Source organism: Neolamprologus brichardi, chromosome 17, assembly GCF_056152115.1.
Source record: "Neolamprologus brichardi isolate AB-2024 chromosome 17, ASM5615211v1, whole genome shotgun sequence".
NCBI classification, from domain to species: Eukaryota; Metazoa; Chordata; class Actinopteri; order Cichliformes; family Cichlidae; genus Neolamprologus; species Neolamprologus brichardi.
The window spans coordinates 38578165-38720000 of record NC_142120.1 but is presented as its reverse complement, the minus strand read 5'-3'; the positions used below and the strand labels follow the sequence as shown (position 1 = coordinate 38720000).

At 43.2% G+C, this 141836-nt stretch overlaps 6 protein-coding genes and 1 long non-coding RNA gene across 24 annotated transcripts; 5 read left to right on the top strand and 2 right to left on the bottom strand.

Annotated features, from left to right (window-relative positions):
- The first annotated feature begins 20289 nt into the window (after nt 1–20289).
- Nucleotides 20290–62223, top strand: LOC148098051 (uncharacterized). Of its 16 annotated transcripts, none has more exons than XR_015716663.1 (12): nt 20290–20531; nt 33075–33268; nt 34883–35114; nt 35182–35322; nt 35530–35620; nt 37820–37928; nt 38129–38223; nt 40165–40611; nt 40811–40909; nt 44395–44540; nt 44736–44836; nt 59709–59783. It is a non-coding gene; the product is annotated as an uncharacterized LOC148098051 (long non-coding RNA). The 16 variants fall into 16 exon arrangements; XR_015716662.1 differs by lacking the exon at nt 20290–20531 and having other exon boundaries at nt 32857–33268; nt 40165–40384; nt 40452–40611; XR_015716664.1 differs by lacking the exon at nt 33075–33268.
- A 394-nt stretch (nt 62224–62617) lies between these two features.
- LOC118455823 (uncharacterized) lies at nt 62618–65620 on the top strand. Of its 2 annotated transcripts, none has more exons than XM_087830729.1 (3): nt 62618–62759; nt 63970–64089; nt 64629–65620. In XM_087830729.1, exons 1-3 carry the CDS (start codon nt 62715–62717, stop codon nt 64863–64865), a joined length of 402 nt encoding a protein of 133 aa, XP_087686855.1. In that variant the 5' UTR covers nt 62618–62714; the 3' UTR covers nt 64866–65620. The 2 variants fall into 2 exon arrangements, 1 of the variants encoding a protein (XP_087686855.1); XR_004844263.2 differs by lacking the exon at nt 62618–62759 and adding an exon at nt 63292–63845.
- A 16565-nt stretch (nt 65621–82185) lies between these two features.
- Nucleotides 82186–93966, top strand: slc26a5 (solute carrier family 26 member 5). 2 transcript variants are annotated; one of them, XM_035915781.2, is made up of 18 exons: nt 82186–82406; nt 83367–83633; nt 84622–84761; nt 84952–85062; nt 87386–87567; nt 87720–87884; nt 87964–88199; nt 88288–88435; nt 88710–88823; nt 88936–89013; nt 89098–89193; nt 89410–89516; nt 89620–89689; nt 89759–89851; nt 91397–91498; nt 91648–91809; nt 91937–91991; nt 93233–93966. In XM_035915781.2, the coding sequence occupies exons 2-18, from the start codon at nt 83461–83463 to the stop codon at nt 93373–93375; spliced, it is 2175 nt and encodes a 724-aa protein (XP_035771674.1). In that variant the 5' UTR covers nt 82186–82406; nt 83367–83460; the 3' UTR covers nt 93376–93966. The 2 variants fall into 2 exon arrangements, with proteins under 2 accessions (XP_035771674.1, XP_006808716.1); XM_006808653.3 differs by having other exon boundaries at nt 91609–91809.
- Nucleotides 93885–97978, bottom strand: psmc2 (proteasome 26S subunit, ATPase 2). The gene is made up of 12 exons (XM_006808654.3): nt 97813–97978; nt 97524–97561; nt 97347–97428; nt 96382–96481; nt 96071–96202; nt 95906–95978; nt 95730–95825; nt 95469–95633; nt 95292–95379; nt 94989–95191; nt 94812–94908; nt 93885–94170 (listed from the first exon to the last, which is right to left on the bottom strand). The coding sequence occupies exons 1-12, from the start codon at nt 97880–97882 to the stop codon at nt 94013–94015; spliced, it is 1302 nt and encodes a 433-aa protein (XP_006808717.1). The 5' UTR covers nt 97883–97978; the 3' UTR covers nt 93885–94012.
- A 394-nt stretch (nt 97979–98372) lies between these two features.
- On the top strand, nt 98373–107212 carry dnajc2 (DnaJ (Hsp40) homolog, subfamily C, member 2). Its single transcript, XM_087830376.1, has 16 exons — nt 98373–98427; nt 99920–100110; nt 101458–101533; nt 101607–101705; nt 101789–102011; nt 102098–102163; nt 102239–102330; nt 102443–102564; nt 103133–103282; nt 103363–103451; nt 104046–104115; nt 104210–104388; nt 104462–104562; nt 104654–104764; nt 106768–106928; nt 107037–107212. Exons 1-16 carry the CDS (start codon nt 98373–98375, stop codon nt 107103–107105), a joined length of 1854 nt encoding a protein of 617 aa, XP_087686502.1. The 3' UTR covers nt 107106–107212.
- Nucleotides 107132–113139, bottom strand: pmpcb (peptidase, mitochondrial processing subunit beta). The gene is made up of 13 exons (XM_087830375.1): nt 113030–113139; nt 112594–112731; nt 112288–112374; nt 111950–112079; nt 111658–111856; nt 111487–111566; nt 111221–111333; nt 110056–110199; nt 109759–109919; nt 109588–109673; nt 109428–109516; nt 107703–107778; nt 107132–107304 (listed from the first exon to the last, which is right to left on the bottom strand). The coding sequence occupies exons 1-13, from the start codon at nt 113111–113113 to the stop codon at nt 107240–107242; spliced, it is 1452 nt and encodes a 483-aa protein (XP_087686501.1). The 5' UTR covers nt 113114–113139; the 3' UTR covers nt 107132–107239.
- Nucleotides 113140–113484: 345 nt separating this feature from the next.
- Nucleotides 113485–115413, top strand: phax (phosphorylated adaptor for RNA export). Its single transcript, XM_087830377.1, has one exon. The coding sequence runs from the start codon at nt 113830–113832 to the stop codon at nt 115057–115059; it is 1230 nt and encodes a 409-aa protein (XP_087686503.1). The 5' UTR covers nt 113485–113829; the 3' UTR covers nt 115060–115413.
- Nucleotides 115414–141836: the final 26423 nt, after the last annotated feature.

Here is a 141836-nt window from a genome sequence, read left to right as displayed (position 1 = left end):
CTATATCCTCACATGTGAATGTCCAAAATATGGAGGGATTGGACCAATTCAATTCAATTCAATTCAATTTTATTTATATATCGCCAAATCACAACAAATGTCGCCTCAAGGCGCTTCATAGATACAGATTAAAGCCCAACAATCATATGACCCCCTATGAGCAAGCACTTTGGCGACAGTGGGAAGGAAAAACTCCCTTTTAACAGGAAGAAACCTCCGGCAGAACCAGGCTCAGGGAGGGGCGGCCATCTGCTGCGACCGGTTGGGGTGAGAGAAGGAAGACAGGATAAAAGACATGCTGTGGAAGAGAGACAGAGATTAATAACAGATATGATTCAATACAGAGAGGTCTATTAACACATAGTGAGTGAGAAAGATGACTGGAAAGGAAAAACTCAATGCATCATGGGAATCCCCCGGCAGCCTACATCTATTGCAGCATAACTAAGGGAGGATTCAGGGTCACCTGGTCCAGCCCTAACTATATGCTTTAGAAAAAAGGAAAGTTTTAAGCCTAATCTTAAAAGTATAGATAGTGTCTGTCTCCCGAATCCAAACTGGAAGCTGGTTCCACAGAAGAGGGGCCTGAAAACTGAAGGCTCTGCCTCCCATTCTACTTTTAAATACTCTAGGAACAACAAGTAGGCCTGCAGAGCGAGAGCGAAGTGCTCTAATAGGGTAATATGGTACTACAAGGTCATTAAGATAAGACCATAGCTGAGCCACTGTGTGAGAGCTGAGCAGTGAAAGAAACTTAAGTGAGGAGCCGGCTCTCGCTCAATGGGAGTTGACTCTGACTCACTACAAAGCACTCTCTAAGCACGGCACTTAGAGCTGACGCTTTTGCCCATGACATATTATCAAACTCTACGTTGTGTGTCATGGATACTGTTTTCTCCAGAGGCGGAGGCAGACATTTTATACACCCGGGGCTTAGCCCTAAAGGGTAGTATGCATGGGGGGGGGGGGGGGGGGGGGGGGGGTAGAAATGACTGAAAGATTTTTTAGGCTGTGTTTTGAGTTTTGTTCAAAACAGAATGACTTCATATAGGAAAAATATATATATCACATATGCAGGACACCTTAAACTATTTTTTTTAATTAAGCAGTAAGGCAGAACAAAATCAGGACTGTATCAAGACACGAGGACTAAAGCCCAATTCAACCAGACCCAGAACTGATCTGGAATTAAAACAGGACTACAACAGTTCAAAATCAGGACTATTTAGGACTTAACCAAAACAGAACCAGAATCAAAACTAGATGATAGCAGCACTAAAAATCATCATAGACCTGCAGTACACTTATTTTTTAATTCTACCAAAGTCCACTATTTAGATTCAGAAAAGTTTATATAATTATTCAGCCTTGTTGTGCAAACAAGCCTGAATAACTTAATAAATATAGAGTTTGAAAAATAACAAATGGTATCTAAAAAGTTACACTAGTTACTGGATACATGTTCTGATAAGTTTTGGCAAACAACCATTTGACTAACATGTGTGTCTCACCTGCTCTTGTTCCATCTCTGTTCTGTCCTCATTCTCTCTCTCTCTCTCTCTGTTCCTCTCTCTCTCTCTCTGTTCCTCTCTCTCTCTCTCTCTGTTCCTCTCTCTCTCTCTGTTCCTCTCTCTGTTCCTCATTCTCTCTCTCTCTGTCTCTCTCTCTCTCTCTCTCTCTCTCTCTGTTCCTCTCTCTCTCTCTCTGTCCTCATTCTCTCTCTCTGTCTCTCTCTCTCTCTCTGTTCCTCTCTCTCTCTCTCTCTGTCCTCATTCTCTCTCTCTCTGTCTGTCTCTCTCTCTCTCTCTCTGTTCCTCTCTCTCTCTCTCTGTCCTCATTCTCTCTCTCTGTCTCTCTCTCTCTCTCTGTCTCTCTCTCTCTCTCTCTGTTCCTCTCTCTCTCTCTCTGTTCCTCTCTCTCTCCCTCTCCCTCTCCGTGTTCCTCTCTCTCTCTCTGTGTTCCTCTCTCTCTCTCTCTGTTCCTCTCTCTCTCTCTGTTCCTCTCTCTCTCTCTCTGTGTTCCTCTCTCTCTGTTCCTCTCTGTTCCTCTCTCTCTCTCTTTCTCTCTGCTCCTCTCTCTCTCTCTCTGTTCCTCTCTCTCTCTCTCTCTGTTCCTCTCTCTCTCTCTCTGCTCCTCTCTCTCTCTCTCTGTCTGTTCCTCTCTCTCTGTGTGTTCTTCTCTCTCTCTGTGTGTGTTCCTCTCTCTCTCTCTCCCTCTGTTCCTCTCTCTCTCTCTCTCTGTTCCTCTCTCTCTGTTCCTCTCTGTTCCTCTCTCTCTCTCTTTCTCTCTGCTCCTCTCTCTCTCTCTCTGTTCCTCTCTCTCTCTCTCTCTGTTCCTCTCTCTCTCTCTCTGCTCCTCTCTCTCTCTCTCTGTCTGTTCCTCTCTCTCTGTGTGTTCTTCTCTCTCTCTCTGTGTGTTCCTCTCTCTCTCTCTCCCTCTGTTCCTCTTTCTCTCTCTGCTCCTCTCTCTCTCTCTCTCTCTCTGCTCCTCTCTCTCTCTCTCTCTGTTCCTCTCTCTCTCTGTGTGTTCCTCTCTCTCTCTCTGTTCCTCTCTCTCGCTCTCTTTCTGCTCCTCTCTCTCTCTCTGTGTTCCTCTCTCTCTCTCTCTCTGTTCCTCTCTCTCCCTCTCTCTGTTCCTCTCTCTCTCTCCCTCTCTGTTCCTCTCTCTCTCTGTGTTCCTCTCTCTCGCTCTCTCCCTCTCTGTTCCTCTCTCTCTCTCTCTCTGTTCCTCTCTCTCTCTCTCTCTCTCTCTCTCTCCCTCTCTGTTCCTCTCTCTCCCTCTTTGTGCTGACAATCAAGCCAAACACCAACATCATCAAATATACAGTTGAAACCAGATATTTACACACTCTTCAGATAAAAACACAAACACTTTGTTAATTGTAACATCAAATCAGACTAAATGTTTAATTTTATTTTAGATTGATACATATAAAAAAGCATATTTGTTCAATTTAAGAGTAAAGATGTCACGGTCTGTGTGGCAGACCGTGGGGATGAGGGGAATGAGGACCCAAGATACAGGTGAAGGGTGTTGAGCAGGAAATCCGCCACAATCTGAAAGAGATTGTCCAACACCCAGGGAAAAAAGTCAGTGTTTCCTGCAACCGCTTCTTCACTCCAGCTCCGGTGGGCGACAATGTAGCGCAACACACAATCTACGATGTGCTGGCCATGCAGGACATACACGTGGCGGCCGGGCTGCTGGTCGCGGACGTGGTGGTCCCTCCGGCTCACCGAGGTCTTCCTCCAATGGCGGTGTGAGCTCCTCCGGCTCGCTGCGCTCCTCCCGCTCGCCGAGCTCCAGCTCCGGCTGCGGCTTCCAGCCACAGGTCACACAGACGATTGACTTTGTCTGTCACCTCCCTCCTGAACCTCTCCGAAAAGTCCGCTGGGTCCATCTGGCAGGATCGTTCTGTCACGGTCTGTGTGGCAGACTGTGGGGATGAGGGGGATGAGGACCCAAGATGCAGGACTTAGTGCAATGAACGGTGCGTTTATTTACAGTAAGGAAAAGTACACCACACAATAAATCTCCGGTGTGCTCCCTTAACTCCTGCGCAGTGCCTGCTCCAAAGTGCTGGTATTACGTGCTCTCTGCGCCCGTCCCTACGCACACCCCGTGCGTCCTGCTGTCCTGTGTTCCGCTCTCCTCCTGAGAAAAAAAACACAGACGCAGCCGTTACGGCACCAACTCCAGCAGGCATACACTTAACAGCACTTGAGACACTGACATGGAGTCTAACTCAACGATCCTGCGCCAGAGGAAGCTCCATCGTTCTGTTAAGTAGCTCCCCCGACGAGCCTGATCAGTACCAGGTGTGTGAAAACCTAGGCGTGACCAGCAGCTGGCATGGCCACACCCACCAGACCTGGGAGTGTCACTGCTGCACTCACACACACATACACACACACCAGCATGGAACACAAGAGCACAGTGCAGAAAACATACATCCAATAATAATAATAATAATAATAATAATAATAATAATAATAATAATAAAGGTCCACACTGCTCACGGACCACGAGTCCCAGGAACCCCATGACAAAAGAGAGAAATTGTCTGTATTTCTTAATTGCAAATGGCACCCAAATTGTATTCAAAATTGAACCACGCTTATGGAGCTCCACAATTCTTTTCCTGGTGTTTTGGTTGATATCTCTTGATTTTCCCATGACAAAGAGCAGGCTCTGTGTTTTGGGTGTGCCTTAAATGCATCCAGAGGTGTGTCACCAATTTACTCACATGGACTCCAGTGATTCTTGAGATCAGGGACAAAACATGTCCGCCAGATAAAAAAAAAAATTTGGGGGTTAAACATATACATACAAGTGTTAACCCAACTGACTAAAAGACAAACCAAGGCAATGTTTATACAACAAAAGTATGATTTTGCATTTTTTATACATATATATTTACTTTAAATGGTACAATACATTACCAGCACCTTAAAAATCCATTATCCAGAAAAAAAAATTAAAAGTAATGTAAAATTAAACATCATGGCTCTCGTCACTGAGTATTTAAGTCAATACCTTATATAACATCAAAATATGCAATTGAAAATTTATTTTTACATATTTTTTAAGTGATTAAAATCGTGTCCAGAGTTTTTGTCAACACCATCAGAATTTTTTTTAAAAATCAGGAATTATTGTGAATAGCTTACACTCTGAGGACCCCTTTACCACTTCCTGTTTGACACACATGCCATGAGGTCACTGCTGTGATTAAAAAAAAATTCATTTATGGCATACCTTTCTGATAAAACTCTGTGTCACAACCATAGTGCGTCAACACGAAAGTCGATGTAATCCAAGATTTATTTATTTATTTTTGTAAAAAGAGCTTAATTTAGGTAGATTGTAGAGGCCATAAGCAAATGATGAAAAACAAGATGGCTTCTGTCAGAAAAACGCGCTTTATGAGAGAAAGTCAGGTATTTTGTCAACAGCATCAGGATTTTTGTCTGACGGTGTTGACCCTTTTTCTAATGGTGTTAACAAATGCCACAAAAGTGTGCTATTCATCAATTATATTAAGTTATTTTTTATTAATATTTCAGTCCTATTACTTCCTGTGTATTTTACCTATATTTCTGCTTTTCAGACGTGTTGAATATTATCGAATTTGCCTTATCTTGAATCTCATTGTTTATGTATATATTATTAATCCTTTAGGAAAATGCTTAGTCCTCTGCATTTAACCCATTCACTCAGTGATACAGTGGGCAGCTACCAATCCAGGATAGCCGCTGTTAGTTGGATTTGAACGCCCAACCTTCCGATCATGTGGCATCTACTGAGCTAGCTGTGCCCGAGAGCTGTTCTTTAATTGATGATGTATGAATCCTGCTTCCGGGCCCAAACTACTCTGTGTTTATTAAGCCTGTTGAGCTGTTTTAATTTTTAATGTTTTTTATCTTGTTCTATTTAATCTGAACAAGCCCCTAAAAACAGTCAGTGATCACTGTTGGCCTAACCATCAGAAACCCTTGCATTAACTTTAATCAGGTGGAAAAAAGTTAGGGTTCATCCTCCACTGTGTTTATGTTATGCTAACATAACTGTGTCGCTAGAGATCACCTAGCAAATCACTATATACCAGCTAGTCCAACTTCAGTAACCTGACAAAAGTCACTGCTGTTTAGTTTTCTGTCTTCATTTATGCTGGAATGTAGGTGGAAACCAGCGAGCTAACTTCTAACTCAGCCACACTGATCATTTTATTAAAGATGAAAGAATTTAGACAGTTTGTAACTCTCAGTGATGCTGCAGACTTCCTTTGACTTTGGGATCTGCAGCGGAGTTTGGACCTGGAAATGGCTAATGACGTCAGACTTAAAGACCGGATAGCATTTCTATTGCTTAATACATAATTGTGCTGTAAATATTCATCCTTAATCTGTATAAATACATATGGTTCAGAAAAATTATAGTAATTACAAGATGGTACATTTCAGGCTAGAATGGCAAAGGGGAACCTGTCAGTAGAGGAATGAAAGAGAAGGAACAGGGATGATCAAAAAAGGAGAAACAATTAACAGCCAGCCTGAGTTGAAGAAAGAGTTTCTCATAAAGGGAAAGATGGAGAAATAGAGTGAAAGAGGGAAAAACAAAGAACATCAGTGATCTGAAAGGAAGAGAAAAAAGGCAGAAGAGAAGGTTTTGGAAACAAGCGCAGAGAAACATAAGGAGAGAAAGTCCAGCAGCATCTAAACACACAACCACAGAGAACTTTAGGAATCAAGGAGCAGGCAGCTACTTGCTGGTGAACTATTAAGATGTAGAACTTGACATGTGCAAAAACAGAATTGTTATAATGTGTCTTGTGATATTACAAAGGTTGTTAAGGTTTAATGGTCATTTTGAAAGAAATAATATCTTATTTTCTACTCGTGTGTCACCACCGTCAGATTTGTGTCACCACCGTCAGCACCTTGTCAACTCCATAATATGGAGTTTTGGTTTATTTTTCTGTTTTGAAGAACCATATATTTTCCTCCCTCATGATCTTCCAATAAAAATACATAATTTTCTCAATAAATGTGTAATTTGCATGCTGCTAAATATGACTGTTTCTTATAGAGATTAAATACAAGCTTCTGAAAATATGTATGACTGTAACTCTAATAATAAAAAGCCAAAACAATCTTACTTTTAAATGTGGTATAATTACTTTGAAAACATATGTGCATAAACAATAGAATAGAGAAGCTGCTAATAGTCAAAATAGCTGAAACAACTTAATTTAAAATATATATTTTTGCATTTCTTTGTGTCAGATGGTGTTGACAAAAACCTTGCACTTCTCCAGCAAAAACTATTAAAAAATGTTATACCTGGGAGATTGTACCAAAACATGGTGAGACAGCCAAAACTTTGTGTAACAATTATAAGTAAATATGTTTTTGAAAAAATCAAAAAATATATTTTAGAAAATGAAAACCTGTTTTGTCCTAATCTCAGGAATCCGACTCTACTAACCTATCAGAAGCTGCTTAAGATCAGAATGGAATCATCTGCAGTTTTCTTATTAATGAACAATAAACTTAGTGTATATGTACTCCTAAATTTGATGAAAGTGATAAATAATAGACAGTTCTCTCTCTCTCTCTCTCTCTTTATTCTGACATTTAACCAATTCAAAAGATATTTCAATATTTATTTATCTAAAACAAAACAAGTTTACTCTAAATTGATGTTTAACAGAAAAAAAATGTTTTTATGTTTTTTCCCTAAAGTGTATGTAAATATCTGGTTTCAAGTGTGAATATACTGCTGTGTATTGAAATTCCTCGTTTTGCATAGAAATATATTAAACAACATACAAAGCATAATATATAAAATAACATCTACCTGAGTTTTTTCTTTGAAAGAAGCCACTTATGTCCATTGTTGTGTTCATCAGTACATAACTGAAACCGGTTTAGAGAGTTTGTTTAGCTGTGGAGGGAAACAACTGAAAATATGAAATAAACACACATGTAAGCTGAGACTCTCTAAAGAAACAGCATTGTTGTTGTTCGGCTTTTCATTTCCCCATTTGTTGATTCACTCGAAGAGCAAGTAACGTAATATGGGTCAAGTGATCAGTTTGGTATCAATCTTTTGTGATACACCGTCATATTTACATTATTTGTACAGTACGAATGATTTGCTTTGGTACCTGGTCAAACTTAAGCTCTCCTCTGTCTGCCTGTCTACGCTTCTCCTGCAGCAGCTTCTCCCCCCTCGCTCACATGCGTAAGTGCTATGCTCAGTCACCCAGTGCCTGAGCTCGGATCATACCAAAATTAGGATGAATTTACGACTGTGCGCTACGTGCTTCGAATATTGTGTGTAGTTTTTTGTTTTATACAGTTGGCAGTCAGGCATCAGCAACAAAATCACCAGGCTCACAGTAGACAGATTCACAAGAAATTAATTTGGGCTTAGAAGGAATAAAACAAACAGAATCCTTAATTAAGCTTGCATTAGATTGCAAAATGGTCCCAGATGAAACAGTCTTAACAACACGAAATGCACAGTTCTTTGAACCCAGAGGGAAACAATTATTCTCAAAACAAACACTCCTTTGATTCTCAGGGACAGGAGCTCTGGGGTTCATAATACTAGCTTTAGCAGTCTTGGTGAAAACATTCTGTGTATTCCCCGACATGAAAGGCGGAGGAACAAAGTCTTTCTCACTCATCCCAGCTGGGCATCCACAGGGGAAGTTGGACTCCTGTTGGAGCCGGGGGCGCCGATCGCACTTATGTCGCGTCTCAGTGGAGGAGGGAGCGGAGGTGCTGGACCGCGACGGGGAAAACCTCTGGCGTGGCTGCTCCGGCTGTGGTGTGGACACACTGGGAGAGCCGGGTGGCAAGATGATAATCCCCAACATCCTGTAGAACGCCTGTGCAGGCGTGAGCTGGCTGCCCATGGGCTCATAGTAATCATAGTAATGGGGCCGGCCGGCTGCAGTCTCAGGAAAACCAGTCTAATTTACAGCAGTCATTCCCTCACTTGCTGCACAGAAAACAGAACCAGAAAAAATAGTCCTTGTGTCAGAGTCAGTGTTCTTTTCACTCACCACAGCCAGCAGTTCTAAAGTCCCAATATCCGGCTGTGGGGTGACGCACCGGTGACGCAAACGTCGCTTCCTTCTCGGAGACGGCTCTGACAGGCCGGGTAATTCCACATCCGGCGGTTCGGACAACACGTCCTCCGTTGAGGCGAGCAGGCGAGCGGTAGTGGCGAGGGGGTGAAGATGAAGTTCATGGAGTATGAAATCTCTTACGAGCAGGTGCAGTGAGTCCAATAGCCAGGGGTGACCGGAAATAAGCTGCTGTAGCCTGCCTTCCAGAGTGCCGAGAAATCCCTCTCCCTCATGCTCCAGCCATAGGTTGACTAACCTGGAAACAGAGTCAATTATAACCTCCCAAAGCTCCTTGGGAGGGGCGAATGCCACTGGATCCATAATCTGGCTGGTCCATACTGTCACGGCAAGTGAGAAGAGCTGAGGAAAAATAATCATCTCGCTGAGATGATTGAAAATAACAGTGAAAAATGGCAAAAACCGAATAAAAGCTAAACTAAACTGGGACAAAACTAAAACTACAAAGCAGCAAACCAGAACATGAAGGTATGTAGACAAAGGTACATGATAGTGACAGCAGGGAAAACACACAGTAGATACGCAGTAGATTCACAGATGGACCAGTGACTACAACAAAAGAAGACTTAAATACACACAGAAGAACACAGGGAGATAACACACAGGTGGGGAACACAGCTGGAAGTATTAAGGGCTAACAAGACGGGGGAGAAGTAAAACTGAACACGCTGACATCACACATGAACATGAACCTTCAAAGTAAGACAGGAAACAGGACACACTTTACTAAGGCACGGACTAGACAGAGAGACAGACTAGACACTGAACTAAACCTACACTAAACATGAGACACAACCCTAAGAACTAATCCCTCACCAGAATAACTAAAACATAGATTTATCATAATAATTAAAGCACCAGAGAAACCAAAAACAATTCATAATGCAAATATAAACCAAAACATAAGAACTCAAAATACTGGGTCAAAACTGACCCAGAACCGTGACAGCAAGTAGGGGTGGGGCTGGGAGCCGCTTCCTCTGCTTTGGCCTGCCTCGTATTCCAAGCCAGCTGCCTCCTCTGACTACTTGGCCAGGTGAATCCTCTGCCAATATCTCTTTATATCTCTGTTCATTGTTGCACTGTCATTATGACTGTGTGAACATTAGCTCTGCATCTTCCTTCTCGAAGTCCCCCAGCAAATTTGTATCTCATGGAGATTTGTACTTTTTGTGAGTTCCTTGTTCATTTCTGTTCTTGTTCCTGTGTATTTTGAATTTTCAGACATAAATGCTAAATGAGGTTGACTCCTGCCCCCCATAGTCCCAGACTTTCTTTAAAACTTCTCCACAACAAACATCAGAGCAAAGCCAACACTGCATCTGTAGAGCTCTTTCTCAGCATGAAGCCATACTATTGCTCACTGTTCATCACCTTTTGTCTTAACCTAGCTTCAACAACTTTCCCATATCTTCACTTATTAGTCCTTTATTTATCCAGGTAAAAATCTCATTTACATTAAAATCTTATTACCAAGAGAGACCTGGCATCAAGGCAGCAAAAGTCAAAAACACATGCATCACAATAACAATTAAAAAAAATACAACATTCTGTACAAAAATGAAAAATATACAATAACAGATCAGGAAGGCTGGCTCTGTGGTCAGCATAAAGCTAGACACTGATGACAATGGCAGAGAAGAGGACACCACAAAAACGGCTAGACATTATGGACAATGTTGGGTATCCTCTGCATATAGTCATAAACACCCAGAGGAGTCTCCTCAGCGAACGATTGCATCTCCCATAATCTTAGACCAACTGTCATGGTCCTGAGTCCGTGGACTCAGTGATTTTGTGTTTGGTGTATTTATTGTTGTTATTATCATTATTATTTGTGGGCTTTTTTGGGATGGTTTGTGTTTTGGGGTTTTGGATACTGGGTTTCTGAGTTTGTGCTCCCTCTGTTGGTCCCTCCTGTTAGTGTTCCCCTGTCTCGACAGGTTAATCAGGTCCAGCTGTGTCTCCCACCTGTGTGTGATTTCCCAGTGTCCCTCTGTGTATTTAAAGTGTGTGTCTGCCTCTGTTCCTCGTCGCGCCGTCTGTATTCATCCTCTGTGTTCATTCCCTGTGTTTCTCTGCATTACTCCGTCATCTCCGTGAATCCACTGCTGTCCTCCCTTTGTGTTCAGGTTTGCTGTTCTATGGTTTAGTTTCTCACAGTTTAGTTTATCCTCAGTTCTGTTTTGCCATCCCCACTTTGTGTTCTGTTTTCATAATAAACTACTCTCACATCTCAGTAAGTGCTGCCTTCAAGTCCTCTTTTCCACACAACACACGGCTGCTGCCCCAGTCGTGACACCAACAGACTCCTTTGTCCCACTCTGCACTTATGTGTAATTGTCCTCAGCTGTGCTCCTGGCGTGTTCCCACATCCCTCATTGCCTTCTGTGTATTTATGTCATCCCTCATGCTGTTCCCTAGTGTGCCTCTCTGTGAAGTTTATATTTTCCCAGTCTAGTTTAGTATCTCTCCTTTGAGTTAATAAATAAAGCTTTATTTTGAGTTCATTCCCGTGTGTTGTGAGTCCTGCATTTTGGGTCCAATTTCCTGCCTGCACTCAGCGCTTCTTGATGCTCGGGCTTCTCACAACGTAGGAGGGCCAGAAGAGGAAGATGCCAACTCCACGGAACATCAAGTGGTTACCTTTATGGTCCAATGGTGTTAAAGTGGACTACAACAACACTGAGGCTTGCCACCCTCTACCCTGAAAAAATGACAGTGACAAACCAGCCATCTTCAACATAAGTCGCACTGATAAAACAAGGAAAGAATCTGAAAGGATCCGATGTCTTCATGAATGAAGACATGATGAAAAAACTAAAATAAAGTAAATTGACAGGAAAGCACGCTACTTGAAGAAAGAGGGAAAAATTCAAAATACATGGACCACAAACTGTAAAGTATTCATTAAACTCAATGGAACACATGAACAAGCCAAAGTCATCTTATGACCAACACTTTGGCTTGGTCCTGGAGCTGGACAAATACTGATGTTCATCTTACACTGGAGGCACGAATACGTATGTGACATGATACACAACGCATGGCACAATCCGAAAGAACTTCATCTGTATCCGGCAACAATATCACTATAATTCATTGGATTTCTGTTTATGAGAATCTGGAACTGAGAACAACAACAGGATATAGATCCAGAGAATGAATTCTTCTACAGCATCAACAATAATTGCTGCTACTTCACTGATGAACAGTTTAAACACACCATCAACACGGAAAACAAATAATACATTTTAATAGCAGAGGTCTGTATGCCATTTCAATAATATAAAGGAATATGTAATTCAGTTGACAAAACCATTCGGAATTATTGCCATATCTGAAACATGGATCAATGCAGAGAAAGGACTGAACTTTGGACTGGAGGGATATGATGTGAATTGTGTAAATAGAAGGAACAAAAGTGGACAAAAGTGGAGGGGGAGTAGCTGTGTATGTGGATAAAAATTGAAATTATAAAGTGGTAGAAAGTATGACAACTGCAATTGATAATTTATAAGAATGTATAACAATTGAAATGTTTAAGGAAAAAGAGAAAAGTACAATAATTAGCTGTATATAGAGAACACCTGTCTCTAGTATTCAAGTTTAGTGACTTCATAGAAGAAGTATTCTATAAAACAAATTTAAAAAGCCAAATTATGATCCACATTATGTCAGCAGCTGTTCTCCACCATGAACTATGTTAAAAACGCCGCTCACGCCTCACAGATGACAGCTTACAGTCCTGCGTAAAGATGAAAGTGACTTCGTATAGCCCCGATTTGCAGACGCAGTGCGCAGAGGTTCAGGAGCAGAAGTCCCATTGTAAACATACCACGGTAGACCCGACGATGTTTCCATGAACATGCTTTTCAGCATCTCTTTATTGACCACTTTTCACACACGGTCGCTTCACGCATGCAGCCGGCTGTTAGAAGATAAAGAAAATATTGTCAATGTTTAGATCACATGCTACCCTTTCTCTGAAAAAGCACATCACCCACCTGCAGAAGTGGAAGAAGGCTATGAAGTGAAGGAAAGTGATGAAGATGATGATGAGGAAGAATTTGAACTATGTTCAAGTAGGTTCTCAGGCATCCAGGACATGGTAGTCTGAGGAGCTTGGAAAGAAAGTGACTGGGCTTCTTGAAGTTTCTTGAATTTTCAGAATGTGAAACTGAAATAGAAGATGTGTCAGAGGACTGCACATCTTCCATTTCAATCATGATGAAGATCAAACAAGAAAGAGGAGTCAGCTGAGACAATATTTGCAGTAATGTGAGGAAACACTGATCTGGTCTTCTATCTTCCCAGTGACAGACGATGCATGACTCTCTCATGTGCCTCAGAGAAAGACAATCTACCACAGTCCAAGCACATGTGCCAGGTCCCATACTCCTTCAGTTGCTTTTCTACTCGAGTACTGAAAGCATTACACACAGTGTATTCTGCTTGTTTTATGCTTTTTAACGTTCACATGCCAACGGATGCATCAGAGACCAAGTTGGGGTTCAGTAACTTGCCCAAGGACACCTTGGTAAGAACTCCAGACTAGAGCACACAGAGATTGAACCAACAACCATCCAATTAGTAGATGAGCTGCTCTACAGCCAACTCAATGACGAACAAGGAGGGACGACGAGAGAGGAAGAAAAATGGACCGAATGCACACATATGTGGGTGTGTTGATTCTTACTGCCGTGCATCCAGTAGAGTCGCTACGGCCAGTTTATGACATCCCGAGTCTGGGAGAGAAGTTTTAAAGGTGACACAAGATTAATCATAGAAGCACAAAAAGGATATAATTTCTTGATAAAGACACAATAGATGATCGTCGTTCATGACACAAACGTGCTCCCATTTGAGGTGTATGGAACAAGTGGGCGTGTCTCCTGCTGTGATGTCAGATCCTGGTACTGATCTGACTGTATGAGCACCAAGTCCCCTTCAGAGGACTCTGTCCAACAGAACATCCAAGTAAACCAGGGAGCTATGAGGTAAAAACATGGGCAGCATGTGATGCAGGTCCACCTGTACATGGAACATGCTAGTGTACGATGGCAAACCGTCTGTCCTGCAGTCAGGACACGCGAGTTGTCCCTAACATTGCAGGTTTCCAAAAGAAAACAATCACCTGTAACAATTTGTTTACTGTATATGACCCTTGGCCTGCAACTGCAGAAAGAAAGCTGTCCATGATGGGACCAGTGCAGAGGAATAAACCTGAGCTTCCTCCTGCACTTGTGTCAAACATGGACACGTCTTTGTCCTCATGAAAGTCTGCCTTCACTCAGACCCATGCCCTGGTGTTCCTACCATGCCAAAATATAGAAAACTGTCAGGTAATGAGTTGGAATAAAGATGAATAAAACCTTGAAACACAGAGATGGATGATATTTTATACTTATTGCTTTATAAACAGTCAAAGCAAACGGGGTCATTTTTGAGCCCAGAGGACAACAGATGTGATTATTTGCTGCCAGTAAAAAACTTGAAGTAGTTTAAAAACAGCTTTCTAAATTAACTTTGACATACACCCGTCTGTGATCATCTGTTAAAGCAGCTGACTCTGGTTGTGAAACGATAATCATGATAACTGATGATTTAATTTATTTTTTACCCAAAAACAGAAAAAAATCATTTTTATGAGGATTTTATCAGACTTAGGATTAAAAAAATGGTTTGATGTAAATAAATTATCTTTGAATCTGACAAAAACGAAATTCATAATATATTTGGCAATCATGTAAAGGAGGAAGAAGTCATTATGTCCATTAATGGAGAATTGATTGAAAGAGTTACTGAATTTCGCTTTTTGGGTGTAATAGTAGATGAAAATTTGACGTGGAAATCACATATTGAGTATATTAGAAAGAAGATGGTTAAAAACATTTATATTTTGGGAAATGTAAGAGATTTATTAGACTACAAAGCAATGCACATTTTAAATTTTTCATTGTTTTTCTCATACTTTAGTTACTGTGTCGAAGTCTGGGGGAATACATATGAGAATACTATAAAACCTCTAAACTTATTACAGAAGAAAGTGATACAAATGATTCATAACGTTAAATATAGAGAACATACAAATTATTTATAAAAATCTAAATTATTAAAATTAGGAGATTTAGTGAAACTACGGACACTATTAATTATGTTTAAGGCTAAAAATAATATTTTGCCTTTTAAGTTACAAAGAGTATTTTTAATGTGTTCGGGGGGAGAAGACAGCAGAAGGAAATTTTATTTTAAGCATCAGCTAGCTAGGACTACACAAAGATTAATGAGTCCAACGGTTAGAGGTAAACGACTGTGGGACTCTCTTCATTACAATTTAAAGAATTGTATAAATTTACATTGTTTTAAAAAGTGTTACATGTCTAAAACGATAACTCAATATGAAGAATGTGAATGAAATTGGAGTTACTATGTGGAGTGGTATATTCTGATTGTAAATGTGTTGTTTGGTTTGAGTTAGGACCGGAGATAAATGTTAATGTTAGTTTGTTCCTTGATTTTTGGTGCCCACTTGCAATATAAGTTGGATTGTAGATAGGGGGCAGGGTTTAATAAGAATATTTTCTAGGGATGCACCGATACCGATACTGGTATCGGGTATCGGGGCCAATACTGTAAAATGTGTGTGTACTCATACTCATACTCATAAAAGTTAACCGATACCATGAACCGATACTAACTTATTTCATTAATCAGAGGGTGGCTTGTCATTTCTGTTGTAGTTCTTTAGATTGGCCACTAGGGGGACATCCCGCGCTAAACAGGCACAGGGTTAGGCGAGAGAGACTGGCAGCTCCAGATAAAAAAGAGAAACTGGAGGCTGCTGTAGCTCGGCTAAACAAAATGTCAGCAGTGTGGACCGGAACAGCCAACTTTAACTCAGGTTTTGGAAAAGCGATGAAAAATGTCAAGAGAAAATCCACGGGCAGTTAAAATAACAGAGGCTCTGACTCATTTTATCGCTCTGGATGACCAGCCAATGCTGGCCATGGAAAACATAGGATAGCACCGTCTTCTCAGCATACTCGAGCTGCGATATGAAATTCCCAGCCGCCCATACATCCATCCATCCATTCGCTTCCGCTTATCCTTTTCAGGGTCGCGGGGGGCGCTGGAGCCTATCCCAGCTGTCATAGGGCGAGAGGCGGGGTACACCCTGGACAGGTCGCCAGTCTGTCGCTGGGCCAACACACTCAGGACCTTCTTGCTGTGCGGCAACAGTGCTAACCACCATGCCACCGGGCAGCACGGTGGCATGGTGGCAAGAAGGTCCTGAGTTCAATTCCACCATCAGGCCAGGGTCTTTCTGTGTGGAGGTTGCATGTTCTCCCCGTGTTTGCGTGGGTTCCCTCCGGGTACTCCGGCTTCCTCCCACCGTCCAAAGACATGCAGCTTGTGGGCATAGGTTAATTGGATAATCCAAATTGCCACTAGGTGTGAATGTGCGAGTGAATGACAGTGCGAATGGTTGTCTGTCCCTGTGTGTTGGCCCAGCGACAGACTGGCGACCTGTCCAGGGTGTACCCCGCCTCTCGCCCTATGACAGCCGCCCATACATCAGGGAGATAATGGTGCCAAAACTTTCTGAAGAGGTAAAGACAAGCAGTGTGTGCGCGATGTCAGTCTTTAGTGTTTAACGGCACAGTGGACTGATGATCCACGGGCAGATGAGGAGTTTGTTTGTCAATGCCAAATACTTTTGTTATTTTGTTTGTTTGTTTACAATATGGACACTCTGCAATAATTTAAACATTTATTTTATTCCAAATTTATTTACCTAATTTGTATTTATTTGATTCCAAACAGAAGTGTTTATTTATTATTCTGAAAGCTCGAGACAGTGCCAATAGTTCAGTGATATTTTGTTAAATTACAATGTGGCGACTCTGCAATAATTTAACAGAAGTGCTTATTTTTCACTTGAAATTTTTTTGTGGTCATTTTTATTAAGATTTAATTTTTTATCGGCAGAGAATAAAATTCAATTCAATTCAATTCAATTTTATTTATATAGCGCCAAATCACAACAAAAGTCGCCTCAAGGCGCTTCATAGATACAGAGAAAAGCCCAACAATCACATGACCCCCTATGAGCAAGCACTTTGGCGACAGTGGGAAGGAAAAACTCCCTTTTAACAGGAAGAAACCTCCGGCAGAACCAGGCTCAGGGAGGGGCGGCCATCTGCTGCGACCGGTTGGGGTGAGAGAAGGAAGACAGGATAAAGACATGCTGTGGAAGAGAGACAGAGGTTAATAACAGATATGATTCAATGCAGAGAGGTCTGTTAATACATAGTGAGTGAGAAAGGTGACTGGAAAGGAAAAACTCAGTGCATCATGGGAATCCCCGGCAGCCTACATCTATTGCAGCATAACTAAAGGAGGATTCAGGGTCACCTGGTCCAGCCTTAACTATATGCTTTAGCAAAAAGGAAAGTTTTAAGCCTAATCTTAAAAGTAGAGATAGTGTCTGTCTCCCGAATCCAAACTGGAAGCTGGTTCCACAGAAGAGGGGCCTGAAAACTGAAGGCTCTCCCTCCCATTCTACTTTTAGATACTCTAGGAACAACAAGTAGGCCTGCAGAGCGGGAGCGAAGTGCTCTAATAGGGTGATATGGTACTACAAGGTCATTAAGATAAGATGGGGCCTGATTATTTAAGACCTTGTATGTGAGGAGCAGGATTTTGAATTCAATTCTGGATTTAACAGGAAGCCAATGAAGGGAAGCCAAAACAGGAGAAATCTGCTCTCTCTTTCTAGTCCCTGTCAGTACTCTTGCTGCAGCATTTTGGATTAGCTGAAGGCTTTTCAGTGAGTTTTTTGGACATCCTGATAATAATGAATTACAGTCGTCCAGCCTGGAAGTAATAAATGCATGAACTAGTTTTTCAGCGTCACTCTGAGACAGGATATTTCTAATTTTAGAGTTGTTGCGCAGATGGAAGAACGCAGTCTTACATATTTGTTTAATATGTGCGTTGAAGGACATATCCTGGTCAAAAATGACTCCAAGGTTCCTCACAGTGTTACTGGAGGCCAAGGTAATGCCATCCAGAGTAAGAATCTGGTTAGATACCATATTTCTAAGCTTTTCAGCGCCGAGTACAATGACCTCAGTTTTATCTGAGTTAAGAGGCAGAAAGTTAGTGGCCATCCAAATCTTTATGTCTTTAAGACATTCCTGCAGTTTCACTAATTGGTGTGTGTTATCTGGCTTCATGGACAGATAGAGCTGGGTGTCATCTGCATAGCAGTGAAAATGTATGCTATGTCTTCTAATGATGCTGCCTAAGGGAAGCATGTATAATGTAAACAGGATTGGTCCTAGCACTGAACCCTGTGGAACTCCATAATTAACCTCAGTGTGTGAAGAGGACTCTCCATTTACATGCACAAATTGGAGTCTATTAGATAGATATGATACAAACCACTGCAGTGCAATACCTGTAATACCTACAGCATGTTCTAATCGCTCTAATAGGATATTATGGTCAACAGTATCGAATGCTGCACTAAGGTCAAGAAGGAGAAGCACAGAGATGAGACCACTGTCAGAGGCCATAAGAAGATCATTTGAAATATAAAATAAAACCTGTCTTCCAATTCATTGTATGTGTGTGTGGTAGAAGTATCGGTTTTTGTACTCTGTATCGGCAAGTACTCAGATCCAAGTATCGGTATCGTATCGGTTTGAAAAAATTGGTATTGTTGCATCCCTAATATTTTCTTCTTCCTGCTTTACTGATAGAAAGTGTGGTTGGTTTGTCTGAAAGAACTAACTGTGGAAACTGTTGTACCAAGTGTGAAATAAATAAATAAATGAAATGAAAATGAAAGTTTAGAGTGGGCTTGTATGAGTGGGGGTGAATGAGGCATGTTGTATAGAGCGCTTTGAGTACTGCGGGAGAGTAGAAAAGCGCTATATAAGAATCAGTTCATTTACCATTTACTCTACAGGAAAGTGCAGAGCAGGCTGTATCTGCTGCGGAGACTCAGGTCTTTTGGAGTGAAGGGCCCACTCCTGAAGACCTATGACTCTGTGGTGGCCTCAGCTATCTTTCACGGTGTGGTCTGCTGGACAACCTCTTGTGGGAATTATATCATTTTTATATCATGTTTATTCTTTTATATCCTTTTTATTAAGCTTTGAGCAGTGGCAGTTGATGAAAACATTTATTCAATTTATTAAACATATAGTGTAATCATTTTATTACACACATTGCATATGTGCTCATGAGAGAGTTAAGCACTCAGTCCTGTGAAGGTCGTCGGAAGCTTCGTTCAGCGTGATGTCTGAACTGATATATTGTAGGAATGACTTGGAGTGCTGTGAATGAATGTGCAACATGCTTACATACACACAGACATTAAGTACAATTTCTAGGGTAAAGGTGAAGCACATCTTGCTCTGCTTGTCTCTGCTTAGCAACGAGTGACGCAGAAGGTGTTAAAGATAAGCATGCCATGAATAAGTCTACAGGAAACATCTGGAGAAGCCAGACAACCATATAGGGCAAAATGCTGTTGAACATGGAAACTTGTTTAACTGTCATTAATTATAACCTATGCATGTGATATTCTTTCTGACGCGAGAAGAGGCATGAACCCTGACATAATAAAACTATTCTGAAAGTATGTTTTGACGGGAGATCTGTGTTGACAATATTGAGCTGTGTATCTTCCCATACGTTTTGACGCACTTGGACCAGTGGTCGTTTGTCTCACACCTCTATCATGAATTGGGACACTCTCTACCGGGGGACAGGAAGAGACTGAACAGGCCAGCTCTGCTCTAGGATGCCCTCTGGACCCAGTGGAGGTGGTGAGTGACAGGAGAATGGTGGCTAAGCTGTCATCCCTGTTGGACAACATCTCCGACCCCATGCAGGAGACTCTAAAAGCACTGAGCAAGTCCTTCAGTGGCTGCGGCACCCACGATGTGGGATGGAGCGATTTTGCAGGTCTTTCCTCCCCACTGCTGTCAGACTCTACAACAAAGACTTCAACTGATCAATTTATTAATTGTATATAGCATTTGTATTCTATTTTATTCGATTGTATATAGTATTTTATTTTTATTTTATTCTATTCTATTGTGTACAGTATCTCATAAATATATTATTCCAGTTTTATTTCTCTAATTTCTCTGTGCAACTTTGCACTGTCCACTGCTGTAACAAAACAAATTTCCCACACGTGGGACTAATAAAGGTTATCTTATCTTATCTTATTTTATCTTGTCTTCTCTTATCACAAGAAGAAAGCTTTAAAAAATCACTATTATTTGATTATTAAAATGTCACTGTGCGTCTTGCTTTGTTTTTTTTTAAAAAACAACAAAAACGTAATTTTCTATTTTTCTCCCTTTTAATCGTTGTCTCTAAGTTATTTGTTATACATACTCTTCCACTTTATTATAATTTTGCACTACAATTGTACAACGTCTCCTCCATGTTTAATATTTGCTGTTATTGTTCCAGTTGAAATAAAGCTAGAGGGGAAAAAACAAAACAAAAAACAAACAATCAGCCAATCACGAGGTTTGCAGCTCGGCGATTGGCTGATTGAATGCATGATTGGAGCATGCACCTTAGATTTATTGCTCCGAACTAACAGACGTTTCCAGCCACTCTGTTTCGCTGTTTTTCTCAAAGGCTTTGCATTTGAAGAGGAACAAACAGCAGCTAGGGTGGAACATTTTCACCTGACACATACCTGACAGTAACTTTTCTCACTGGCAGAGCTGTTAGCGGACACGCCTGTGCAGCAAAGCTCCCGACCGGACAGAGAAGGGCGCTGGAGAAGCATGCGGGACTGCGGTCCACTAAACCCGGCGAGAAAGGGAAAGAAGTAGGAACCTTATTATTTATAAAGTTTTTATTGTCTGTGGGGGTTCTGGCAGTGTTAGCATAACCGCTGATATTTTTCACCTGTTAGGTAAGCTAACTTTTTTCTTTTTCGTCAGTCTGTGAGCAGAAACCAGATTTAACCAGTTTGAAGACACACATTTCACCTCTTAACTTTATTGTCCGTTGTTCTTTCGACACACGGTGCTTGTTTAGATTTTCTCCTAATTAAACCGCTGGTAACATGGATAAGTTTATGCACATAACAAAGTAATGTCATTGTAATACTACCGTCCTTAACTGTTAGTCACGGAAAGCAACGGTGAAAGCCCAGAGGCCTCTAGCTGAATTTGATCTCACATTTTGCTGCTAAATAAGATTATTACGCCTTAATACTCTGAACAGTCCCCAAACCTGACTTGGCCTGTATCTCACTGCTGTTAATGGAGACCAAAGGTCTTTCGCTCGCTAAATGTTGACTTCAAATTTGAGTCTGAGTTGCTGTTAATTTTTATCCTTCTGTTTTTAAACTGACATGTTAGTTTTAGTGTTATCAACAAAAAATGCATGTCCTGCTTCAGCAACAGTGAGTTAGAAGCTCCTCTCTTACTGGGTACTCCCGCTAGTGATGGGTCGTTCGCGAACGAAATGGCTCTTAGAGCCAAGTCTTTGAAGTGAACGACGCGAGCCGGCTCCTTATTGGGAGCCGTGAGGTTTTTTTTTTCTTTCTCTCACTCTCTCTCTCTCGCCCTTTTTTCCGCTAAACTCCGCAGGCGCGGCCTGTACTTTGCGCTGGGCAGAGGGGGGAGGGGCGTTAGTTACACTTGCAGTAGCACAGGAACAGAGCCAGAGAGAAAGTGAGCAGGGACAACAACGTCACATTAGAAAGGTATAGTAACTATCCACTATTTTCAGTTGCAGATGATAAAGGATTCAGAAATCATGCAGGCCCATATGACAGAGAATGTGCATCTTCTTTTTGTTTTAATATTTTAATTTATATTTAATTGTGTTGTGGTTTGCAGTGTTTTGTGTTGTTTCACGTTAAATTTGTTTAAAAGGAAAAAGCTTAAAATGTAAATAGTTAAACGTTTAAAATGTAAATAGTTGTTTTTTTGTATTATATGATTTATTTATTACATTTTACGTGGAGTGAATAAATAAAGTATATTTACGGTGGCCCTTAGAGACAAAGCACGTACAAACTCCAAAACACGTACAAATTCCTGAGCATGTACAAACTCCAAAACGCGTAAAAACTCAGACGCACTTACAAACCCCGAAGCATGTACAAACTCCAAAACACGTAAAAACTCAGAAGCACGTAAAAACTCAGAATCAAGTACAAAAGACAACAGAAGTGCTCCAGGATGCTAGGGCGCAGTGTTGAGCTTTTGTTACCTAGTGGCTACACAAGCCAGCAAGTACCAACGACCGGATTTGGTGTGTGGTAGTAACAGGTAAATGAACTTTTTTTTTAAATTATTTGAATAAATATGAGTGCTTGTCTATAAATACACAAACAATATACACATGCTTTCAATTGTGTAATTTAAGTGATCTGGGTAGCTCTGTTTTGGAAGTTCAGTTAATGCTAGAAATGTGTTTTGGAGTTTGTACGTACTTTTTGGAGTTTGTATATGCTTTAGAGTTTGTACGTGCTTTGTCTCTAGGGGCCATATATAAACATATATAAATAAAACCACTTTTTTTACATTAGTAATTCCTTTTCTGCATAAATTTATATTATTGTTAATGATTAAATAATTAAAGCAACAAAACAACCTGAAGAGCCGGTTCGGAGCCGAAAGAGCCGGCTCTTTTTAGTGAGCCGAGCCGAAAGAGCCAGATCTCTAAAAAGAGCCGGAAATCCCATCACTAACTCCCGCTATTCTGTTTTCAGTTGTCAATGTTTTTTGTCCCTCCAGATTTTCCACTTATTTCTGTGTTCCAAGGGCGTAGATTTGGTTTTGTCATTGGTGGGGACAGATGATTCAACCACCGAACCCTGCCCCGTTTCTTTGTTTTTCCTTTTTGTCTTCGCTTCTTCATAAAAAAAAAGAAAAAAAAGGAGAAATATACTTGCCTACATATGCTATTCTACATGCTTTTAAACCATTTAATTCATAGTTTAATATGTGAATTATATAATGTTAAATTACTATTAAACAAATGTATTTTATACTTTTGTTTACTTCAGCCATATTCCATATAAATCAGGTATCATACAAAAATAAAAATAGCTTCAAATACAGTCATGACAATAAAAGAATATGACTTTAAGGGCTTAACAACATTACTTCAGTAATATTACACCAACATCTCTTATATACATTAGCACTAAGGGAACACTGAATGACCTGGTGGGTTTTGTCCATAAAACTACTCATCTAAGATTACCACAAAGTAACAGATCTCTCAGCAAAATTATGCAACATTTTAGGCACACTATACAAACATGACTGATGAGTCACTCATCAGTCATGTTTGTAAGGTGAGTGCATTTTTAAAACAATTTGTGCAAACTGCACTACAAGGTGGAATATTTGCAAAATCATGGCTACCTCATGATATATTGTCTCAAAAATTAACCCTATGAATATGTCAGTACCATTAGGATGGAATTTTAACATTAGACGTATAATTTTAACAGCTTCTGTAAACTAATATCCTGGCTTACTCGAGGCTGCCGTTTTCTCTGACAGTTTCAATCAAAATTAGAAATGCTGCTCTGAGACTGAGAGAACTAATAGTGCTGCCTGTTGTGCAGTTAGTTTCCAAAACACGTTATTCATGGTTACATACAATTTTAAAATGATGTGGCCAAAATCTAGCATAGCCTGTAACGTTATTATGACGGACACATTTTATGAGTGAGCTTGACTTTAGGCGACTTACAGGTTTCTTTGAAAAATACTTTCTTATATCCAGGTTCTTCCTCTTTGCTGCCGTCCTCCTCTCCTCCTTGCAGGTCTTCGCAGTGCAGGCTTGCCGCTGCTAAAACTAAACAGAGCTCCCTGAATGGCAAAGCCAATCACATTGGCAATATTTGTTACATGAGGTAGGACTCCAGTAGAGAACGTAATTTAACTCTTTCTGCACCGCTGGTTGAATGAGACGGTGACAGATCGCTTTTTCCTTCTATCCGTTTTTTTTTTTCTTTACTCGAAGAGATCAAATTATTGGTGGGGAAAATTCAATAATCGCTGGGTATTGGTTGGGACATGTCCCTTCCGTCTATGCCAAATCTACGCCCTTGCTGTGTTCACATCCATTCTCATAGCTTTAGAAATGGCCCTCCAGGAATCTGCTGACGTGTGAGTCATTAAGGTAATGCTGTGATTATTATTCCTTAAAGTATAAGTATTCTCTCGCTGATAAATTTAAAAATGCGATTAAAAAGTATCTAGAAATGCACAGGAGGAATCGAGAGTGCTGAACAGACCAATCACAGCAGCTGTGATTTCCTGCTGAAATGTAATCCTGATTCTGATATTTCCGTTGACCAAACTGGGTTTAAAACAAGACATAGTGTGGAGCTGAAGTACTCTGTGTATTCTGTGTGTACTGTATATCCCTTATTTTAGGGTTGCACAGCAGGGTTTTCTAACATTCTGGTGTCCTTTTGTATCCGACCTGTCGTGCTCCATTCCTGCAGCCCTGTCAGTCCTAGATGGATTTAGTCTGGATATAAGCTAAATCAGAATCAGGTGTTTGCTGTTAACAGGCAAAAGAGTATCTGCCTGAAAATCTACAATTTACGATCTCTAACTCTGGGTTTTTGTGTCTTGCAGTGCATGTAGCTGACAAAATGATTAATCTTTATGAGAAAATTAAATATTACTCAGTGATGGTCCCTCCTAAAGCCTAGTTTGTCTGCTATGTATACCTTCTGATGATACTGCCTAAGAGAAGCATGTATAATGTAAACAGAATTGATTCTAGCACTGAACCCTGTGGAACTCCATAATTAACCTTACTGTGTGAAGAGGACTCTCCATTTACATGAACAAATTGGAGTTTATTAGATATGATACAAACCACTGCAGTACAAACCACCTACAGCGTGCTCTAATAGGATATTATGGTTGACAGTAATGCATGTTGCACTGAGGTCTAGCAGGACAAGCACAGAAATGAGTTTGTTGCTTTAATTAATTTATTATCAACAACAATATAAAATTATGCAAAAAATAAATTACTAATGTAAAAAAAAACGTGGTTTTATTTATATGTTTACATATAAATATATACGGTGGCCCTAGAGACAAAACACCTACAAACTCCAAAACACATTGCTAGTGTTAACTGACCTTCCAAAACAGAGCTACCTAGATCACTTAAATTACACAATTGAAAGCATATGTGGTTTGTGTATTTATACACGGGCACTCATAATTATTCAAATAATTTAAAAAAAAATGTTCGTTTACCTGTTATTCCCACACACCAAATCCAGTCGTGGGTACTTCTTGACTTGTGTAGCCATCCATCCATCTTCATCCGCTTTATCCGGGACCGGGTCGCGGGGGCAGCAGCCTAAGCAAAGAGGCCCAGACCTCCCTCTCCCCAGCCACCTCCTCCAGCTCATCCGGGGAAACACCAAGGCGTTCCCAGGCCAGCCGAGAGATATAATCTCTCCAGCGTGTCCTGGGTCTGCCCCGGGGCCTCCTCCCGGTGGGACATGCCTGGAACACCTCACCCAGGAGGCGCCCAGGGGGCATCCTTGTCAGATGCCCAAACCACCTCAGCTGGCTCCTTTCGATGTGGAGCAGCAGCGGCTCTACTCTGAGCCCCTCCCGGATAGCCGAACTTCTCACCCTATCTCTAAGGGAGATGCCAGCCACCCTTCGGAGGAAGCTCATTTCCGCCGCTTGTATCCGCGATCTCGTCCTTTCGGTCACTACCCACAGCTCGTGGCCATAGGTGAGGGTAGGGACGTAGATCGACCGGTAAATTGAGAGCTTCGCTTTTACACTCAGCTCCCTCTTCACCACGACGGACCGGTGCAGCGTCCGCATTACTGCAGTCGCAGCCCCAATCCGTCTGTCGATCTCCGGCTCCCTTCTCCCATCACTCGCGAACAAGACCCCGAGATACTTGAACTCCTCCACTTGGGGCAGGACCTCATCCCCGACCCGGAGTGGGCACTCCACCCTTTTCCGGCTGAGAACCATGGCCTCAGATTTGGAGGTGCTGATCCTCATTCCCGCTGCTTCACACTCGGCTGCGAACCGCTCCAGTGCGAGCTGGAGGCCCTCACCCGATGAAGCCAACAGAACCACATCATCCGCAAAGATCAGAGATGAGATCCTGAGGCCACCAAAGCGAAAGCCCTCCGCCACTTGGCTGCGCCTAGAAATCCTGTCCATAAAAATTATGAACAGAACCGGTGACAAAGGGCAGCCCTGGCGGAGCCCATCACCCACCGGGAACGAGTCCGACTTATTGCCGGCAATGCGAACCAAGCTCTTGCAACGGTTGTATAGGGATCGAATGGCCCGTAGCAATGGGCCAGACACCCCATACTCCCGCAACACCTCCCACAGGACACCCCGAGGGACACGGTCGAATGCCTTCTCCAAGTCCACAAAACACATGTAGACTGGTTGGGCAAACTCCCATGCACCCTCAAGTATCCTCGAGAGGATGAAGAGCTGGTCCAGTGTTCCGCGACCAGGACGAAAACCGCATTGTTCCTCCTGCATCAGAGGTTCGACTAGCGGACGAACTCTCCTTTCCAGCACCCTGGCATAGACTTTCCCGGGGAGGCTGAGGAGTGTGATCCCCCTGTAGTTGGAACACACCCTCCGGTCCCCCTTCTTAAAGATGGGGACCACCACCCCGGTCTGCCAATCCACGGGTACTGCCCCTGATCTTCACGCAACATTGCAGAGGCGTGTCAGCCAGGACAGCCCTACAACGTCCAGAGCCTTCAGGAACTCGGGGCGGACCTCATCAACACCAGGGGCTCTGCCACCAAGGAGTTGTTTAACTGCCTCAGTGACCTCGCCCCCAGAAATTGGCGGGTCATTCCCCTCATCCCCAGACTCTGCTTCCTCCTCGGAAGACGCGTCAGTGGGATTAAGGAGGTCCTCGAAGTATTCCTTCCACCGCCTGACAATTTTCTCAGTCGACGTCAGCAGCGCTCCACCAGCACTATACACAGTGCAGGTAGAGCACCGCTTTCCCCTCCTGAGACGCCTGACGGTTTGCCAGAACCTCTTCGAGGCAGTCCGAAAGTCTTTTTCCATGGCCTCTCCGAACTCCTCCCACACCCGAGTTTTTGCTTCAGCCACTGCCCGAGCCGCATTCCGCTTGGCCTGTCGATACCTGTCGGCTGCCTCCGGAGTCCCACAGGCTAACCAAGCCCGATAGGACTCCTTCTTCAGCCTGGTGGCTCCCTTCACCTCTGGTGTCCACCATTTGGTTCGGGGATTACCACCACGGCAGGCACCAACCACCTTGCGGCCGCAGCTCAATGCAGCAGCTTCGGCAATGGAGGCGCTGAACATGGTCCATTCGGACTCGATGTCCCCCGCCTCCCTCGGAATGCTGTTGAAGCTCTGCCGGAGGTGTGAGTTGAAGATCTCGCGGACTGGGGCCTCTGCTAGTCGTTCCCAGCACACCCTCACTACGCGTTTAGGTGCACCAGGTCTGTCCAGCGTCCTCCCCCGCCACCTGATCCAACTCACCACCAGGTGGTGATCAGTTGACAGCTCAGCTCCTCTCTTTACCCGAGTGTCCAGAACATATGGTCGCAGGTCTGGTGATACGATTACAAAATCGATCATCGACCTACGGCCTAGAGCGTCCTGGTGCCACGTGCACTTATGGACACTCTTATGTTCGAACAAGGTGTTCGTTATGGCCAAACTGTGATTAGCACAGAAGTCCAATAACAAAGCACCGCTCGGGTTCAGATCAGGGAGGCCGTTCCTCCCAATCACGCCCCTCCAGGTCTCGCTGTCGTTACCCACGTGAGCATTGAAGTCTCCCAGCAGGACAACAGAATCTCCAGGTGGAGCACCTTCCAGCACCCCCCCCCAGGGACTCTAAGAAGGCTGGGTACTCCGAACTGCCACTCGGCGCATAAGCGCAGATGACAGTCAGGACCCGTTCCCCGACCCTAAGGCGCAGGGAACAAACCCTCTCGTCCACCGGGAAAAACCCCAACGTACCGGCAGCAAGCCGAGGGGATATTAAAATACCCACCCCAGCCCGCCGCCTCTCACCAGGGGCAACTCCAGACTGAGACAGAGTCCAGCCCCTCTCCAGGAGACTGGTTCCAGAGCCCAAGCCGTGCGTAGAGGTGAGCCCGACTATATCTAGCCGGTACCTCTCAACCTCACGCACTAACTCAGGCTCCTTCCCCACCAGAGAGGTGACATTCCATGTCCCTATTGCCAGTCTTGGCAGCCGGGGGTCAGTCCGCCAGGGCCTCCGCTCCTGGCCGCCACCCGGCACACAATGCACCCGACCCCTATGGCGCCTCCTGCGGGTGGTGGGCCTGCGGGAGGATAGCCACTAAGTAACAAAAGCTCAACACTGCCCCCTAGCATCCTGGAGCACTTCCGTTGTGTTTCTGAGTTTGTACGTGTTTCGTCTCTAGAGGCCACTGTAAATATACGTTTATTTATTCACTCCACATAAAATGTAATAAATAAATCTTATATTACAAAAAACAACTATTTACATTTCAACTTTTAACTATTTAAATTTTCAGCTTTTTCCTTTTAAACAAATTTAAAGTGAAACAACACAAAACACTGCAAACCACAACACAATTAAATATAAATTAAAATATGAAAACAAAAAGAAGATGCACATTCTCTGTCATATAGGCCTGCATGAATAAACTTTCTGAATCCTGTATCATCTGCAACTGAAAATAGTTGTGGGCCATTACTATATCTTTCTAATGTGACAATGTTGTCTCTTGTTGTTGTCCCTGGCTCTCTTTCCCTCCAGCTGTTTCTGTGCCACTGTGAGTGTAACTACCGCCCCTCCCCCCTCTGCCCAGCGCAAAGCACAAGGCTCGCGTGCGGAGTGAAGCGGGAAAACAAGTGAGAGAGAGAGAGGGTGAGAGAAAAAAAAAAACACAGCTCCCAACAAGGAGCCGTCGTTCACTTCAAAGAGTCGGCTCTAAGAGTCATTTCGTTTGCGACCGACACATCACTATCGTACAATCAGTACCAGTGCCTAAGTTGAATTATGAACGCACTTCTTACCAAATGCAGCGATTTGATTGACGCGATCCATTTAAAAAAAAAAACACACACACACACACACCTCTCTCATATATAGGGTATGACTTGATTAAAAAAATGATGCTTTTTAATTGATCTCAATTAATCACATTTAATCACACAAGAAAATTTGCCCCAAAGTGCAATTTTTTATTTATTTGGTTTTTTTTATGTTAAAGGGTTTTAGTGGGCAACAGAATAAATAAATAAACATGAATATTGTAAATTCGAGCTCTTTTAAAAAAAAAAGAACAGCCAATCCAAATTAAGTAGCGCAGAGCCGAACCAATCACAGCCGCAGCGTCACGTAACGTGACTTGTTACGTACAGCAAAAGTGCCAAGCCACACATGTTTATTTGTTTGGGAAGCAGCCGGCCGTGTAATGGAGGAAATGAGTGTGCCAACTAGAGAAAAATCAACCGAGAGCTTGGGTGACCAGGTTACCGAAGAGAACACAGATGACGGTTCCAATGCCGGCGAGATCGTCAAAAGGAAGGGCCAGAGAAGTTCCGTAGTGTGGAGGTATTTCGGCTATTTGAAGTCTGACAAAAAACAGAGTAGCGTGCACTGTAGATTGTGCCGAAAGCATGTTCCAAAGCAAAGGCAAAGCGCTACCTGTGCATCCCCGCAACCAGCAGCCCCTCTGAGAGGGTATTTAGTACAGGGGGTAATATTGTGACTGGCCACAGGGCCGTTTTAAAGCCTGAAGCAGTGGATACACTTGTCTTCCTGTCCCCCAACCTGTAGGCTTTTGTCAGACTAAAGTTTTATATATATATAGTTGCACCTTGGATGTGCACCTATGATTTGATAAAAAATAAACCCTGCTTCCGTCCAGACTGACTGTTTTCTTTTCCCATACCTTTTTGAGTATCATCTCTTTGGTTGTGAATTGTTGGAAATTGACAATGACTGACGTCGGGGGGAGACCCGCTCTCAGTTTTGGAGTTAACGCTTGGTGTGCGCGTTGAATCTTTAGGTTGATGTCAACATTGAGCTCCTCTCTGAGCCAGACTTCTAGAAACTGAGCCAGCGATTCTGCCTTAGATTCAGCTCCCTTTGGTATTCCATAAATCCATAGATTGTTATGTGTAGATCATAGTTCCAAGTCATCCAATTTGGCCATCATCGATTTTTGTTCTCTCATTAGTTCCGTTAAGGTTTGATTGGCCTTGTGGCTCCACGTCTCTATTTCTTCCGTGCGAGTCAGCACAGCTTCTGATTTCCCTTCTTGTTCTTTAGGTTCTGTATTACTGTAGGGTCTACCTTAAAAATTCTGATTCAGGAAAATGACTAGATGTTATAGTCCCTGATAGTGCATTGCTTTAAATGGAGAGAATTTTGAGGAATGGCTGTTATGAGGAAAGGCAGCCCAGAAACTTTACCAGCAGCACACATCGTTGTGTGCCTCAACTTTCGGTCTTTTACCCAAGCTAATCTGCCATTTTTGGGGATTAGAGATCTGATCTAGATTGGATTCATCTGTTGATTTGGCCATTATCACTAGACACCCTCATCCAAGGAGGCCCTGCCAGGGTTGATCAGGCCCCGGAGTGTGTCACTGGTTTATGTGAAATTGTTATTTCTCTTCTTCTTTCTTCTGTTTAGTTTTCTACAGTTTATTTTCTCCTATCTATTCACTGCAACTGAGAAATAATACTTACCTCTTTAGCATTTTTGGAGCGTCACTTCTTTAGAGGGAGAGAAAAGGTGATAGAGAGAAGTAAGACAAAAGGGACAAGATAGGAGAGAGGAGAGCCGGAAGGGGGGCGCCCGATCTGGCTTCCCACACCTCCCCGTCAGATCAGGCTGTACGCTCTACCTCCCCACTGCCTCCCAGAAAAGGGAAGAAGAGCGGAATATTTTCCTTTCTCTCGCAGTTAGCTGACTGCCTTAGCTGCCCAAGTGATGTCAGCCCTTTTTAATCATAGCCAGTGGCTGGTCCTCTCAGCAGTGTTAGCTAATTCTCTTATAGCCTGCCATTGCACCTGTCCTCTGATCCCAATCTCTCTAAGCAGTTTTGATGTTGTACTGGCAACAAAGCCCCTGCACCCCACTAAAACTCCTCTTGGTTCGTGAAAGGTTGAGGGTTGATGGTTTTTCTTTGTACTCAACTTTCTCTGCTAGACACCTGAGGGCCTGGTTGTGCCTCCATGTGTATCTGCCCTGAGTAAGGCTTGTCCTACAACCAACCAAGATGTGCTTGAGTGTGGCTGGGACTGTACACAGGGGGCAGGATGGGTCCTTTCCAAACCAAAGCTGCAGATTTATTGGGGAAGGTAGCACATCATATGTCGCTCGGATGATGAAACTTAGTCTATTAGACTCAATTCCTCAGATTGCACTCCATGAGAGTTTTCTCTTTTCTACATTCTCCCAATTCATCCAGCGACCCTGCTTAGCCAGCACTACGGCTCTGACATGCCTGGCTTTCCTCCTGTCGACACACCTTCTCCACCACCATTTTTCGACGTTCGGTTACAGATGCCTGTTGCCACGGAGGTGTTACTGCTCCAAGACCAAATCCTCCTCCGCCCTGTTGAACGTGACCCACCACGTCACGATGCTGAAGAGCAGATTTGGCCTGTGTCACAGATGTGGCTGGGGTCCACTTCCTCCCCGTTGCTAGGGTGGGAGCAGTGCCTCTCACTATGGGGTCCCAGGAGTCCGTGAGTGACAACTCAAGCCTCAATTTTGCACATTTAAACTCCTCTACCACACTAAGGATAGGCAATGACAGTATCCCGTTGCTATAGAGTCCAATGCTGCTGAGGCATTTGGGAAGTCCAAACCACTTCTTAGCGTAGGAGCTCACTAGCCTCTCTAGTCGATTGGCATGCTTGAGTCAGACCTTGTACATTGTCAACGGCCACAGTAGTCTGAGTAATAACCCAAACTGGAAGCACCAGAGCTTCAGGCTTTAAAATATAAAGCCCCTTGAGGCGACTGTTGTTGTGATTTGGCACTATATAAATAAAATTGAATTGAATTGAATTGTAGTTATTAGAACTACCACGACTAGTCACGATTACGTCGACTATTAAAATCGTTGAGGACTAATTTAATAGTCGACGCGTCGTTTGAAGCTTTGTAGTAGTAGGATTTAAGAGTGTAATAACGGACTGAAACAGAAGATGGCAGCACTGCATGTCCAGGGATGCCAGCTGCCATTAAAGCCCGAAAAAGAAGAAGCAGTGTCCGGTTTCATAGCTGTGTCCAAATTTAGCGGCTGCATCCTTTGGAGGCTGCATTTGTAGGCCAATTGTCAAGTTGCTGCGTGCGGATGCGAAGAAGTGACCCAAACGCAGGACTTGTGGATAGTGATGAACTTAAGATGGTTTAGAATAGAATAGAATAGAATTCAACTTTATTGTCATTGCACATGCACAGGTACAGGACAACGAAATGCAGTTTGCATCCATCCAGAAGTGCTTTAGTGATATGGATATATTACAATATATATTAGCAATAATATAGATATGTAAGTATATTACAGAAATGCGTCAATTATGGTATGTTATAATGTACACGGTATGAAGTATGTTATGAATATGCTATAACTATAAGTATGTACAGGCTGTAGTGAGTACAAGCTATGAACAGGATATAAATATGAAAAAAACTATACAGAAATCTGAGATATACAGTTATACAGAAATGTGAACTATGCAGGTTATAAACAGTTGTAGGATTAAAAATTATTGTATGTACAGAATGATTATTTACACAGAAATATACAGTAGTGCAGTTAAGATCAGTGAGATATGTGGATAATTTCTACAGAGGTATATAAAGTGCTGGTGGTTGTGAGTGGTGGTTCAGTCCATGTTATTATTGTGTGTTTGAGGGTACAGTTGTTCATTGTGTGTGTGTGTAGGTGGTTGTGGGTGTGTGTATGTTCAGTCCATGTGTTAACGTGGGTCAGATGTCAGGAGGCAGAGTTCAGGAGTCTGACAGCTGTGGGGAAGAAGCTGTTCTGGTACCTGGTGGTCTTAGTCCGGAGGTTCCTGCAGCGCCTCCCAGAGGGCAGGAGGTTGAAGAGTCCATGTGATGGGTGACTGGAGTCTTTGATGATTTTCCCAGCCCTTTTCAGACACCGCTTCCTGTAGATGTCCTTTATGGCAGGAAGTGGTGCTCCGGCGATGCGCTGGGCAGTTTTCACGACCCTCTGCAACGCCTTCCGGTCCGAGGCAGAGCAGTTCCCGTACCAGACTGTTATACAGTTGGTCAGGATTCTCTCGATGGTGCAGCGATAGAAGTTCACCAGGATGTCTGAGGACAGGTGGTTCTTCCTCAGAGTCCTCAAGAAGAAGAGGCGCTGGTGAGCCTTCTTGACCAGCTTGGAGCAGTTGGTCGTCCAGATGAGAACGAACACTGAATGGCTGGCTGAACTGAGAGCACACACGGGAAAGACGCCATCAATGACGCGACGGTGAACAGAAGGAAACTGAAGACTTAAATACTCTGATGGATGATGACGATTGGAGACCGGTGAGTACACAGCTGAACATAATCTGACTAATGACACATGCAGTGGAACTAGAACATAATGCACAGAGACAGAAGGTTGGCACAGTGAAACACGAGCATATGGATAATAAACTGAACCCGAACAAACTGAAATCACTGGGTCAACGACCCAGGAACCCTAGCACCAATTACATTACAGCAACGCGGCAAAGCCTGTCCAAATTCGAAGACTCCCCCAAATGCGGCTGAAAAATGCATCCTTTATTACCCCAGATTTGAAGGATGGGTCGGGTGTATCCTTCGTGGCCCAACCTGTCTCAGAATTCATAGCGCGGCCCAGCCAATTCCAGTTTTCAACCGTGGCGGCAGCTACTTAGTTTTAATATTACTCTTATTACTCTTTCTGGGTCACAAAATAAAACTTTCAACATATTTTCAGGCGAGAATGTAGCTGTGTAAACTTTAAATATCTGCTCGTTTTTTTTAAGACATCACACAGTTGCAAAAGTGCTCCGACGTTTTCGGAGACCCACCAGCTCGATAGCTAGAGGTCTTTCGCTACTCAGATTAAACATGATATATAAGTCACTCAGATCATTTAAAAATGTTATTATTTGGCTTTTTTCAGTGTGTTATTTGTTCCTCAGTAAATTGGTTTGGCTGAGAGTAAAGTTAGAGTTTTTACACAGATGAATAAATGTCAAACAGAGAACTGATTAAACAGAAGTGTGAGATGGAAGAGAATTTACACCAGTATCCTGTTATATTTTACATAGAAAGAACAGATAGCCGAGTTTATTAAACTCCACCGAGTCCACCAATCTGCAAATTTCATTAAAAGTTTAACAAATTATCATCTCGTCTTTATTTTTAGTTAGCACATGCCTTAAACACTTCAAGCTGTAAGCTAATGATAGTTATTTAAGAGCAGATGCTGCTGGTGCAATAAGCTGTACGTTTTACGTCCAGCGGATGCATGATCTGATTAGTCGACTAATCGCAAAAATCATCGGTGACTAGTCGACTATCAAAATAATTTTTTGTGGCAGCCCTAGTAGTCATGTTCTTAAACTTCTGGTCGATGTCTTCTTTGAATTTATTCAGTTCGTGTTTCATTTGACCGGTAATTTCTTCTTTGAATGTTATGAAGTCCGATTTCAGGTTGTTTTGGAGGGATTGAATTTGTAACTATACTGTATAATACTGTAATACAGTCTAGCTCGTTTTGTTGTCCCTCCCCTCATCTTCCAAAGTTGTTTTGAGAGGAGCCATGTGCACTCATCGCGTCATGAACAAAGTGTTTGACTATTTCAAAAGATTTTTGTGAGTTTAGGATTCTGCCTGCACTAAACTGGTCAATAATGTGGAGATACCACTCATGGTTAAAGTTCACACAGTTCCACAGACACAGTCTCATTGTATTCAGATGTTGGTGTTGCTAGTGCGAGTTTTCTTGTGTCTTTGCCATATCAATATTCACGAACAGTTTTCTGCAGGATTGTGTGGCATTCTGCATCGTTGTCCTGAACCTTTTAAAGTCACTAATCTTGATTCCAGTTTAAATCTTACAGGAAAAAGTAGAATAAAGTTACTCTGTGATGTTTTTTTCAACTCGTTTCAATTTTAATGATTCAGTTTTTTGAGCAGAAGGTGTCCTGCTTGCCGTGGTGCTGGGGACAGGAGCTCGGTGAGGGAGCGCTCCTGGAACAACCTCCCTTTGTGTGAAGATGCACCAGCACTGCTGCCCGGTCAAAGTCTTCAATATCATGAGCAACCTCAAACTGTCACCGTGTAAAACTGACTCGACACCAAGACACTCACCACTAAGCATGCGCAGCAGGTGCTGCGGTGGAGGGACTAGATTCAGGTAAAACGCTCAGCCGGCTTTTAAACCCGCAGCTCTGTCTTTACCTGATCATTTTTTCCAAATTTAGATTTCTTTGACTGCCAACATTAAGACCGCCAACACTACACGAAGGTGGTGGTTTGGGAGGGGCTGTAGCACACAGCCTGACAGGACGCTGCTCAGGAGGACGCAGAGACAGCGTGACACTGTGTACCTGAGGTCATCACAGGTATGTCATCATCAGTGCAGCCGGACTGCGTTTGAACCTCTGAGGAGGTCTTTCTTTTTCTCATGATGAGAAAGGTTTCGAGGTCTGATTATCCAATATGATCATGAAGCATCCTGAAAGAAAACATTCAGCTTCCCGAGCAGCTGTGGCTGCAGATGTTTGCTCTGTGTCAGCTGACCTGTGTTGTGGTGGTTTCTGTGTGAACAGGGGCGGAGGGCTTCTACCAGTAACGAGTCAGACAGGAGCTGAAGTGGAGCGTCGATGTGGAGAGAAGGTCAGCAGAAGGAGAGAACATGTGGTACAGACATACACATAATCCTTAACATCCTGAACTAAAATTTACCACCAAAACAAACTGAAGGAGGATGTTGCGATTGTTACCAGGATGGCTGGTGTGTGCAGAGTAGATACCTTGTGAAGGGACACTAGAGGGAACATACTGGCGATTGGGGGTTACGGCATCTCTCTTTGTGGGTTACAAGACGCATGTCTGGAAGCGATAGTGAAGTTCAATTGTGTGAAAAAAAGGAGACCATCTGGCTTGTCCAGCGTTGAGTTGGTTTGCCATCGTTTGGGTTTGTTGACTATTTTACCCACCTGCACATCAAAGTAAATCATAAAGTCACGTGGCCGCAGAAAGACTACACCGTAAAAAAAAAACTTTAAAAAACAGTAATATTCCAGCAGCTGGGGCGCCAAAATAATACCAGAAAATAACTTTCTCATGAAAATACGGTTATTTTCAGTAATGACAATACAGTTTGTTGCCCTAATTTTACATGGGATTCTGCCTTTTTCAAGTGCTTTTAAACATTAAATTAGGAACATTTTCATGTGATTAAACAATGAAATTACCTATAAACAAGGTCAATGAATGCAGCAATATGAATAATCATACGTAAATGTACAGAAATATACAGTTAACAGTTGGTTTAAATAATAATGGATTGCATTCATATAGCGCTTTATGAGACCCTCAGAGCGCTTTACAATTCCACTTTATAATTCTCCTCTGACATCACCAGAAGGCAGTAGGTGAAGAGTCTTGACCACGGACACAACGACTGAGCGCATCCAAGCCGGGGCTCGAACCGGCAACCTTCTGATTACAAGGCGAACTGCCAACTCTTGAGCCACGATCGCCGTAAATATCAATAATAGTAATTATTAGTTGATGTAAAAAAAGTTTATACGAATCATTTTATATATTTTTCCATAGCTTTACATTTGAATTTAACAGTTCAATCTTTCAAATAACAGACAAATATTTGTGAAATTATGACACATTTGTGAATTATTTTAACAATCTAAATATGCTCATGTACAGACAGATACATTTAAAAAACAAGGAAATTATGTTTTATTACATTTACAGTGATTTTACGTTAATTTACATTTGAAATGTAAAATCAGTCTATTGATGTGAATTTAATGATATTCTAGAAGAACAGTACAAAACTGTAAAATACTTTTATATTACATTTTTTTACAGTGTAACTTTGAAAGAGGTGTCACTTCACTTTCAACACACATTGGACTAAAAAACAACTGGAAGAGATTAAAGCTAGAAATGGTTGTAATTATCTAAGCCATGACAGTGATGCTACGCAAGAGCAAATGTTACATGCTGACAGAGTTAGCAGATGTAAGTGAAGAAACCAGTGAAAGTCATCTTTGTGATTTAGAAAACAGCTACAGCACAATTTAATATCTCTGCTGTTAAAGATGCAAACTGTTCTGCACGTACCACAGAGTGCTGTGCCTCAAGTAATCATATATCTTTGTGAAATAGAAAGCTGTCAGAGCCACTTCCACAAAACCGAGCGAGGGCTGCAATAAAAACAATGTTACGCTAACATGAAAGAAAGAGGTGGTCAGCACCGTGTCACAAACTGACTTGATGATATTTTGTGCCAAAGATGGTCCCGTAGGAACTTCTAAAATGAGTGCAGCCTATTTACAAAGAGCGTTTCCACTGGTGAACCTCATATAGTATGTTGTAGAAAAAGATAGCTTTTGTTGACTGCAGCCTATTAGACTTTAAAAACACAGAAACATAAAAATAATCACTTTTTGGCACAACACTCAAGGAGAACAGAGTGGATTGCTGCTCTGCAAAGCAGCGGAGAAAGCTTAGCTGAACTGAGCAGAGAGCCCGGAGTGTGGAGAACCAATCGAAGCAACAAAAACAGAAAACTGGAGCAAAGCAGCCAAATCAGACAGTTTCAGACCTCAGGGGGTGAAGCTGAAGAGTGAAAAACTGGCAGGAGAGAGTTCTCCAGCTGTTACAATAAAGTTTAACATTGAGAAGAAAGTGAATCTACAAGGTTCAATCAAGGTCGAAGTTATCAGGAAGTTATGTTGCTAGTTTCTATCCAAACATGATACAAATGAGGTGATAACCTTTCTGAACTTGTCCTCCTGAAAGCATCACTGTTCTTTGATTAAGTAAGAAAAGATTTTGTATATTTCTATTTACCCCTTCTCTATGTACAAGGTCTGTGTACACACAGGGTCTGTGATAGACTTATGGAGGATGAAGCTGGTACTGCTATGGACCCAAGAAAACCTCCAGCTGTTCAACAGCAGCAAGCAGTTCATCATGGGTACGTTGTCATTTACGCCATCAGGCTTCTGAGCTTCAGAAGAGGTTTCTGAGTTTCTCATGATGAGATCGTTTCCATATGATTATCCAATATGATCATAAAATGTCCTGACAGAAAACATTCAGCTCTTCATGCAGCTGTGGCTGCAGATGTTTGCTCCGTGTCAGCTGATCCATGTTGTGGTGTTTTCTGTCAGACAGGAGCTTAAGTAGAACTGGTTCTGAAGCTGGAGGGGAGGAAGGAGGAAACGTGACTGCCGACCTCGTCGCCAAAGTTACAATTAGTGAGTTCAAAGGTTGGTTAGTTTTAATTTAAGATAAGATAACCTTTATTAGTCCCACACATGGGAAATTTATTTTGTTACAGCAGAAAGTGGACAGTGCAAAGTTACATAGCAAAAATTAGAAAAACCCTGGAATAGGATTAGAACAACATACTGTACATAACTGTACACAATATAATAAAATAGAATACAAATACTACATACAACTGAGTCAAATAAAGAGTATTGCCCTTATTATTGCTATTGCACATGTGTGGGTTTGTGTGTGTTTGATCAGTTGAAGTCTTTGTTGTGGAGTCTGACAATTTATTAAACCCCCCAAAATATGACTATCCAGAGTTGGGACCAGGAAGCAGAGTTGCAGTCTTACACGCCTCTCTGCAGCTTCTCTCCTCCTGCTACCCCCCCAAAAACTCATCTCCATAGAGACTGTGTCTGCTTCCAAAAAGACAAAAAACAAACTAAAAACCAGCAACAAACAACTTAAACATTTACAAAGAAAGAACAATACAGTATCCACATCTGAACCAAAGAGTAAAACAGTGAAATGTGGATTATTAAACATTAGGTCTCTCTCCTCCAAGTCTCTGTTAGTACATGACTTAATAATTGATCAACAAATTGATTTACTCTGCCTTACAGAAACCTGGTTGCAGCAGGATGATTATGTTAGTTTAAATGAATCAACACCCCCGAGTCATTCTAACTACCAGAAATCTCGAAGCACAGGTCGAGGGGGCGGTGTGGCAGCAATTTTTCACACCAGTCTATTAATTAATGAAAGACCAAGACAGACTTTTAATTCATTTGAAAGCCTGATGCTTAACATTGTCCACCCCAGCTGTGAAACTCAGAAACCAGTCTTACTTGTTATCATCTATCGTCCACCTGGGCCTTACACAGAGTTTCTGTCTGATTTCTCAGACTTTATATCTGATTTAGTTCTGAGCTCAGATAAAATAATTATTGTGGGTGATTTTAACATCCATGTTGATGCTAAAAATGACAGCCTCAACATGGCATTTAATCTGTTGTTAGACTCAATTGGCTTCTCTCAAAATGTAAAAGAACCCACCCACCACTTTAATCACACTCTAGATCTTGTTACTTATTACTTCCAGGCTGGACGACTGCAATTCATTATTATCAGGAAGTCCTAAAAACTCCCTGAAAAGCCTTCAGCTAATCCAAAATGCTGCAGCAAGAGTCCTGACAGGGACTAGAAAGAGAGAGCAGATTTTTCCTGTTTTGGCTTCCTGTTAAATCCAGAATTCAAAATCCTGCTCCTCACATACAAGGTCTTAAATAATCAGGCCCCATCTTATCTTAATGACCTTGTAGTACCATATCACCCTATTAGAGCACTTCGCTCTCGCTCTGCAGGCCTACTTGTTGTTCCTAGAGTATTTAAAAGTAGAATGGGACGCAGAGCCTTCAGTTTTCAGGCCCCTCTTCTGTGGAACCAGCTTCCAGTTTGGATTCAGGAGACAGACACTATCTCTACTTTTAAGATTAGGCTTAAAACTTTCCTTTTTGCTAAAGCATATAGTTAGGGCTGGACCAGGTGACCCTGAATCCTCCCTTAGTTATGCTGCAATAGATGTAGGCTGCCGGGGATTCCCATGATGCATTGAGTTTTACCTTTCCAGTCACCTTTCTCACTCACTATGTGTTAACAGACCACATGGTTAAAGTTCACACAGTTCCACAGACACAGTCTCATTGTATTCAGATGTTGGTGTTGCTAGTGCGAGTTTTCTTGTGTCTTTGCCATATCAATATTCACGAACAGTTTTCTGCAGGATTGTGTGGCATTCTGCATCGTTGTCCTGAGCTTTTTAAAGTCACTAATCTTGATTCCAGTTTAAATCTTACAGGAAAAAGTAGAATAAAGTTACTCTGTGATGTTTTTTTCAACTCGTTTCAATTTTAATGATTCAGTTTTTTGAGCAGAAGGTGTCCTGCTTGCCGTGGTGCTGGGGACAGGAGCTCGGTGAGGGAGCGCTCCTGGAACAACCTCCCTTTGTGTGAAGATGCACCAGCACTGCTGCCCGGTCAAGGTCTTCAATATCATGAGCAACCTCAAACTGTCACCGTGTCAAACTGGCCCGACACCAAGACACTCACCACTAAGCATGCGCAGCAGGTGCTGCGGTGGAGGGACTAGATTCAGGTGAAACGCTCAGCTGGCTTTTAAACCCGCAGCTCTGTCTTTACCTGATCATTTTTTCCAAATTTAGATTTCTTTGACTGCCAACATTAAGACCGCCAACACTACACGAAGGTGGTGGTTTGGGAGGGGCTGTAGCACACAGCCTAACAGGACGCTGCTCAGGAGGACGCAGAGACAGCGTGATGGAGGCTGGACTGGGTTCTGCTGTGTACCCGAGGTCATCACAGGTATGTCATCATCGGTGCAGCCGGACTGCGTTTGAACCTCTGAGGAGGTCTTTCTTTTTCTCATGATGAGAATGTCTCTTTCTGATTATCCAATATGATCATAAAGCATCCTGAAAGAAAACATTCAGCTTTCCGAGCAGCTGTGGCTGCAGATGTTTGCTCTGTGTCAGCTGACCTGTGTTGTGGTGTTTTCTGTCAGACAGGAGCTTAAGTAGAACTGGTTCTGAAGCTGGAGGGGAGGAAGGAGGAAACGTGACTGTCAACCTCGTCGCCAAAATTACAATTAGTGAGTTCAAAGGTTGGTTAGTTTTAATTTAAGATAAGATAACCTTTATTAGTCCCACACATGGGAAATTAATTTTGTTACAGCAGAAAGTGGACAGTGCAAAGTTACATAGCAAAAATTAGAAAAACCCTGGAATAAATGGTAAATGGTAAATGGTCTGTATTTATATAGCGCTTTACTAGTCCCTAAGGACCCCAAAGCGCTCTACATATCCAGTCATCCACACATTCACACACACATTCACACACTGATGATGGCAAGCTACATTGTAGCCACAGCCACCCTGGGGCGCACTAGGATAAGAACAACGTACTGTACATAACTGTACACAATATAATAAAATACAATACAAATACTACATACAACTGAGTCAAAAAAAGAGTATTGCCCTTATTATTGCTATTGCACATGTGTGTGTTTGTGTGTGTTTGATCAGTTGAAGTCTTTGTTGTGGAGTCTGACAGCAGTGGGGAGGACAGACCTGCGAAATCTCTCCGTCCCACATCGTGGGTGCCGCAGCCACTGAAAGAGCTGTTCAGTGCTTTTAGAGTCTCCTGCATGGGGTGGAAGACCCCATGCAGGAGGGGTCTGCATGGGGACTGAACAGGATCAACCTGTTCAGTCTCTTCCTGTCCCTGGCAGAGATGCAGCTGCACCAGCAGACCACACCATAAAAGATGGCTGAGGCCACCACAGAGTCATAGAAGGTCTTCAGGAGTGGGCCCTTCACTCCAAAAGACCTGAGTCCCTGCAGCAGGTACAGCCTGCTCTGTCCTTTCCTGTAGAGGGCGTCTGAATTATGAGTCCAGTCCAGTTTATTGTTCAGATGAACACCAAGGTACCTGTAGCTGTCCACAGCCTCAATGTCCATACCTTGAATGTTTAATGGTTGCAGTGGAGGATGTTTGTGCCTGTGGAAGTCTACCACCAGCTCCTTGGTTTTACTAGTGTTGATCTGGAGGTAGTTCTGCTGGCACCAGTCCACAAAGTCTTGGGTCAGTTCTCTGTACTCCTTGTCGTCCTCTATCAGTGATGAGGCCGACTATTGCAGAGTCATCAGAGAACTTCTGCAGGAAGCACTGGGTGGAGTTGTGGGAGAAGTCTGCAGTTTCGATGGCGAAGAGGAACGTTGCCAGAACCGTTCTCTGTGGGGCCCCCGTACTGCAGACGACTCTGTCTGACACACAGCCTGAGTTCTCACATACTGTGGTCGGTCAGTGAGGTAGTCCAATATCCATGTAGTAATATTGGATAATATTGAAAAAAACTTAACACAGAAGTCTAGTTTTTCATCTCCGTTAACTAAAACGCTTTTCCACTTTTCCCAGTTTAGTTTAGGTAACCACATTAACCTTGCTTGGAACTGCCGTTTTCAGCTTTTTGTATTTATTATTTTGGTGCCAATTTGCTGGACCCTTTTTTTGAAACGGACTTGCTGTTTGGTGAACAGCTTTTGTTTGATTTACCTTCTGGCATGTTTCAGAGAGCTGGTTGGAGATGGGTTTATGGGGATATGAGTTAGTTTCCCAGAGAACCATCTGGCTGGCACTCCAAAAAAGTAAAGAAATAAATCAAATTGTTGGGCAACCTGTTACAAAAAATGGCACTCCAAATAACAGAATCAGTCTAACGAACCACATCACTCTGCTGCACATACAAACCATCTTGACCCAGGTAAAATAAAGTGGGTCACAGGAAGTATTACAGCAGCACCAGTGCACAGGGCAGGAATAAAACAAATGCAGTATAGCCTATTAACAATAATACTACAGGGTGGGCCATTTATATGGATACACCGTAATAACATGGGAATGGTTGGTGATAGTAAAGTCCTGTTTGTGGCACATTAGTATTTTTCAATAGGAAGAGGGCCATGAGACACATCAAACTTATTGGTAATGTCACAAGAAAAACAATGGTGTGCTTGTTTTAAACGTAACTTTATTTGGACAGCCAAATCAGAGCAGTGGTCAAGTCCAGTTTTTATCATTAAAGGCGACTGGTGAGAGTGAAATCTTTTCTTTCTAGGCAGCACTTTGAAACAATGATCCATGCTTTTATTTCTTCCCGTCTGGACAACTGTAACTCACTTTATGTGGGGGTCAGTCAGTCGCTGCTCTCACGTCTGCAACTGGTTCAAAATGCAGCTGCACGACTGTTAAACAGGAACTCGTAAAGTCAGCATATAACCCTGTGCTGGCCTCACTGCACTGGCTGCCTGTGTCTTTTAGAGTTCATTTTAAAATTCTAATATTTGTTTTTAATTGCTTTCACAATCTTGCCCCGCCTTACCTCTCTGAGCTTCTTCATCCCTACACACCCTGTCGGTCTCTCAGGTCAGCTGACCAGCTGCTCCTGCAGGTACCGAGATCCAGGAGGAAGCTCAGAGGGGGTGGAGCCTTTTCTGTCTTTGCCTCCTAAAATATGGAATAATTTGCCATTTAAACTTTAAAGTCCATGATTCATTCAATAAGGTTGGACCTTATTAAAGAAAACTGTGAACAAGGTCCAAGCCCAGCGAAAAATGAAACTGAATACTTTATGGACCTACACTTTGGGAAGGTTGTCATGAGAGAATTTGCTCCAAGCCCATCTTTGAATTGAATTGTTAGTCTAGTCCATTTTACTGGTCAGATAAAGACCCAGGCACTTAAATGAGTCCACTGTCTCAAAGTTCAAGCCCTGGATGTTTAATGGTGTAGGTAGGTGGTGGGTGTTTTTGCATGTGAGAGTCCACCACCAGCTCCTTGTTTATCTTAGTGTTTATCTGGAGGTGATTCGGCTGGTATCAACTGACAAAGTTGTCAGCCAGTTATTCCCATTGTTCCCATTGGCAAGGAGGCCAACAGTTTCTGAACAAGAGAACTTTTGTAGGGAGCAGTCAGCAGAGCTGTAGAAGTCTGCAGAGTATATGGTGAATAGAAATTGAGCCAGGAAAGTTCACTGTGTGGTGCCTGTACTGCTGATGACCCTGTCATAGTTCTGGATCCTCACGTACTGAGGGCAGGTGGTAAAAAATGTTTGGAGTAATGCCGTTGTTTCTTTTACTTTCCGCTCATTTCAGTGTAGATTTATTTGAAAATGTTCAGTGTTAGGTTTCAGTGTTAGGTTTGTTCAGTAACATCAGTACAGGCATTACAATAAAAACACCGAATTTCAAAACACTCAAACACTGTCCATCCACGCCTCATCAGGGAAGATAACAAATTTTACCAACAGAGCCAAAGGCTTTCCTCTGTTTTCATTTGATTTTTCTTTTCCAAGTTCACACAATTGTTTAGGTTAGTTTTAATTTCATTCAGCTGTTCATTTTTTAATGCCAGTTACCTTTTTTGGGTAACTATAGCAACCTTGCTGGGATTTTGTTGATCTGGACTTTTTTTAAGACGTACTAAAGTGGCTTGCTTTTAGTACACAGTCTTATTTGACGAGCACAGTGTGTGCAATTTCCCTTCAGGAATATATCTACAGAATAAATAATAAAATATAATTTACAGAGCTGGTTGGAGATAATGGGTTTGAAGCGTTGCCATCCAGGAGGTGAATGGAGGCGGCGTGATGGACTTTTGGAAGGTGGAGCTGGTGCTGCTGTGAACCTGAGAAAACCTTCAGCTGTTAAGCAGGAGCCAGCAGTTCATCACAGGTACGTTATCGTCAGTGCCCCGGGCGCCGTACAAACCTCAGGGGAAGTCTTTGTTTTTCTCGTGATGAGACTCGCTGCCATCTGATTATCCAATATGATCAAGAAATGTCCTGACAGAAAACACTCAGCTCTCCATGCAGCTGTAGCTGCAGATGTTTGCTCCGTGTCATAGTGTGGTGGTTTCTGTGTGAACAGGGGCAGAGAGCGAGTAAGGGTTGCAGTGGAGCTGGGTTCTGAAGCTGGAGGAAACATGACCGTCGACCTCGTCACCAAAGTCACCATCAGTGAGTTCAAAGGTCAGATTTTAACCTGTGACCGTTAATCTGTGACTCAAGGGCTCAAACTATTCCTATTTAAGATATATTGTTTGAATAATATCATCAACAACAGAACCAATGACTAATCTAAATTATTAATAAACTGTTATATTGCATTATCTCATTTATTTTGTACTTTTTTGTATTTTTTTGTATTTTTCTTCTGCTATCTGTACCTGAGCTGAGGTAACGCACAAATTTCCCCACCGTGGGATCAGCAAAGTCTTATCTTATCTCGCCTTATCTTATTTTATCTTAAGTTAATCAATTTTACTTGTATGTGTAATATATAATTAATGTATTAATAATGGGGACATTAGGGTTCGACCCTAGAGTAAGCATGTTTAGTCTGTGTTATGCCATTTAACAGAGACTTTTAGTTTTTACTATTGGGTGAACAAAATTTGATTACAGGTCAAACAGTCATGCCAGTCTTCTCTCCTATACTGTTAGAAATCTTGGAGTAGTTCTGGATAGCTCCCTAAAATTAGACAAGCAAGTTTCTCGTTTGGCTCTCGGCGAAGGCAGTCTCACTTTTCTCCTCTCCTCCTTCCCCTTATCTTCCCTGCTTAGCCTCTTGTGTCCTTGTCTTGTCTCATGTGTGTTACTTTCCCTGGATCACTCTCTCACAGTCTCACACAGGGGCGAGTGGGGAATTTTTATATATATATATACACATATATGTGTGTTTGATATATGGAGCGACTGCCTCTCTCTCTCTCTCTCTCCTGCTGCTACTTCAATCATGAAACTGATCAATGATCAGCTGATCGGCTTTTCTGTTGTGAGTCCGTCTCTCTTGTTTGTTTTTGGCCCACTTTGCACCAGAAAGAGGAAACCAGCGGCTGAACAACAGCAGCACGTTTAAGCTTGATCAGCTGTTGTTAGAATTTATTTAATATTATTTCTACACCAGGATCTTTTTCTACAGCTGACGTAACTGTGCAGGGGCGGATCTAGCAAAGTTTAGCCAGATAGGGCATGAACAGGGAAAAGGGGGCACAAAGACATGCTTTTCTTTCTTATTCTCATTTAAAATGTCGAGATTTTAATAAATAATTATCTGAATCTTACAATCAAAGTTTTAATCTGATGTAAAATGTATAGAAGTCCATTACTGTATATAGTAACTGTTAAGTCTAACATACCCTAGTAAGCTATAGTACTTTTTCCTTTGGAAAGATACCATCTGTGCAGTCTGCAGTTCTGTAGAAGAAAGAATTTGAATCTATTTAATTATTCTTGAAAAATAATTTATTTCTGTGCATTTTTTTAACGCTGCATCAAATTAAAGTTGACTACGTCAATTAAGCATCATGAGGTGGAGGGTGGTTCCTTATTTTTATTATTTTATTTTTTTGCTGGGAGTTTGCAACCCTATTAGTTAGGTTGCTTAATATTTCTGCTAAGTACTCTTTAAAATACCAGAATAGGGAGGATGGAGCAGGTTTAAGTTTATTAGATTGATCAGTTTTGCTGAACTATGAAATATTTTGGGTGCAGTGTATTTTTTGCATACAGGTATAACAGAATAGCTTTAGTGTTTTTTTTTTTTTTTACTTGAGTATGAACTTATACAAAATGCAGCAAGATATTAAAAAACAGTTTTATTGATTAAAAAACACTATATTGGATTCATATCGTATCGGCCATAAAATATATATATATATATAAAATAAATAAAAATAAAATATCCAAATTTATGATATCGGTATCGGACATAAAAAAAGTGGTATCGTGCCACCTCTAGTATATATATATATTTATATATGAATCCCAGGTAAATCACAGCAAGAAGTCTGCCCAGTATTTAAATGAGTGAGTGTGAAATGAGAGAGCTCTATTAACATCTGTAGGCTGCCCATTTTACCATCAGAGAGGAGGTCAGGTAAACAGGTACACTGCTGTCATTAGGCTAGATGACATTTATGATAGACAAGATGTTTTATAAATATCACAATTGATTCTCCTTGTTATCTCCATACTGTGGTAATTTACACCCTTGACAAACTGAAGAAAATAAGAAAAAAGGTCACTAACGTGACTCCAGACATATGAATCCCCCTCTGGAGTTGTGTCAAGAAGGACATCTGTTGTAAAACTCAAATGAAGCAGGTACCTCTGGAGACTCTGAGCTACCTACTGTGGTTACCCCCTATGATAATGGAGCTTATAGGGGATTCTCTTGGGTTTATTATGGTTACTCAAAGTGCAATGAGTTAATGAGCATGAGTGATTACAGCAAACACTTATGAGATAAACTTCAGCAGTAAAATGAGACGTCCTTCTGGAAAAAGTTATTGGGTATGTAAGTGAAAGAGAAACTACTTTGAACAAACAACAGTAAAAATGGCCACATACTTTCCAGGGAATCATGGATGTTTCAACATATGTTTGTTGACACTGGAATAAATATTCAAGAACTTTCTAAATCATGTTTAATCTGCATCAGGAAGTCTACAGATTTTATGACTGAAAACAATGTGGCTGTTAGACACATATGAGATATATGGATGATGTATGTTAAACATGACATGTGAAACAAATGCAAAGACAATTTAACATTGCATTCACAGGAGAATAATGAACACAAAAAGCAAAAGAACTGGGATGTACTATGGATCTCTTAAAAAACATATAGATGTTAATAACTGCGTGAACATGTGTGAAGATGCTCATGCAAAGTTTTGCTCAAACTGGCCATCCATTTAGGAGTGTGTGTGTGTGTGTGTGTGTGTGTGTGTGTGTGTGTGTGTGTGTGTGTGTGTGTGTGTGTAAGGGGCGGAGTCTATATAACGTCACCCCCTGGCAGGTGTTTTAGTTCCTTACCACCAGACTGAAAACAAAGAAGCTGTAAGTTAACACCTACATATGATTACCGGCTAATGTAAATAGATATCTCCTCACCAATTGTAAAAAGTAATTGCGTTACTTTACTGATTAGTTTTTCGAAAGTAATTAGTTACCTATTTACTTTTTAAAAGCATGAAACATAACCTGAATACGTAATAAAGCAATAGATCTTTCAGCCCAATTCTACTTTTCTGCCAAATCCATCATATCAGATATAATCAAATCAAAAAGTCTCTTTTTAAAACTTGTTTTATTAATTTTAATCATTTAACTTTATGCACATTGCATCAAGAAAAAAATTATTATATGCAAGAAGAAATGTGTTTAACATTTAAACCAATGTTCTGCATATTCCAGCATATAAAATAAAACAATGTTCTTGTGTTTACACTCTTGTGTTTAAGGGTTTTGTTCACTGTAGAAAGAAGTTTTCTTCACACAAAGTGAACAGCAGACGCTAATATTTTTGTCACTTTTTAATGAATCAAACTCAAAATAATGTGAGTACTTCCAAAGTTTAAACACTACATGGTCGTACTCCCTCCTGCACTCCATGTTATCCATTGTTGATGTGCACACGTCTGTTGCTGCCACGGGCATCACACGCTCGTACGTTATTGTCGTGAGACACTCTCACAAACAAAATCGCGGTTTAGTAATGTTTTCACGAAAGGTAGTACTCAAGGTTGAGTTTGTCACAAAGATAAAACCTTTGATACCAATGGCATCTAATTCAATTCAGTTTTATTTATACAACCCCAAATCACAACAACAGTCAACTGAAGGTGCTTTATACTGTAAGCAGTGTTGGGAAGGTTACTTTTAAAATACAGATTACAGAATACACGCCCTAAAATGTTGTTTGTAACGTATTCTGTTAAGTTACTCAGTGTGATTCTGAATACTTTGAATTACTTATTACATTGTCATGTTTTTTACACCTACATGAATGTACTATTGCTGTGTGACTTATTACTACTGATAAATCACTGGTACTGAAGGTTACCCGCCATACCAATACCAACTAGATTTTTAAATCTTAATATAAAATGAGTAATGGTGGACATTAGGTAAGGCAGCACTTTTTGCAGTGATCTTGTATAGAAAACTATTTCTGTATCAGTCATATGTTTTCTTTCTGTCTGCTTTCAGAACTGCACATGATTATTTACAGCTAGCAGGTTGTAATGCCGCCTTCGGTAATAGTAATAAATCACACAGCAATAATACATCGAAGATACTTAACTGGCACATGACCCAACTAAAACGGGCTAGCTGCAGTAGACTAACATTAGCTTTTAATAAAGAAATTACTTCCAGATGTTTCTTTAGGTTGGAGTTTTAGACGCTGAGAGCAACTTGGTCCTGCCATTAATTAATTCTTCGATCTTAAATATGATCAACCTATCTCTAATAATCGGCTATGTACCACAGGCCTTCAAGCTGGCTGCAGTTAAACCTTTACTCAAAAAGCCATCTCTAGACCCAGCAGTCTTAGCTAATTATAGGCCAATCTCCAACCTTCCTTTCATATCAAAAATCCTTGAAAGACTAGTTGTCAAACAGCTAACAGATCATCTGCAGAGGAATGGTTTATTTGAAGAGTTTCAGTCAGGTTTCAGAGTTCATCACAGCACAGAAACAGCTTTAGTGAAGGTTACAAATGATCTTCTTATGGCCTCTGACAGTGGACTCATCTCTGTGCTTGTCCTGCTAGACCTCAGTGCAGCATTCGATACTGTCGACCATAATATCCTATTAGAGCATAGGTGTCAAACTCTGGCGCGGGCCAGAGTTTGACACCTATGTCTTAAAGACATAAAGACCTAGATGGCCGCTAACTTTCTGCTTCTTAATTCAGATCAAACTGAGGTCATTGTACTCGGCGCTGAAAAGCTTAGAAATATGGTATCTAACCAGATTCTTACTCTGGATGGCATTACCTTGGCCTCCAGTAACACTGTGAGGAACCTTGGAGTCATTTTTGACCAGGATATGTCCTTCAACGCACATATTAAACAAATATGTAAGACTGCGTTCTTCCATCTGCGCAACATCTCTAAAGTTAGAAATATCCTGTCTCAGAGTGACGCTGAAAAACTAGTTCATGCATTTATTACTTCCAGGCTGGACAACTGTAATTCATTATTATCAGGATGTCCTAAAAACTCACTGAAAAGCCTTCAGCTAATCCAAAATGCTGCAGCAAGAGTCCTGACAGGGACTAGAAAGAGAGAGCAGATTTCTCCTGTTTTGGCTTCCCTTCATTGGCTTCCTGTTAAATCCAGAATTGAATTCAAAATCCTGCTCCTCACATACAAGGTTTTAAATAATCAGGCCCCATCTTATCTTAATGACCTTGTAGTACCATATCACCCTATTAGAGCACTTCGCTCTCGCTCTGCAGGCCTACTTGTTGTTCCTAGAGTATTTAAAAGTAGAATGTCTCTCTTCCACAGCATGTCTTTATCCTGTCTTCCTTCTCTCACCCCAACCAATCACAGCAGATGGCCCCGCCCCTCCCTGAGCCTGGTTCTGCTGGAGGTTTCTTCCTGTTAAAAGGGAGTTTTTCCTTCCCACTGTCGCCAAAGTGCTGCTCATAGGGGGTCATATGATTGTTGGGTTTTTCTCTGTATCTATGAAGCGCCTTGAGGCGACTTTTGTTGTGATTTGGCGCTATATAAATAAAATTGAATTGAATTGAATTGAATTGAATTGAATTGACAAACTTTCAAGCAAAACTGAAAACACTGAGCACACAGCACGAGACTGGCACAGAGACACGGACTTGACACTAAAACCAGGAGAAGCATAGATATGAAACATGAGTAGCTCAGACATGAAACAAAGAACACGGAGGAAGCATCATCAACATCCAGAGACTAGAAACTAACAATGCAATCAAAGACTATTAATAAAAACAAAACACCGGGACCATGACATTTGTATTATATGCACTTTGAGAAAAAATAAGAATGAACTACTCTTAATGTTCTTTTGTAAAGCATCCTTGGGTTTCTTTTAAGGTGTTTGCAGCAGAATGTTAAAAGGGAGATTTTCCATCCCAGTGTTCCAAAGTGATTGCTCACAGGGGGCCATTTGATTATTGGGGTTTCTGTGTATTATTCACCTTACTTTATGATATTTCTGGTTGAGATCCAAAATCAAATTTTGAAGGACTTTTGAAAAGAATTATGTCCCATGTCCTGTGTAGCTCTAAAGCAGATGTGTTGACACACTGCATTTTGTGAAGCTTGAGAAAAACTTTGGTGCACATGTGGTTCATCTTTGGAGTCTGATGTGGTCCACAACAAGAATAATCAAGGTCATGCCAAAGACAGTAGAGATAACCAGTCTTACTGTAGATTCAGTCTGACACCAGCTCCTGGACTCTTGGGGGGGGGAGAGAAGAGCTTGGGGCTTAGATATTCTTTAATCATAAGACTGTGATAAACAAAAAAATAATAGTTTTAGTTTAATAAAGGTGAAAATGCTTTATCACCATCTTACCTCCAGACCCCATCTTAATAGTTGTGTCTTCTCCTGATAGTTTGGTCACCTTTTTTTCAACAGGGTTTTCAGCTACACAGCTGTAACTGCCTCTGTCATGGGATTCTATTTCCAGAGTGAGATACAGATTGGAGGACAGATCAGGACTGCTAACATTTGTCAATCTTCCCTCCTGTCTGTACCAGGACAGGACCAGGTCTTGGCTGTTGTGCACTGAGCACTCCACTGTGACTGCGGAACAGCTTTTGTTAATGAAAGACGATCTGACTGTAATGGAGGGAGTACCAAGAGAACCTGATGAAGGAAAGAGAGTGAAAATATGATTGATGTGATTTGATAAGTGCTGACAGAGTTATCATACTGATGAAGTCTCTGACTTTACTAACTGTAGCTGTGGGCTCATTGATACTCTGCAAACAGAGCAAAGGGATATAAACAAAACTGATTTAAATATAGAGTAGCTCTCCCAACTCTTTCTCTCGTGATCATGACACATAATGTAATTGTAAGTACTATTATTAATTGAAAATAGCTGTTTAATTGAGTAAACTAAAGCTCAAATGTATTTACAAAGCACATTTAAAAAAAAAACATTTAGAAAACTCAGATTGATCAAATCTAATAAAAGTCAGGAAATGTAGTCAGGAAATAAAAAAGGAGGGAATAGGGAAATAAGTAAATAGATCTAACCATGAGAGAAAAAGGCACAGGAAACACAATGAGCAATCAGACGCAAATGCCAGTGTTTAAAAATAAGTTTTAAGTTTTTAAAGACTGGATGGAGGGAGCAGATTTGACTGATTGAAATCACAGAGAAGTCTCCTCTGAGATTAAATCTGGAGCACATGGCAGTTAGAAGCATATGATCAGCTGACTGGAGGGACCTGGAAGCTGAAGTTGGAAATGTAGGAATGAGCCAAACCATGAAGGACTTTGTAGAGAAACACGAGGACCTTGAAAATGATTCTGAACCTCGCTGGCTATTTCATGGAGCACATGAAGAGCTATGCTCATGAAGAGCTATGCTCATGAAGAGCTATGCACATGAAGAGCTATGCACATGAAGAGCTATGCACATGAAGAGCTATGCTCATGAAGAGCTATGCACATGAAGAGCTATGCACATGAAGAGCTATGCTCATGAAGTAGCTATGCACATGAAGAGCTATGCACATGAAGTAGCTATACTCATGAAGTAGCTATGCACATGAAGAGCTATGCACATGAAGAGCTATGCACATGAAGAGCTATGCACATGAAGTAGCTATGCACATGAAGAGCTATGCACATGAAGAGCTATGCACATGAAGAGCTATGCACATGAAGAGCTATGCACATGAAGTAGCTATGCACATGAAGAGCTATGCTCATGAAGAGCTATGCACATGAAGAGCTATGCACATGAAGAGCTATGCTCATGAAGTAGCTATGCTCATGAAGTAGCTATGCTCATGAAGTAGCTATGCTCATGAAGTAGCTATGCTCACGAAGAGCTATGCTCATGAAGTAGCTATGCACATGAAGTAGCTATGGTCATGAAGTAGCTATGCTCATGAAGTAGCTATGCTCATGAAGTAGCTATGCTCACGAAGAGCTATGCTCACGAAGTAGCTATGCTCACGAAGTAGCTATGCTCATGAAGTAGCTATGCTCATGAAGTAGCTATGCACATGAAGAGCTATGCTCATGAAGAGCTATGCACATGAAGAGCTATGCTCATGAAGAGCTATGCACATGAAGTAGCTATGCTCATGAAGTAGCTATGCACATGAAGTAGCTATGCACATGAAGAGCTATGCACATGAAGAGCTATGCACATGAAGAGCTATGCACATGAAGTAGCTATGCACATGAAGAGCTATGCACATGAAGAGCTATGCACATGAAGAGCTATGCACATGAAGTAGCTATGCTCATGAAGTAGCTATGCTCATGAAGAGCTATGCACATGAAGAGCTATGCTCATGAAGTAGCTATGCACATGAAGAGCTATGCACATGAAGAGCTATGCACATGAAGTAGCTATGCTCATGAAGTAGCTATGCTCATGAAGAGCTATGCACATGAAGTAGCTATGCACATGAAGAGCTATGCACATGAAGAGCTATGCACATGAAGAGCTATGCACATGAAGAGCTATGCACATGAAGTAGCTATGCACATGAAGAGCTATGCACATGAAGAGCTATGCACATGAAGTAGCTATGCACATGAAGAGCTATGCTCATGAAGTAGCTATGCACATGAAGTAGCTATGCACATGAAGAGCTATGCACATGATGTAGCTATGCACATGAAGTAGCTATGCTCATGAAGTAGCTATGCACATGAAGTAGCTATGCTCATGATGTAGCTATGCACATGAAGTAGCTATGCTCATGAAGTAGCTATGCACATGAAGTAGCTATGCTCATGAAGTAGCTATGCACATGAAGTAGCTATGCTCATGAAGTAGCTATGCTCATGATGTAGCTATGCACATGAAGTAGCTATGCACATGAAGTAGCTATGCTCATGAAGTAGCTATGCTCATGATGTAGCTATGCACATGAAGAGCTATGCTCCGGAGAGAAGAGGGGAAAGGGAAAAAAATTCAGTGGAAGCATGTGTGTGAATGAGAAGGACACAGTTGGAGAAGTGAAATTTCGAGGAGTAGAGATAGCGAAGGTAGATGAGTTTAAGTAACAGGAATGTAAATAGGGTTGCCAACCGTCCCTTAAAAAACGGAATCGTCCCGTATTTAGAAACAAAAGTACACGTCCCGTATTGAGCTGAAAAGGGACACACTTTGTCCCGTAATACAGTGAGAATCAAACGTAGTCTATAAGTTTTAATGTAATTAACGCTTTGTTTGAAAACATAATTCCCAGCCCCGCTCCTGCTTTGTGACCAATGAGCTGACAGCACACTTATGACAATTCGAGTATGACAATTCAGATTACCGCTCATCTCATTGGTTGAGGAAAGGTCGCTTGCGGAGAAAATACCGGAAGACAACAGATGACCACAACAAAAAGCATGGCCAACAGGGAAACAAACGCCGACACTGCGGTGCAAGTCTCAGACGACAGTACACCTGAAGCTGGGCAAACACTGTGCGATTTTCAAACTGCACGATTGGCTCACATGGGTTATAAGTTCGTAGGTCACGATGCAGGTCTCACACTATACTGCCCAATGCTCTGATGCGACCTGAGTCACACTGTGCCTCCATAAAATGAAGGTTATAACAGAAAATCTGTCGCTCGCTCTCCCTCTCTGTCTTTCACTCACACAGACACACGCCACCATCAACTTTGCTAAATTGCTAATGAAAAACATGATCAGGCAGCTGTGATTGAGCCGCAATGTAAATCCAACTATTTTCACGGTTGTTGTGGTCGTGATAATTTGGTGATGCCACATCGAAAAGGCTCGGATGAGCTTTCCAAAGTTCTACAAGTTGTGCCTCCATCGCTTGTGTCCAGATCACACGCTGCACTGCTGCTCCATCTTTTTCACCGACGTTTACGTGTTTGCGCGTGAGCAGTGTGAGCGGCTGCGGTGACACCCTCACGAGCGATTGATGATCGGGAGCTGGTCGTGAGGTGTTAATCGCTTCTCGTTACCCCACGTATACTACACGATGCATGATGAAGGCCAAAATCGGGCCGATCGCCAAAACAGTTGCACGACTCAAAAATCGGCTCAAAATGGGCCAAAAATCGCACAGTGTGAGCCCAGCATTAGACCAGCAATGTTTGTTCCTCTCAGAGAAAGAAAAAAAAGGCTGCAAAAGCACAGGGAAGAATGGGAAAAGGAAAACACCTGGCTGGAAAAGTGCACGATAACACTTATAAAGCGCACTGCACTGTGTGCCGGTGTCGTGCCAAAGTAGGTATCCCCGACAGAATTTGTTTCCCCTGTGCTGGGAGCACACAGGAAGTACTGATGTTTTCATTTTGTGAAAAAGTGAAAAATTAGTATCGTTACATTACCATTCAGTTTGAGGGTTACAACAGAAAATTATATATTTATTGCTCATGGGGTATCAGATGGGATTATTTTAATAAACCATTAACATTTTGGCTGATAACTATTCTTATTCTCCTGTAACTTTACTATATAAAGAGCTAAATCCTCCAAAGTTTCAGGAGTAATGCGTCATAATAAGAAGTGTTTGTGAACGAAAAATCAGCAATGTGGGATACTGTTTGTCCGTGATTTACACAGGGAGAACAAATTGTGGCAGGATCAGCCTGATATTATTTGTATCCCACTATAACTTCGTTGTATAAAGAGCTAACATCTCAAAAATGTCAGGAGTAGTTAGTCATTATAAGAAGTGTTTGTAAACTAACAATCAACAATGTGGGATACTATTTGTCCGTGATTTGGACAGTCCAGCGTGTGCTCCCGACGCAGGGGAAACAAATTCTGTCGGGGATACCTAGTTTGGCACGACACCGGCGCACTTTTTCCATAGGCGTGCTTCTAATGGTGGGCACATGAAGAACATGAGGGGCGTGAAAGCTTGGGGAACCCTTAACCAATTTTTGTCCACCAGGCCACGGCAGAAGCAGATATGGTAAACACTGGTTTGTTTGTTTTTAAATCCTCTGGTTAAGGTTAAAATGGGTATGTGCAGTGAATATCAGCGCTATGTGGCCAGAAGTGTGATAATATAATTTATTTTGTGTAATAAACAACTGCAAGGATAGATGATTACAACAAATAGATGAGTAATACATAAAAGTAATACATAGATGAATAATGATGATTATGATGCGTAATCATGGGAACAAGTGGGCTTACAAACGGGAGCAAAAGCTGAAATAATGCCTCTACTGAAGCCAATTGCACTAAATGCACTAAATGTGCACTGTTACAAGAATATTTTTCTTTCTATTGTTTTCTATGAATTTATATAATTTTAAGTTAAGCAGGACAGAGTTCTTTTAAAGAAAGATTTACTTTTATTCTCAAAAGTTAAGCATGACAGGCTTCTGTTTAAGAAAGAGACCTGTTTTATTGTGTTAATGTTGTCACTTTGAGCTAAAAATAAATGCCTAAATGATTTTTGTTTCCCATGTGTTGATATCACAAAGAATACGCATCTACTTAAATCAAATTCAAGTCAAATGGTTAAAAAAAAAATTTCACACACAAAAAAAGAGCTAAAAATTTCACCACACTGGGAAGGGTGAAGACAACCGGGTCGCCCGGCCCTGGCCACGAGGTGTCCCTTATTTATTTCTCAGGGAGTTGGCAACCCTAGCCAGCAGTGACATCTGTACATGCAGTAGCCTTAAAATACTCATTATTTATTCTCCTGCTAGGTAAGAATTTGTGTTTTATACGTTTATTGTCACATTGTGCGCCGTGTTATTGTTTCGGTGAAATGAATTTCTACAATGGCGGACTTAGACAAAATAGTGTTACTGTTAATTTGACTCTCTGCAGTGTTTAAATGCTTACATATACACACACAGTTACTGTCCCTCCACACGTATCAGTTCTGCTTCTATGCCCCATCTTTGTTTACTCTTTCCTAGTGATGTGCGGATCGATCCTGAAATATCGATTCCTCCGATACCAATCATTTATGTTCTAGAATTGATTCTCACATTAAAATATCGATATTTTAGTAATTTAGAGTAAATTTGTAGTTTATCATTAACAGGAACACAGTGGAAAGAAACTATAACATTCGGATTGTCTACATTCAAAGGAACTACTTCCTCTTCCGCCTTTCATAGTCATGTGCGAAATACGGCTGTCTATCTCGCAGCCCCTTGGCGTGCGCACTCACAACAATGGCTGAGCGTAATTGGAGTCATGTGCGGACGTATTTTACCTCCACAAAAGCTGAAACGTGGTTTGCGATACATGTGGCAAAAACGTGAGGTGTTGTGGCCACACTAGGGAGACATTCAAAAGGGCTGCTGGGGGGATAAATACATTTTACAGTGTTTATTTATCGGATAAAATACGTTAAATGTCCAGAAACAGCGGGGGTGTCCAAATTCAGAGGCTGCTTCCACCTGAGGACCCGGCCTTCGCGGTGTAAAGAAAGCCGGGTAGAACGTCACGAGCTCCCTCGGTGGAGTGAAACTGCCGTCTGCTCCTTGCTATCTAAAATATAACCGGGCACTGACGTAAACTCTCGACCGTCTCACACTTTGTTTAATCATTTTCTGTTTAACGTTTATTCAGCTGTGTGAAAACCCCGGAAGAACCCTCCCGAGGGATTAATAAAGTTAAATTTAATTTGATCTAATCTAATAACTTTAATCTCAGCCAAACTGATTTACAAATAAAACACTGAAAACAACAATAACATTTTTAAGTTATCAAAGTGACTTATATATCATGTTTAACCCGAGTAGTGAAAGACCGCGGGGGTTTGAAGACGATGTGTCGGCTCAGATATTTGAAGTTTACACAGCTACATTCTCACCTGAAAATATGTTAAAAGTTTTTTTGCGACCCAGGAAGAGAAATAAGAGTAATATTAAAACTAAGTCGCTGCTGCCATTGTTGGAAACTGGACTTGGCCGCGCTATGAATTCTGCAATATGGTTTTTCAATTTTGTTGTCCGGGTGGAAAATCGGGAGAAATTCGGGAGAAATTCGGGACAATGGTGGCTCCGGGAGATTTTCAGGAGGGGCACTGAAATTTGGGATTCTCACGGAAAAATCGGGAGGGTTGGCATGTATGGTTGTGGCAACATCACTAACCTTGTCAAACAACTCAGAGTAAATCATATCACAGAATATGAGGAGCTTATGTTGAGACTGAAGAGGAGGAGAGGGACAGGTGCTGCTAGGGCGAGTCAGACGTCTCTCACGGAGTCCTTTAGTGCTGCAGGCAGGCAACGCGTTCAAATAGCACAACTTCAGTTTTTTTATTTCTGTGTGATGAACTCTGCATTATTAAGTGATAAGAACAAGTAATCTGATGTCCTGTAATCATTATGATGCTATAATTTGAGATACAATAAATAAAATAAGTTTTTGTACAAAGTATCGGTATCAGATCAGTATCGTCGATACCACCCTGAATATTACTTGGTATCAGATCGGAAAGGAAATCAGTGGTATCGCACATCACTACTCTTTCCCACCCAACAAGTGCATAAATAAGATGTTAAAAACGTCATCATCATATCAAACATGATAGATTTGGAGGGAGTTTGTTTGGCACATGCATTCTAATTATAATCAGAAGAGGAGGCGAGAGCAGAGAACGAGAGTGCAGCAGTTTGGTGAAAGGAACAGGAAAGGTGAAGAAGAGGTGAGCATCCAAAAGACGAGCAAGAGGACAGTTTCAAAGCAGACATCACAGCACAATAAAAGCTGTAAGAGCAGAGATTGCTTCATATCGTTACTATTTTTTCTTTAGCTTTTACTCCCGCCGCTTACAATAAATCCAATATAAAGAACAAACAAGAACAACTCACATGGCATTGATTGTTTAGTTCAGTGTCACTCTGTGATTGTTTGACATTTCATGTAAATGTGACTCTAAAATATAGTCAATAAAAGCTGCTGTTACTGAGTGAAACTTGAAGGATTATGATAAACTTCAGTTCTTACTGAATCTGTAACATTGCTTTGAAAATGCATTTTTTTTAAATTGTTAAATGACTTTTGAGTCACTGTGCACAGTGAAAAGCTCACCTGATGTAGTGGTGAGGCCATGGTCACCACTAGATGGAGACAACCTGGCACAGGTGTTTTCTATACACTAAATATTACACTGAAAAGCCTCGGTGGGAATTTTTGTTTGCATAGAAACTAAAGGAAAACATGTCTCGAGGTCTTTCCAGTGTTTTCAAAATTGTGTTTTTCAGATACGTCAAAACTTCACACAGACAAACACACAAAACAACAAAATATGTCACATGCACGTCTCATTCATTTTTTAAGAATTTCACCACTTTTAGTTTTCATTTAAAATAACTTTGTCAGGTCAGTGAATAGCTGCCACATAAGTACAAATCTAAATCACACATGTGTATTATAGAAAAAAGCACAAACAGTTGTGCTGTTAGTTCATAATAAATGGGTAGGGGTGTATAGTCAGTAAAAGTCACCAAGGCTCTGCAGAGCTCCAAACCTCCTCTGCCACAGACAGAAGCATCAAAAATGTGCACTGGGAGCTTCATGGCATGATTTCTACAGCCACGCAAATCTATATGTATGTGGCCAAGAACCTCAGTCCATGTAGGGCATCGTAGCACAGTTTACTTGTGTCAGTTAGAGGGAGAGCAGAGAGGGCAGCCTTTACATTGTTTTATTGTAGAGTGACAGGAAGTGCCTATGATCTTTTAAATGAGGCAGAAATATTGACAGAAAATCTATCAAAGGAAATACATTGATGAAAATCAAAGAAGAGAAAATGTATGTGATGTTCCATTTTCCTGAGAGCTGATTGGCTGTGATGACTCCTTCAAGTACTACATGCTACTTTGTCCTGCTAGTTAAGCCTGCTGTCTGTTCTCAGGCCTCCTCCTGCTTCACTGGCATAAATCCATCACCAGAGGGCTCCACTGACCTGCCTGCTGACATCAGACCACACCCCTGTGTCATGTGACCTGGCTGGAGTTGCAAAGCTGGACTCAGACCTGGCCCAGGCAAGTTCAAAGGCAGCTGTGGTAGAGACAGTATATGGGCTCAAATTGTGGTCATAAATATTTTGTACTTGTAAATCAGGATTTGTGTGTGCGTAAAAAAGATTTGTGTGTGTATGGGATCAGAACGATGCCACCTTGAAATGAAACCGAAAAAAATATTGTAACTGAAATATTGAAAATACTGAAATAATAATAATAATAATCTGAAATAATTATATTTAATGAATTATGTTCACAAAGTCACATGTGCAGTACTCTGTACAGCTTGCATCCTTTAGGACAAATAATTTGAAGCATTAATATTTCTTGTTCAATACTGAGCTGATAACACCTCCGTATGTTGTGACCAGGATGCAGCAGCAGACTGAACCTCGACTGAAACCTGCTCCATCATCTCATCTTTGCAGATGTGCATTTATAAAGCAATCCATTCAAACTCTATTTATACTCTCGTAATGAGCAAAACCAGCATCTTAGTTACAGGCATTTAGCAATATTTGCAAACAATAGTTATAAAGCTCAATAACACTCTAAACCAAAAGCAACAATCTCCATGCGCGTCACCGCTCCTCATTTGCATTCACACACACACCGTCTAAGAATAGCTCCAGCACTGACTCAGACTCCTTTCACACAGAGATCTCTTATTCTATATTACACAGACGTCTTATATTACAACTGCACAGATTTTTAGGCCTTTTAGCACCTACACAATTTCGGCAAATTTAACCTAACCGCCCAGCGGATAAACTCTATCAGTTTTTTGCGATCAATTCACCAGTATCAGACTCTAACTGTTTCTGGCCTCATCTCTAACATCCCTAACTCAATTTAAAAGCGTCAACCAACCCAAACTTTGCCTGAAGCTCTATGTTTGGCATTTCACAGCCAAGGCTTCCCTGAAGTTTTAAGTTAAAGTTACACGCCCAAAGTCCAACTTCTGCTGGCCAAAAAAGCACAGATACCGTTCCAAACGGTAAAGTGGTCCAACCACTAGTTATTCTGGAGTGCCCCAAGCTCCACAGTGACCAACTGACTATCCCTCTAAGAGGACAAGGCCTAGGCGTCCCTGGCCTTGGCAAGCGTTACCTCTGAGCACTGCGCCTCCTAGTGGACTCAAACCACCGTCCTTCAAAAATTTATAATACTTTAAACAACAGTCCACACCCAAAACAAGTGTATGACTGCCCCAGGTCCAACCTGCTACCAATTTGGGACTTGAACCCATAAAATGACCAAATTCCCTAAATCCTACGTGAGACTCGAACTCACTTTCACTGTTTTCCTTTTCCTTGGGACTTGAACCCAGTACTTTTACTTATAAACTTCATCATCATTACTTCAACCACAATTCTCATGAGATTTTCACCAAAATCAAAACAGACATTCACCAGTAATTTCAGTGAGTAGACTTAAATTCTTCCATGTCCAATTTGGCACGCTTTGGAAATCATTCAACAGGTAGTGCCTTACCTTTGGATAAGCCGGCTTATGCCCACTCACTTTGACCACTGATATTCGTGCCTGCCCGTCTGACCACCTCGGACCCCGGATTTCTCTGTCTACACCTCCAACTCACTCTCCCTCCTCAATAACCGGACGAGCCTCCCAAAATGTTGGGTTCAATATTGAGGAGGGGTAGAGGAGGTAATCAACTTCCATAATAACAACACTGATCCGGCTGGGTGGAGTCAAACGATGATTTTAATGACACGCGTGGGAAGACCGCCACTGTACGCAGACAGCGCCGATCCCCGACTTACAGAGCATAAGCAGGTGTTTTATACCTTCCAGGGCTTAAAGTTACTGACACCCTTAAACATCACTCAGATACAGTTCATACATAGGTTTCAAAACCACAATGACTTAAGACAGTTTAAAAATAACATTGTCTCCGTCTCCACAGCAGATGCTTCCTGTCAACATTCTGACTTTCACTTCCCGTCTGGAAAACCAAACTGTTCCTCTTTTTGCAGAGACAATTTTAGAGTTACAAGCAAACAGGATTAACCTCTCACCTATAAATGAGATAAAGTCTACTGTGTGTTTGTCAGCATGAACTGCACTCAGTTTCAACTTGTAACCTTTTCCACCAGACAGAAGGCCAGCACGTACACATTTCAGATTATAACAAGCATTCAAAAGCATTTAAGATTATAGATTCAACTCAACAGTTTAACGTGGTTATAACTGCACCTGTAATAAAGGCTAATTGGGTACCAATATGTTTAAACATCTGAATACAATATCAATACTGCAGATTGTATTATTAATGCAATGGTAATGATGATGATTATTAACAATAGCAGTAAAATAATTTCTAATCCCCCACAGGCTGTACTGACTACACTTCTTCTAGTGAGGCGTCAGCTACTGATGAGTAAAACACCGAGCGCTCTCTGCTGGTGAAACTTATATTACAGCAAAATAGACATTAAAAGTAGTTTTTCCAAAAGAAAGTGACTTTAAGCATAAAAATATGTGTGTGTTTTTTTTTTTTGGGGGGGGGGGGGGGGGGGGGGTACTGTTTTCATGCATTCATCTTTATCTTAGTGCTATTTGGACAACACATCTTAACTCCTCTTAGAGGTTATACCCGCGCCTTGGAAATGGAGACGGAGCTCTGACACATCAAGTGACACTCTTACGTATCTGTCGGTTGCAGTTCTGTAAAAGTGTTTCCAGCTCTAGAGCTTGTGTGTATTTCTTCTATAATTCAAAAAGTCAGAGGGTTCAAAACACTGAAGCCCTGTGTCCTTTCAGGGCTTCATCACATTTATTGTGGTGACATATAAATCAGTAGACGGGATTCATTTTGTAGGCAATGAGCCACTTCTTTAAAGAGAGAATGTGATAGAGAGGAGAGGAGTCCAGAGATGGACAAGGAGACAGGAGAAGAAGAATCTGGAGAGCTGGATCAGGTAGAATTAACCTGGATTTTTTTGCTGTGTTTGGGTTTGTTCACTAATATGTCAAATATATGAGGTTGTTGTGTTTGTGTTGTGTTTCTGTGTATTTGTTCTTTGTTTATACTTTAACGTACTTAGAGTACAGAACAAGACTTTTTACTGCATTCATACAGATGACTGAGCACGACCAACACAGTAAAAGTAGCACAGAAACACACAAAGGGAGGAAGAGGAGGAAGGCTTCTCTTTGTCCTTCCTGCCATCATTATTGAAGTTTAGCTGACAGACAGTACCTGAGAAAAAATCTTCAGTGGCATCATCACAAATATTTATAATGCTTTTATTGATCCAAGTGTAATACTGGCCAATATTACTCTACATCCATGTGGCTAAAAGGTTTTCTTACAAAGTTGAAGGAGTTCAGGACTGTAGAGGCTGAGGAGCTTTTGGCTCTATGAGCTGCTCACACTCTTCTGCCATCTAGTGGTCTTCTGTGCACACTGATATTTACACAAATATACTGAGAGGGAAAAAAACACTTCAGCTCTTTGAAACATAATTGAAGACGTTTGTAGTGCAGTAAAAACCAGATGAAGGCAGTATGACAGCCTTTGATTACACAAACATACAGGAATAACAACTCTTGATTATCCAGAGCTCAAGCTGCTCATATCCTCTGCACATGAGCAGCTTGAGCTGATTCTATCAAATGATAATACAGTATATTTGTAACTAACTCAGCAGCTCATTCTCTTTCTACTGTCGAATACTTTAAGTCACAAGAACTTCTCATTTTACATGGCTACATACACAGGCCCTATTCATTTACATGGTTTAACATAAGACCATATAGATTAGCACGTTTACCTGGATATACTTCATTACTGTACTGCATGGTAACTGGTAGTACAAGCATTTGGCCACATGATGGCGATGTTGATCTTAAATTGATGTTAAGTTAATATTGAGATGATATTTCTTTGATAATCAGCAACAAAAAGACTTTTTTTTTTCTTTTTTTTTTACCAAGACAGGATGAAAAGTCATTTCTTTGTATAGAACTTTGTGAGCATAGTGACAAAGTGCTTTACAGAACAGGTAAGAACAGAGATTCAGATTGACCTTTGATTCTTTCTCTGTTGGATCCTTTCTGAAGTCTGGCTCAGTCACATCCTGAATCTTTTCTTTCTTTTGGGATTTCTGCTGTCTGTCTCCACCACAGAGATACTGTGAGTCCCAGAATGCAAACCTGCCATCTGCATGCGACCACAGAGAATACCAGATGATTCATGCTACTCAGAAATATGGAACTACGTGGATTGGAGGGACTGATGCTCCACAGGTTCGTATCAAAGCTTTGACACTTCTGAAGATGAATCTACCCATCAAGCACTGGACTTGGACAGTAATGTGTCCTAGTTCTCCATATTTATCATTTGAGGCTGTCGTTTCTTTTTAATGAGTTTTTGTCTCTTTGGTTCTGTTATGTCGGAGGGTTACTGGTTTTGGGTGGGTGGAACTGGTTTCACATTATTAAATCTAGTTCTTGTCATTCTTTTACTGAATAGAGAGAACACGACTCAGTTAGTCAAAATATTTATAATTTTTATTTAATCATCTTCCGGAAGAGAGATTGGACCTCCGATGTAGAGGTCTGGGCATTCCTTGCTGCACTGTATGGCAAACACCACATTGTTAAGTTTGTGTTTTGGAGTTTTGTCTTTCGGGTGAACCAGTTTCTGTCTGAGTGTGTTGCTGGGTCTGAAATGCACCGGGATGTCGTGCTTGGAGAAAACTCTCCTGAGTTTTTCTGATACACCGGCTACATACGGGATGACAATGTTGTTGCGTCTGTCCTTCTTATCCTCCCTTTCTTATCAGACACCAGCGAGGGAGGATAAGAAAGACACTGGAGAGACCAAACAGCCACTTCACAAGCGCATGGCACAACACAGAAGAGCCACCTCCACAGGACAAGACTCAGCTGTCCATCTGCATCTAAAGGTCAAAGGTCACTCCTTCGAGGATGCCAATGTTCACATTTTGGACAGAGAGGACAGATGGTTTGAAAGAGGAGTGAAAGAAGCATCTATGTCCACTGTGAGCGACCATCTTTGAACAGAGGCGGTGGTTTACGACACCAACTCTCTGCCATCTATAATCCAGTTTTGAGATCCCTCCCCAGACGCCTTAACGCCCACTCACATCCTGGGCCATCTGACCTCAGGACATCACATGATAAGGTGGGGCCAGGTTTCACAATGAGCTCACCTGAAACTCTGGCTGATTGTGACCCACACCTAGTTCCACACCTTGGCTCAGGCGATTAGAGTTTTAGTTTTCAGTTTTATTTGTCATATGCAAGTTAGCACAGGGTCAACATTGCAAAGAAATGTGTTTGACGAGCAGCAGTCACTCAGCAGCATGATACAGTACAGAAAATATAATTAAATATAATAAAATAAAATATTAAAAAAAATATAAAAATAGTAAGGAGCTAAATATTAGAGAGACGTGGTAAAAGAGAAAAGATGACTAAATATATATGTATCTATAAATATAAATATATGTACACTAGTGATTAAATAAGAAAATCTTGAAAAGAAATATGACGGGAGGGCAGATGGGACATTGCACAGGAATGAGTAGCAGAAAATTACAGTATTGCACTTTTTAAATATAAATATCAATGACAATAAAGTGAAGTGACCAGTGCAGATTAAACAGAGTACTTGTGAAGCTGCAGGGTAGCTTCTGAGTGCTGTGTTGTGTGTGTTTAAGTGTTGTGGTTGAGGTGTCGTATGGCTTGGTGGTAAAAACTGTTTTTAAGTCTTGTAGTCCGAGCAGACAGACTCCTGTAACGTCTGCCAGATGGTAACAAGGAGAACAGCTGATGTGATGGGTGGCTGTGGTCCTTGATGATGCTGTGTGCTTTACGGAGGCATCGCTGGAGATAAATGTCCTGAATGGCAGGAAGCCTCGTGCCAGTGATGTGCTCTGCTGCCTTCACCCTCTGTAGTGATTTACGGCTGCTGGCAGAGCAGCTTTGTACCAAACTGTGATGCAGCTCGTCAGCAAGCTCTCAATCGCACACCTGTAAAAATTTGAGGTGATGTTGGCGTTCATGCCAAACTTCCTCAGCCTCCTCAGGAAGTAAAGCCGCTGGCGAGCTTTCCTGATAGCAGTGTCTGTGTGAAGGGTCCAGGAGAAGTCCTCAGTGATGTTGACTCCAAGGAACTTGAAGCTGCTGACCCTTTCGACCTTGACACCGTTGATGTGGATGGGCTGGTGTTCTCTGACTGGTCGTTTCCGGTAGTCCACTATCATCTCTCTAGTTTTGCTGATGTTGAGAGTCAGGTTATTTTCCAGGCACCACTCGTACAGCGCCATCACCTCCTCTCTATAGGCCTTCTCATCATTGCCTGTGATGAGGCCTATGATGGTTGTGTCATCAGCAAACTTGATGATGGTGTTGGACTCGTGTTTAGCAACACAGTCGTGTGTGAACAGGGAATATAGGAGGGGGCTAAGCACACAACCCTGTGGCGTACCTGTGTTTAAGATGAGTGATGAGGAGGTGTGCTTACCAACTCTCACCACCTGGGGCCTGTTTGTGAGGAAGTTTAGAATCCATCTGCAGATTGGTGTGGTCCCAGCCCAAGGTCGACGAGCTTCGTGGCAAGTTTCGAGGATCATCAGGGGTCCTTTTGTCCCTCTGTGGGGGGAAACTCCCACTAGGTTTATATCTGGGACTCCCCACCATTTGACCTTAGAACTGAAGAAGCTTCTCGGATGAAGGTGAAACGTCTTCAAGCAACTTAAAGAAGTCCAGACGCTTTTCTTTGCAAGCTCCTTAGACTACGATGACCTGGATGACTGAGAACCTTCACAGACATATTCAGGAGCAGTTCTTTTCTTGGATGTTTGTTCCCTTTGTTTCCATCCTCTGTTAAGATGTTTCAGTAATGTTGAGGTCTCGGGAGGCCAATCCATGACTGAAGTCCTGTGATGCTGCATACTGCATTAGCAGTTTGTTCATAGTGAAAAATGAAGCCACTGCCAATCAGACATTTGCACAGTGGTTCGACTTCTGATGGTACTTTCCTGAATTCCATACCTATAATATGTTTGCACATACTGATGAATATGTGCAGCTGATTTTCAGTCCAGTTCCTGTGTGACAGACGCCAGTCTTTCTGCCTGTGTCCTTCCTTAAGAATAGAGCCATCTTTCCACTGAGACTGTTTCTGATGAGGCTTCATTGAGCAGTAGATGGATCCCTCAGCTCATCTAATCCTCCTATTTCTTAACACATGACTGTCAGAAACTGTTAATCTGCTGCAGCTCTTTAACTCTTCCACTTCTTTTTTTGTAATCTCTTAGTTTCCTCATTTTTTTAAGGTGGCACTGCTCACCAAATCCAAAGTCAACATGCTATTATAGAATGGAGTTGAACCTGTAATGGAGTTTGATTTAAACCAATCTAAGCAATTAAGTGAATGATGATGAGCAAAGAAATGATGGTGGAGGTCGTGGATGAAGACCCGGACAGCTGTGGTTGGCTCCTCGTATATAGCAGAGTGAGGTTGTGTTTGCACATTATCATAAAACCATGTTCACCATATATTTTAGCTGCAGACAATGACATTATTTGTTTTGCTGTGGTGATGTTATTCCACTTTGGTAAAATGGGAAAACCATCATTTCTTGCTGTTATTCACACATTATTCCAAGAGCATCAACACAAGCCTTGCCATAACTCTTGGGGTCGAGAGTAGTTTCGGCTACACGCTGTTGAAATGCCTCAAGAGCACCTTTGGCGGGGCATCCTTGACTGCATCCAATCACCGGAGGAGCCCCTCCCAACGTTTGTAGCTCACATGCTGGGTGAGTTTAATAGGCTAAGGTGCCTGCCACCGAAGCACGAACAGATCTAGCTCATATGTAAACACTCGTTGGAGAAGTATCGGGTTGCATTGTACTGTACGCCGGTCCCGTCGGTTATGAACCTGCTGCTTCACGTGCACGAGCTCCACACAGCCTTAGGGCCAGTTGGCCCCTCAACCCCTACTTCATCCTCTAGTGTAGCTGGTGTGAAAGAACCGCATTGTTTTAAATGCTTCCGCCCGGGGTTTACCACACACACGTGCCCAAGTTGCGCCTGGGTTGCCCCAAAAGAACGAGGTGCTACCAGACCCAGGGCAACCTCTCACTGGCCTCTGACACTGCCTCCTCGACCCACTTCACTACCCCTTCCCTGCAGACATACATTAATCAAAATCACATTGGACAAATGAGTGAACCAAACAAAATCAAACTGAGGTGTTTTTATTTCTATTCTTGGCAGTGATTATTCCCCAGCTGACAACCAAGAGGTCATCACAAATTGTTAAAATGACAATAAAGGTTTTGATCAGCAGGGGGGGGGGGGGTTGTGGGCACATATAGCTGCGAGAAATAAACCTCTTTTTTAACCAAATGGACAAAATGCTTCAAAACTCCATTTGGCCATCACTAGCTTTGGGGGGGTATTTTTGAGAGACAGGATGTCAGAGGGCAGGCTGGAATCTGAAAAAGAGAGGGTGGGCAGGCAGGTGAGTACCAGAAGAGAGTGGTTTACTGGAAAGTAGCAGAAGGCTGTAGTTATGGAGGATATACAGCCCAGTTTTACCAGCGAGGCAGTAGTTAGACTACGAGGAAAACACAGGACTTAGCAGGAACAAGATACAGTTAAACAACAATTTACCACATAGTAACAGGACAAGCTGGCAGAGACCCACAGTCAGAGTTGATCCTAAATACAGAGCCTTTAGATGAGCAAATGACTTACAGGTGTGCAAAGCAACCCCGGGCTCAGCAGCTCTACACTCGATGAAATCTGACCCACAAATCTGCCTGTGGAAGAAATACAGCGAAGACAGCCATGCAGACGGCAGTATGCTGCAGGAGGGTGTCAGCATACATTAAAGAATCAAAGACGTAAGGCAGGAAACAATATTGTTTAACCTAGTCCAATTTGTCTTGTTAAACAGTCGAAGATACACACCGTCTCTGCTTGCCGTTCTGTAAAAGTCACTGCACGTCACTGGATTACAATGAAAACTATTCTTAACACATCAGGAAACAGTGATCCATAGATGATGTTAGATTACTGGGGAAAATAAAGAGAAAAACCAGGTTGGCAAACTGTCCTCGGTGGACTAACAGTGTGTTGATTATTTGATTGTTTTGAACATTTCAGTTCCTGTGTGTTGCCACAGGGGGGCAGCTCTGGTGTTAGAGAGAAAACCATCAGCATCCAGAAGAGACATGATGGCACAGAGTGTAGCTGTGAGTTCACCACAATGCTGCGTTATGCAAAGTTAGAGTAACAAACGGCTCAGTCGTGCTGATCAGAACTTTCCAAAGTAAGTTGAAGAACTATTAAAGCAAATAAGATGAGAAAGGTGTAACATTCGTTCCCTCAGGTCCCCAAATCAATAATCAGCTGAAGTAGCAGTATTATTATTATGAAGTAGTAGTAGCATTATTGAGTACAGACAGAAAAATCACACTTCCATCCACCCGGACAAGCAGAACTGGGCAGAGAGCCGCTTTAACATTACTTGACTTTGCTCTCTGCCCATTTGTGAACTCGTGTTATTTACCAACTTTATAAGTTGAGTTAAAAAGTTGTATTATAATTCACCACAAAGCAGATTGCAGAGAAGCTCATTGTATGTCTTAAATGCTCAGTAGAAGTGCCCCCTGAACTCCAGCCACATTTAATGCAGCCACAGGTATGTATCAGCTTATTTGGTTACTGGGCCCTTTCCACTGAATGACGTCTATCTTCACATCACTTCTTCTTTTGTTCATTTATGTTTCCCTTTTCTTTTGGTTTCAGTAATCACTCTTTACAGTGTTTTTGTCTTTGTGCTCTATTTTTCTATATTTGATTTATTTCCCACAAATGTCTGCTAACAACAACCTGAGATCTTTTATGAGGAATCATCAGTTTCAAAGCGAGCATCCACCTGTAACCATGGTTACTCATTATCACCTGCATGCACAGTCTCAGAGGAGAAACAGACTGTGCTGCTGTTTAAGCCTGAGCATGACGTACGATTCGATGGTTCAACGTGATTGATTTGTTAACTTGAGTAATGAATTTATTTTTCCATTACGCCTACACAAGAAAATGAATGAATGTCTGACTTGGTGCATCCGAAATATGAGCCCTAACTTTTAACAGTAAACGTTTGAGCAGCACTTACAGACTCCAGCTCACTGACAGCAGCTCCTTTTCTGCCTACCTCACCTCATGGGAGTGTTTCAGAAGTGACGTGGCCCACATAAACTGTGACAGCCTGACTACACTTGCCCTTTATTAAGTTTCATTCATTTTGAACTGATCCCAGAAGGCCTTGTGCTAACCACGCACTCGATTTCAGCTAAACTGTTTTCAATCTAATTTACCATGTCATCTTCCTCCTAATGTTGCAGCACATATTATTTTACACAGAGGTGCTGTGTGCTTCAACAGCATGGCTTGTCATTATTAACAACAGTAATAACAGCTCTATGTTAGTGCACTATCATGACATCAAGAACACTGGACAACATGTACTGTCTTCAGTAGACAAGTTGGGAAATGTTGGAAGACAATGTCAGAAAATATGAATCCTCCTGCTACTGTTATTGTTATTTTTAGGGGTGTTTTGATGAAATTTAAGGATGCTTTAAAAAGCCCCAAAAAATAGACTAAACCCAACCAAGTGGGAGAACAAATGCAATAGTGATGGTGGAGCCACCATCAAAGCATACAACTATTGATCTGCTGCTCCCCCTCCTTCCAACCAGCTCTGGAGCCTCCTTCCTCCTGAAAGAGAAGCAATCTCTTTGCATGAAATTTCCCCTTGTGGGACTAATAAAGGTATATCAAAATCAACCGAAACCTACCAAATTTGTCAAATTTGATTTACTCACCGCAGGAATCATACAACCATCTTTTTGTTTCTCTTTGTTGAAATAAAGGCCAAAACACAACCTCAATCGGGATTTTTTTCGCAAGTATTTTTATTAATCAGATTTTTGAACTTCATTTTTTTAAAGATCCACTTTAAACATCCACTTGGGTGGACAATTGATGTGTATGGAGTGACACATCAGTGTCCAATGTAGTGGTTTATGTGCAAGTATACCATCAACACTGACACAAATACAAGAAGTTTGAGTAGCTGTGCACTATAGTGACCATTATGTGTCAAAGGGTTAAGTGATGCCTTTTGGGCTAACCAATGCATCAACAGTCTGCCAAGTTTCAGTAAATGATATACTGAAGCACTTTTTGAATTCAACTATGTATCTAGTTTCATTTTAGTTTTCTCCAGAGACCTCCAACAATGCATCGAAGACAGAAGTAAGGAAAGTGTTACAGCATTTATTGGAAAATATGCTTCATGTGAAGGCAGAAAATGATGAATTCCATGTGTCGGATTATAATATTATTTTATGCCATGTTAGACCCCTAATTAAAGATTGTGAATTACTATGTAGTTTTAGTTTGCATTATTCTCCTGAATTAGAAGAAGGTGATAATTATTACATTTGGTAAACTGATTTGCATTACATTAGACTGCTGATTTATTGTGAATGAATGATATTGTTTTATGATGCATTATACTGCTGAGTTATAAGAAATACTGTTTGCAGAAAGTCATTGCCTTATTTGTCTGGTTAGAAGAGAACAGAGCATACTGCCCCATCTCAGCAGGAGCAGATAAACAGGGAGCCAAGGTCGTAGCTTAGGCGCTGTGTGAGAGAAAGAATGTGAATGTTTAGGCTTTTATGATTAGGTGGGGGCCACTAGAGGCTATAAGAGTTTGATCAAGGCTCCACCATTTTGAGATCTGATGCTGTCTGCTGTATGGTGTCCATCTCCCACGCGTGTGTTCATTAAATCATCGTTTGACTCAACCCGGCTGGACCAGTGTTGTTATTTTGGTTTTCCTCCTGTATCCATCCCCAATATTTGAATCCGTAACACATGTTACTTGTCTGTCCTGGGCTATATTCTAGACCACAGACGGACCAAGAGTGACCTGGTGGCTGATAAATCTGCAGATGAGTTTCCTCTCGATAACCGCCTTGGCTAACATGTGTGGTGTAGAGGAGATGGTGTTTGAAAAGTAATAACATATTAATACATTAGCAAGGAAAGTGCAAATGATGACAAAAAGGGGAGAGCAGCTCTAACAATGTTCGGACTGATAAAGAAGCAAGTTGATCAAGTGCAGGCTCAGGAGTGCTTTCAAATCATTATCTGTGAGAATGTCTGAATCTAATACGTTTCACAGGCTGCTTTGTCAACACTCCACCTGCATTTTTCAGGTGTTCCCTGGCTGGGCAGCTGCTCAATGGACTACCTGGTCTACCAGTTCTAGAACTAATAGAGGTAAATGAGTGCTGACCCTCCAGGTATGCATTCAGCACTCTAGACAGTGCAGTACAGTTTCATGTAAATATCTGCCCTGTCAACTTTTAATGGTACATTATGTGCCTACCATGGTGACAATTCAATTCAATTCAATTTTATTTATATAGCGCCAAATCACAACAAATGTCGCCTCAAAGCGGTTCATAGATACAGAGAAAAGCCCAACAATCATATGACCCCCTATGAGCAAGCACTTTGGCGACAGTGGGAAGGAAAAACTCCCTTTTAACAGGAAGAAACCTCCGGCAGAAATGGGTAATAGTGAATTAGTTTAAATCTGGAGAAGACACTTGAGAAATGACTACTAAATCCAAGGAAGTCAGCAGCCATGTAAATTACTCACAGCTGACTCAGGATTCTTTTGAGGGCAATTTTGGTGCCACCCAGCACGTTAACGTCATGGTCCAGGGAAGTGTTGTGCTTCTGGTGCTTTTGGCCTGTGTTGGGCAAAGTCGGCCACCAGCGCTGGCCCAGCCTCACCTGCAAGCCATCGGCAGCAATCCTGCATTTAAGGCCACTCCATCCACTCTTCACCAGAGACATGACTGAGGAGACAGACTGGCAAAAACACATGGACACAAGACTGACTTTACAGGGAGATGCTGAGGGAAAGACACAGAGACAAGACAGGGACATGAAAGGGACCAAAAAACAACCAAGACCACCTAAACTAGATGTACTGATAAACTCACCACAAGACACTAAACTAGGAAACACAAGTAGAAAGTAAACAATACTGACTAAACAAAAGTCAAAAATCCATAAACACAAACACACTAACACAAACAAAAGGTCATAAAAGGGGGCTAAGCAAATCACTTCAAGACCCCAGCTGTGACCCCAGCTGTGACCCCAGCTGTGACGCTTGGTACAGTCAAAAGTCCACCAGGAACTGATCTTGATGAAATAACACTTAAGCTGCATTTTTTTTGGCTTGTTTTTATTTTCTTTAATTGCATTTACTTTTGCTTTTTAAGTTCTTATTTTCATGGCTATGTAATTACCAAACAAGTGCGCATGTGAGATCATTTGGTTGTTCACTTGACTGGCTTGTTCTTATATCTTTATACTCTAGCTAGCCCATGGTCAAGAAATGGCCCTCCTGCTATTGTGTGTAATCTCCTTCCATCATCAACAGGGGGATCACAATCTCAAAAGATTCCACATATTGATGCAGTTGAGAGACGTGTAGTCTTTTCTAAGGTAATTACAAGGTAGGGCACACTAGCGCCACCAAGGGAGGAGGGTGGGCGGCTTTAAGTGTAAAGCAAGGGTTGTCAAAGCGTGGACTGTCATGGACATTCCCCATCTTTCAGTACCCAGTGAGAAAATATTGTATAATCTCTTCTATAATGTAGTTGGACATCATTCTTGCATCTAATTCTTCATTTTCTTATCTCAGCTGTAGTTCTGTTACAATTTGGAGAACCATCCATGGAACCAGTTGGGTCAGCAGCCACGTCCCCTTTATGTTGTTTGTCCAGAAGAATAAAAAATAAGTAAACAAAAATAAATAACATTTTCTATGCACACTGTGTTTAATCTGTGTGATGATGCTGCGCTGAATTTTTAGACATTCCTGTGAACAACAGTATATAACCTTAACGTGAGGAAAATGAAGGGCTCGCTCAGAGTCAGCGATCTGAGAGCCAGACCAGCCAAAAGCACTCATGCACCGTGAGTAGGTGGGTTAAACCATACTGACTTGTTTCAGGTGTCAACATCTTGATTCTTTCTTTGGCACAATGAAGATGATTTGGTTCAAGTTTTACAGAGTTAATCTTAGGTTTCGTTCTTTTGGGGTCTTTTTGGGTGTTTCTGGTCAGTTAGGTTCCTCTGTGTCATCCCCGAGTCTCCTGTGAGAGTCTGTCGCGTCCTCTGTGTTTGTTTCAGGCTTTGCTTCTCCTTTCTCTGTCTTTGTCAAGGTCTCTCTGTCATGTCTGCTCGAATCAAGTCCACACATCTTAGTCATAGTTTCAGTGTTTGTACTTCCTGTTTTATTTTGACTGTCTCTTGTGTTCGGTGTGTTCAGTTTTGCTTCCCCCGTCTCGTTACGTCTAATTTGTTCCTGCCATGTTCCCATGTGTTTCCACTTCGCTCTTCACCCCACAGTGTCGTCTCTGTCTTCCTCAGTCCTTGGTCAGAGCATGTATTTCCGTGCACCAAGTTTTCTAGTGTCTTTCCAGTTTAGGTTTTTTTCATTGGTTCATTGGTTTGGTTTTCTTGTTTCGTCTGTGTTTGGTAATCAGCCTTTGTTGTCGTTACTCCCTGCCTCTGTCTGTCTGTATTTGGGTTCTCCCCCTTTCCGCAGTTGATTTCTCATATAAGAGTTGAACATGATCCAAGTTCACATTTTTTGGTTCTCAGCCGGGGTCTGCCTGTCTTTGTTTTGTTGTCAGAAACTTTACATTTACTTCAGTAATCTAATATCACGTTTTCATGTACAAGATGCAAACAAGTATGGTTTCAGTGTCATACTGGAACCACTGAAAGCCGAGAGGTAAATGGCCTGCATTTGTATAGCACTTTACTGGTCCCTAAGGACCCCAAAGCACTTTACACATCCGGTCATCCACCCATTCACACACTGGTGATGGCAGCTACATTGTAGCCACAGCCACCCTGTGGCGCACTGACAGAGGCGAGGCTGCCGGACACTGGCGCCACCGGGCCCTCTGACCACCACCAGTAGGCAACGGGTGAAGTGTCTTGCCCAAGGACACAACGAACGAGACTGTCTGAGCCGGGGCTCGAACTGGCAACCTTCTGATTACAAGGCGAACTCCCAACTCTTGAGCCACGATCGCCTCGTAGGTTTTTACTGTATGATGGGCAGGTGTGTGGTCCAGTGGCTCACTGGAGATTATCTTGGAATTAACACAGTTCTTTGTTTTAATGAGTCATTCAGCAGCTGCCATGTCCGTCGCCTGTGCTTGATTGAGAAGAATGATTCTCAAATCGTACACAGTGATCCTAAGTGGATCCTTTGTGAAGAAGATGGGTTTGAATTACATTGCCAGTCTCTCCAGAAAACCCATACTTGTAGTCCACATATGGTTAGAAAAAACAAAACAAAACCCCCACACTGCACTGCAACTGACTGAAATGAAAGGCTTGGGTGGAGCTCTGACTGAGCTGTCTGTGAGGTGGAGATGGGAAGGCGGTGGGTTGCACGAATGAGAGTCTAAGTGGGAGAATGAGGAGACTGATTGGCTCAAAGAAGGCAGGCAAGATGTTACGCAGTGAGGGGCGGTGAGGGAAACATCAGACTTCACTCTATCTTAATTAAAGTAATTGTTTTATTGTCTCTTGCCAACATCATGCACATACAGACAGCAACTTCTCAAAATGGCTCCCAATCCATTTCCTGCTCCCTTTAAATACTCTAAAGACACGCCTTCTTAATACAGACTGGGTAAAAGAGCTGCAATTGAGGCAGGCCTCCTCTTTACTGGGAAAACAAGATGGCCACCACAGAGGTAACCTGCAGAACACTTTGTTACATAAATGCTTCCCAACACAAGAAGAAGATTGGACTAGAGCAGAGGTGTCCAACTCCAGGCCTCGAGGGCCGGTGTCCTGCAGGTTTTAGATCTCACCCTGGGCCAACACACCTGAATCACATGACTAGTTCATTACCAGCCTCTGGAGAACTTCAGGACATGTTGAGGAGGTCATTTAGCCAATTGAATCAGCTCGATCCTGCAGGACAACGGCCCTTGAGGCCTGGAGTAATGGTTGAGAGTGAAAATGTGGGAAAGTGGTAGTGATGTAAAGAACAGATAAGCAGGCATATGAGTCATTACAGACCTTATTGAACTTACACATAAACTTCATTTGATTTTTCATGTCTGCTAAACATTTAAGAACTTGTATAGAAATTTGAGACCTAATCATTGCAGGGAACGTTGACCTCTTTCAGGTTAAACAAACATCCTGCATCAAACTGATATTTATTGTCACTACGAAACCTTTACCTCAAACAAAATGAGTGTAGGCCGATTACATGGTTTTCTTTTGTGGATGGGAATGAGGGCAACCATGAAATGCTGGAAATGATCTTGTCAGAACTAGAGATGGACCGATCCGATATTACGTATCGGTATCGGTCCGATACTGACCCAAATTACTGGATCGGATATCGGCGAGAAATAAAAAATGTAATCCGATCCATTAAATATCAAAAAAGCACCTCACAAAACTTGCTACAAGGCGTAACTCGGCTCTTAACCGTAGCACGTTGCAGCAGTATGCATCCTACCAAACCAGCATTTCATCTCTGAGGAAGTTTTCCCAGAGAGAAGTAAAGCAAGCGTGTAATTTCATCTCTGAATGTTTGTAAAGCATTCCCACGTTAAGCTTAACAACAGATATATGGAGCGACTGTCTCTCTCTCTCTCTCTCTCCTGCTACTTCAATCGTGAAACTGCTTAATGATCAGCTGATCGGCTTTTCTGTCGTGAGTCTGGCTCTCTTCTTTGTTTTTGGCCCACTTCTCACCAGAAAGAGGAAACCAGCGGCTGAACAACAGCAGCACTATTAAGCTTGATAAGCTGTTGTTAGAATTTATTTAATATTATTTCTACACCAGGATCTTTTTCTACAGCTGACGGCTGGTAACTGTGCAGGGGCGGATCTAGCAAAGTTTAGCCAGGGGGGCCGATAGGGCATGAACAGGGAAAAGGGGGCACAAAGACATACTTTTCTTTCTTATTCTCATTTAAAATGTCGAGCTTTTAATAAATAATTATCTGAATCGTACACCCAGAGTTTTAATCTGATGTAAAATATATAGAAGTCCATTACTGTATATAGTAACTATTAAGTCTAATATACCCTAGTAAGCTGTAGTACTTTTTCCTTTGGGAACCATCTGTGAATTCTGCAATTCTGTTGAAGAAAGATGTTGAATCTATTTAATTATTCTTGAAAAATAATTTATTTCTGTGCATTTTTCCCCCTGCATCAAATTAAATTTGATTACATCGATTAAGCATCATGAGGTGGAGGGTGTGGGGTGGTTCCCTATTTTTTTTTTGCTGGGAGTTTGCAACCCTATTAGTTTGGTTGCTTAATATTTCTGCTAAGTACTCTTTAAAATACCAGAATAGGGAGGATGGAGCAGGTTTAAGTTTATTAGATTGATCAGTTTTGCTGAACTATGAAATTTTTTGGGCGCAGTGTATTTTTTACATACAGGTTTAACAGAATAGCTTTAGTGTTGTTATTTATTTAAACTTGAGTATAAACTTATACAAAATGCAGCAAGATATTAAAAAAACGTTTTACTGATTAAAAAACACACTATATCGGATTCATATCGGTATCGGCAGATATCCAAATTTATAATATCGGTATCGGTATCGGACATAAAAAAGTGGTATCGTGCCATCTCTAGTCAGAACAGGTTTTCAGAAGTAGCCGAGTTAAAGTTGATTGGCGATTTTCATGACAGGTGAGGATTATGCATGATTATTTATCTGTTGTTGTTTTCTTCCCATGTGCACCCCTCCCAGAAATGCACACAAAAGCACCCACAGTTGTATACACACTTACATGCAGTGTGTACGTTTCTGTGTATACATTGTACATGTGCTCTGTCTTATCTCTGATTTAATCTTGTTGTGTATCTGTCTCTGTTGTCTCGGTCAAAAAAGTACAGCACAGAATACACTCACAGGCCACTTTATTAGGTACACCTGTTCAACTGCTCACGAATGTGTATGTGTCAGTCACATGGTAGCATGCTTAGGCATGCAGACATGATCAGTCTGCTAAATCTGAGAGGAATACAGCCAGACTCCTTTGAGCTGATAGGAAAGCAACAGTAATTCAAGTAAAAACTACAGTTACAACCAAAGCAGTGTCTCTGAACACACAACACATGGACCCTTGAAGCAGATGGGCTGCAGCAGCAGCAGACTGCACCTGGTGGCAACAAGCTGACACTACAGTTTATATGGGCTCAGCAAAATAGCAAAAAAAGAGAAAAATGTTGCAAAGTCTGGTGAGTGTCAACTTGTGCTGCAACATTCACAGTAGAGTTATAATTATGCACAAATGACATGAAAACGCTGAAAAATTAGTTCATGCATTTATTAGAGATGGCACGATACCACTTTTTTATGTCCGATACCGATACCGATATTATAAATTTGGATATCTGCCGATACCGATATGAATCCGATATAGTGTGTTTTTTAATCAATAAAACGTTTTTTTAATATCTTGCTGCATTTTGTTTATACTCAAGTTTAAATAAATAACAACACTAAAGGTATTCTGTTATACCTGTATGTAAAAAATACACTGCGCCCAAAATATTTCATAGTTCAGCAAAACTGATCAATCTAATAAAGTTAAACCTACCCCATCCTCCCTATTCTGGTATTGCAAACTCCCAGCAAAAAAAAAATAGGGAACCACCCCACACCCTCCACCTCATGATGCTTAATCGATGTAATCAAATTTAATTTGATGCAGGGGGAAAAATGCACAGAAATAAATTATTTTTCAAGAATAATTAAATAGATTCAACATCTTTCTTCAACAGAATTGCAGAATTCACAGATGGTACTTTCCCAAAGGAAAAAGTACTATAGCTTACTAGGGTATATTAGACTTAATAGTTACTATATACAGTAATGGACTTCTATATATTTTACATCAGATTAAAACTTTGGGTGTACGATTCAGATAATTATTTATTAAAAGCTCGACATTTTAAATGAGAATAAGAAAGAAAAGTATGTCTTTGTGCCCCCTTTTGCCTGTTCATGCCCTATCGGCCCCCCTGGCTAAACTTTGCTAGCTCCGCCCCTGCACAGTTACGTCAGCTGTAGAAAAAGATCCTGGTGTAGAAATAATATTAAATAAATTCTAACAACAGCTTATCAAGCTTAATAGTGCTGCTGTTGTTCAGCCGCTGGTTTCCTCTTTCTGGTGAGAAGTGAGCCAAAAACTAAGAAGAGAGACGATCAGCTGATCATTGATCAGTTTCATGATTGAAGCAGCAGCAGGAGAGAGAGAGAGGCAGTCGCTCCATATATCTGTTGTTAAGCTTAACGTGGGAATGCTTTACAAACATTCAGAGATGAACTTACACGCTTGCTTTACTTCTCTCTGGGAAAACTTCCTCAGAGATGAAATGCTGGTTTGGTAGGATGCATACTGCTGCAACGTGAAACGGTTAAGAGCCGAGTTACGCCTTGTAGCAAGTTTTGTGAGGTGCTTTTTTGATATTTAATGGATCGGATTACATTTTTTATTTCTCACCGATATCCGATCCAGTAATTTGGGTCAGTATCGGACCGATACCGATACGTAATATCGGATCGGTCCATCTCTAGCATTTATTACTTCCAGGCTGGACTACTGCAATTCATTATTATCAGGATGTCCAAAAAACTCACTGAAAAGCCTTCAGTTAATCCAAAATGCTGCAGCAAGAGTACTGACAGGGACTAGAAAGAGAGAGCAGATTTCTCCTGTATTAGTTTCTCTTCATTGGCTTCCTGTTAAATCCAGAATTGAATTCAAAATCCTGCTCCTCACATACAAGGTCTTAAATAATCAGGCCCCATCTTATCTTAATGACCTTGTAGTACCATATCACCCTATTAGAGCACTTCGCTCCCACTCTGCAGGCCTACTTGTTGTTCCTAGAGTATTTAAAAGTAGAATGGGAGGGAGAGCCTTCAGTTTTCAGGTCCCTCTTCTGTGGAACCAGCTTCCAGTTTGGATTCAGGAGACAGACACTATCTCTACTTTCAAGATTAGGCTTCAAACTTTCCTTTTTTCTGAAGCATATAGTTAGGGCTGGACCAGGTGACCCTGAATCCTCCCTTAGTTATGCTGCAATAGATGTAGGCTGCCGGGGATTCCCATGATGCATTGAGTTTTTCCTTTCCAGTCACCTTTCTCACTCACTATGTGTTAACAGACCTCTCTACATTGAATCATATCTGTTATTAACCTCTGTCTCTCTTCCACAGCATGTCTTTATCCTGTCTTCCTTCTCTCACCCCAACCAATCGCAGCAGATGGCCCCGCCCCTCCCTGAGCCTGGTTCTGCTGGAGGTTTCTTCCTGTTAAAAGGGAGTTTTTCCTTCCCACTGTCGCCAAAGTGCTGCTCATAGGGGGTCATATGATTGTTGGGTTTTTCTCTGTATCTATGAAGCGCCTTGAGGCGACTTTTGTTGTGATTTGGCGCTATATAAATAAAATTGAATTGAATTGAATTGAATTGAAAATATGATCAGGGTGCTGCTGTGGTATCAGGGATATTTGCTTGTTGCACTTCAGGTCCCTGAGCTTCTATACATATATATGCAACAATATTAATATGCATTACTTTTATTGTTCATAATTATACATTTAAATATAAAAATACACTTTTAAACAAACCGGTCCGTCGTGGTGAAGAGGGAGCTGAGTGTAAAAGCGAAGCTCTCAATTTACCGGTCGATCTACGTCCCTACCCTCACCTATGGCCACGAGCTGTGGGTAGTGACCGAAAGAACGAGATCGCGGATACAAGCGGCGGAAATGAGCTTCCTCCGAAGGGTGGCTGGCCTCTCCCTTAGAGATAGGGTGAGAAGTTCGGCCATCCGGGAGGGGCTCAGAGTAGAGCCGCTGCTCCTCTACAGTGAAAGGAGCCAGCTGAAGTGGTTCGGGCATCTGACAAGGATGCCTCCTGGGCGCCTCCTGGGTGAGGTGTTCCAGGCATGTCCCACTGGGAGGAGGCCCCGGGGCAGACCCAGGACCCAGGCCTGGGAACGCCTTGGTGTTCCCCCGGATAAGCTGGAGGAGGTGGCTGGGGAGAGGGAGGTCTGGGCCTCTCTGCTTAGGCTGCTGCCCCCTCGACCCGGCCTCGGATAAAGCGGAAGAAGATGGATGGACTTTTAAACATGAGTTAGTTCCATAGTCCATGAGGGGAAAGTGGAAGCCAAACCAGCCACTTAAACTCAGCTGAGAGCACCACTGCAGCTCCCTCGGTCCCTGCTTCAGCAACTTAACTGACTATTAGCAGAGTTTTCTCTGGTTTTATTTTCACTTAGTTCAAAATAAAATACTAAAAAAAGTTCTATCTAGCCATTTCACGTTGATCAATACCTGTTAAACCCGAGCAAGCACACCCCTGTGCAGAGGTTGTGCAGCAGAGGACAAACAAACTTTGCTTAACCTACTTTTTTTGCTCTGTTGGAGCTGGGATATTTGGTTATACTCAGACTGCTGTGTGACTTTCTGCTGTTGTTCATGAGATGTTTACCACCCAGAGTTTTTTCAGTGCAAAAAAGACACATTTGTCGACACAGCTGTTAAGGCATAGTTCACCTGTAATAAACTGGACGTGGCTTTTCTTTAGGCATACAAACAGTTTGCGGCTGCGCCGAGTACAGCTGACGGTCAGAGTGAGGACGGATTCATCTTTAGTAACTTCACACAAGAGAAAAGTCTCCCTGAAAGCACGGCAGCTTTCTCTGAGCGCTCTTTCTCTCTGACTGCAGTCTTGTGATTTCACACAGACCATAAATAAACTTCAACTAAAGTCATTTCTCATTTACAGTTACAGAGTGCTCACTCCAAAGCCGAATCCTGGCTGCAGCACGTGTTGTGACCAACACGGCACCGGGAGGAGGGGGCCGAGCCTGCCACACGTCAAACACTTTCTGCTTTCATCATCCACCCCCTGTCCCCAAACACGAGAGCTCCCACTCTGACTCCAGTAGATGTGTGTCTGTAATAAATGTGCCTGCCATATTTGGTATTTATCTTGAGAGAGAACAGGAAATGCCAGGTTTGGAAAACCTTTTAGACAAAAACTGCTAAAATGTAAAGGTCCCCTTTCCTTTCTGTCTTCTAGCACTGATATTAAAGCACAGCAAGAACGTAAAGTAGGCCTGCCCTTTGTTTTAGGACTACAAAGTGGGATGATAAAGACAACAACGCATGCGTGCAGAGCTACTCCCGTTCTTGCGGACCGGAAGTTGCGAGAAAGTTTTAATCAGAGGGACTCATCCTGTCTGCACATCCTATCTGTGGTTTATCGTCAGCGTTTGGTGCTCTAGTTAAAGGACGTTGCCCTTGTTAAACTTCAACCGGAGAGGTCAGTTTATGTACTTGTGTTCTCCTTGAGCCGACAGCATCTTAGCAGCTGGCGGGAAACGAGGAGGATGGAGGTGAGCGAAGCATCTTTGCTAGTATCTTTGAGTTAGCTTGTTTCCCTGTGAGAGGTGAAAGCTTCTGTCACAGCCACGGGAGCTGCTGTGGTTACGCTCGCCGTACCTGTAGCACATATTGGCCCTTTAATTAAAATTTCTCCGCTTTGAATGTATCAAAGCTGCTTTTTACAACATGATGTGAGCGAGCTAGCAGAGGAGAGGAAACGGGAAGAAGCCCGAGGCGTTCAACTGTCGGCGCGAGAATGACTGAACAGGAGACCCGACTTTATTCTGCATGATATATAAAACCTGTGACATAAGTCTGTTAATGTCCAGGACCTGTTCCACACACGGGTAACAAACAAGCAAGTGTTACTCATTTGCATATTATTATATATAAAATAATAAATATAGATTTAATAAATGATTAATGTAAATATCAAATACAGAACTGTATTCTAACCTTTCTAACAGTCGCCTGCTATTCTCACAGTATTACAGTAGTTTCATTCACTATTTATCTGCATAGCCAGAGATTTGATTTTTTTGTTTTTTTGGATTGACTTTGAAGGCACCATGTCGAGCTGTAATCCAAGTACTTAACCAGACCAGCCACGTGTTTCCTCTTTTATAAACGTTACCCACATGCATGGCTTTGTTCCTCGATCGTGGTCCATGAAGACCTGTGGTTGCAAGACTTCTGGGAGAGAGGTTTGCCTGCAGCTGTAAAACACTGTGCACCTACCCTGAGCAAACTTTATGCTGTATGATTTATTCAGCAAACCTTTCCCCCAGTACATCAGACTGAATGCAAGCCATTACATAAGCTGGTCCAAATATTTACTCAAAAGTTGCAGCATCGCAAATCAAACTGAAATCTCTTTGTCGGCATAGCAAAGGCCTTTCTTATTATCGTCAGCCATGCTTGTAGAAATCATAACTATCTTGTCATGTCTTGTCCTCGCTTGCTGTGAAAAGGTTTAAGGAATGAGGATATACCAGCCGAGAAGAAAAAGCGGGAGAGATAAACTACACGGGACATAGATCCTACGCCAGCCCTCCGGCCTCTACCATGGAGCAAGAAGAAGAAGAAGTGGTGGCTGCAGCAGCTCGAGAGGATGAAGACTCCCAGCTGATTTACAGGATCGAGCGTCCTGTCTACAATGAAACTCTGATCCAGGCGCAGCTTCTTAAACGCAAAGAAGACACCACCACAAATTGTCAGAAGCTGGCAGAAAAGTTCCAGTAAGTCTTTCTCTGGACATTTCCTGTTAACATGTCGTTGAACAGATCAGCATCGACACAGATCCACACACAAGATCCCAGAGTGCTGTATGAACTGAAGCAGAAGACAGTGGGATCTGTGGGAGTTGGTGTGCAACCTTCAAATGTCCTTTAGATGAGTGGGAAAATAAGACGTTTAAACACATTAAAATGCAACAAAGCTCCAACACTGATCTTCAAATAGATTATGTTGCATTCTAACATTTAAAAATGAAAAAGTTATTCAGAGCTAAACTGCACAAACCCGGGATCCTCTGTCCCTGCTTTTTATTTGGGAACTGATGCAGCTGGGCGAGCAAAAAGGGGAGAAGTCGGGGTTAAACAAGTCGGCTGGGAAATGACATGCTGATGCCAGCTCGGTGGCAATTTGGGACTGAGACAGGTGGGAGGGCTTACTGAGGGGGGGGCAGCTGAGGAGGAGGAGGTCTTCATACAAAAGCAGAGATGTGCATTGGAAGCGTACAGCGAGCAAAGCGAGTTAGTGAAGAACAGGTCTGCACTCATAACCATCCACAGGACGCAGGGGGCGAGGCAGAGGGTGTGACAGAGCTCAGGGCGGGAATCGACACAGTGACACGTTACAGTCATTTTATAGAGATGAGGGAACAACAAACGTGTCATAATGTTGTAAAACATTGATGTTTCTTACATACCTCTTGGCTATAGTGCAGAGTGAGGGTGAAGTTGTGAACAAACATTGCTACATCACTGAAATGATATTTCTGTGGTGTAAGAATGAACAAATATCTGTTAACCAGTGTGAATCACGTGCTGCTCTTAAAGGTATAGTGATTTTGTGAAGCACGAGTCATACCAAAGGTCAGCTAACACGAGGGGGCTTCTTGAATCCTGCAGCCAACAACATGAAAGCCGACTCCAGAAAAACGTTGTGGTCAGAGTATCGTCTGTGGAGGCTTTTAAAAATCTGATTGGTGTTGAATATCCACAGGTGTTCTTCAGAGAAGGCCAAGGCAGCAGCTCTGAGCTTCATGCCTATTCTCTCATGGCTGCCGTCGTATCCAGTCAAGAAGTACCTCTTTTCAGACGTGGTCTCAGGGCTCAGCACGGGAGTCGTGCAGCTTCCACAAGGTCAGTGAACTGTGCAGCAGCGCCGTGCGAAGCAGCGAGGCTGCGAGCAGGGCCGGCGGCGGCTCCAGAGGAGCAGTTTCTGCTTCATGCTGACTCTGTTTTGGCATCGCTGACACTTTGACACTGTGATGGAGTCACTGAGCCTCCAGGATTGTTTATTTGGAAACGTGTTATGTTCCCTGCTCCACAGGACTAGCCTACGCTATGCTGGCTGCGGTGCCTCCTGTTTATGGTCTGTACTCCTCCTTCTACCCGGTGCTGCTGTACACCTTCTTCGGCACGTCCAGGCACATATCAGTAGGTGAGAGAGTCTCTGTTCTGACCTCATGGCCCTGTGTGACCGGCTCTGCCCACGTACAGGAAAACATTTACAATATGCTCGTCATTGTTCCATAAGCTCCGCCCTCTTATTTACTCCCCGCCCCCAACACACACACAACAGAAAACTTCATGTTCTGCTGTTGAAGCTACATGTAGGTGATGCCCCGACCTACATATTTATCAAAATATTAATTTATTGTTTGAAATCGATCATTGTCCCCTCTGTTCCTCGTGTCTGCTTTCAAAACACCAAGATGGTGACGTTCAGACGCACCGAGCTGTTTTCTTTTCTCGCTTGTTAAGATGATGTCATTTTTACATGGTTGAGCTTTTTATATATTTCTTAATCCACATCAAAGTCTTGCCAGGCGACGAGTCCTTTTCCACACAGCTGTGTCTGCAGTGACTGTGAGGTGCACTGGGTTACACAGTGACTCAGCTGTGGAGGAAATGCTTGTATTTGTGCTAACTGTGTGCTTAGCTTTCACGGGAGGATTGTGACATTTCAGCGACCTCACCCTGTGACAGCTTCCTTTCCTTGAAATGGGTCCAAGTCTCAAATGCCAGCTGTGACCTATGAGTCCCTCTGACAGTTGGACCCAATGAAGCACCTCGCAAACAGGAAGTGTTCCTGTAAAACTGTCACATGGTGAGGAAACAACGCGTCACATTATGAGCCTGTCATCAGACAGCACACACTTGATGAACAGCACCAAACGGGAAGGAGGCAAAGTGCTGCAGTGATGTTTGGTTTAGTGCAACTGTGTGTGGGAGGGGCTTCCTGAAAAAGGACAGGTGCCATAAAAATATTACATTTCATTTTGTTAAAGCCAGCTGTGCTTTTATTAAACCTTCGTGGTCCTCTTCGTATGTGCGACGGTTTGGATATTTCTCTGTGAAGAACAGAAACTCAAAGAGCTCCGTGGTCCCACAGACTAAACCCACAGTGCTTCATGTCTCTCACACTCTGCAGTGAGATTCAGTTTTTCCTGCTCCACAGGGCAGATGATCCCGTCACAGCGTGTTCTGTAGGTCACCGTATGTTCTTCTGTTTGCAGTAGTTTGTGCTGTGGTTCTGTCTGCGTGCACCTGTAGGTGGATGACTCCACCTACAGGTGCAGGGTCTGAAAGCAAATAAGAAAACCCCGTTATCACATTGTGTGTGTGTGTGTGTGTGTGTGTGTGTGTGTGTGTGTGTGTGTGTGTGTGTGTGTGTGTGTGTGTGTGTGTGTAAAGTTTAGGATGAATGCTGATGAAACTTTGGGGGTGGAGGGAGTGACGTCATGTTAAGTCATATTTGACTGACATCCAGGTCTTCAAGCTCCACTAATGATTTTATTGGTTAAAAACTGACAAAACCTTCTAACTTAAACTTCCTTCATACACGTGTATTGATATTACACAGACAGCTGTATACATGCTGCTTACCTTCTCACTGAGAGTGTTTATGGGACTGTAAATATGACGTTATTACCTGATCTTCAAACGTTCCTGAAATGTCTTTAAAATTCTGATTAACATTGAGGAAGTGATGCTGGGGCTCACATCGGCATCCAAATGTCACCTTTGACCTCTACCTTTAAAGTAAATACTGCCCACAGAGGCTTAACCTTGTGCTCTGGTTTCAGTCCAAGCAGGTTTAAATGTTTTTAGTCTCTAAGTGATAATCAGCATGTAGCCACATCACTTTTGTGAATTTGAAAGTTTAGTAAATGTAAAAACAAAACAGCAGAAACTGTAACAGTGTAACCCCTCAGTCTCCTGTGGAAGGTTTTTAAAATCTGAGCTTGACAGATGTTGTAAAACTTCACTTTCTAACATCTTCCTGGGATTGTAAAACTCGCTGCCTCTCACTACGTAAAGACTGACACGAGCAGCAGGACTGAGATTTCATTAAACCCAGCCGCAGCTGTCTCACCAATCTGGCTGCTTTCTTTTCTCCAACGCTGTCACGCTTGTCTCCATTGTCAGTTTAAATCCATCCAACAAATGGGTCCAATAAACTAGACCTGCTCAACCCTTTGAAGCTGAGGAGCTAATCTGCAAAGATTGTAAATCACCGCTGGCCAAAATCTGGCCTGACATCAGGTTGCTGTGGTGATGACGGTCGCCTCTGGCAGAGAACCAGAGGATTTATTGGGCTGCTTTTCAAGTGTGAGGCAGGACGGCCTTTACCGTCACAGGGTGGTGAGAGGAAAGGCCGTCACCACCCAGTTTCTGTGCTGGGTTTGAGAGCTCGGTGTACTCGACATCAGCTTCGAACCGGCCTATCATAGCGCTGCGTTTGTGTCGATGACCTGCAGGTACCTTTGCTGTCATAAGTCTGATGATTGGGGGCGTCGCTGTGAGGGAGGCACCAGACAGCATGTTTATGAATATCAATGCTACTGGATCCAACGCATCTGATGCCATCAACGTGGAGCTTCGTGATAAGAGCAGGGTCCAGGTGGCCGTGATGGTCACAACCCTGGCGGGACTCATCCAGGTCAGCCTCCTACAGAGCAGCCGTGGCTCACTGTTTATCCACAGCAGCAGCAGCATGTCTGAACCACTGTTGATGTATCAACTCGATGTTTCTGTATGAAACATTGTTTTTAAAAACAGAATCACGCCCCTCTTCTTCTGCATTCCTTTCAGATTGTTTTAGGTCTTCTCAGGTTTGGCTTTGTAGCGATCTACCTCACCGAGCCCCTGGTGCGAGGCTTCACCACAGCAGCATCCATGCACGTCGTCATCTCCCAGCTGAAGTACTTGCTGGGGGTGGAAACGCAGCGTTATTCTGGGTTTCTCTCTGCTATTTATGTGAGTTTTGAGAGGCCCTGTCTTTCTCCTTCCCAGAATGGTCGATGAATCGCTAACACTTACCTTTCTGTCACTGCAGAGCGTCAAAGCAGTGCTCAGCAGAATCACCAGCACCAATATTGCCACTTTCCTTCTGGGGCTCGGGTGTATCATCTTCCTTTACGCGATCAAAGTTCTCAACGAGCGCTTCAAGAAGAAGCTGCCCATTCCCATTCCTGGAGAGATCATCGTGGTCATCGTGTCCACGGGCATCTCTTATGGTTTGTCGTTATCAAAGCAATACAAGGTCCATGTGGTTGGGAACATACCAACAGGGTAGGCCGCACTCTATAGATTTAGTGTCTTTTGGTTGAAGCTCGTGTTCTCTACACGTATGTGACAGATGTTCTCTTATTGGTTACAGGCTTCGCCCTCCTGCTGCCCCAAACATCTCGCTGCTGCCCAATTTGGTCACAGATTCTTTTGCTATAGCAATTGTAGGATTCTCCATGGACGTCTCGCTGGCCAAGATCTTTGCCCTGAAACATGGCTACAGTGTGGATGGCAACCAGGTGAGTGTGTCCACGGCTGCTGATGAGCCTCTGGCATCATGTGCGTGACTAAATGTTTAAAACACTTCTGGATGACGGGACGTCCTCTAGCTGTTTGTTGCAAAGTTATATTTTTATTCTGCACGCTGATGTTGGAAATGCTGCTCACAAAAGGTTCATTGTTCCAGTTTGTTGGAACTTGTTCATTTCCTTGAGCACTGAGTTGTGACGTGTGAAAGTGTTGTTGCAGAAGGACTCAGTGTTTCACAGTCTTCCTCCACGTGTCCACTTTCAGGAGCTCATCGCACTCGGTCTGTGTAACTTCATCAGCTCTTTCTTCCAAACGTTTGCCGTCACCTGCTCCATGTCGAGGAGTCTGGTGCAGGAGAGCACAGGAGGCAAAACACAGGTGACGCACGAGCTGCAGGAGTGATTACACTATCTAAATTGGTGCTGTAAAGCTGTTGTTAGCGTGAGAGGTGTGTTGATGGAGTTATTGCTTTTTTATGTGTGTGCTTTAGATTGCAGGGCTCCTGGCGTCGCTGCTGGTGCTGCTGGTGGTGGTGGCCGTCGGCTTTGTCTTCGAGCCGCTCCCTCAGGTGAGTTCTGACGTTTGGGCGTGACCTGTGAGCCCGCACACACCTAAATGTCTTCTTTGGCTCATGTTTGCTTGTGTTTCTCAGACTGCGCTGGCTGCCATCATCATGGTCAACCTCATTGGGATGTTCAAGCAGTTCAGAGACATTCCCAGTCTGTGGAGGACCAGCAAGATTGAACTGGTCAGTCTTTAAAACCAAGCTTAGCTGACTTAAAGTGCAGCGTTGTTCTGAGAGGTGTGTATGTGAACACAGTGGAGAGAACTTGCAGACAGAAGTGTGACTATAATGTGCAGGAGTGGAAACGATCAGATAGATGCACGTCGTCTGAAGACATTTGCTTATGTAAAACGCTTTCTCTTCATGCTAGTTTCATGTTACTTTCTTTTTTGTCCTCAGGCCATCTGGGTGGTTGCCTTTATCGCTTCTGTGCTGCTGGGACTGGACTACGGCCTCCTGGTGGCCGTCACGTTCGCCATATTGACAGTCATATACAGGACGCAGAGGTAATGATTCGAATATGTGTTTTTCCTTGAACTGGAGCTTAAAGGCAGCTGTGAGAGTTTTCAGGTTTGATTTGTGCTCTGAGCTGTTCTCTTTCTCGTCCAGCCCTAAAACTTCCATCCTGGGTCACGTCGCTAACACGGGGCTGTACTGTGACGTCGACGAGTATGAAGAGGTAAATGTGTGAGGAGAGAAACCTGCTCCGTGTGAAACATCCACACTGACCTGCTGTTTGTGTTCTCAGGCGGCTGAATATGAGGGGATTAAGATTTTCCACTCCAACTCTTCAATCTACTTTGCTAACAGTGACCTGTACGTGAACAGCCTCAAGGAGAAGGTGTGTTTGAGTGTGTAACAAACAGAAACCCTTTTGTTATATGTGAAGCACTTATTATCACTGGGTCTTACCTGACTCAGAGGAGCAGCGTGTAATTATCTGGTGGATACGAGCAGAGCTCTGCTTTGAGATGAGCAGGAGTCTGTTTGCTTGTGTTTTCACTGTCTTGGCTACAAATGAAGGTTTGCAGTTGTAACCTGTTCACGTTACAGCTGAAGCTTCAGCAGTTCAGTGAAAACGTTGCTGCATGGCTTTATTAAAATGCCCGTAAAGGTGGACTGTACACAAGCAAAGAATTTGTTTCTGGATTCAGTTTCCACAGAAATTATACCCATCAAAATGTTTCGTTGTTGAAACATGATTTTTATGTATTTTAATCCAACCAGATTTTTTAGAACACTTTTTCTTTTTCTGACATTGTAATTTCAAGATGATTAAAGAGGCCAGAAAGATGAGAACAATTTTTTTTTGCTGCTTTTTTATGTGTTCAAATAACTAAGAGCAAAAAATACATTTTAAACTTTACTGTGTGAATTAAAACAAAGGTTTCTCCAGTATCTAAGCACCATGTGGGAAATATTCCCAGCCTCTCCCAGTCTTAACCTAACGAGTAACTGTGCCAGCAACACCTGATTCCTAGGATCAGTCTCTGTGGTGGCATGTTGAGTCCTTAAAGGGGAAAAGAGTCCCGTTGTAAGATCATGGATTTAGCTCGGTGTTTACGAGTCACAGCCTGATCGCCTCAATAACACAAAGACCTACGCTACAAGAGCTCAACACGGTGCCACGATCAGCTGCAGAGGGTAACAGGCTCATTACTTTACTGCTTCAGAGCTTGGACAGTTGATGGAACTATGAATTCTGGGTAATTACGTTTTCACCTAGGTGCAGGTTTGGATAGCTTGTGTTGGTTAAACAATGAAATCAAACTGCATTTTGCTTTTACTCAGGTTTAAGATTAAGATTAACGCTTGTTTTGTGACAAATCAGGTGACGCACAGATGTTACTGAAAGCAGTTGATCATGTGCTTCATGCTTATTGTGTCAAAGTTTAAAAGGAAAGACGTCAATATGTGTTTGTTTTGTAAAACATTGTTTCAGTTCTCATTTTTGTTTTTCATATTCAATTCAGCTTTATTTACACAGCACCAAATCACAACAGTCACCTCAAGGAGCTTTATATTGTACAGTAGACCCTACAATAATACATACAGAGAAAACCCAACAATCATATGACCCCCTATGAGCAGCACTTTGGCGACAGTGGGAAGGAAAAACTCCCTTTTAACAGGAAGAAACCTCCAGCAGAACCAGGCTCAGGGAGGGGCGGGGCCATCTGCTGTGATTGGTTGGGGTGAGAGAAGGAAGACAGGATAAAGACATGCTGTGGAAGAGAGACAGAGGTTAATAACAGGTGTATTATGTAATGTAATATGAATAATTATCAGAGAAAATGCCAAAATAAGACGTGAGGTAATGGAGGAGGTAAAGAGTGAGGAAGTGCTGAGCTGGATGTTAACAGCTCTGCTGTGATTATGTTTACAGACGGGGCTGAACCCTGAACGCTTACAAGCTGCTCGGAAAGCCCAAAAAAAAAGAAAGAAGACGAGCAGCGATCAGTCGTCTCCGCTGAAAATCTGTGCCACGGTGAGTTTTTCTTTTCTGTCCAAACTTTGAGCTTTGTCAACAGGTTAAATACACTCATGTGACCGTCGTGTGTGTCTATAATATGTTTTGTGGTGTTGCTTTGTTTCTAGTACAAGGATGAGGCAGTAACTCATGACGTTTTGTCCCAGAGCCACGTGGCGGTGGATCAGAAGAACGGCCAGTTTGGCGACAGACATGGCGACTCAGAGGAGGCGGTCTTCCTTGAGCCTTTCAGCACAGTCCACTCCATCATCCTGGACTGGACGTCTGCAACTTTCATCGACTCAGTGGGAGCGAAAGCCATCAGACAGGTTCTGGCCCTTTCTCCAGCGCTGCACAGGAGCAGCAGCTGCATGTTTTCACTGAACTCCAGTCAGTGTTTCGTGGTGTCGAGCTCCAATACTAAAAACTATTATCGGTTTTTATCTGTTTGTGCAGGTCATTAAAGAGTATGCCGCCGTAGATGTCCGGGTGGTCATAGCTGGCTGCAACAGTAAGTGACTATTAAGACTTTTCATTAGATCTGAAAATATCTGTACACATGCTGTTTTATATGCAACACGTACAAAACGCAACTAAAACCCATCCTTCCATCCTCTTATCTTCACAAATAGCTGTGGGGACTATTTGTGGACCATGAACTGTTCATGAAACCAGTTAAAGAGGACTGGTGCTTTGTTACACATCGTCCTGCAGGAGTTGGTACACTGTGGTCAGAAAGGCATGGACGTGGAAATATCCCTCACACTGTAGCACCAGTGATTGAAGGCAGGAGGAATCCATGCTGTTATGTTTACACCAAAGCCTGTGCATACTGCAACCTCAGGTTTCTGTTTGTAGCTGGGCGATGTGGCGCCCTGTGCTGCTGTAGCCCATCTGCTTTCCAACACGAGGTGCATTCAGAGAAGCTCTTTGGTGGTAACACGTGGTTATTTGAGTCACTCTCACCTTCCTGTCACGCTCGACACAAAATCATTGAGGCATCTTCTCCCAGAGAACTGCTGCTCGCCTGTTGCGTTCTCTTGTTCAGACCGTCCTCTCTAAACCTCAGAGATGATTGTGTTGGGAAGACCCAGCAACGTCTAAAACACTCAGCACGTCTGATATCTACAGTCATGCCATGTGATTCTTCTGCCATGTGATTGGCTGATTTCGATGTTTGCATGAATGAGAACATGATAAGGTCTGTAAGTGGAGACCTATAATAAAGACAAGTTCCACACACTGGGGTCATAATGTAAAGGATGGAAACAGGCAACAAGCGCTGTGACAGAACTCTGAAAGTTCTGGTTTGAATGATTGAGCCTGTGGGTCCTGACAGACTGCTGCAAACACAGCCTGTGACTCACAGACTGAAGCCATTCCTGCAGTAACAAACAGGACGCTCCTGTTCTGCACATTTGGGATTGAAAATGAGAAGATGTCACACGATATATTTACAGTTCACTCTCGGTATATTGGCTCACGAGCGCTCAGCTAGCCAGAAGGGATGAAGCTGCAGCGGCTCGTTTCAGACTGTAACAAAGCTGCAGTCCAAGAAGTGAACACAGCAGGTTGCTTTAGTTGCTATGTGTGCCCTGTAAATAAACAAAGCTATCACTGCAGGAATGTCTGTGTCTGCACAGAACGTGTATTAGCGTCTTTCCTTCACTAAAGTCTGTTTGTGTTCAAATGGTTTGAAAGTGGTTGTTGTCATTGATGTAAATACTGAGCCTGCTGCATGTTTCTCTGCAGGGAACCTGCTGGCTGAACTGGACACCTTGAAGTTCTTCACTCAGGACCTGACCACAGACTTCCTGTTCCCCACCGTCCACGACGCCGTGCTCCACTGTCAGCACTCTCACCTGTCTGTGGCTGCGGTCAGCGACATGACCTGAGAGGATGTGACGTGGTGGCGCTCTCACAACCTCGCTGTGAACTTGTTTTCAGCTGAAACATCAGGAGTGTTTTTCACTCAGTGCCCTTAAAGAATCGAAGTCTCGTTAAAGTTCCAAAGCAGCAAGAACATCGTTTTAATCAGAACCTTCAGGATGTGTCCAGCCCGATTTCTCTGCAGTGTTGCACTTTAGTCATGTTGTAGTTCTCACTGTTTGCTGAAGTACTTTTTAATGCTGCAGCTTTGTCTACATGATAATGTTAGCAGGTACTTTTGGAGGCCTTGTGTTGTAAACATGTAATACTGACCACCTCATTATCACGCTGGTACCAAATCGTTACCTGTAATCTGTCAATATGATTTTTGTTATTCTGATCAGGAATGAGCTTTCCGGTCTGTTTGCAGTGTCATGTTGCTGTTACTGTACATTTGCATTGGTATATGACTCAGTACTACATGAATGCAGCTTTAATTGTGCTGTTAGTGAACGACACAGGAGGCCTTTCAAGCTTATTTTGTTAAACACTGAAACTGAAATCTGGAATAACTTTTATTTTTTAGTGAACAACAATAACAACAAAACAAAATCCTTTTGACTTTCTTTTTTTGACAAAGCCAAATCACACACAAGCACACACTCAGTTGTAGGTCATGTATCTGGGAGTGGCGCTGAACTTGGCGTATGATTTGATGACCTTGTTAACGGCTTCCAAGAAATCTTTCTCTGTGGCGATCTTCCTGCGAGCCCTGATGGCAAACATTCCTGCCTCGGTGCACACGCTGCGGATCTCGGCACCTGAAAGGAAGCACGATTTAAGAGAGTGCTCAGACTTTCAGAGAGCTGAGAAACTATTAAACCTGCATGTAGACGACCTTTATCCCAAAGCCATTCAAAACAGTTTGACTTGGCTGAAATACAGGATCGTGTTAAAGGACAGCCAAGACTTGCCTCAGACGCTCATCTACTTTAACATAACATACTTCCAAGTAACAGGTTGCCCCCGTGTGGTCATACATCAGTACTACACTAAGAGGTCGATAAATCGGAAAAATACTGGAAGCCACTCAGAAAACAAGTAGTTTAGTGCAGCGGTCCCCAACTTTTTAATCTATCTCCGACAATATTTTCACAGGTGGCCTTTATGATGTCGCGGATCAATAAAACAAAATAAAACCAGTACTGGTACCAAACACCAGGGAAACCGTGTTAACAATGAAACCCCTGAAAACCATACATTTCACACCCAAGCCTCAACTCTTACGCCCGGTACCGGTCCGTGGTTTAGGGACCGCTGGTTTAGTGTCTCTATGACAACAGCATTCTGAAGGACAGCTGATGTATGCCACACCCACACGAGCAGGAAACACTAAAACATAAAGACGCAGCTGAGGGAGACTGTGACTCGACAGGAAGTAACGTCTGCTCTGCAGTCTTACCGGTGCTGTTGGGACAGAGGCGAGCCAGCAGCTCAAAGCGAATGTCTCTCTCCACACTCATGGAGCGGGCATGGATCTTGAAGATGTGGGTGCGACCCTGCAACGGCGGGTTTAAAGATGGTTGAATTGGACAGAGCTACATCAGAGAAGTGTAACACAGTCCAGTTTGAAACTCACCTCAAGGTCAGGCAGGCTGAACTCGATCTTCCTATCCAGACGTCCGGGCCTCATCAGGGCCGGGTCCAGCGTGTCCGGCCTGTTGGTGGCCATCAGCACTTTGATGTTGCCTCGAGGGTCGAAACCATCCAGCTGATTGATGAGCTCCAGCATGGTCCTTTGGACCTCGTTGTCTCCACCGGCGCCGTCATCAAAACGAGCACCTGGGAGGTTCAGAGGGTTACACGCTCACACTCAGAACGGATTTCTCTTCACGCTGGATTAAAAGGACGTCAATGGATGTTTTTAAGTAATAAGACTAACCTCCAATAGCATCGATTTCATCAAAGAAGATCAGACAGGCCTTTTTGGTCCTGGCCATCTCAAAGAGCTCACGCACCATCCTGGCGCCCTGCGAACGAGTTCAGGAAAAGTCAGACGTTTACGAGAATCAACCTTCCTGATCTGAACTTCAGCTGATCTTTCTTTTTGTGAGCGCACCTCTCCCACGTATTTCTGCACCAGCTCGGAGCCGATGACTCTGATGAAGCAGGCGTCTGTTCTGTTGGCCACAGCCCGGGCACACAGGGTCTTTCCGGTACCGGGGGGCCCGAATAGCAGCACACCTTTAGGAGGCTCGATTCCCAGATTGACAAACCTCTCAGGCTGGTGAGAAGAAGAAGACGACAAGTGAGCTTCCATGTGCAGAAGACAGTTGCTTCACTCGTGCCTCAGTGGTGGTTCTAACTTTGGAACACTCACGTGGAGCAGCGGCGTTTCGACCACCTCTCTTAGCTTCTCAATCTGCTCCTTGCATCCACCAACATCACTGTAGGTCACATCAGGCTTCTCTTCCACCTAAAGCAAGTGGGCCAAGGAGTTATCACATGCAAGCAGACAGATAACCAAACAATCACAGAGTATCCTCGCCTCCCAACCTGCATCATGGTGACAGTGGGGTCGATTTTCGGAGGCAGAGGAATGTGGATCTGATACTTGTTTCTGTCAACCCTGGAAAAACAGAAAGGACACTAAACTTAGCTTACAGCTGACGGAACCTTCTGGAAACTACGTAACACATCTAAATCATGTTTCTGCCTCACCCCACTCTCATGCCCTCCTCGATGTCAGTTGGAGCCACCTGGTCACTCAGGTCCACCACAAACTTGGCAAACTGTTTGACGTTGATGATGTATTTGGGATCCTCAGAGTCTGCATTGATGATCTTTGTGCATCTGTCAGAAAAAAATAAAGAATCATGAAGCTACATAATGGAAATGCTGTGGAAGGAAGTAGGAAAGCTAAGAATATTCACGTCAGATTAACAGGAATGTCGCTCGAAACATCCCAAAGGGAAGATCAGCGATATAACACCACACTTTACATTTTGGTGATGTTAAAGTCGAACATTTACCTTGCTACCTGCAGCGGCTGCTCGCTCTGCAGTGTCTGCTTGTCAGCAGCTAGATCCCAGAGAGCCGGTGGAGCCAGGCCTGTGTCAGACTCCTTGATGCCTGTGCAATTAAAAACAAACAAAAATCAGACACAAAGCATGTTGCGCAGCCCTCCAAAGTACCAAAACCGTCCATATATACTCCTCTGATAAAGCTGGACAACCGTTCCAAATTTAAGATGATCCATTTTCAACAACAATGCAGCCCTTTCCATTTTTTGGAGTTAAAGTCAACTAGACATGCCTTTTTAAAATCTAAACTGGCCCCATAGCTGTGGGTTGTGGTAGAAAAGGTGATCTCTCTTTGTGTGTTAAACTAGCCCAGAGTACAGGCTGGCACTGGGTGGCCGGGAAAGGCCAGCTAGACAGCTGCATCTGAAGTAACAGGCCGTCAAGCACCAAATAATTAAATCAAGGAGTGAAAATACATGAGATTTAACTGGCACCTAATGAAACTTAAATGTCCAAATGTATTTGTGCAACAGCGTTATTGAGTCCTGTGCATGTTGCAGGATAATCAGTTAATATGCACAGGACCATGCAGCTGCAGTTATCATTGTGTCTGTAACTTGGGACGCACAATTCGCTAAACTTGCTGATTTCGTATCGTTTCTGGATGCAACTGGAAGACATGAAACTGAGAATATCTGAATACATTTACAAATTGTAATGGTGAATTCCAAGTAAAGAAAATCTAAGAAAGCCGGAGTAAAACCCCTGATTTTGACCCAGTACTTGAAATTTGGTCAGACACAAGTGGCCTCCTAAGCTGGAATTTTTGAAGGTTTAGAAAGTTAGTTCGGCAAATGAGCTTTTCAAATAAATGCCGTTTTATTGCTTATGACCGCTTTAATCACCAAGTCCAGTAAGAAGCTTACTGAGAACGTCTTACTGCCCTGCTGTGGCACAAATGTACTCTCGCTCACCCGTCAGCTCGTTTATCTTCTTGAGCAGCTGCTGAATGTCATCTTCCACCTGTTTGATCTGTCTGGAATAGGTACTCTGACCCTGGTGGTGAACAGCAAACAACACATTCACTCACTGTGGAATCATTTCCATGACACTTGCTTGGTGTCGTGGTTCAGTTTGAAAGCCATACTTACATATGTTTTGAGCAGAGCGATGTCTCCTTCATCCAAAGCTTTAAAAAAGAATCACAATCACATGAATGCGTTTGCACTCCGACACTGTTGTCGGACTGAGCGATGCAGTATACACGAGACTTTTCCACCATCAACACATCATATTTATAACAACATGGTAACAAATACATTCAGCAGGAGCAAACTGTTTTCAACGAGCTAAGCTAACATTAGCAATGTTGCTAGCTGATATCGACGCTTCCTTTCGCGAAATAATATCTTAGTTTAAAATAAACGATTTTAGATATACCTCTAATAGGGGAGTCATCCTTCTCCTCTTCCTTAATCTTCCTTTGGTCGTCTCCCAGATAGTCCGGCATGTCTAACGTGTGAACAAACTGTTTAGTCACGAACAAGCGGGACTGCTAAACTCTACAATTACACAGCAGCTTTGGACTTCCGCCGCTATGCGCAACTTACCGGAACACACAAGCGGGAATTGTAGTGAGGATGTACCAGCTTTACGGGTTTAAAAATATATTATTATCATGTTGTTCTGTTGGGGGCTACAGAAATCTTGTGCGTATCATTTTTACATCCTAATTATTAGAGAAACTGTGTGACATGTTTAGCTAGCGGGGCCAGGTTTTAATCTACAGATAAATACCAAAACAAAAACGGCGGAACTACAAGTGACGAGGCGCGATGATACACCCGGAGGTTTTAGCGGTGTGACAGCAGAGCTCGTTCTCGGATTGGCAGTGGCAAAAGGAGGCCCATGTGGTAGAGAGCGGGCCACAGACTGTAGCACTTTCTAAAGGTCTCACTTGATCATTCGGCATCTGAATGATCGCGTAACCTGCTTTGAAAATGCTGCTGGAAGCGTTGGATGGGGATGAAACGGTTGTCTACAGAGCAGCTGCCGGTAAGCACTGAAGGAGGTCAGAGGGAGGCAGCTAGTTAAGCAGGGACTCTTACATACTGACTGCTGCTCTGCGTGTTAGCATGCAGCTAAACAGAGCACACAGCAGGCTAACATTACCGGCTAATTTGAAGCTCGGTAAAGTCTCTGCGTTTGTATTAGTTAGCCGTGTTGTGTCTCGGGTTATCCAAACGGCGTTTGTCGCCGGGTTCACTCGCTCACCAACTGGTGAGAGCGTCTCACCAGCTTCACCGGTTAGTTGGCTTCTACTTATAATTATTATTATTAATGACAGACATTGGAATTTCACAGCCTTTCATGTGGAGCATTACCTGACTGTTACGTAAGGGCTGAACACCTGTGACTGACAGGCGTGAAGGTGGACACACGCAGCACTCCCTGTTAAACTGTGACAGTGTCCCGCACAGCGTGTCACATGTCGGTGCTGCTCGGTGAGGGCTGAGTCATCTCCAGTAATAATGCGTTTTATACTTTTGTAGCTTTAAAATGACAAAGCTCATGTTCAGTCAGTCACTGGGAGCACTTCCTTTGGCACCTCTCTCAGCTGTGGGAGTTTGGAGGATGCTGAGTTTGCAGTGAGACTTCCCACCATGTTTGGGGCAGTGATGGTTGTGACACTTGCACTGTGCTTGCAGCTCTGCTTCAATAACCATACGACTGTTCAATTCAATTCAATTCAATTTTATTTATATAGCGCCAAATCACAACAAATGTCGCCTCAAGGCGCTTCATAGATACAGAGAAAAACAACAATCATATGACCCCCTATGAACAAGCACTTTGGCGACAGTGGGAAGGAAAAACTCCCTTTTAACAGGAAGAAACCTCCGGCAGAACCAGGCTCAGGGAGGGGCGGCCATCTGCTGCGACCGGTAGCAGATGGCCGCCCCTCCCTGAGCCCAAGAACACAGGACAGGGTCATATGCTTGAGGTGGGAACATCTGCTGTTCCCACCTCAAGCATATGACCCTGTCCTGTGTTCTCTGCATCGGGTCCATTTTTGCACTGATCATCAGCTGCATTCATGTAAATCTGCTCAGCACTTTTAATTTTTATTTTATGTTTATTTAAGTGTTTGTCTTACAGCAGCAATTTCCTGATGTTGTAAACCTGCTCAACATTTGGCAGTAAAACCCTTTCTGAGCCTGGTCTGCTTAGTCTCTCTGAAGCTCTTTGCTGCCAAACAGCCTCTTAGTTTCCCAGCCGTCAACCATAGACTGTACATAAAAGACAGCCATAGCTGCCAGAGCCCTCCACCTTGGAGTCTTTCTAATGTAAAGCTTTGAAAAGTTGCAAACGCTTCAGCCCTAAAAAGCTAATTAACGCCTGAGGCTTTGATAAAAATCTCTTGGCAGTGTTCAAGGTTAAGATAAGTAATGATTCGAAGTACTGAAACACTTCGTTTTACAGTGTCGTGGTAACAAAAAGGGAGCAAAGATGTTTAATTTACCAAGATGTCTCTTCCTCCTCACAGCCTCGGCACAGGTTCAGGTGGAGCCCGTGGGTCGGTGGTTCGAGGCCTACATCAGGAGGAGAAACAGAAATGTGTCGTCTTCCTTCCAGGAGCTGGAGGAAGAGGAGGAGTCCTCAGAAGAGTCTGCAGATGAGGAGTTTCAGCTGGAGGAGTACTCCATGCTCCGAAAACTTGATCCTAAAGACTGGAAGGTATGTGACATCTCAGCTGTTTGCAAAGAGATCCCTGCTTTCACATCTGCACTGAACCGTTTTCTGTGTCTCAGAAGACAAAAAATATGAAACATTTTTACTGAACTCATCAAAGTTGTGCTGTGATCCTGTTTATTAAAACACGATGGAGTTTGTTCAGCAGGGCGTCCTCTGTAAGCAAAGTAGAATGTGTTGGGAATTTCAGAGGGAGGTTCCTGACAGCCCTCTCCACTTCCCTGTGTTTACAGTCTGGAAAAACTATTCAGTTGAACCGGTGATGGTGCGTGTTTTGCGGCACAGCCGGTTTTCCAAAGCCTTCGATACTCACTGTCTTAAGTGGACGCTTATCTTTGGCTGTGTGTGTTTGATGGCTGCACTGACACGCTGCACAGACGTGCTTTAATGATGCCTGAGTCGATGATAATTCACGTTAGCAACCGCTGCTTTGTTTTTCGTGGTGTGTTTGAATCAGTTAATGGTGTTGTGCCTCTGCCAAACAGAGGAAAATAATCCAGTTTGATGGATGAACTCTTTACTTTCTGCTGTTTCAGGGCTTTGGGTTTGTTGCACACCAGGCACATGCAGCACGTCATCAGGCGCCGATCAGGGCGTGCTGGACTTGCTTTTGCCTCGTTCTCCTAGCAGAGCGTGCATTTTCAGTGTCGTTCATTTAATTGTCTGAGATTAAAATGTGGTTCATTAAGTCCTTTGAGTCATGTTTCTGAAGCACACGATTATCCATTTCAAGCTTTTCTGGTTGTGCTTCTCAGTCTGACCTGACGTTTCAGTGTTTACGGTGCCGTGAGCTTAGAGCGCAGTAGTGCATCTAATCTGTGAGTCGCAGAACATTAGTTTAATGATGGTGAGGTTTAACACCTGTGACAGATCCTGCAGTCGGTGCCACCAAGACTTTGATTCACTGCATTAAGATGAAGCTGAAAAACCCAATCACAGGTGAGTTCTGAAATGCCTCGCGAACGTAAACGGTTTTGGTTCATCGCTACAAACGACAGTAAGCACTTCCTGTAGTGACATGTATTCCACATTAACAATAAAGCGTTCGTTACAAATAGACGGATACATGTGAAGGCGAGTTTTTTCTTTTGACTTCAGAGTTTATCTGGAACGAAAAGGCCGCACGTGGATTGTCGAAGGTGCAGATGTAATGTTTTAAAGTAAACCCGTATTTACTGTACGATGTTGGGACGAAGGATTATTTGAAGCAGTGATAACAGGTGTAACTGTTGGTGCTGACAGAAAGTCAGTGGAACAGGAGCCCTGAGGGACTCTACAGAGTTTAAGAGCTGTAATAATGTTGTTGAGCGTTACTCTCCTGTAACCTGTCAGAATCAAGATCACTATGCTGTGCTCGGGCTCCCACACCTGAGGTACAAGGCGACGCAGAAACAGATCAAAGCTGCCCGTGAGTATGTTCCCACCTACACGCGTGTTTCACGTCTCTGGCTTGTTCTAATGACGCAGTCATTTATCCGCAGACAAATCGATTGTGCTGAAGCACCACCCTGACAAAAGGAAAGCTGCAGGGGAGCAGATCGTGGAAGGAGACAATGACTACTTCACCTGCATCACTAAAGGTACGCAGTGCTGCAACTAATCGTCAGCACAGACGTTGTTTCTGGAATCTGCTGAACTAACTGACCCACCTGTTGAACCTCAGCTGTGGAAATCTTGTCCGACCCCGTGAAGAGGAGAGCCTTCGACAGTGTCGATCCTACCTTCGACAACTCTGTGCCTTCCAAGAGTGAAGGGAAAGAGAACTTTTTTGAGGTATTTGCTCCCGTTTTTGAGAGAAATGCCAGATGGTCTTCCAAGAAACATGTGACCAAACTTGGCACCGTGGAGTCCTCTTTTGAAGAAGTGGATAATTTTTACTCTTTTTGGTAAGTGGAAGAGTGAGAGATGCTCCTTTGAATGAAAAACAAGACAAACACGATGTAATGGTTCATTCTTTTCTTTTTGGTTAAAGGTACAACTTTGACTCCTGGAGGGAATTTTCATACTTGGATGAAGAGGAAAAGGAGAAGGCTGAATGGTAAGCTCCCGTCTGCCCCGATGAAGCAGGTGTTAGCCCTCTGTCGTCTAACGCGTCAACTCTCCCCCCGTGCAGTCGTGATGAGAGGAGATGGATTGAAAAGCAGAACCGAGCTTCGAGGGCTCAGAGGAAGAAGGAGGAGATGAACAGAATACGAACACTAGTTGGTACAGTCACACACTTCGTTAGCAACACAAGTATTGAGCAAATACTGCACGTACAGAGATGGTCTGTAAAGAGGCTGCAGTGTGACTCATCGTCTGTAATGCTTCACTGCAGATACTGCCTACGGCTGCGACCCTAGAATAAAGAAATTCAAAGAAGAAGAAAAATCCAGGAAGGAGTCTGAGAAGAAAGCCAAAGCTGAGGCCAAGAAGAGAGAGCAGGAAGAGAAGGAGAGGGTAGGTGTCACGGCGGGGAAGGTCGACTGGCCTAAAGGTGCGCGACTGTTTCGTCCAACGGTAAAGCTAGCAGCAAGAATCATCTCGTTGGGTTTGTGCTGTTAGCTGCGACGTCCGTGTTACATAGCTGCTCCTCTAGTTAGACGAGGTGATTAAAACAAAGCTGAGATTATTCCTGCCAGTGCAGACGTAACAAAGGGAAAACAAATCAATAAATAAAGGAGGGTTACTGCAGGACAAGTGTTCACACATCGCCTCCTGTCCTGGTTCAGGTGCTGTAATTCCTCTCTGTGACCTGGATCACAAAGGAGCAGCTTAACCTGCAGCTGTTTTTAAAGAGTGGATAGTGTTCGCTTCTGTTTCCCAGAATCTGAGCAGTGAGCAGTATTGGACAGTTTGGTTTTCTTATTGTCGTGTTTCAAAAACACCACTCAGTGCTTCACGCTGTGGGTAACACACATATTTCCCAGCTCGGAGTCAAAGAAGCTTCTTAAAGCTGCTCAGTTCATGCTGTGAGAAGATGCTGAGCTTCAGTTGGTCACAGGCTCAGCTTCTGTGTGTCTGACAGGCCCGGCGGGCGGAGCTGGAGGCAGCTCGGCTGGCAAAGGAGAAGGAGGAAGAGGAAGCCAAGCAGGCCGCCCAGCAGGCCAAGAAGGAGAAGGAGATCCAGAAGAAGGCCATCAAGAAGGAGAGGCAGAAACTCAGGACCATGTGCAAGGTAAGCGCCTACAGTGTCAGACATGTTTGTGTGCTGCTGCTTGGTGCAGTTTCACTATCTGACGCTGTTCCTCTCCACAGAACTGGAACTACTTTGCAGACAACGAGGCTGACAGTGTGAAAATGATGGAGGAAGTGGAGAAACTCTGTGACCGCCTGGAACTAACAAGGTACGAGTCAGTTTTAGCCAAAGAGCCGCCGTGGCCCAAAGAGCCGCCGTGGCCCAAAGAGCCGCCGTGGCCCAAAGAGCCGCCGTCGGCCCAAGAGCCGCCGTGGCCAAAGAGCCGCCGTCGGCCCAAGAGCCGCTGTGGCCAAAGAGCCGCCGTGGCCCAAGAAGAGCCACCGTGAGCAAAGAGCCGCTGTCGGGAAAGAGCGTGATGCTTTTTGGTTTCTTGCTCGACTTTGAAGAAACAAACTGGACTCAGGTTTCCACCATGAGATGATCCTGGATGAGCGTAAAGCTGATGATGATGTTGGTTACATTTAAACAGCTTACCATATAAATGAAAGGAAACCTGGGATCATCTGTGAAACATCGGGTCAGTTCTGCTCACCTGCAGCTGAAAGCTTTCAGTGTTGAACTCTGTGTTGTAGCTGCAGGCAGGAGCACACAGAAGAGCCTGTGGTTTCATTACAGTGTGAAGGACTTTCTGGTTTGACACGATGTGCCAAACTACAGGCTGAATTAAGATTTAGTGTAATTATTATTTCATAGAGCTTCAGCAGTGCATTTGATGTGACGCATGTGCGTTGTTTCGTTCCAGCCTACAGTCCCTCAATGAAGAGCTGGCTTCGGGCTCTAAAGAGGAGAACAAGGCAGCAGTGGAAAAGCAGGTAGAGGAACGTTTTCTTTGTAGCGCCTCAGGTTTGAAGCCGCACACCATCAGCAGCCGGCACGTCGACAAACACGTTGCTGCTGTTTCCTCAGGTGCAGGAGGTGAATGCTCAGCTGCAGAAGGAGAGGGAGGCTGAGATCCAGGCCAGGCAGGCGGCTCGCAGCTCTGAGCAGGCCAGCGGGGGAGCGGGCGGGGGGAAGGGCTGGAACGAAGAGGACCTCCAGCTGCTCATAAAAGCAGTGAACCTGTTCCCTGCTGGAACCAACGCCAGGTGAGCGCTCGGAGTTACAGCCGGCGTCAGTCGGGGACCTGTGTGTCATTAAAGCTTGTTTCGTGTTTGCTAGGTGGGAGGTTATTGCTGACTATATGAACACGCACTCCACCAGCGGCATGAAGAGGACGGCCAAAGACGTCATCAACAAAGCCAAGAACCTGCAACGACTCGGTAAGCTCACAAAGAAACCTCAGCTTACCACGGTTGTATCTGCAGGCGCATGGATGCTTTGACCTGCTGCTGGTTACGGTCTCATCCACAGATCCGGTGCAGAAAGATGAAATAAATAGAAAAGCATTTGAAAAGTTCAAGAAGGAGCACACATCAGTGCCGCCCTCCATCGACAACGCTGTGCCCTCAGAGAGGTTTGATGGTAAGTGAGGCCGCGGTAGATCGATTCTGATTGGCTCCATCACCAAGCAGAATGTCAAAGACGTGCTGTGGATCAGATGTTATCAAGTACGTCTCCTGCCTGTGCTGATCGTGTTAGATTACACGCACACTTCAGCGTTTCTCTGTGAAGACTGAAACACATTAGCTCACTGCATAAGCACACAAACACACAGATGTTACAGTGTAACGAGTCAGTGGTCTTACTAACATCCTTTGAACTTTAACTACGCCTGTACATTTTCACCATATCAGAGACAATTTTACGATAGTTACAGGTCAAAGTATCTCTTAAGATTTTAAGAATAATAAATATCTTAAATTGTTTGCAATAATGAAGCATTTCAATATAATGTAGACAAAAACGAAAAATAAAACGATAGTTACGGATCAGGACTCCCGATCCTTACTGCGCATGTGCAAAGTTGGACCGTACAGTACAGTGTACGAGGATACTGCCACCTGCTGACCGAGCGAATGAACCCTATTGTAAACTGAATTAGCGTGTGTTAAATTTGATTTAGTGATAGTCGAGTGTGTTTATGCTCGTCTGTGTGGAGAGGATTGTTGGAATAGTGATGATGATGTCCGCTATCACTGTCAATTGTCAGTAAACACTTAATCTGGCTGATAAATCTTCACGTGACACATTACCAAATCAGTATTATTAAGTCTGTAAGTAGGCGCCATTCTTCCTCTTTTACGGCGCTGTTGTTCAATCAGGGGACGAGAAAAGCATGAATTTGTTTGTAAACAGATTCTCCATTTTTTAAATGTCCCGGTAGTCGAAAAGGAGGCAGAGCTGCTGAGAAATGCTAGGAGCTAACTGGGCGCTAACCGTATCATTCAAATATATTAACTCTCGCAATGCTGGCAACGAGAAGAAGTGACGTAAGATTTGCGCGTGCGGGGTACCGATCGGGTTTCCGGTACGGATCCGGTAGTGACAGCGTCCAAATTCAGGAACCGCATCCTCCTGTGCCCGCATTAGTAGGCCGATTACGTTACAGCGACACGGCGAAGACTGTACAAATTCGAAGACTCCGACAGACGCGTCCTTCATTTCCCCAGATTTGAAGGATGGGTCGGGTGTATACTTCGTGGCCCAACCTAGTTTTAATATTACTCTTATTATTCTTTCTGGGTCACAAAATAAACGTTTAACATATTTTCAGGCGAGAATGTAGCTGTGTAAACCTCAAATATCTGCTCAGTTTATCAAGACACCACATATTTTCAAAAGCGCTCCGACGTTTTCAGAGACGTCTGTTAGCCACTAGCTCGATAGCTAGCCGGGGGCTAGGCTAACTAGAGCCGTGAGAACACCAGACTCCCGCAAATCGTTTTCAAACCCACCGCCGTCTTTCACTACTCAGGTTAAACATGATATATGAGTCACTTAGATAACTTAAAAATGTTATTGTTTGGCTTTTTTCAGTATTTTATTTGTTCCTGAGTAAATCGGTTTGGCTGAGATTAAAGTTATAGTTTTTACACAGCTGAATAAACGTCAAGCAGACAGCTGATTATCAGAAGTGTGAGATGCTCGAGAATTTACTCCGGTGTCCTGTTATATTTTAGATAGCAAGGAGTTTATTAAACTTCACCGAAACAATCTGCAAATTTCATTAAAATTTAATAAACTATCATCTTGTCTTTATTGTTAGTTAGCACATACCTTAAACACTTAAAGCTGTAAGCTAATGATAGTTATATAAGAGCAGATGCTGCTGGTGCAATAAGCTGTACGTTTTACATCCAATGGATGATGATCTGATTAGTCGACTATCAGAATAATCGTTTGTGGCAGCCCTAGCTAACACCTACTGCAGCTGAGCTGGTCTCTATTTGGGGCACAGCTACTGTAGACGGCTCGTTTTTGTCACAGTCATTATTTAGTAGCTGATGTAATGAAAACATTCAGTCGTCAGCGGTGTGAGCTTTTGAGAGTTCCTGACGATTGTGTTGTCACGTGTGGCCCCTCAGCCTCAGGCAGTGATGGGAATGCTGCCCCCTGGACCACAGAGGAGCAGAAACTTCTAGAACAAGCCCTGAAGACCTACCCAGTCAACACGCCTGAGCGCTGGGAGAAGATCGCAGCTGCTGTGCGTGGACGAAGCAAGAAGGACTGTATGAAGAGGTATAAGGTATGCTGCTGCCGTGGTCTGTGCTCAGAAGGCTCATGTTCTGCATTAAAGTGTTTTTACTGCAGCGACAAACTGAGGAGCTAACACGTTTCCTTTTTCCTCTGACAGGAACTGGTGGAGATGGTCAAAGCCAAGAAAGCTGCTCAGGAACAAGTGGCAGCCAAAAATAAAAAATGACAAGAACCACGCGTTAATAGAATCTGTTATTTTAACATTATTGTGTTGGTCTTTATTTTATAATAAAAAGAAGGAAAAAATAACGTGACACGGCTCAAATTTTGCATTTGTCCACTTCCTCAGCGTGGTCCTGCTCAGCTTCTCATCCAGAACATCCCACTGCGGATCTGGTTGTAGTCGGGCAGCTGTTCGATTGGACCTGAGAACAAACAAACTTATTGCTTATCTGCTTTAACATCAGGTAGAAACACGAGTTTGAACACAGACTGAGTTCCAGAGACACTCTGATCTTTGACTGACTGCATCGTCACACTTGAAGCTACGCTCGCTTCCTGTTTTGGCTCAAGATTTAAACCCAGAGTTGAGATAAACCATTCTTTTCTTTACAGGAGACAGAAAACTGATTAAAATTGTAAATCAGGGCTAAAAGCTAAAACAGTCTGCATAGTTCAGCCGTCACAGTGACGATCACTTGCATCAACAGCAGAGTTTAAACTGGGATTCAGTCCCCACACTGAGCCGCCGGCTTCCTTTCATCGTACACTCTGAGTTTCGTTAAGTTCAGCCTCTGCAGGCGTCCCGTGTTTGAAAACGTACCGACAGCTGCAATGGCAGGAGCTCTGTTGTAGATGTATTTGGTGCACACGTCCTTTATGGTGTTGGCGTCGATGGCCTGTGGAGAGCCAGAGACAAACATGGTGGAGGATCAGGGCAAAAAGAGCTTTTCAAACGTTATTTCAGGTCATGCTTAAAGAACACCGGCTGGTTACCAGATTTACTTTGAGGTTTTCTCAGCCTCACAGTTTATCACTGTGACTCTGTTATTGTTCTCGTCTTACTGCTTTAAATGTAAAGAAACCTGGCCTTATGAAAAATATACTCTTATGATGTATTAACTTTAAATATGGAAGCAGTGATAAGCACACGTGACGAGGGCTAGAAAGCTCAACGTTCCTGTTCACTTCCTCCTCTGGTTGCAGTTTTTCTACGTTCAACAGTCACAAAGGTGGAATTCAGCTGCGACGTTCTGCGACGCGCTAAGGACGCATCAACGTGGAGGTGTTGGAGACACAACACAGTCTCACCACTGTAATCTGTCTAAACAGGTTACCATGGTTACCAGTAGGGATGCACCGATACTGGTATTGGGTATCAGGGCCGATACTGTAAAATGTGTGTGTACTGATATTCATAAAAGTTAACCGATACCAACTTATTTCATTAATCAGAGGGTGGCTTGTCATTTCTGTTGTAGTTTTTTAGATTGGCCACTAGGGGGACATCCCGCGCTAAACAGGCACAGGGTCAGGCGAGTGAGACTGGCAGCTCCAGATAAAAAAGAGAAACTGGAGGCTGCTGTAGCTCGGCTAAACAAAATGTCAGCAGTGTGGCACAGCCAACTTTAACTCAGGTTTTGGAAGAGCGATGAAAAATGTCAAGAGAAAATCCACGGGCAGTTAAAATAACAGAGGCTCGACTCATTTTATCGCTCTGGATGACCAGCCAATGCCGGTCGTGGAAAACATAGGATTGAACCGTCTTCTCAGCATACTCGAGCTGCGATATGAAATTCCCAGCCGCCCACACATCAGGGAGATAATGGTGCCAAAACTTTCTGAAGAGGTAAAGACAAGCAGTGTGTGCGTGATGTCAGTCCTCGGTTTAACGGCACAGTGGACTGATGATCCACGGGCAGATGAGGAGTTCGTTTGTCAAAGCCGAATACTTAAGTTATTTTGTTTGTTTGTTTACAATATGGACACTCTGCAATAATTTAAGTTTATTTTATTCTCAAACCTAATTTGTATTTATTTTATTCCAAACAGAAGTGTTTATTTATTATTCTGAAAGCTCGGGACAATAGTTCAGTGATATTTTGTAAAATTACAATGTGGAGACTCTGCAATAATTTAACAGAAGTGCTTATTTTTCACTTAAAATTTTTTTGTGGTCATTTTTATTAAGATATTATTTATTATCAGCAGAGAATAAAATAAAACCTGTCTTCCAATTCATTGCGTGTGCGTGTGTGTGTGGTAGAAGTATCGGTTTTTGTACTCGGTATCGGCAAGTACTCAGATCCAAGTATTGGTATCGTATCGGTTTGAAAAAATTGGTATCGTTGCATCCCTAGTTACCAGGTAAATAAAAACTGAAGTACAGGCCTCAGTCTGAGCTGCAATAACAGAGACATACTGTTAGACTGTAAAAATGAACCGTAGCTGCTGGATACTAAGAGTACAGAGTTATGAACTTGTACAAAACGCAGCCCTCAGTTGGATTTCCGGTAACAGTCACTGACAGAAGAATCTGTCGACTCACATCAATGCGGGCTTCCAGCTCATGCAGAGGGATCCTGCGACTGTAGCACAGCATCTGTCTGCCGATGTCCTCGCAGATTGGGGTGGATCCTGGAGGAAGCAGATCAACACGTGAAACCAGGCACCGCACGACTGCACGCTCTACAGTCACGCCGCCTTACCATCCAGATGCAGCAGCATGTTGGTCTTGAGCAGGTTCTTGGCCCGAGCTACCTCGCTCTCCGTCACACTGGTACAAAGAGAAATCCTGACAGGAAGCAGCGACACACAAGCGTTAAACACGTTCAGTCAGCAGGTTTAACCTTCTTTAAAACTGATCTGAGCGCGCTCACCATTCCATTTGAGTAAAGTGCATCATGTCGTTGACGGTGCCGGGTTCACACACCATGTAGAGTCCCCAGAGGCCTGTGTCTGTGTAGCAGGTGTTGAAGGACTGGAAGCTATGGCACAGGTTCCCCTGACAGGCCATCTGAGCCAGCTTACTGGATAGATTCTAACCTCAGAGGACATGAAAACAAACGGTATGTGTGGTCAGTTTTTATTTAAAGATGGCGAAGAAGAGGAAGAGCATTTAGCAGCAGCACAGAGAAAACAACACGTGCCACATCCAAGGTTTCCTCAGTACTCACCACGCCCCCACCAAACGAGCGGTCCCAGTTTCCAATGAGCGTGTTGGCGACCATGAGTGGGATTGTGTCGGGGTGAGACCATCCGACGGCCTCCACGGCGATGGCGATGTGAGCGAGCGGCATTTTGTCGTCACGCACTCGAATCTGAAACCGTAACAGAGTCCTGAAGCATTCACCAAATTAAAGCTTTTTTAATAACTTGAAGTGAAACTCTGCACCAGTTTCACAGTCAACGAATGATGGAAAGCACACAAATACTTAACTGGGGTCTACTGGAAGCATCTACAGTTCTCAGTGCTGTGATACAGGCCGGCAGGAGTTAGTGGGGAACTGTCAACGCTTTTGTTTTGAAGGCAGAGCTGGGTTAAAGAGCAAATCTAATCTGTGAGACGAGCAGCAGACGACAGGATGCACAGGTGTACATAGAAACTGAATTCATGACTGTTTTTACACGTCTTTTAAACCACTTTAAATACTTGAGAGCAAACTTGTTCTGGTTACTCCTCTAAACAATATCTCACCGTCTCCCGAGCATGTCCAGCTGCAGTATAATCATTCATTTCAGGGAATATCCGACACATCTATCGCCTTCTTCATCTAAAAGGTTTCCATTAATGAAAGCCTGATGCCGTGTGAACTAGAAAGCACAGCCTGCATGAACCTGCATGATGCAGTCAGCTGGATGATCCAAGTCCGACTGAAGATCTAAACCGTGTGCAGAGGCTTTCCCTTACCCATCTTACCGTGATTTGTTTTGATTCCTGGAGAGGTTGTGGTTTGTATGTGGCTCAGAATCTTGTATTGCCTGAGCTAAGTTCTGTTCTGGTTCTTGTTCTTTTTGTCATTGTCTGTTACTATGAAAAAAATCCTAATAAAAATATATTAAAAAAAATATATGTGCAGAAAACTCACGTGCCATCTGACTAGAGTCATATTCACTTGTAGACCCACCTGAACTGGATTTAAGGCATCTTAAGTAATATGTGTGTTTTAAACATTTTCCAAGGCGTGGACAGGTCTGAGCATCACCCTTCATTTGCATCCACCTTAGAGACAACCGTGTTACTCTGATACACTCGATCTCATTCTTTAAATAACACAGTAGCTGCTCTGTGCTGATGTGACGCCTCGTTATGCAGTAGTGAGAAACTAAAGTTAGCCTTACCTCACTTCCTGTGAAATGGCACGGAGGAAGAGCCGGGGCTTCGCCTTGATGTCTGCTGGGAAGTTTTCCAAAGTGATACTTGGCCAAATCGATGAGCTCGTCATGACAGACACCTGATCAGAGAGGGAGCGAGTCCTGGAGATCAGATCAGCTTTACTCTGGTTCAGGATTTATTGCATACTTTGAGCAGTGCTCACGCATCAGAGAGTGTTTGTTGCAGGTTTATAGAAAATGTTAACGAAACGTGAGCAGGAAACAGCTCTAACCTCCAGCAGCAGCCAACACTATTCGGGGTCCTTTATAGTGAGCGGTGATATACTCCACCAGGTCTCCTCTGTTGATGGTCCTGCGTCACAAACACACAGCAGGAAGCTGAGCTGTGCAGGATGCTTTCAGCAAACCTCAGAGTACTTTGTGATTTAGGTGTTTGGTCTCACTTGATGTTCTCAGTGGGGCCCAGGATGGTTCTTCCCAGCGCTGTGGACTGGTACGCTGTAGCATGCAGATAATCAAAGACCACCTCTTGCAGATTGGTCTCCACTTCCTGCATCTCTCGAAGGATCACCCCTCGCTCCCTCTCGATCTCCGCCTCTCCCAGCGTGCTGTTCTGGATGATGTCAGCCAGAATCTCCACAGCTTTGGCACAGAGAGATATTTTATTGTGCTTTAACACATTCCAGGTTTTTCGTTTGAGATGTTGTAACATTCAGCCCCTCTGCCCTCCCGTACCTCTCGGAAGATCCTTGGAGAAAGCTTTGGCGTAGTAAACAGTCTGCTCGCGGGATGTGTAGGCATTCAGGTGAGCCCCCATGTTCTCGATCTCCAACTCCAGATCAAGCTGAGAGCGTTTCCTGGTGCCCTGTCACACATTTATACAGACAGAGTGAACAAAGTCTTGAATGTTATTTTCCTTTATAAAGAAACTCTGAAATATTACATTTATGTCATTATTTTGTCATTATACTGCTGTGAACTATTAGGATGCATTCTTCCCTCTCTGCATAGGCCAGATACATTCAAATAAAGACCACTGCTTTAAAAACTTTGCTGCGGAGCTGCCATCTCACCTTAAATGCCATGTGCTCCAGAAAGTGCGCTGTGCCGTTATTTCTCTCGTTCTCATAGCGACTCCCGGCATCTATCCACAAGCCCACCTGGAACAAAGCAGGAATTAATATCCGCTTCCACAAACTGCTGCTACTGTACCACAACCCCACATCTCAGCCTGTAGTGGCAAAGCTAGCAGATGCTAACATGTTTTGTAATGCCTATTACATTTGGCTGGCTGCTTCACAATGGTTATGGTATTTTAACGACATATTTACGTGCATGTATTAAAGCAGCCTGTTTTAAACTGTTTACTTCCAGCTTACTGTGCAGGTGGGGAGCCCCGAGTCCTCAGATGCCACCCGGAGTCCGTTCTCTAAAGCAGTCACCTTGGTTTCAGGAACATTTAGCGCCACCTGGTGAGCAGCTTGGGTAGCCAAGAGTCTGTGCGGTCCAGCAGTGAACTACGGGAGAAGGACAGCCAGTCATCATGACGCTTCAAAACTTGGAGCGTTACGTTTGCTGCTACCAGTCAGCGATAATGAATAAATCTGCCCCATTGGCGGTTCTGTTACACAGGGCACATCCAAACGTCACAGTAAGAGTTGATCACGTGATAGCTAAGCTAGCTTAAATAGCTGTTCGCAAACAAGCCGGCCATGCGCAGAGCTTTTCCTCTATGACACTGAGCACTGGCAGCTGTCACGGGCATATCGATTAAATGAGAAACTCCAAACATGACTATGAATCAATTCTTCTTACCCTGCTTATCGAATTCTTCTTCAGTAAATGTCTTTGTAAGAAAAATCTCCCAGCAGACGTGAGGCACTGTACGGACATTGCCATATTGTTTATCTGTAACAGTGCCGTTCTGCTGACGCAACATCCGCCGGAGATGATGACTTACTTTTTTCATAGTAGGTAAAAAATACCAAAAATACTATTCTTACACTCTCCTTAAATCAATAAAAGCTAGAGATAAACACACCTGAACAAATAGCTTTATATTTCAGACATCGATCAACCGATTATATGGAAATATGAAAATGGCTGCCACACGACTATGTGACCTATTGGTTTGCACGTTAGCTGTAAATAAAGTATTGAAGTAATATATTTACATTTAGGATACTTCTCAACCATATTTGACGTGATTCTGTAGCGTTTATAAAGAACGCGCTAACATTTAATCGCTTTTGTTTATTTTGAAAGGGTGTCAGAATTTGAAGGCGGAAGTGTCGGTTTAGCCTAGCGCGGATTTTTTTCTGTGAGTTTCAAGTTTGTCTGTCAGCCTCTTCCTAGCAGTTCAGTGTGTGACTGAAATAGTGGAACAAGGCTGAAGTCCAGCTGTATACAGAGCAGAAAGCCTGCTGCTGTAGCCTGCACTGGACGTATTTCCTCTGTAACCCGGACTTAATTAATTCTCTGTTGGGTTCAACGGTGTCGTTAGCCGCTAACGGTGCAGCGTTAGCTGTTCACGCTAATTAGTGGCCTCAACTTTAGCCGATGTAATAAAACAGGAGTGTACGGCCTTTAGCTTCGGTGTGGCTTTCAGACAAGAAATGGCGGGAGGCGGAGATCTCATGGACGGTGATCTGGAAGATGGAGAGATCTCTGGGTCCAGCTCGGATACTGAGATGGGACCAGCCACAGCAGCACAAGAAGCTCGACCCCAGGTTCCCCCGGCTTTCTGCGGCCAGTCTTTCCAGAACAGAGCCTATGCTCAGACACTTCCAGCCGCAGCCTATCGCAGCACAGGTAGGACGGCAGAGTCTAGTGACAGTGACCCGGAGTCCTCTGACGAGGAGGCGGCTGTTTGGCGCCGGAAACGCCAGAAAGTGTCCAGTGCTCCACAGCCGCCTGCATGCAGCGCCCGGCTAGGGCCGACCCCTGTGCCCGCCCAGGGGACGACGGGTGGCCGCAAGGTGAATAATATTTGGGGCTCTGTAGTACAAGAGCAGTGCCAGGACGCTATCACTGCAGAACTTGGCATATTTGGCATGGATGGTGTTGGCATGTCCACCAGGAATGTGGAGACTTATAATTTCGTCCTAGCTCGGAAGATAATGGAGAAGGAGAGGGAGATGGAGGCGCAGTCGAAGGAAGGAGGAGAAGTGAGCATGCTGGATGCTGAGCTGGAGGAGTACATGAAGGGTAGGGGGTCAGAGGAGAACGCAGGAGGTGATGCAAAGAGAAAGAGACCTGCAAAGGAGCGACTGGGCCCCAGAGCAGAGATGGACATCAAGGGCCGCTATGAGATCACAGAAGGTGACCCCGATGATAAGGTGATAGAGGAGATTGCGTTCAGGCTGCAGGAGCCCAAAAAGGAGCTGATCACTCGAGTTGTCAAAGTAGTTGGCAAGAAAAAAGCCATAGAACTTCTCGGAGAGACCGCCACCCTGGAGGAGAGTGGCGGTGTGTACACCATGGACGGCAGCAGGCGCCGGACACCGGGTGGGGTGTATCTCAACCTGTTGAAGAACACCCCCAGTATCACCAAGGCCCAGATCAAGCAGATATTCTTTGAGGAACAGGTGAAGGAGTACAAGAGCAAGAAGGCTGCCCAGAAGAGGAGGCGGCATTTGGTGGCCAAAAAGATGAAGCAGGCCATCGGCACCCTAAACCTGCAGGAGCATGATGACGTCTCCAGAGAGACTTTTGCCAGTGATACCAACGAGGCTTTGGAGTCTCTGGAGGAAGCTGCAGAAGACGAGGAGGCTCAGGAGGAAGCTGCTGTGGGCACTGAGGAGACAGCAGTGGTCTACAACGCTGCAGACCTGGAGGTGTTTTGAAAATGGCCTGCTGTCTGAACAACGATGTTAATGAAACACTGAAAGCACTGAACATGTGATTGATTCAAAATCCACACTGGTGTCCTTTTTTGTTTTTTGTTTGAAACCTTAGCAATAACAGCAGCGCTTCTGCTAACAAATAGTTACAGCATGAACATGTTGATTGGAGCTTTTGCAGTTCAAATGTTGTTTTGCCTTTTAAAACCAGTCCTTCTCAACAAAATGATGTTGTGATAGTCATAACCATTTGTTGCTGTAAGTGTCATTATACAAACAGGTCTTGAGTTATTATTTTCATGGATGCACCTCGGTCTGGAAAATAATAAAAGTGGTGACTCAGGTAAAAGAATTAAACTTTTTTTTGTGCACTCACTTCCAAACACAAAATAACATAAATGTTATATAAGGTGAGTTTTAGTATCATCAGATCAGGATTCCTGTACTGACATTCATACCAAGTGGGGCTTCTCAAAGAAAACAAAGGCATTGAATGGCAGATGTAAAAGGGCAGAAGTGTCCACTAGGTGGCAGCCACGTTCCAACTTCTGCAAGAGTGGAGAGCCTTTTTAGTCCAAGGCTGTATCTACAAAGAACCCTTAACCGTTCCGTACAGCATATATAAAAACGTTTAATATAAAAGAATAACTCAAGAATTAAACTGAAAAATGCAAAACTGCATGCTTATGAAGTGCTGCCTGCTATAGTAAAGGTTAAAGGTCACAGGTGTCCTGTTTAATTTGTATAACTCTGGTACAAATGTACACAGTCGGCCTGGCTCAGGCGTGTAAAACATCTGACCTGAGGGCGAGAATCAGGCACACGTTATGAAAATGTAAAGGAGAAATTCTGTTATTACAATGAAAAATAAATAAATATAGGTATATATTCATCCATTGAGCACCACAAATGGAAAACGTCCACCACGTTAGACCTTTCACATTTGTCATTCATTATGCAGGTGGTTAGGACAGAGTGTACTCGTAAATGACATCCTCATCTACAACTTAAACATCTCTGCACTGATGAAAATGTCAGTTATATGTATATATGTATATATATATGTGTATATATATACATATATATATGTGTATACATATATATATGTATACACATATATATATGTATATATATGTGTATACATATATATATGTATACACATATATATATGTATATATATACACATATATATATGTATATATATACATATATATATGTGTATATATATGTGTATATATATACACATATATATACACATATATATATGTGTATATATATACATATATATATGTGTATATATATATATATGTATACACATATATATATGTATATATATGTGTATACATATATATATATACACATATATATATGTGTATATATATGTGTATATATATACACATATATATATGTATATATACATATATATATGTATATATACATATATATATGTATATATACATATATATATGTATATATACATATATATGTATATACACATATATATATGTATATATACATATATATATGTATACACATATATATATGTATATATACATATATATATGTGTATACATATATATACACATTTATATATATACATATATTTTCAATTTTTAAAAAAGTGGAAAAATTGGGGATTTCTAAAAGTTTTGAGTAGTGTAGCTTTTCAGTGAGAACTTCCTTTTTCATGACTGTAGTTGCTGAGTGAGGAGTCTTGCTTTCTTAACACTTGTGCTTAAATGTTAGTACTCATTCATTCAAAGTCCTGATCAATCTTAGTCTTTCCTGTTTATCTTTCCTGTTTTTTCAAAGCAATTCCCAGATTCTTTGGAGGATTTTCCAGCTAATTAAATTTTTGATTTGTCTGCAGACAGCACACGGGATTTTCATTGGAATGAAAAAATAGGTGGCTGAAAGCAAAAATGTGAAGAACCAAAACAATAGGACAAAAGAGTCTAAAAGGTTCCACAGTACTGTGTATGTGTGTACAGAATATATGCTTATTAAAGCAGGTGTTTCACCTACAGAAGGAGCAGTAAACTAGCGTGCAGTTCCAATATTTGCCTAACAAATCCGAGTTCTTGACATAAACATGCCTGAGGAAACAAATGGCCCCGCTAAAGCAGCTGCATCTAAGTCAAAGTAAAAGTATACAGTCTCCCCACACAGCTCTGGGCAAGAATGAAAGCCTTTAATGGTGGTGGTGGATTTGTCAGCTGAAGCTCTTGGAAATGATCATTATCTCTGCTTGTGGCTGCCACATGAAAGGCCCAGTGTGTTGGCAGAAACATGTTTGATAATCCCACCACTTATGGCTGTTTTCATATTTGCTGGCAGATATGTCTCCTCTGATAAGCTGTCACTGCGAACATCACGATTCCATGTGGCAATTAGGCAAGCAGATAAGGGTTCACAGACGGTGCAGAGATCAGTTTCCTGCCATTGACTTTTACTGCCACTTGTTCTGCTCGCAGGCAGGCCGGAGCATGTGAATGCATCGTTTGGTTTAATGGGTAAAGCTGATCAAAGCATGATTTTCAAAGAAATGTGTGAGCTGCAGTAGGTGACTGATGCTCTGCCTTACTCATATGGAATTGTTACATGCAGTCTCTGGTCTCAGGACCTGTATCTGTCACCTGGCAACAAACTTGTTGCCTGGATACAACACGCTGTTTCCACTGGATTAAACAGGACGGGGATTGAAAGACCTGTATCTCAGGACAGGCTGGGGTGGAAGTGCTGTGTGATGTCAGCACCGTCACTCCAGCAAATGAAATGTTGAGTGCTGCATATGAGCATGTCTTTGAGATCCATCCACAATCACCCAGCTGTGCTGTGAATGAATGGCTCCCTGCCTGCTATGCAAAGACTTTCTTTAATCACTTGAGCAGAAGTAAAATGCAGTCTGTGTTTATCAGAGCTAATTTGGGACACGCTGATGGAGAGGCAAAAATGCCACCACCACAATTACACCATGGATCTGCCATCACTGTCCCATTCCTCTGTTGGACATCTTCAGTCTAACAGACAGGGGCTACAATTTTCACTGTCTTACTGTCACTCTTTAACATTTGCTCAGGGGTATATCAGGTGCCCGTTCAGTGGATTCGACCCCCGACCTTCCGATCATGGGGCGACCACGCTACCTGCTGAGCTATCCAAACCTTTAATTAACGACAGTAAATTAGATAACGTGATCAGAGTAGCTCAACACTGGCTGAAGGTGAAAAGACAATGGATCACATCCCTACATGTGTATATCAGCTTTGGCTTCTCTCCAAATATGATTCTGTTTTCCTCTTTGATTACTGAGAAATATTCTGCACATGGTTTATTACTAGTTTATTTTCTATTCATAGCTCATGCGGGGGTTCACAGTGACTGGCAACAATGAAAACAGTAACAATCCTAAACTATACTGCCTCTTATACAGTGCTTTTGTGCACTACCTGAGCACGCACAGCACTTCATTCATTTACATTCATACAAGCACTTTTTTTCTATTCTCAAGTGCTTTCTAGCAACTTGCAACTTGGGGTTATATGTTGCCTGGAGCAGCTGACTGGAGCACCAACCTTCTGACGAGCAGACGAGCTGTTCTACACCTGCTACAGCCATACTAGAAGCTTAACCTGCCATGCACCTCCTTATTAAAAACCTCATCCAGTGCCACATCAGGGGCCCTGACGTGAAACCCAAACCTCGTCCATCCAAGACTTTGCTCAACCTACATGAAACCTGCCTCCCTCTAAATGTGAATTTTATTTTGAAAATCCAGTCTGTAATCTTAACTATGATCCATCTGCATGTCCATCTGTCTGTCTGCAGTTAAACTCCTACACAGAGCTGTATTTATAGGGAGGCGTGTTAGCATCAGAGAGTCCTGACTGGACAGGACAAATGGACAGCCACATCGTGGTAATGATATGACAGTGCAGTCAAACTGAGCATGATCACAGTGGAAAAAAGAGGAACAGGCAGATAATACACGTAAAAACTGATAACTTCATCATCACATGAGAGAAAATAATAGTTTGTCACCAAAGTTACATTTCAGTGTTTTTATCTGAAGTGCTGTAAAATTAGTGATGCTGTATCAAACCAATGAAAGTATAAGTTTGAAAAGCATCATTTAGTTCAGTTCAGTTTTATTTATATAGTATACAGTTTTCTCAAAGCATTTTATATTTTACAATAATACAGAAAACAACAACAATCCAATGATCCATCTGAGCAAGCTCTTGGAAACGGGGCCATATTTGTCAGCTCATAGCAAAAAGGTTTCTGACTTTTCTGTGTGAAATTTCTTCCTGGTCTCCTTTGGGTTCTCTGATTTCCTCTCACAGTAACCTAACACGCACAGGTTACGTGGTGATCCCAAACTGGCCACAGATACCAGTCAGACACTCAGCAGTCAGGTTTCAGTGGTCAGCTGACTGCAGACTCCATATACCATCACAGTTTAGCGGTTAGTTCAGAACAGAGAGACTATTGGACTCATCAGCTTGTGTTAATGCTGCGATACCTTTAGAGTATACAACCAATCAAGTGCACACAGAAATATTCAATAGGATGTTTGCATCCTTTTATCTCTGCAAACATCTCTGTGAAAAAGCAGATGCTTCACGCTCCTTATTTCTCAATAATCTTTAGTTATTGTCACGAGCATTTTTAAGTGTATTTAAGCATTTTCGGGGGCTCATAAGTGAATTTGACGAGTTTTTTAGGTTGATTGAGCTCGCCACAGTGAGTGAGTGTCTGTTTTTGGATTAGCACTAACCAGCAAAAAACTAAAGAGGATCACTTTTCATATAATTGTAATAATAATGCTGCCTGCTTGAGCGAGTACAAAGCTGCTTTGTGTGGATATAACTCCAGTGTCACTGATGTCCTTTCATACAGCCATTGATCAGCTGTTACTGGCATCTTCTGATGCATTTCCTTTCAGTGATGTTCCTCAGGGGAGTGGGAGGCCTCTCTTAAGCAGCCAACTATATCAGTGCTATTTATGACTGTTTCATTACAAAGCTTCAAACATGTGTGACGTAACTGCGATCAAAGGCTTGACTTGAATACTCAGACATACAGTGGGTCAACACTTCTGACCTAAATTACAATTTCACAGGACAAACATATCTCTCTTGATTTGTGTAACAAAGGAAATCTGAGTTGGTGGTTTTGGGTGGGTGTGGCTCAGTTGGAAGAACACAGCCGAGGTCAGCAGTTTGATTACAGCTGCAGCTTCGTATTCAGATATGAGTGGAGGTTTATTAGTGGGCACTGAGTGTGAATGGGTCTGATGTGAGTGAAATTCCCACAGTTAACTAAAGATCAGTGGCTATTATGGAACTACACACAAGCAGTCCCGTGTGAGAGACCAGGCACATGGACTGTAGCACAGGACCGTCAGTGTTAAAAACATGATGTGACAGATTGCGCCAAGAACACCATTAACCTCCCAGTTCAGAGTAGAATGAGGATCATTTACATGCAAATACTGTGCCTATAAATCGATGATGGATGAGCACACTGACAGAGACTCCATCTCTGTTTCTCTTTGTTTAAAAGTAGAATGGGAGGCAGAGCCTTCAGTTTTCAGGCCCCTCTTCTGTGGAACCAGCTTCCAGTTTGGATTCGGGAGACAGACACTATCTCTACTTTTAAGATTAGGCTTCAAACTTTCCTTTTTGCTAAAGCATATAGTTAGGGCTGGACCAGGTGACCCTGAATCCTCCCTTAGTGATGCTGCAATAGATGTAGGCTGCCGGGGATTCCCATGATGCATTGAGTTTTTCCTTTCCAGTCACCTTTCTCACTCACTATGTGTTAACAGACCTCTCTGTATTGAATCATATCTGTTATTAATCTCTGTCTCTCTTCCACAGCATGTCTTTATCCTGTCTTCCTTCTCTCACCCCAACCAATCGCAGCAGATGGCCCCGCCCCTCCCTGAGCCTGGTTCTGCTGGAGGTTTCTTCCTGTTAAAAGGGAGTTTTTCCTTCCCACTGTCGCCAAAGTGCTGCTCATAGGGGGTCATATGATTGTTGGGTTTTTCTCTGTATCTATGAAGCGCCTTGAGGCGACTTTTGTTGTGATTTGGCGCTATATAAATAAAATTGAATTGAATTGAATTGAATTTGTTTTCTGACACCAGGGGGGTCGAATGACAGAAAAACCCAGAGGACAAACAAAGTGATACTGAAATGATCATAAATGCTGGAGGTGATGAGACTTTCTTGGTGAAGTAAAGATATTAGGCTGATGATCTTCGGGTGGTTTATTGGTCCTCTGATATTCTTCTGCAGTCACAACTAGGGCTGGGTATCGTCGCTGATTTCTAGAAACGATTTGATTCCGATTTGATTCAATTCGATTCGATTTGAATCTGGGAAATTTTGCCTCAGTCAGAAATATTATAATTCAGATCATGCATCAGTACATTTCCATATTTTTGTATCTATAGAAACAAACCTGACACTTGTGAGACTTTATCAAAGGTGTGAGCATCACAGCAGAGGCCTTTGTGTCAAAGTAGCTGAAGATAAAACAGAAAAACATGAAGGTGATTTTCCTTTTCCTTTAAAAATATTCTGCAGTAGATCAAAAACAAAAGAAAATCATTAATCAACACATGAACATTACCTGATGCTGCTGAAGTGAAGCAGAGCGAAGTTACAGAGGTTTGATTAGAGACACAGCGTTTTGCAATTTTGCATAATTTAAAAAGTTTACATTTGATCAGTATTGAACAGCAGAAATGAGGCTTTCTTGTTGGAAGTAAGAAAAAGGAAAAAAACAGCGGCCGACAGACAGCCGGTAACAAGCAAGTTAATAATGCAGGAAACAGATTTTTAGATGGGAAACTGTTCTTGAAGTATACTGAGTGTCATGATTCGGCTGTGTGCAGGCTGGATGAGGACCCAATCGCAAACTCACCAAATCCGGTCGTTGGTACTTGCTGGCTTGTGTAGCCACGAGGTAACAAAAGCTCAACACTGCGCCCCAGCATCCTGGAGCACTTCTGTTGTGTTCGTACGTGTTTTGGAGTTTTTACGTGCTTTGTCTCTAGGGGTACCTGTAAATATACTTTTATTTATTCACTCCACATAAAATGTAATAAATAAATCATATAATACAAAAATTAACTATTCACATTTCAACTTTTAACTATTTAAATTTTCATCTTTTTCCTTTTAAACAAATTTAAAGTGAAACAACACAAAACACTGCAAACCACAACACAATTAAATATAAATTAAAATATGAAAACAAAAAGAAGATGCATATTCTCTGTCATATGGACCTGCATGAATAAACTTTCTGAATCCTTTATCATCTGCAACTGAAAATAGTTGTGGATGATTACTATACCTTTCTAATGTGACGTTGTTGTCCCTGGCTCTCTCTCTCTCCCTCCCGCTCTGTTCCTGTGCTACTGAGTGTAACTACCGCCCCTCCCCCCTCTGCCCAGCAAAGCACAAGGAGTGCGGAGTGAAGCGGGAAAAAGTGCGAGAGAGAGACAGAAAAAAAACCCCACGGCTCCCAATAAGGCGTCGGCTTGCATCGTTCACTTCAAAGAGTCACATCACTACTATCACTAAGAGTGAATCCATGATGATGTTTATGTGAAGCGTAGTTTGGATCTTCTTTTGTTGCTGGTTCAGTCAATATTGTTTGGAGAGAGATCAAACTAACAGCTTCTGAATCAGCGCAAAAAGGGCGTAAACACAAAGCGCGACCCGCCAAAACATCAGAATCAGCGAGCTGTCGGCTTTCAGCCCTGACCGTGTCCGTGCCGTCGGTGAGAAAGGCGACATCTCACTGATCCTGATCCGTTGGCAGGTCGAGCTTTGTGTTTATGTCTTTGTGCAGAAGCTGTGTTCCTGCTCTCATTTACTGTTTTAAATGTTTGGTGGTTGTTGAAATTTTGTCAGGTTTAACCTGAGATTCTGGAATTTTGGGTAAAATAAATTTATATTAAAAAATCGATTCAGGATTTTAATGAATCGATATCACGTTATCCAAGCCAGAATCGATATTAATCCATAAATCGATAATCAAAACCACCCCTAGTCACAACCTGTGGTGACTATGCTCATAGACGAAACCAGCATACCTCAGGTTATTCTTCCAGAATAAGAGTTACTCTTTCAAACAGCCCCAGCAACAAATGTCAACTCAGTCATTGTCTGGGATCAGCCTAAGCCAAACCCTTTGCTATTAGAATAACCTTTGGTTTTAAATGATTATTCTCCAGAGTCTTGGCAATCAGGGAACAAAGAAAATAATCATCCTTTGTCACACGCAGAGTCGGATCACAGTGCGTGCATGAACAGCTGTTTGGCTCAAAGAGCAGATAGATGAAGAAAAGCAGCTGCTCCTCCTGATGGAAGCCCCAATGCCTTTTTTTGACGCTCCTCAACAAAAACATTTGAATATTAATCACAGTTTGGCTAAATAGAAGGAGCCGCCTTGCATCAGTCACATGATGAGCATTAACCAATACTCACCCTTGACAGCAGAGCGCGCTGGTTACGAGCTTGCAAAGAGAACGCACATTTTTTGCCACCTGAGGAAAAAATGTGTGGGAAACACAAAAAGTAACTGGGAGATGCAGACGGATGCAAAGGAAACCAGTTAGTTTACAGCGTACACTGTACGCTACAGCACACTCTATAGACAATATAGTCTATCTCGTCTTCCTTCTCTCACCCCAACCAATCACAGCAGATGGCCCCGCCCCTCCCTGAGCCTGGTTCTGCTGGAGGTTTCTTCCTGTTAAAAGGGAGTTTTTCCTTCCCACTGTCGCCAAAGTGCTGCTCATAGGGGGTCATATGATTGTTGGTGTTTCTCTGCATGTATTATTGTAGGGTCTACTGTATAATATAAAGCGCCTTGAGGTGACTGTTGATGTGATTTGGCGCTATATAAATAAAATTGAATTGAAAGTTACTCAGGACAGAAACAAAGATGGATGTACTTGAAAAGCTTTTTAGGCTGCTCAGAATTTCAGAAGCAGAATGCAGAACTGGAGCTAACAGAGCTTTCTGAAGTGGTAAACTCCTTCTATATGGAAGAGTTTCAAATGAATCTCTAACCATGAGATAAACGAGTCTGCTTATTTGATCTTTAAGTCTTACAAACTGGTTTTAGAGTGCATTCTCAAACATAGCAGCGGCTTTATCTATCGATCTAGGTTTTGAAAGTGTTTTTTTCTGCCATTAGTCTGTTGACGTCTCTCTTTCCTCTCTGCTCTCTGATAAATGTTTGTGCTTGGACCAGAGGGTGGTGTCCTCAAACTGGATGGCAATCTCATTAATCTGCTGGGCCACTTTGCCCTCCCCTGTCATTCCTCTCTGGCCCTCTGATAATGGGTTTCTATTATGTGGACCAGTGTGTAATCGCCCAGACTCACAGAATTGCTCTGGGTCCATCATGGTTTGTGTAATGCTCTGGGCAGTGCACATGCCTCACATTTGTCTCCTGCATTAGTGGGAATATAGGTCGCCTGTGATGCATGCTGTGAGATGGCACAGAAAGTAAACTTCATGGTTTCCATTTCCAGTGTGTCTGACCTATAAAATGATGACTTTTTATTGGTGTTGTCTCTTTTTCCCCAGTAATGTTTGTTTGTCAGGTGGCAGCATTAAAAGACCACAGAGGGATCACTTTGCTTTTAAATCCACAGCCGGAGAAGACTAACTGAAATTTTATCTGGTCTGGCTCCAGACAAACAAGGACCACCCATAGTTTAGCTGTTAAGTTCAAAGCTGGTTTTGTACTCACTAATGGCACATTTATGTGGTGTGAGAAGATGACATGATGATGATGATTTTTTTCCCTTTGAGTTTTGTAGATTTTTTTTTCTATGCCTACCAGGGTCCATCTGTCTTATCTGACTGTTTTTACCTATGTGAGTTTCCTTTCAAGCTCACTTCCTTCATTTAGCACAATCGGGGGCCAAATTCCAAGTGATTAACAAATATGTGAAAGGACACTGTCCACGTCCTCTGGTAAGCTCTGCAAGAGGCTTTCAAAAGCACACGTGTGCATGAAAAGAGACAGAGGGGGACAGCACACGAGAAACAAGTTGAGTCGGTCAGACAAAAGCATACAGTCATAAATAAAAGCTGGAAGAAGCAACTCTGATGTGACACTGAATTCTAACTAGTCAACGTCACTGAGACAAAAACATGCAAACTGATTCCTTAACCTCTTAAGCCCCAAGCCTACCTGATCTCCTGCTTTTTGCCCCCGTATCAGGGGGCGTTGGGGCTTAAGAGGTTAAAAACGTGGAATATGAACTGTATGTTGTACCTCAGTTCTGCAACTAAAGCAGGTATCATGGTTGTTTATGAATGAAACCCTGAAATGGTTTACAAAAAATTGGCGAAGGTAAAGCAGAAGTTACTGCAAAACAGCTGCTGTCCACCTTCATGCTGGACTCACATGTAGACAATCAGCATTAACCTGAACGTCAGGAATACATTTCACCACAACTCTGTGTGCTCCTTTAAGACGCAGATATGAAAACTTGGCAATGTTGTAACTCTTGTTATGTTGTCATCATATTTTTTTTCACATATATATATATATATATATACATATATGTATATATATGTATATATATTAGGGATGGACAGATCCGATATTACGTATCGGTCAGATACTGACCTAAATTACTGGATCGGATATCGGAGAGAAATAAAAAAAGTAATCCGATCCATTAAATATCAAAAAAGCACCTCACAAAACTTGCGACACGGTGTAACTCGGCTCATAACCGTAGCACGTCGGAGCAGTGTGCTCACGTGATAGAGCGGCTGTGTGTATTTGTAGTAGCTACCAAACCAGCATTTCATCTCCGAGGAAGTTTTCCCAGAGAGAAGTAAAGCAAGTGTGTAAGTTCATCTCTGAATGTCTGTAAAGCATTCCCACGTTAAGCTTAACAACCGATATATGGAGCGACTGCCTCTCTCTCTCTCTCTCTCTCTCTCCTGCTGATGATCAATGATCAGCTGATCAGCTTTTCTCTCGCGAGTCCGTCCCTCTTCTTTGTCTTTGGCCCACTTCTCACCAGAAAGAGGAAACCAGCGGCTGAACAACAGCAGCACGTTTAAGCTTGATAATCTGTTGTTAGAATTTATTTAACATTATTTCTACACCAGGATCTTTTTCTACAGCTGACATAATTGTGCAGGGGCGGATCTAGCAAAGTTTAGCCAGGGGGGCCGATAGGGCATGAACAGGGAAAAGGGGGCACAAAGACATACTTTTCTTTCTTATTCTCATTTAAAATGTCGAGCTTTTAATAAATAATTATCTGAATCTTACACCCAAAGTTTTAATCTGATGTAAAATGTATAGAAGTCCATTACTGTATATAGTAACTGTTAAGTCATATATATATATATATATATATATATATATACATATATATATATACAAAAAAAAAACAAACACCCAGCACGCCCCTGCGGGCGGTTTATCCTTCAAGCTCGGGTCCTCTACCAGAGGCCTGGGAGCTTGAGGGTCCTGCGCAGTATCTTAGCTGTTCCCAGGACTGCGCTCTTCTGGACAGAGATCTCCGATGTTATTCCCGGGATCTGCTGGAGCCACTCGCCTAGCTTGGGAGTCACTGCACCGAGTGCTCCGATTACCACGGGGACCACCGATACCTTCACCCTCCACATCCTCTCGAGCTCTTCTCTGAGCCCTTGGTATTTCTCCAGCTTCTCGTGTTCCTTCTTCCTGATATTGCTGTCATTGGGAACCGCTACATCGATCACTACGGCCGTCTTCTTCTGTTTGTCTACCACCACTATGTCCGGTTGGTTAGCCACCACCATTTTGTCCGTCTGTATCTGGAAGTCCCACAGGATCTTAGCTCGGTCATTCTCCACCACCCTTGGGGGCATTTCCCATTTTGACCTCGGGACTTCCAGGTTATACTCGGCACAGATGTTCCTGTACACTATGCCGGCCACTTGGTTATGGCGTTCCATGTATGCCTTGCCTGCTAGCATCTTGCTGTTATGTGCTGGATTGTCTCTGGGGCATCTTTACACAGCCTGCACCTGGGGTCTTGCCTGGTGTGATAGACCCCAGCCTCTATGGATCTTGTACTCAGAGCTTGTTCTTGTGCTGCCATGATTAGTGCCTCTGTGCTATCTTTCAGTCCAGCTTTGTCCAGCCACTGGTAGGATTTCTGGATATCAGCCACCTCCTCTATCTGCCGGTGGTACATACGGTGCAGGGGCCTGTCCTTCCATGATGGTTCCCTACCTTCCTCCTCTTTCTTGGGTTTCTGCTGCCTGAGGTATTCACTGAGCACGCTGTCAGTTGGGGCCATCTTCGTGATGTATTCTTGGATGTTCGTTGTCTCATCCTGGACTGTGGTGCTGACAGTCACCAGTCCCCGACCCCCTTCCTTCCGCTTAGCGTACAGCCTCAGGGTGCTGGACTTGGGGTGAAACCCTCCATGCATGGTAAGGAGCTTTCTTGTCTTGATGTCAGTGGCTTCTATCTCCTCCTTTGGCCAGCCTATTACCCCAGCAGGGTACCTGATCACGGGCAGGGTGTACGTGTTGATGGCCCGGATCTTGTTCTTACCGTTCAACTGACTCCTCAGGACTTGCCTGACCCTCTGCAGGTACTTGGTGGTTGCAGCTTTCCTAGCGGCCTCTTCATGGTTCCCATTCGCCTGCGGGATCCCCAGGTACTTGTAACTGTCCTCTATGTCTGCAATGTTGCCTTCTGGTAGTTCAATCCCCTCAGTTCTGACTACCTTCCCTCTCTTTGTTACCATCCGACTACACTTCTCCAGCCCGAACGACATTCCAATGTCATTGCTGTATAGCCTGGTAGTGTGGATCAGTGAATCGATGTCTCGTTCACTCTTGGCATACAGCTTGATGTCATCCATGTACAGGAGGTGGCTGACAACTGCTCCGTTCCGTAGTCGGTATCCGTAGCCAGTCTTGTTAATGATCTCACTGAGGGGGTTCAGGCCTATGCAGAACACCAGTGGGGACAGAGCATCTCCCTGGTAGATCCCGCACTTGATGGTGACTTGTGCTATGGGCTTGGAGTTGGCCTCTAGTGTTGTACGCCACATCCCCATTGAGTTCCTGATGAAGGCTCTTAGGGTCCCATTGATCTTGTACAATTCTAGGCATTCCAGTATCCAGCTGTGGGGCATTGAGTCATAGGCCTTCTTGTAATCAATCCAGGCAGTGCACAGGTTGGTTAGTCTGGTCTTGCAGTCTCGGCTGACTGTTCTGTCTACCAGTAGCTGGTGTTTTGCGCCTCTGGTATTCTTGCCAATTCCTTTCTGTGTCCCGCTCATGTATTGACCCATGTGCCTGTTCATCTTAGCCGATATGATGCCTGACAGGAGCTTCCATGTAGTACTGAGGCAGGTTATTGGTCGGTAGTTGGAGGGGACTGGTCCCTTCTTGGGGTCCTTGGGGATCAGGACCGTCTGACCTTCGGTTAGCCATTCCGGGTGTCTCTCATCAACTAGCAGCTGGTTCATTTGTGCTGCCAGACGCTCGTGGAGTGCAGTCAGCTTCTTCAGCCAGTAGGCGTGAACCATGTCGGGCCCTGGTGCTGTCCAACTCTTCATACTGGAGACCCTTTCTCGGATATCTGCCACTGTGATGGTTACTGGACCCTGTTCAGGGAGGTCGCTATGGTCTGCCCTCAGATCCACTAGCCACTGAGCATTGCCGTTATGGGTTGCGTCCTTCTCCCATATGCTCTTCCAGTATTGCTCCGTCTGCAGCCTTGGTGGTGCTGTTCTCTTATTATTGTTCCCTTGCCACTAAGAGTACACCTTTGCTGGTTCTGTGGAGAACAGCTGGTTTATTCTCCTGCCTTCTATCTCTCTGGTGTACCTCCTCAAGCGGCTGGCCAAGGCTGTGAGTCTTTGCTTGGCAGTTTCCAAGGCCTCAGGTATGGACAGCTTGCTGTATTTCTTATGCACCTTCTTTGTCGCACCTTTCGTGGCTAACCTCCCTCCGTGCTACTTTGACCCTCTAGCCTCCTTCTCCATGGAGGGTACTGCCCCTTGTGGCTGTTCAACTTGTAGCCAAGCATCTCACTGATCACTGCTGCCGTATTGTAGATCAGCTTGTTAGTGTCGGTAATCGTGGCTGTAGGTATCGTCCGTAGTGCTGCATTAACATCATCTAGCAGACCTTCTAAGGGTACTTCACGTAATCTTGGTAACCGGCTATGGGGGGTCCAGGTTTCAAGCTTGGCCATGATCCTATCTTTCAGGTCAGTTCCTCTCGCACTCAATGATCCTTCTCCTGTTGCACTTGGGGCTATGTACCCAATCTCGGGTGGGGGTGATGATATCTCCCCCCCTGACCTGGCGTCCTGACTCCTCCTTGCCGTAGCATTTATGTTGTACCTCGTCAATCTCTAGCTGTGAGAGCAGTCCCTTCTTTCGAATGTTGGAACACTGAGCTACTAGTTGTTTCGCCGTCATTGTGGATGTTGGGTATCGAAGAATCCATAGGTCCCTCATCCTATTCATGTAGCCCCTTCCGCCGGGGTTACTTGCGTAGTAGCATTCCAACAATGCCCTGTTTTCGTCTCTTGCCCACCGATGCCTTCTTGTTCCAGTAGCCCACTTCTCGTCAGGGTGCCCTGGTTCCTCAACACCTGACGCGGACCTTGTTGATCTGCGATCCTCTGCTCCAAAGGCGTGTAGTTTAACCACTACGCTATCCAGCTGCTATTGGTGGCCAGTATGGGGAATGAACCCATGACTTTGGCGTTATCAGCATATATATATACATATATACATATATATATGTATATATGTAGGGCGCCCCCTCCCGCCATGACAGTAGGACAAACGAAGCACACGGAAGCCTCAGCTATGGTTCGTACGTGCTGTGTTGTCGGTTGCAACGTTAGATCACACGATAGGGAAGGCAAGAAGCTGGAAAATGGGCTCTCTTTTCATCGCTTCCCCTCCTGGAGGCAACGTGACGTATCTCATGTATCCGATATTATTAAACAAAGACGTCAAGCTTGGATTGCAGCGGTCAGACTCGGATCGGCACGCAAGGCGAGTGCAACGAAAGCGAAAAAGAGCACCCATCGGAGGTAACCCCCGCCCCAAAAACATACAAAATTGCGCTCATTGTATATATACAGTGGGGCAAAAAAGTATTTAGTCAGCCACCGATTGTGCAAGTTCCCCCACTTAAAATGATGACAGAGGTCAGTAATTTGCACCAGAGGTACACTTCAACTGTGAGAGACAGAATGTGAAAAAAAAATCCATGAATTCACATGGTAGGATTTGTAAAGAATTTATTCGTAAATCAGGGTGGAAAATAAGTATTTGGTCACCTCAAACAAGGAAAATCCCTGGCTCTCACAGACCTGTAACGTCTTCTGTAAGAAGCTTTTCTGTCCCCCACTCGTTACCTGTATGATTGGCACCTGTTTGACCTCATCATCTGTATAAAAGACACCTGTCCACAGCCTCAACCAGTCAGACTCCAAACTCCGCCATGGCCAAGACCAAAGAGCTTTCGAAGGACACCAGGAAAAGAATTGTAGACCTGCACCAGACTGGGAAGAGTGAATCTACAATAGGCAAGCAGCTTGGTGTGAAAAAATCAACTGTGGGAGCAATCATCAGAAAATGGAAGACATACAAGACCACTGATAATCTCCCTCGATCTGGGGCTCCACGCAAGATCTCATCCCGTGGGGTCAAAATGATCATGAGAATGGTGACCAAAGATCCCAGAACCACACGGGGGGACCTGGTGAATGACCTGCAGAGAGCTGGGACCAAAGTAACAAAGGTCACCATCAGTAACACACTACAACGGCAGGGAATCAAATCCCGCAGTGCCAGACGTGTTCTGCTGCTGAAGCCAGTGCATGTCCAGGCCCGTCTGAAGTTTGCCAGAGAGCACATGGATGATACAGCAGAGGATTGGGAGAATGTCATGTGGTCAGATGAAACCAAAGTAGAACTTTTTGGTATAAACTCAACTCGTCGTGTTTGGAGGAAGAAGAATACTGAGTTGCATCCCAAGAACACCATACCTACTGTGAAGCATGGGGGTGGAAACATCATGCTATGGGGCTGTTTTTCTGCCAAGGCGACAGGACGACTGATCCGTGTTAAGGACAGAATGAATGGGGCCAAGTATCGTGAGATTTTGAGCCAAAACCTCCTTCCATCAGTGAGAACTTTGAAGATGAAACGAGGCTGGGTCTTCCAACATGACAATGATCCAAAACACACCGCCCGGGCAACAAAGGAGTGGCTCCGTAAGAAGCATTTGAAAGTCCTGGAGTGGCCTAGCCAGTCTCCAGACCTCAACCCCATAGAAAATCTGTGGCGGGAGTTGAAAGTCCGTGTTGCTCGGCGACAGCCCCAAAACATCACTGCTCTTGAGAAGATCTGCATGGAGGAATGGGCCAAAATACCAGCTACTGTGTGTGCAAACCTGGTAAAGACCTATAGTAAACGTTTGACCTCTGTTATTGCCAACAAAGGTTATGTTACAAAGTATTGAGTTGTATTTTTGTTATTGACCAAATACTTATTTTCCACCCTGATTTACGAATAAATTCTTTACAAATCCTACCATGTGAATTCATGGATTTTTTTTTCACATTCTGTCTCTCACAGTTGAAGTGTACCTCTGGTGCAAATTACTGACCTCTGTCATCATTTTAAGTGGGGGAACTTGCACAATCGGTGGCTGACTAAATACTTTTTTGCCCCACTGTACATATATATATATATATGTACACACACACACAAACATCCATCCATCCATCCATCCATCCATTTTCTTCCACACGGAGCCGGGTCAGGGGGGCAGCAGCCCAGGCAGAGAAGCCCAGACCGTCCTCTCCCCAGCCACCTCCTCCGGCTTGTTCCCAGGCCAGCCGTAAGATATAATCTCTCCAGCGTGTCCTGGGTCTGCCCCTGGGCCTTCTCTCTGTGGGACATGCCCGGAACACCTCACCCAGGAGGCACCCAGGAGGCAATCTTGTCAGATGCCCAAACCACCTCAGCTGGCTAATTTCGATGTGGAGGAGCAGCGGCTCTACTCTGAGCCCCTCACGAATGGCCGAACTTCTCACCCTATCTCTAAGGGAGAGGCCAGCCACCCTCTTAGGAAGCTCATTCCCCCCCCCCCCCCCCCCCCTTTGTCCTCTTCTGGCCACCTGTGCCTCAATTTTATCTCACAACTTAGACATCCACATTACTTACACTCTCATAACACACACACACATATATATATATATAGGGCCTTGAGGGTGGGCACGTTAACGGCGTCCAGTAGACGGTCTGTGTATTCAAACCTACCTCTGGCGCCGGTGCCCACCTCTCAATTTTAAATCCATGTAGACATTGAGGGTTCTCGGGAGGGGCCGTGCTAACACCTGCTGCTCTCTGGCAGCAGCACCATGCTCTCCCTTGTTTTAAACACACTTTAGAGCAACACGCAGCAACACTACACTTGAGCGGGAGGAGGAGGGTATGGGGTCTTAACACACCCCCGTTCTCTGCTAGCCATCGAGGCGGGGGGGCTGGGAAGAGATGCTGGCTGTCCGATTGGCCTCCCTGCTGCTGCGGAGCCTGGGGCGGTCTGCTAGCCTCCACCCCGGAGGGAAGGGTAACATCTCTTGGGTCTGGGTGTCGTTTCCCCCTCTGGGGGCGAGGATACCTGGACCCGGGGTATAGAGTATGTTTGGGGAGTGTGATTGTGTGTACATGTCCATTTACGTTTATTCCTACGTTGGGTGAGTGCTGAGTGTTTGTATATGTGTGCATGAGGGTGGGAATGCATGTCTGTGTCTGTGTGTGCCTGTTTGTCTGTGTCTATATGTCAGGTCGGGTCTTAGACTCCACCTCTCTGGGAACTCCCAGGCCCTCCAAGTGTGGAGGCCTATCTCCCCTCACCACACTCCCTGCCGGTGACTGATGCCCTCAGGGGTCGGTGCATTGTTGGTTCTTGGTGTCCGGGGCTGGGCGCTCAGGTCATGTGCCAGCTCACTCCCGGTGGCTACTTGGCGGGGCCTGGCGCCTGCTGCTCAGTCAGGCCTCTTCCGGGGCGCGGAGGGCCCTCGGGCCTCTGGCCTCTGTGCCTGCGGCTCGGTTCACTCTGGCACAGCTGGCTGCCGGCGGAGCCGGCGGGCACGCCGGTGCAGCCCCCTCTAGTTTCTGCCCGGTGGCTACTGGGTGACCCCTCGTCTGGGTATCCTCAGCCCTTCCCATGAAGGTGGCACGGATGCCCCTCCGGTGGTCCTCCTTGGGCTCTTGCACTCTGGGACCTCTGGATGTCTGGGGCCTGGATCTCCTCCATGCCTGCTTCATGCCCTGAGGGACAGGGCTATGGCTCTCTACATCCTCTTGCAGACCATTACATGGGGAAACCATTTGAATACAAGCGCGCCGACCCACACAGGTGTGCACACAGGTGTTCACTGTTTGTAGACTTAAATCACACCTTTCTTGGCTGCTACTTCAAAGCACATTGTGCGCTGTCTGTCCTGCGTGCTGCACAACAACATTCAATATTTAGTATTTACTGCTGTTTACACTTAGCTAGATTAATGCGATGGTGTTGTGTATAGTATGTTGCTTTGTTTTGTTTTTTTGTTTTTTTTGCTTGTTTTCTATTCTTTTTCTCTCAACAGGTGATCCCGGAGATATTTTTTTCCCCCCCTTTCTCACTGTCCCTCTCCCCTTCTGTTTTTCTTTTCCTTCCTCTTTCTTTCTCCCTTTCCTATCCCTCACTCATGTCTGTCCCGTCTGTAACAACTGAAAATAAAATAAAATAAATAATAAAAACAAAGGTCGATCAAATGGACCAATACGGCAATGCCATGATGATCCATTTGGCAAAATAAATCCATTGGGTATCCTTGTTGGTCTTCAGACAACAATTCTGACGGCTAAAGAACCAAATGGGACAGGCAAAAAAAAAAAAAAAAAAAAAAAAAAAGGAAGCTCATTTCCGCCGCTTGTATCCGCAATCTCGTTCTTTTGGTCACTACCCACAGCTCGTGACCATAGGTGAGAGTAGGGATGTAGATCGACCGGTAAATTGAGAGCTTCGCTTTTACATTCAGCTCCCTCTTCACCACAACAGAACGGAATAGAGTCGCGTCACTGCAGCCACCGCACCAGTCCGTCTGTCGATCTCCGGCTCCCTTCTCCCATCACTTGTGAACAAGACCCCGAGATACTTAAACTCCTCCACTTGGGGCAGGAACTCATCCCTGACCCGAAGTGGGCACTCCACCCTTTTCCGGCTGAGTACCATGGCCTCAGATTTGGAGGTGCTGATTCTCATTCCCACAGCTCGGCTGCAAACCGTTCCAGGTGGAGGCCATCATCCGATGAAGCCAACAGAATCAGATTATCTGCAAAAAGCAGAGATGAGATCCTGAGACCAGCCAAGTGAATACCTTCCGCCACTTAGCTGCGCCTAGATATTCTGTCCATAAAAATTATGAACGGAATCGGTGACAAAGGGCAGCCCTGGCGGAGCCCATCACCCACCAGCAACAAGTCCGACTTATTGGCGGCTATCCGGACCAGGCTCTTGCAACTGTTGTATAAGGACTGAATGGCCTGTAGTAATGGGCCAAACACCCCATACTCCAACAGGACCCCCCACAGGACCCGCCGAGGGACACGGTCGAATGCCTTCTCCAAGTCCACAAAGCACATGTAGACTGGTTGGGCAAACTCCCATGCACCCTCAAGTATCCTTGAGAGGATAAAGAGCTGGTCCAGTGTTCCGCGACCAGGACGAAAACCACATTGTTCCTCCTGTATCCAAAGTTCGACGGATGGACGAACTCTCCTTTCTAGCACTCTGGCATAGACTTTCCCAGGGAGGCTGAGGAGTGTGATCCCCCTGTAGTTGGAACACACCCTCCGTCCCCCTTCTTAAAGATGGGGACCACCACCCCAGTCTGCCAGTCCAGGGGTACTGCCCCTGATCTCCACGCAACATTGTAGCGGCGCCCCCAGAGATTGGCGGGTCATCCCCTTCGTCCCCAGACTCTGCTTCCTCCATGGAAGACGTGCCTGTGGGATTAAACCTTTTAAACCAGTTGGAGCGGGCACGCTCCGTTTTGCGTTTTAAACCCCCGTAGCACTGCAACCACGTAAGCTAGCGCAATAATTTTTTTTGCATCCGAAACCGGAGGAGCTGTACTTACATCTTATGCCATCAGCTTGCCTTAGGTCACGGTTTCCTTCACAGTTTCGACAGTCCTGCCAGGCACATGACCCTCCAGTTATGCCACCTGTCCATTATGTATCCGGCAGGGAACGTCCCTCCAGGACACTCGGGCTCACCTGAGCCCAGGCTTCTCGTTGAGAAGAGGGTGGCAATTGCATTCAGGGACCAGTTGATTAAATCCATAATTCCTTTTTTAGGTTTTAGAGAACAGACTGTGAGAGTGTTCCAGGGCAAAAGTAGAAAGTAGATGATACTAGACAAAGACAAGAGAAGCCAAGCAGGAAAGATAATGGAAAGGGAGAGGACAAAAGTGCGACCGTGTTCATCAAGAGCCAAAGGACAAAACTATTTCAAGAAACAGCTAAAACAGTAAATGAGAGCAGGTGCACGGATTCCACACAAAGACGTAAACACAGAGCGCAGACCCGACTCATCAGAATCAGCTCTCTCTCTCTCTCTGCGTGTACTTCAAGAACAGTTTACCAGTCATCCGTTGTTTACAGCGCTGTTGGCCACTGTCTTTTTTTTTTTTTTTTTTACACGTAAATGTCCTCAGACAAGAAAGGCTAATTTCTGCTGTTCAATACTGAAGAAATTTATACTTTTTAAAATTATGCAATATTGCAGAATATTTTTAAGGTTACCTGCTATAAAAAGCCAGGCCAGGAAATTTTCCTTCATGTTTTTCTGTGTTTTATCCTCAGTTACTTTGACACAAAGGCATCTGCTGTGATGCTCACACCTCTGATGAAGTCTCACATGTGTCAGTACTGATAAATGATCAGAATTATAATATTCCTGACTGTCTGAGGCTAAATTGAATCAAATCAGGACTTTGAGAACCGGAATCGAATGGATTATAGGCCTGAGAGAAGTGGATGTAGCTGTGGGTAATAAGAAAAGATGAAAAGAACTATTGATACATTATTTGTTAAGTTAAGGCCTGATCCGTCTGAAATTCATAGCCAGCTCTGACACGGAGCCATCAATCTCTGAATGCTGAAAAAGCACAGTGTATCCAGGAAACACATTATATGCTGCTATAAATGCCCAAGTGTCCCCTCTCCCCACTGCCTTTCAGCAACAGACAGCAGCAAACAGGTCGTCAGAGGAGGCTGATGTAATGATTAAGTTTAACATTGTCTACAATATTACCAAAGAGTGCCAAAGCGCTTTAAGCACAAGCACTTTTTCAGTAACTTGACTTCCTTGTAGAAATGTGGTCCAAATAAAAAACTTTGTGTTCAAAAGATTGTTAGTTAATCATTTACAAATCAATGTTGTCTTTATGGACAGCAATTTTCCACCCCAAAAAGTGCACATGTAAACCTGCGTTTTTAAGCAATGCGGTAGAAAAATATGGGTGCGTGGCAAAAAGTTAGTCTAGAGCCCTGTACAAAAATGTACAAAATGAATTCCATATATAATATATATATTTAGAGAAAAAGATTTGTACGTTGTAATTCTTTTGTCTGTACCGTTTGGTTCTTTAGCCGTCAGAATTGTTTAATGAAGGCAAAGATTCACTTTACCAAGTGGATCATCACGGCCTTGCTGTATCGGTCCATTTGATTCACCTTTGTTATTATTATTTATTTATTTTAAGGTATTACAGACGGGACAGACATGACTGGGGTACCGGAAGGGGGGGGGGGGGGAGGGAGCGAGATTTTAAAAAACAAATCTGCGGGATCACCTGTTGAGAGAAAAAAAAATCTTAAAAAGAAAGTAACATATTACACACAAAATCATTGCAATAACCTAAATAAATGTAACTAACAGTAAATACTAAATATTGAATGTTGTTGTGCAGCACGCAGGACCGACAGCGCTTTGAGGTAGACACTAAGAAAAGTGTGGTTTGTGTCTGTGAACTCCTGTGTGCACACCTGTGTGCATCAGCGCGCTTGTCTTCAAAAGGTTTCTCCATGTAACGATCTGCTAGAGGATGTAGAGAGCCATAGCCCCGTCCCCAGGGCATGAAGCAGGCATGGAGGAGATCCAGGCCCCGGACATCCAGAGACCCCAGAGTGCAAGAGCCCAAGGAGGACCACTGGAGGGGCATCTGTGCCACCCTCCTGGGAAGGGCTGAGGAGAGCCCCAGACGAGGGGTCACCCAGCAGCCATGAGCAGAAGCCAGAGGGGGCTGCAGTGGTGTGCCGGGGGCTCTGCCGGCAGCCAGCTGTGCCCGCGGGCACCGAATCCCAGGCCCAGAGGACGCTGTAGATTTATTTTCTGCTCTCTGTATTAAGCCTTTATTTATATTTGCAAACCGAGTTTTGCATTTCTTGGTTTAAATTTGTCTTTTTTTTTTTTCCATCTTATACCATTAAGCTCCTTGTAATATACACTATGTGTTAAAACAAGAGCTACATTTTCTTTTATCACAATCTGTTGATGTTCCGTTTCTTAGTAACAATATTCCAACATTGTGATTTCAGCAACTTTGACCAGTAGCTGAGATATCCCATAAGCTCAGTCAGTATGTTTTTCTTACTTATGCAGAAGCACTGCCAGGAAATATAATCTTTTCCTCGTTTAGAGCATAAACCTTTATACACAGTCCAATGGTCTTCATCCAAAGAAGTTTGACTGTAATGGAAGAATGGAGCGTGTACAGTATATCTACACGTTCAACACAATTAAGGAATCATTTATATGAATTGCCCCTAATCTGTTCGAGTTCTCTGTCTAACATTAATTGGCTCATTAAGTCAGTGCCAGCAGGCTAACACCAGTGTGAGATTAATAAGCTGTGATGTGAAGAAATCCTCACGGCTTCAATGGAGCTGCAGTTTGGCCGTTGATGAAGAATGCAGGTAAGAACGCCTCCCAATTAAACTTCACAGCGCACTCATCCTCAGTTAATCTGAGTTAGAAGTGTGAGGTCAAAGAAATATTGAGAAATATTATTCTTTTATTCACCAATGAATCATTGTGCTGGGCTAAAAATAGTCTGTAGAGCAAGCATATTAGTCTGGAAGAAAGACGGATTATGTGCTATATTAGTCACTGGTTCCCACTACAGTCCCACAAGTACCGCTGATTGCTTTTGTTTCCTCCCCCAGAAAATTACTAAAAGCCCAAAACACTGAGTGGGAATACTGTAAGACTTTACAGAGCTGCACAACGTGACGTGGAGAGGAAGCTTCACTGTGTTAAACTGTCATTCTTTTCATGCAAAGGATAAAATACTAATTTCATGACATTAAGTTTTACAGCTCTGTCAGACAGCACTGGGAAACGTGAAGTTGCCAAGGTCCCCAAAAAGAATTGCTGCTTATGCTTTAAGGTTTTTATTCGTATCAGTTTCCTTCATTTCATGATACGTACTACTGACCCAAAGCAAACAGCTTTCAAAAAGTGTGTTTCTGCAGTTTTATAGGACTGCCTGACTGACTGAGTTACAACTTTGACCGTTCTGGTTGTTTACCGTTTTCCCGTGGTAGCTTTTCCACCAGTTTACCTGCATAAATGCAATAATTATACTATAATAATTATAATATCAGGTCAGATACTAATGTTGGACACAAGGCCAGTCAGGTTCTTCCATACTTGGTCATCCATGTCTTTATGGACCTTGTGTTGTGCAGTTGTGACCAAGTGGTCGGTGGGGTTGGATAAAAACTAATAAAGATGACAACGCCCCCTAGGGGAATTTCACCCCCAGGAAATATATATTTGAGAAAAATAGATAAACGCAAATAAAAGAGGCCGCACAGATTCAAGGATGCACACCGAGGCAGGTTGGCTCCAATATTAATACAGTTTTATTTATAGCTGAAGAAATAAAGAGTAAAATATTAAGAAAAAGAAATGTAGCGTTGTTGTTGACAGTGTCCTGAAGGTACAATAAAACAATCATGGAACTTGGACTTACCAGCAGCCATGGACCCAAAAGAAAAACCACAGAAAAAGAAAATCACTACAGCCGGCACCCAGTGCTGTAAAAAGTGTGAAAACGACCCCCACCTGAGGTTCCAGGGCCACTGGCACGTCCTCCGTTCACTGAAATAAAACACAGAACAACACGTTAAAAGAATAAAAGGACACTGAGCGTCAAGCTTGCTACATAAAAAAAAACTAAATAAAAACCTAAAACTTCAATCTTTAATAGCTACGCACACGTAACGCAGACTGCAGACTGGCACCCCTTGAATCAAACCACAGCTTTTGCTGGTTATAATTGTCCAAGCCTGGATCAGTCCGGTGTAGTTCCCCGCAAACTGGGAGAAGCCAGCGGAGGCAATATTTGAAGCTCACTGTAGCCAGCCACAGAAGCAGGGGTGCAGACAATAGTCCAGAATGGGCTGAATAAAACCAGGCAAACCAAGAAAGGTAAGCCCTAAACAACAATAAAAAAATAAATCCAACGCCCCAACGAGGCAAAAACAGCAGCAGCAAAATAACACAACAGTTCACCCAATTAACGAAACTGGAAACAAGACTGGCCAAGACAGCAGCTCCATTGAGGAGGAGCCCTCAAACAGTGACTAGGCAGGCGTCTCAATTCTCCAATAAAAGGTCGGGTGATTCGCCACGGAGAGGTGAAGGCGGCAGTCAAACCCTAAAACAAAGGATAAATATAACCTTAGCCTCCTCTAATTGTGAGTGCTAATAAGAATAGTTTGAACAGCTTTACCCCAGGACCGGAGGCGCTATACTGCACCGGTGGAAATAATTCGAGCAGCTCTGTCTGCGACACTGGAGTGAAAAAGAAACGGCCGCGCTACAACGGGGCCGGTGTTCTGACAAACCAGCCTACTTTGGCAAAACGTCCTACCGTAGGTAGTTTCTGCACATTTCTGCTGTCACAGAGTTTCCAGCACGATGACGGTTTGCCACTTAATGTTGCCCATCAGAGTATGCTTCTAGCTCATATTCACAAAGGTAGGATGGTTTGCCACTAAATTTTAGCTGTTAGTATGCTTGTAGGTCACATTCACAAAGGTAAGACGGTTCGCCACTTAATTTCGTGTTGTCCGCATGCGCAGAAAAAATGGGTAGGATGGATTCCCAGAACACCGGCAAACTATATTACTATAAACTCCAACACTCTGAGGTCAAGCGAGAGCTTACCCGTTAGTGATGTGCGGATCGATCCTGAAATATCGATTCCTCCGATACCAATCATTTATGTTCTAGAATCGATTCTCATATTAAAATATCGATATTTTAGTAATTTAGAGTAAATTTGTAGTTTATCATTAACAGGAACACAGTGGAAAGAAACTATAACATTCGGATTGTCTACATTCAAAGGAACTACTTCCTCTTCCGCCTTTCATAGTCATGTGCGAAATACGACTGTATAACTGTGTCACAGCCCTTGGCGTGCGCACTCACAACAATGGCTGAGCGTAAATGGAGTCATGTGTGGACGTATTTTACCTCCACAAACAGCTGAGACGTGGTTTGCGATACATGTGGCAAAAAAGTGCTCCAAGAGTGAGGTGTTGTGGTCGTACTAGGGAGACATTCAAAAGGGCTGTAAAATACATTTTACAGTGTTTATTTATCGGATAAAATACGTTAAATGTCACTGTTATTATTGGCCGGCCCGGAAACAGCGGGGGTGTCCAAATTCATGGGCTGCTTCCTCCTGAGGACCCGGCCTTCGCGGTCTACGTCACCCCTTTTTCTGAGCACCCTATTTCTTACCTGGATAGGGTTGGGGTTAGTGTTGGGGAGTAACAGAATACATGTACTGGCATTATGTATTTAAAATACAAAATATGAGTAACTGTATTCTGTTACAGTTTAAATAGGTGGTAATTAGAATACAGTTAGTTTGTTTAAAAACCCCCACGGTGGTTATTTCCAGTCCAGTTTTCGTGGTTAGGCACAGTTGAGCACAGGTTTAGCTCGGTGTAATGAGCATGTAGTCATTTCTTGCATGTCTGAGAGAGGCCAGCCTGGGTTCGAGTATGACCTGTGACTGGTCGTTTTGGTTTTTTTTGTTGTTTCTTTTTTAAAATTTATTTATTCTTTTAACTCAGTTTCCATCTGGGATTAATACAGTTTCTCTGATTCTGATTGCTAGAACATTTCCCACCGATATGTGTTTTAAAACAGACTCATATGAACAAGTTTCATTGAATGTAATGAATTGATGCTAAAGCTTTGGAGTTCAGTATGAATCAGCACTCGTCTGAGGAAACAATAACCTAGTTTAAATGCTTCAAACATGTTTACAGACTTGCTTTCATGTGATCATTTGTGTCCTTCACCTTCTTCTTCTTGTCTTTCATCTTTCTTGCTTTCTTGTCTGTCTCTTGCCTTTAATTGATGCACTTTTTCATTGACGTATGGTTCATTTGTGTGTCTCTGTTGAAAAGCACCTTTTGACACAGAACACTTTGTCACCCGTGTCTGAAAATGGGATTTTAACCCTGCCTTTGTCATGTTAACTAGTTTTACAAATGTAAAAACAGCCTGACAGCCTCAGGCTACGTTCACACTGCAGGCGAAAGCGCATCAAATCCGATTTTTCTGACCCTCTGCGACCATCTATCCGATCATGGT

Excerpts from the sequence above, each read along its gene's own strand:
- LOC118455823 (XM_087830729.1), top strand. The coding sequence starts at position 62,715 with ATGGACAAGGAGACAGGAGAAGAAGAATCTGGAGAGCTGGATCAG. Across the intron at positions 62,760-63,969 it reads AATCTGGAGAGCTGGATCAG|AGATACTGTGAGTCCCAGAA; the intron begins GTAGAATTAACC and ends TCTCCACCACAG. Across the intron at positions 64,090-64,628 it reads GAGGGACTGATGCTCCACAG|ACACCAGCGAGGGAGGATAA; the intron begins GTTCGTATCAAA and ends CTTTCTTATCAG.
- slc26a5 (XM_006808653.3), top strand. The coding sequence starts at position 83,461 with ATGGAGCAAGAAGAAGAAGAAGTGGTGGCTGCAGCAGCTCGAGAGGAT. Across the intron at positions 83,634-84,621 it reads AAGCTGGCAGAAAAGTTCCA|GTGTTCTTCAGAGAAGGCCA; the intron begins GTAAGTCTTTCT and ends GAATATCCACAG. Across the intron at positions 89,194-89,409 it reads GGACCAGCAAGATTGAACTG|GCCATCTGGGTGGTTGCCTT; the intron begins GTCAGTCTTTAA and ends TTTTGTCCTCAG.
- psmc2 (XM_006808654.3), bottom strand. The coding sequence starts at position 97,882 with ATGCCGGACTATCTGGGAGACGACCAAAGGAAGATTAAGGAAGAGGAG. Across the intron at positions 97,562-97,812 it reads GGATGACTCCCCTATTAGAG|CTTTGGATGAAGGAGACATC; the intron begins GTATATCTAAAA and ends TCTTTTTTAAAG. Across the intron at positions 96,482-97,346 it reads GAAGATAAACGAGCTGACGG|GCATCAAGGAGTCTGACACA; the intron begins GTGAGCGAGAGT and ends TTAATTGCACAG.
- dnajc2 (XM_087830376.1), top strand. The coding sequence starts at position 98,373 with ATGCTGCTGGAAGCGTTGGATGGGGATGAAACGGTTGTCTACAGAGCA. Across the intron at positions 98,428-99,919 it reads TGTCTACAGAGCAGCTGCCG|CCTCGGCACAGGTTCAGGTG; the intron begins GTAAGCACTGAA and ends TCCTCCTCACAG. Across the intron at positions 102,565-103,132 it reads AGCAGGAAGAGAAGGAGAGG|GCCCGGCGGGCGGAGCTGGA; the intron begins GTAGGTGTCACG and ends TGTGTCTGACAG.
- pmpcb (XM_087830375.1), bottom strand. The coding sequence starts at position 113,113 with ATGGCAATGTCCGTACAGTGCCTCACGTCTGCTGGGAGATTTTTCTTA. Across the intron at positions 112,732-113,029 it reads AGAAGAATTCGATAAGCAGG|TTCACTGCTGGACCGCACAG; the intron begins GTAAGAAGAATT and ends CTTCTCCCGTAG. Across the intron at positions 109,674-109,758 it reads CACTTTACTCAAATGGAATG|GATTTCTCTTTGTACCAGTG; the intron begins GTGAGCGCGCTC and ends GCTTCCTGTCAG.
- phax (XM_087830377.1), top strand. The coding sequence starts at position 113,830 with ATGGCGGGAGGCGGAGATCTCATGGACGGTGATCTGGAAGATGGAGAG.